Below are 128689 nucleotides of genomic sequence, written 5' to 3' on the forward strand. Positions count from 1 at the left end.
ATTTTTTAACCGTACAAAATATTCAATAATTTTACCTACCTCTTATATTTTAAGAAGTTTTCATAAAATATTATTGAATAATTTTTTTGTTCAAATAAAATTAATAAAAAATTAATGCACCTATTAATATATAAAAAAAAAATTACTTAGTTAAATAATTTTAATAATATCTTTTAAAATAAAATAAATGATAATAATAATATTTTTTTAATCCTTGTCGAAACCTAAGAAGTTACCCACACAACTTCAACATAAGTTGCCACGTCATTTTTTATTAATTTATTTTAATCATAAAAGGGCTCTTTAGTGCTTATTTTACAAACACTTTATTTAAAATATTGTATTTTATTTTTATTTGTTAGAATAAATGTGGTGTGTAGGCAAACACGTCATTATAAACAACTAAAATAATTATTAAAAAAAAAAAAAAAGCCAAACCATGTTTGTTTCGGTCACGTCAGCAAACTCTGTCAAGTCTGGTCATTTCCGTTTCTACAATAGTCAAGGTGAATTGACCGATTTACCCTTCTCGTATTTCATCGCGTGTCACAAATCTTTACGGCTGTAACTCAATTATTGGTATGAAATGACGTGTAAACGTAAATAATAATAGAATAATAATTCTTTTTAGTTATTTATGGAATGAATTATTAAACATAATAATAGGAACTAGATGAGGTCAGATGATTTTAGATATTTATTTAATCTTCTTTTTACAGGTATTTTATTTTTTATTTTTTATTTTTATTGATTATTGCTCTTATTTCAGTTAGTTAGTTATTTTTCTATTAAATAAATTATCAAAATTAAAAAGATATTAACTAATATCGAATAATAATTAAAATAAAAGTGATAATTATTGGGATATCTTATAATATAATTCTAATATTACTAAATACAAATTTAGTTGAATAAAGTGAAATTCAAACTCGTGCTTCACGCCATGACTTCACCACTCGAGCGAAGTTCTCGAACGACGACCCACCTTCCGCCGTGGACTTCTCCGCACTCCGTTGAAGTTCCTTAGCCTTTGCTCTAATGGCTTTCCCTTCTTCATCCTCCTCCGCCATTATCTTCCTCACCATCGCTGCAATCTCCTCCCTTCCGATCACCGCCTTCGTCGGCAGCTCATTTGGTCGGACGGCCACTCGCACCTCTTCCGCCAGCATGGTGGCGTTCATCCGCTGCTCCGCGTATAACGGCCACACAACCATTGGAACTCCGTTCGTAATCCCTTCCAACGCTGAGTTCCATCCGCCGTGCGTGAAAAAACCCCCCACCGCCGGACTCCCCAACACCGCCGTCTGATCCGCCCACATCGACACCACAAACCCCACCTCCGACGTCCGCTCCAAAAACCCATCTGGCAGAAACTTCGCCTCTGATTGGTCCTCACTCCCGTCGCCGGTCGTGAAAAACGTCGCGTCCGATCTTACCTGTAAAATTAAATGTTGGATTATTATTAGTTTATTTTTAAATTAAAAAATTAAATTAAAAATTAAAGAAATGATTACCTTTGGGGCGCGTACCACCCAAACGAATCTCTGCCCGCTCATTTCCAATCCGTGAGCCACTTCCGTCATTTGCTCAGACGACAGCGTTCCACCACTCCCAAACGACACGTATATAACTGACTCACCGGGTTGCTTACTCAGCCAGTTGAACAGCTCACTCGAACCGCCTTTCTTCCCACCGGTCTGCCGTACGATCGGTCCAATAGAATAAACCGTCGACTTCATAATACGGCCCAACAAATTCCGATCTCTGAAAGATGCAAGCGTGCGACCTTGCAAATCATCCCACGTGTTAACCAAAACGCCGTCGCTCGATGGTATCTCCATCCCGATTCTGACGTATTCGAAATACTGTGATTCGGTCCGGTCCAGGAGCGGGTCGATAACGTCGCAGGGTCGAACCGGTTCGCATCCAGGGATAGGGAGCGGTTCATTCTGGTCCACGTACTGACCGGTGATTTGCTTATCGAGAACCGGGACGCAGATGGTTAAGGCTAAGAACCATGCGTTAGAGGCGACGAAGACGTATTTGGCCATGTGGAACTCGTCGGCGACAGCGAACGACTCGGTGGCGAAGATGTCGGCGATGAGGACGGAGGGGAGAGTGGTAAGGGTGGAGACGGCAGAGCGGAGAGCCGGGACGTGGCGACGCATGGTGATGCAGAGGCGACCGACGACAGTGGAGTCAGTGACGTCGGACATGTCAGCCGGAGGAAGTTCAATGACAGTGAAGAGACCGGCAGCTTGAGCGGCGGCGATGACTTTGTTTTCGACGGAGGAGGAGCGGGAAGGGACGATGAAAACGGTGACGGAGAGGTGGTGGCGCATGGAGAGGCGCGTGGCGAGCTCGAGGGAGGGGAAGAGATGGCCCATTCCAGGGCTAGAAACAAGAGCGACATGAGGTTGGGATTCCATGGCGAGCTGAAGAAGGTGAAGACAGTAAGTGCAGAAACTAACAGGCTATGGCTGAGACTTCGTTCACTCATGAATATGAATATATATAGAATTTATATATATATATATATATATATATATATATATTTTTGAATTTTGTATTTTGGAAATATTTATAAAAATTAATATTAACATATAATTGGCTCAAAAAACCATGCTATTAACAATCAAATTCATAAAAATATTTTTTATTTTTTTTAAATTTAGAACTTTTTAAAGTTTTAAAATATTTTTAATATCAACAATTTTTTATTAAAAAACTATCAACCAGGAAACTTTTGGGCTTTATATAAATTTATTAATTTAAATAAAATAAAATTTTAAGATATTCAAAATTAAGAGTTTTATTTTTTATTTTTTATTTTTTATGGAACTGAAATAAGATTCAATTTGACAAAGAATAGTGAGGGGGTAGGTAGGAGAGTGGGGAGGCATGTGGGCCCACAATTTTCCTACTCTGCTCACAGAACAAAATTTACTGCGCATTTTTTACCATTTTCCTCCTCTATTTTTTAATTATTAAAACTGTAAATATAAGTAAATACGGCGGTCGATCTGCTATTTTATGGTCGTTTCATAGATTTCACACCCATTTCTATTGTTGAATTCAGATCATAAAGTAATGTTAGGGTTAATTTTTTTTTTTTGTTCAGAATGTGGGTTAAATTTTTTAACGAGTCAACCATTTTTAAGTCGGGTCAAACTCAACTCTAATTTGTTTTTTAAAATATTAACAATATTTATCAATTATAATTAATATAGACGATGGATTATGACCGAGAAATATTTGACATTTAAATGGTATGATATTTTAGTTATTAATGTAATATAAATCAATATATTTTTTACAATTAAAAATAAATAAATAAGCAAAATTAAATTGCTCCAGTTGGTAACCAACCAAACATAAATTTAGGGTTTGTCCAAAAAAAAATTATAAAATAAATAAATAAATAAATCAACCCATTTGACGGAACTTTATTATTTATTTTATGTTTTAAAATTTATATTTCTTTTTCTAAGAAATATTTAATTTTTTTTTAGCAAAAATGGGTTTCTAAACTTTCTTTTTTCAAAACCAACTTTTATTTTTTAAATATTAAGAAAAAATGGTACAATATATATATATGAAAAGAAGTATTTATAAATTTAATTTTGAAAAAATAAAAATAAAATAACTATCAAAATGGAGAAATGAAAAAATGGGCATTTTTTTAATACATAATGTGGTTGGTAGAGATTTTTTTTAGTTAGGTCTTGTGGGAAAGGAAATGCGAGATATGTTTCACATGAGGCGGAGAGAGAATGTGATGAGACAATGAATCAAATAAAGCTAAAGTTTTTAAATTATCGAGCAAAAGAAGAGGTTTTTGTTCATATACTAAAATAACGTTTTTTTAAATTTAAAGGATAAACAAATTTGAAAAGTTCACCAAGTTTTAAGACTATTTACAAATAAAATTATTAAATTTTTTTATCTAAAATAAAAAATAAATATATTTTAATTATTTTTATAGTTCGAGATAATTGAGAACAGAATATATGAGAATAAAAAGTGTAGAAAGATATCTTATAACTAAAAATGTTTTAAATGAATTTAATTTTAAAAGTTATATTTATTTTTAAAATATAAAAACTAAATTTATTAGATAAAAATAAATAAATATCTGACACTCATAATAAAAACTCCAAAATTCAAAAGAAAATAAATATTTTAGTTGAGAAAGTACTCTATTAGAAAGTTGGCCGCACATTTTTTTTAATTTTTGGTCCCACGTGTCAACCGGGTGTTGGCTCCCGAATTTCTGGTATTTATTAAAATACAAAATATTAAACAAAATAATATTTCCTAAAAATTTGTAATTTAAGCGATTGAAAAGGCGGTCAGCATATAGGACAAAAGCTGGGCAGTGGCATTTTCATAATTACGTAGCAAATTACTCAATGCACGTGGATGAGTCGTAAAGCTTTTGGCCACCACCAGTCCGGTTGACTTCCAATTCTCTTGAACGGCTGGGATTGCGTTTGAGGGAGATCTGAGTGGCAAATAAATATTACCGCAATAAAACAAAATTATTTCAACTTGAAATTCATAAATTAAAATATATATATTATTATTATTATTCAATTTACAATAATATCACATATATATATATATATATATAAGCTAAGCCACTCATAATTATTGGTCGTGTGTTTTAATATATATTCTTTCATAAAAGTAAAGATGTTCACGGAAATTTTGGAAAAGCCTTCTAAGAAACGTCCACAAGGTAGGTGGGGATAGAGAAGTTTTTTCTGTCCCCATCCCGCTACCTATTTCATTTCTCATTCTCACTAAAATTTTCATTTTTTTTTATTTTTAGATCAGGTTCTCCTCCGATAAATTTTTTTAATATAATATTTATTTAAAAAATCCTAATAAATCAATATATTTATTAAATAAAAGTTAGCAGTGTGTCAGCGATGATGTCGAGCCCAGGAGCATTGATCGTGTGAGATCCCACCTTAGCTAAATTATTTATAAATACCTTCCAATCGTGTGGGCTCGAATGGGCCCGATATGCTGTTGGGCTGGGTGTGGGGATCCGACTTGGATGGGTCAGGGCATGGAATAAAATAATATTAATATTTTGACTGTAACGACTTTGTTTATTTTTAAGTCCACTAATCACTAACTAAAGATACTAAAAACAACTAAAATAATTAAAATAATTAAAAATTAAAAAATAAAAAAATTTGAAAAAAAGTCTACAAAGTAAGCATGAAATTTTCAAATACTTTTAATAACTTTAATTAATAAAGATAAGAATATAAAAAGTGAAGAATATGAAATATTTTCTCATTTATTTTATTTTCTTTAATATATTTTTATTTTACTTAGAAACAACAACCGTTAGATTTTGCCTATTTATTTTTAGTTAGTCCCCTTTATTTATATACAATACATTATTAATTAAATACATGAAAAATATAAAATGAGGACTTTTGATTTTTTTTTTTTTTTTTTTTTTTTTTGTTGTAAAAAATATTCAAATGAGAATATTTATTATTTTTAATTTGATAAAATAATGTTTTAAAAATAACCTTAATTAAGTGGCGCGTACGAGTGATAAAATTATTGAAAATTTAATATACAAAAATAATTTGCAATATTTTAATGCACTTTTATTGGCGTTATTTATTTGGCTAAAAGTATTAAACTTTTAATTTTATATGTAGTAAATTAATTACAAAATTAATTTTTTTTTATATAATTAATTTAATAAATTTTAAGACAAAAAATGTTCAGAGACACTGTGTAACTCTGTCGGTTAAAAAAAAAAAAATAATAATAATAATAAATAAATCGAGAAAATTTGAAATAATTTGGATTTGAAGCTGTAGACGTCCCGCCTATTTGCAGCTGGAAGGGAACTACCATTGGCGTTGATCTTACGCTCAAAAAAATTCCCAATTTCAAAACCCTAATTTTTCTCTCTCTTATCCTCTCGATCTTTCTCCCTCTACAATTCGCAATTTCTAATCCGAATCCTTCGCTTTTAAACCCTTTTTCTCCTTCTTCTTCGCACTCTCTTTCGTTTTGCAGTTGAGGTCCGAACACAATGAGGAAAGGTACTAAGAGGAAGACAACACAGAAGGAAGAGGATAAACCTGCGGAACCTAAACCTGTGGAACCATCTCGCTCCAAGCGGACAAAGGTCCCCAAACCCGAATCCGAACCCCAGTACTTTGAGGACAAGCGCAACTTGGTAATGTACATTCTACATGATTTTTTTTTTTTTTTGTTTTGTTGCTGTTATGTCTCTGATTTTCAGTCTCTTTTGAGTCTTGCGCTAGTTTTGATTGTTATCTCGTGGGATTTCTTTTCATTTCTTGTCTGAGTCTTGAATTCCCACTGTCATGGATTATTGAGCAGGGAAGAACATTGGGCTGTGCCTAGATACAGAGGCAATTTTTTTTGTTGTGTGGTTGGTTTCATTTGTTCTTCTGGGTTCCTTAAATTAGTGTAAGAAAGTATGCTGACATTACCAGCTGCAATCTATTTTGCTCCGTTATTGATTAGCTTGAACTTGTAAATGAAGCTTGTTTATGGTAATTTTGACATTTCCTTCATTGGGGCTCTTATGAGGTTTGCCAATTGGCATTTTGATTTACAAATATTAATTATTGAATGCAGGAAGATCTGTGGAAAGCAGCATTTCCTGTTGGGACAGAGGTCTGGCATAAACTAAAGTGCTTGTTTCTTTTTATCTGAAGTCTTATTGTTCTGTTGCTTATACATTTACATGTTATTTAATTTCAGTGGGATCAATTGGATACCGTTTATCAGTTCAACTGGAATTTCTCAAATCTAGAAGTGAGTTTGAAAATCTTGGTGTTTTTTTTAAATTTTTTTTATATTGGACGTGAATTTATTTGAAAGGGCGATGTAACATTTGCAATTATTGTCAGGATGCATTTGAAGAGGGAGGAAAGTTGTATGGCGAGAAGGTTTACCTATTTGGTTGTACAGAGCGTAAGTAGCTTAACTAAGAATCTTATTTTATATTACATATACAATACAAGAAAATCTTATTAAGGTCAAGTTTTCTTTCAGTTTACCCTTTTTTTGTAGTCTACTTATGATAATTCCTATTTGTGCAGCTCAATTGGTTCCTTTCAAGGGAGAAAATAAAGTTATATGCATACCTGTTGTGGTGGCTGTAAGTCATTATATTTCTATTAATTTTTGTTTTTGCATTCTGTTGTATCAAGCTATAGTTTCTATTAGTAGCCATGTTAATTGACCGACCACCGTATAACTAATACCTGATTGAAAGAAGTTATCGACTAGTTAGTACCTTTCTTATTTGTTAACGTCCACCGAATTAGCATGGGATTTAATTCCTACGGCTTTTGGGTTTTATGGTTCTACAGGTTGCATCTCCTTTCCCACCTTCTGATAAAATTGGCATCAACTCTGTTCAAAGAGAGGCTGAAGAGATAGTTCCCATGAAACAGATGAAAATGGACTGGGTTCCTTATATTCCCTTGGACCAAAGGTACTAATTTGTGATTTTTCTTCTTCTTAGCATCCTTTAGATTGTAACTCAAGTTTTATAATTGACCATTCAATTTAATTCTTCTTCAGAGGTAGTCAAGTTGATAAGTTGAAATCTCAAATATTCATCCTCAGTTGCACTCAGAGAAGGTACAAACATGAATGACTTTCCACATCCATTTGGTATTCACTCACAATTTCAATAAATTTTTTTATTGCTACCCTTTGATTGTTCTTATTCATAAACGGATTGATCGTTTCTGCAGAGCTGGTTTGAAGCATTTGAAAATAGATCGTGTCAAGAAATTTGAGTATTGCTTACCCTGTAAGTTCTTCGAACAATATGGTAGTTAAGTTTATGATTGATAATTTATTGGATGAACTATCCTCTTGAGAGGAAAACAGATCTTTAGCTGTAGTTTGTGAAAGTTCCACATTGGTCGGGGAGGAGAACAAAACACCCTTGATAAGGGTGTGGAAACCTTCCCTAGTAGACGCGTTTTAAAGCCTTGAGGGGAAGTTCGAAAGAGAAAGCTCAAAGAGGACAATATTTGCTAACGGTGGGCTTGGGCCGTTACAAGTTTCCTCACACAAATTTTCAATTTTGTTGATTTTTATTGACATCTAGATCATCCAACTAATGGTTATCAATGAAGTCTATACATGTTTGTCATATCTCATACTGTCATTTTTCTGGCAGATTTCTACCATCCCTTTAAGGAAGATGAAGTTGAACAAAGCACTGAGGTTCCAATTATCTTCCCAATCGACCCAAAGCCAGTAAGCTTTTAATTCTCACTGTTCCAAGGCTCATGAATGCATAGTGTGTGGGGAAGAAACTAATTGAGCATTCTTATTCACAATCTGAAATTTATGTCACATTTTCGGATTTTGATGCCAATTTGGATTAGGATGATCATGCAGGGGAACTGCAAATCTAAATGTACGTTTCAATTTTTGGTTATCTGCAGGTTTTCTGTGAGTTTGATTGGGAATTAGATGAACTCGAGGTAAAGAAAATTTTCTTTTTTAAGGAAAATTTTTCCCTAAGAGTTTTATCTTTATGCTCTGTTTTCACGTATCTTCAGGAATTCACGGATAGGTTGATTGAGGAGGAAGAATTACCGGAAAGTCAAAAGGATGCCTTCAAGGTAATAGTTTGTCAAGTGTTGTAGACATGTTACTGTTATTCATCTTTACAAAAGGCTTACCTGATGAGGGTTCTCTCAATTGTTTAGGATTTTGTGAAGGAGAAAGTTAGAGAGGCCAAGAAAGCTAATAGATTGGTAAACATTTTTACTCATATTATGATGATTTTCTTGGTAAAAAGTAACCATTGCGAACAGATCTTATTCGATGTTCTTTCAGGCTAGGGAAGCACGGAAAAAAGCCATTGAGGAAATGAGCAAAGAAACTAAGGAAGCGTTTGAGAAGATGAAATTTTATAAGTTTTACCCTGTACAAACACCTGATACGCCCGATATATCCAACGTTAAGGTATGTTAACTCTGGTTTAATCCTCTTGGCCGATGACGAGCGAAAAATGTTTGATCTTGAACTGTATTTTTTTGATAAACATCGTTCTTATTTATCAACAAGGGGTACGAACTACGAACTATATGGCCTATAGGAAGATTAGAGAGCTTCCCATCTCTTCCCAAGCCAAACTGATGGAAGAGGACCAAAAGCCTACTCCTTTTCAGCTGACATTCTCTAAATACTCTCCCTAGCTCATGCATCTTGTTTCCAATACTCAGCAGGTTTGATTGAACCAGTCCTTTCCCTTGCCCGGATGTTCTCTTTTTTCAGTCTTGGAAAGGTGATCCGTCGAAGACGGGAGCCCTTCAACATGTTTATGAAAACTTCCTACTTATTAAAGAAAGGGGGTTCGACCACTATTTTGTATAGGGTTGACTCTCACAGCTATAAATTCTTTGAGACAGGAAGAGTTGGAAGTTCAAAACCACTTTTTGCTTTGCTCCTTCGCGACTCACCCTTCTTCCACTCTGTCTTCGTCTTCTCCTTGGTTAGAATTCTAAATCTAAAGAATAAGATAGGCTATAGCTATGAATTCGGTACCTCTTAACTAGTTATCCTAGTACTTGGCCACCTACTCATTTGAGCTTATTATACACATTTACAATCAAGCATGGGTTGGCCTATAAGTGTCTGCAAATAATTAATGACTCGAAAGCGAAAGACTTAAAGCCATGGCGATCACCTACTTAGGAGTTTTCGTATGTAGTTGTTTTGCAACTAGGTTACCCGAACACTCGAAAATATTAATAAACATAAATATATCGATCTTCAAAGTATTTTCAAGGACCAGAAATCTGTAAACGTTTAGATTTAAAAACTGTAACCAGTAATTTTCTTCTCACATGATCTTGCCTGCATTTTCTCCAATGCCCTCCAATATTTTGTTTTCTTGGCTTTCCAGGCTCCATTTATAAATAGGTATTATGGAAAGGCTCATGAAGTCCTGTGATCTGATACCATATCTGGCACGAGATAGAAAATCGATACAAAGCTCCTTTGGGGTCCAGATTTTGCCCAATATTTGAAGGTACTCTTTCTTCTTATATGATGCCAAACTGGTGACTCGGATGACGTTTCGACTTGTTTCATTGATCTAACAGGACCTAGAACAGTAGTAGTAGCCACCAAAATCTTTAGATATTAGACTGACTGTTGTACTATTTAGGATCATGCTTTCATTCTCCATTCTACATTTCTTCTTTCCGTTAGCAAAGAGAAGGGCTTAGAACCTCACTTACTCCCAGTAGGAATATCTTGGTGTAATCTTGCTAATTATTCCATCACATCATTTTTTGTGTAACCATAGTTTGAGTTCTTCCCCCTCCGGGAACAAATTCTGTTGATGTTCACTGCCATGGGCAAATGCCAATACACGTTTGACAGTTTTTGGAGGATATATAAATATATATATTATTTCCATTTGTCAAATAGTTCATTCTTCTGATAATATATTGAGTAGATGAACTTCATTGCTATTGTTCAACGTAGGACTCGGTAATTAGAACGAAAAGTAACTTCATTGCTAATTTAACTGTTTTTGGCAATTCGAACATAACTTAGTAGATAAACTATCCATTCACACCATTAGAGGGTTATAAAATAGTGATTCTTCTGCGTGGTAATTATAATCTCGTAACCAATTCAGCGTCCTTCCTGTAATGTCTGTTTGTTTTGACTTAAAATACACCAAGTCAATCCTGGTTTGCTTACTGAAGTAAATGGGGCAATGATCTATATGGGTCGGGTTGGAAACATCTTTTAGACCGCTCTTAAATTTTGAGTATCTTAGCTCAATTCAACCCAACCCTCTGTATTTTTTTTTAATTTAAAAAAAAAAATCTATTTATCTACCGTATATTTTATAATAATTGAAATTTCATAACGTTTAAATATCAAATGTTTATAAATAACATGTATATCGGTTACAAACATTAAATTTTTTAATCTTTTCAGAAGTAAGGTAGTTAGATGTAACTTGGGATTGAACTGAATTTTTTATTTTTCAAAAGTTCAACCCAGTCAAAATTGAAAAGAGAAAAATCTCGCTCATCCTAATCTTTATAGTTTTGGTCGGATAGTCTGAGTTGTTTAGGTTATCAGGTCTATGTGCACCCATCCTAATCTTTATAGTTTGGATCGGGTCGGATAGTCTGAGTTTAGGTTATCAGGTCTATGAGCACCCATCCTAATCTCTATAGTTTGGGTCGGATAGTCTGAGTTGTTTAGGTTATCAGGTCTATAAGCACCCCTAAAACGAGGTAAGAACCTCTATATTTTAATTAGTTAAATAATAATTATAAAGAGATGAGATTAGAGAATATTTTCAAAATGGGAAAGTGGTCAAACCACGATATTCCCCATCAATCATAACAAAAAAAATTAAAATAAAAAGCACTCTCAAGTACCTGGAGACCAAGAATTTAAATGTGATTATAATTAAGTCAAAAAGTATAATATATTAAAGTATTAATTCTAGATTCCCATCACTTTTATTACCAAAAAAAAAAAAAAACCCTAAAATTATAATATTTCTATCTCTGATAAATTTGTAATATGTTTTAGACTATGATAATTTCTCCTTAATTGCAATCAGAAAATTTGATTAATTCCCTTAATTTACTTTCTTTTTTAGCTGTTGTTCATGTGAGCCGCCATAGCTGGAGCTCCATTTTCAGGGACTCCACTCATATTTACCCCTCAAACTTTCCCCAAATCCAACGCCATCGATTATATTCAAACTCTTATGATTCCCCAGTGAATAAAACCCAGAATTTAAATTCTGAAAATCCATCACCGAATTGGCCGATTTCCCACCGATTATCTGTTCCACGGCGGCGGCGGCGGCGGATTTCGTCGGTGACGGGGAGGGATCGTCCTGTCTGGCTAAAGAATGTTTCTCCTCCTCTGTTTCTCTGTATTTGTTGAGATAAATCTTCAAAGGGCCGACGTAATTTTCGAATCCCAAAGTGGTCATAGCCCACAGCAAATCATCGCCGTTGATCGTCTTCCGTTTTTCCCTTTGACACTTATCGGAGGCCTCGCCGGTGATGAAGCTGATGAACTCCGACACGCATTCCTGGACGGTCTCTTTAGCTTCTTTTGAGATTTTGGCGTTGGCAGGAAGGGATTTTTTCATGATTCGGCTCACGTTTGCGATCGGAAGAAACCTGTCCTGTTCTTTAGTGGAGCTGTCGGAGGTTGGGCTGCCGACGGGGCTGACGGTGGTTGTGAGGTTTCGCTTGTGCATCGCGGATGGGTTTGGCCGGAAAATGAAGGCGGAGCGGGGTTGGGGAGGATTCCGGTGGAAATTGGTGGTGGAGAAAAGTGGGTCTGCGGAGGGGATTTTAAAGGCGAAGGGGGAAACGTAGGAGAAATTAAATTAAGAGGAAAGACGGTTTGATTTTGACAGAAAAAGGGAAAGAGAGATAAATAAATAAATAAATAAATAAATAAATAAATAAATAAATAAAATAAAATAAAATAAAATAAAATAAAATAATTGGTGATTAGAATAATTTCAAAGAATGGTCTTCCAAGAGGTGGAATCTTGGTAATTATAAGGAACCTATATATGTTTCTTTAATTCACTCTTTATAGTATATATATATATATATATATCAATATGAACATAGCTCAATCACTAAAACAACAATACCAACCAGATCTTTGCGTAAATAATCAACGATAAACTAACATCGTGGGTTAAATTTAAAATTTGATACCTTGTGTTCGATCCATTTTAATTTTTATACTCCCAAAATTTTTAAATTTGTTTTTATCCCGTCTTAAATTTAATATTTATTGTTAATTGTTTAGTTTATATAAAATCCTTATATTGAAAATATAGTTGATAATAATTTTTTTATTATGGATTAATTTCGTAAACTTGAATAATGATATCTATTTAATCTTTTAACATTTTAAAAATATTAGTAAGACACTGAAAATTCCACTATCATATCTTCAAGGGTTCATGAATTTAATAAATTTAATATTTTTCTTATTTTCTTAGTACATAAAGTAAACATCTCGAAAGCTAAAGACTAGGAAACGAGGATCCTAGAACTAGGATGAGTGGTCCTTGGTTGAGCGAGACCTTTTAACTATTCAACAAATTTTGTTTGTTCTCCTTGATCTGTCTCTTTACCATTTTAATTACTCGAGCTTATTCATTCTATTGAACTAAATACGTAGAACAGACTCGTTATTTATTTATTTTAAAAATAGATTAAAAAAAATTAATGGGTATTAAAAAAAGAGTGTACGTGTTAATTGTGTACTTTGGGAGACAATGGGATATTTTGGAAAGCCTTTTGGTTCAGTAATTATTATATAAATTGGAGTGGAAATGGAAATGGCATCGTATAATCGCCTTTGTACGGTCCAAAAAAGGAGGATACAAATTAAAGAACTCCCCACACTCACCCAATTGCATGTGCTTTTTTTTTTTTTTTTTTTTTTTTTTTTTTTTTTTTTTTTTTTTTTAATTATAAAAAAAATTAAAAATGTTAGGAATCACGGGTTTTGATAATGATATTATCTACTTTCAGCATAAGTTCTTATCATTTTGGTTTTAGTTTCCTCAACAGATCTCGTACCAATGAAGATAGTCGGTATTGAACTCAAACGCGTTTTAAAGTTGTGAAGTCGACAGTGATACGTAATTGGCCAATGTGGACAATATATGCTAGCGGTGTACTTGGACTATTATATTTGAGGCTCATAACTTTTTTATTCGGCACTTGAGAAGTCTATTAATATTACTAAGTTAAGATAAGGGCATGAGTCTGATATCATATGTAATTATAACTTAGCGATAATTAACACGTACTCTTTTAATTAACGATAAATATTCAAATCTCGAGATCTTGTATTAAAATTTTAATTTTTGTTTATAAATATAAAAATGTATTTAAATGGGTAAACTAATGTGTAACGACCCAGATCCACCGCTAGCAGATATTGTCCTCTTTGGGCTTTCCCTTTCGGCTTTAAAAGGCGTCTACTAGGGAAATGGTGATTTGTTCTCCTCCCCAACCAATGTAGAACACACAATCCACCTCTCTTCGGGGCCCAACGTCCTCGCTGGCACTCTTTCCTTCCTCCAATCGATGTGAGACCACCCCCAAATCCACCCATCTTTAGGGCCCAGTGTCCTTACTGGCACACCGCCTCGTGTCTAGCTTTGATACCATTTGTAACAATCCAGATCCACCGCTAGCAGATATTGTCCTTTTTGGGCTTTCCCTTTCGGGCTTCCCTTCAAGGATTTAAAACACGTCTGCTAGGGGAAGGTTTTCACACCGTTATAAATGGTGATTTGTTCTCCTCCCCAACCAATATGAGACATCACACAATGTTTTTTTTAATAATATTTTGTAACATATTTTTTAAAAATAAAGTTACATAAAAAAATGAATGGGTTGTCTTGTGAATGAAGCGTACAAACTATAAGTTTGAAAAACATCATTGAATACTTTTGTACTTGTTTATTCTCTTCTATATATTCTTAATATATTCTTGATATATCAATTAATCAAATTATTACATTTCATCCGTATTTAATTTCTTCAAACCGTCCAAGCTCACCGCTAACAAATGTTGTCTGCTTTAGCCCATTACGTACCATTGTCAACCTCACGGGTTTAAGACGTGTCTACTAAAAAAGGTTTCCACACCCTTATAAGAAATGTTTTGTTTCCCTCTCCAATCAGAGATCTCACAATTCACTCTCTTAGGAGCCTGCGTCCCTCACACATCGCCCCGTGTCTAACTCTGATACCATTTTATAACAGCCCAAGCTCACCGATAACAGATATTTCGTTTTGGCCCATTACATATCGCTGTCTAACTCTGATCTCAAGGTTTTACTTGAAAAATAACTTTTTAAAATTATTGAAATTTATTATAGTATTTAAAAAAAAAAAAAACCAAGAAAATTTGATATAAATGAAAAGTCACTAAATTAATGGTGGGCGTTTTATTTATTAAAAAAAAAAACAAAGAAAAATCTAATATATATTAATTGATCATCGGATAAAAAAACAAAGAAGAAAGAAAAACATAAAATATAACAATATTTTTTTATTTAAAGTTTTAAAAAGTGTGTAATAAATTTGTAAAATTTTAATTTGGTAATTAATGAGTTATTATAAAAAAAATAATTAATTAACTAAATATAAAATTGAATTTATGACTAAAAAAATTATGAAAAAAAATCGAAAATTCAAAATGTAAATTGAAGTTGGAGGTGGCAGCGGACCGTAAGGAGTTCAGAGAGAACGGAGGCATCTTCAATTGCTCAGAGACGCCGCCGTCTGAAACCCTAATTTCGTTTTGTTTGCCTCTGTGTTCTTAAATGTACGCGCTGAGATCATCGTTCTCTATTTCCTCTCGCCATAATCCTTCCTCCTTGCTCCGAATTGATCCGCTCTTGTACTGTTTCTTCTCTTCTTCTTCCCACAGCCAAGCCTCTGCTTCATATGGAATCGTCGTTCAATACCTTATTGATACCTTCGAACTCTCCCCCGCCAGAGCGGTGTCGATTATGAGGAGCCGCAGAGGCATTGAATCAACGGAAAAGCCTCAATCCGTTTACAAATATCTTTCAGAGCTCGGATTCTCCAAAGTTCACATTCAATCGACGATTCGCCTTGCGCCGCAGATCGCGTTTTCCAACATCGAAAAGACTCTGAAGCCGAAGATCGAGTTCTTCCAGAATCTTGGCTTGGTCGGCTCCGATTTGGGTAGGTTCATTTCCAAGCATTCTACGCTTTTGACTGTTAGTTTGGAGAAGAAATTGATGCCTAGTGTTGAGATTCTTCAGAGTGTTTTCCCCAAGGATGAGTGTAATAGCGATCTCCTGCAAGGTATGCAGCGATGTTGTGATAAGCTTATGCGATTTCCGTATACAAGGTTGCTTGTCAATATTAATTACTTACAAAGTTGCGGGATTGTTGGTTCTCAACTCTCTATGTTACTGAAGAGGCAACCTGCACTTTTTGGTAAGCGTGAATCTCAAGTTAGAGATATTGTTTCCATGGTTGTAGAGACTGGTTTTTCTACAAATACTAAAATGTTTGTTCATGGACTTCATGCTATCAGTAGTGTAACGAATGCGACCTTCAAGAAGAAAGTGGAATTGATTTGCAGCTTTGGAATAACTGAGAAGGAATGTATGAGAATGTTTACTTCTGCTCCTGTTTTGATAAGAACCTCCGTTGGTAAACTTAAACGTGGTCTAGAATTCTTTATGAATGAGGCAGAAGTCAGTAGATCAGATATTGTTCGTAAACCTACTTGTTTGATGCACGCCATGCAGGGGAGGGTGCTCCCTCGGTATAGAGTTCTTCAGGTCGTAAAGTCGAAGAGGCTATTGAAGAAACACCCGCAATTGATTGATATATTGGGGATGTCTGATGAGGATTTCTTGGATAAATTCGTGCACAGGTTTCCTGATCATGTGACAGAATTGTTGGCGGCCTTTAGAGGTCAATGTATGGATGAATTGCAGCCTAAGGAGTTGGAAACATGAAGACATGGCCAGAACTAGAGCTTATTTGATCCAACATCTAGTTGCCCATCACGACAAAGTGTTTGTCGATCTTGATGTGCTTGGTGCACCAGATTTGAACCAAGTCATATGGTTGTTTGCTGCCAGTATGAACTTGGGTTTCTTGCAAGGGGCTTGTTCTCTGTGACAGAGCACTTCTTAAGATTTTGGTAAGTTTATCTGACAATTGAAAAATCAAATTCTTCCTAGATGTATACAATAATAATTGTGAAGCATGAACACTTTAGCTTGGATAATGTGCTTGTATTTGGGAATATTATTGAACTCGTTGATAATTATTTGAACAAATCTGACACATTTGATGGGTATGTCCTGGTTTATGTTCATGACTTGTTCTTGTTTAAGGTAGGATAGCCTCAATTACATTCTTGAACTGTCTGGCTATTAGTTCCTTGTTTGTTGCTTTGAAACTTGAACAGTCTCATCTTAGCTTTAACATGGAGCTTAGGCCCTCATAACTTCATAGCTATCAAATTTGGACTTCCACATTCGGCTTGAGAATTTTAGTTGGTGATTTGATTATTGATTCTCTTTTGCAACCAAAGTTCATTTTGCCGCTTAGGAGAGTGCACCAGATACGTTTGTACAAAATATACGTTTGATTATGGATTCTCTGATATTGTCCACTTTCAACTTAAGTTCTTTTAATTTTGGTTTTAGTTCCCTCAAAAGATCTCGTACCAATGAAAATAGTCAGAATTGAACTCATGATCTTCCCATTAATTACTTAAACGATTCTTCCTTTGTGCAAAATATATCATAGAGCCTCTTCTCTTGGAGTTTTCGAACAAAATTACTCTTTATTTGACACTTGAGTCATTATGACCTCATCTTCGATGTGAAATTCCACATTGGATGGAGAGGGGTACGACGTATTCCTTATAAGGGTATGAAAATCTTTTCCTATTAGACACGTTTTAAAGTCGTGAAGCTGATAGTGATACATAACGGGCCAATGTGGACAATATATGCTCACAACTTTTTTATTCGGCACTTGAGATGTCTATTAATATGACTAAGTTAAGATAAGGGCATAAGTCTGATATCATATGCAATTATAACTTAGCGATAATTGACACGTACTCTTTTAATTAACGTTAAATATTCAAATCTCGAGATCTTGTATTAAAAATTTAATTTTGGTCTATAAATATAAAAATGTATTTAAATGGGTAAACCAATGTTATTTTATTTTACTTTATTTTGTTTTATTTTGTAACATTTTTTAAAAATAAAGTTACATAAGAAAATGAATGGGTTGTCTTGTGATTGAATACTTTTGTACTTGTTTATCCTCTTCTATATATTCTTAATATATTCTTGATATATCAATTAATCAAATTATTACATTTCATCTGTATTTAATTTCTTCAAACCGTCTAAGTTCACCGCTAACAAATGTTGTTCACTTTAGCCAATCTTTACGGGTTTAAAACGTGTCTACTAGGAAGAAGTGTGGACCACACCTTTATAAGAAATGTTTTGTTCCCCTCTCCAATCGATGTGAGATCTCACAATTCACCCCTTTGGGGGCCTGCGTTCTTGACATACCGCCCGGTGTCTAGCTCTAATATCATTTTGTAACAGCTCAAGCTCACCGCTAGCAGATATTGTTCGTTTTGGCCCATTACGTATTGCTGTCAACCTCACGACTTTAAAACACGTCTACTAAGAGGTTTCCACGCCCTTATAGAGAATGTTTTGTTCTCCGATGAGATCTCTTTTAAGAATTATTGAAACTTATTATATTACAATAATTTTAACATTTATAATATATTTATTAGAAAATAGACGGAATATATAATATTTCTTAAAAAAAACAAACAAAATCTTACATAAATGAAAAGTCACTAAATTAATGATGGGCGTTTTATTTATTAAAAAAAAAACAAAGAAAAATCTAATATATATTAATTGATCATCGGATTAAAATTCCGTGGAATCCAATAATATTTAAAAAAATATATATTTATAAAAGCAAGATTCGAGTATAGAAAATTTGACCAATTATCCATTATATCACGATTATGTACCTATAATTATGATAGTACGATGATGAAGTCGTTTATGATTAGTCCACATATGCATTTCAGTTGGTATAAGCACGATGACGCTCCCTCATGTTTATCATTATGTATGCATCACAATACGTTATGGTATACTATGTTGAGACTCTAGAGGGCGGCCAATTACCTTCAAATATGGTTAAAAGTCATTTATGGCTTGTCCACATATGTATCTTTGTTGGCAGACAGATTGAGTCGTTCTCCCCTACTACGATGCTACTATGATGAGACTCTAGAGGGTTATCAGCTATTTTTAACAGTAATGAAGTCAACTAACCTCACGTAGATAATTTAGCTGGTTTGGCAAGTTCCAGCTAATTGCACACTTATACCAATTAAGCTTAGAAGCATGATTGTTGTGTTTCAAGGTAGGTAGGAATGAGTGATGAAAACCCAGATGTGCAAAGTATCAAGAGTCCACGATTTCAATAGGTAACGGTATAAAATATTTAAATTGGGTTACTTTGAGTTATTCATTATGTGTATCTCTCAATTGGTAAGTCATCTGAAAAGACCTACGTTTTTTGTTACGGCGAAGTTGAAGTTGAGCAAATGATTTGAATAGCACTTCTCTACCCACAGAGCGCTCTCATGGACTAACCGAAAATGTCGGATGTTGTGATGATGCTCGAAGGAGACGGCTTGACTGAGCGTTGGGAGGAATGAAAGAGAGTCGAGGTAGTCTACCACGAAACTGAATTTGCATCTTTTCAAACGTTCTGAATGGATGATTGATGGGACAGAAAATGTTTGTTGTTTTGAGTTATGCAGTCCTAGGTAGGTTAACCTTACTTGAACATAGTGTTCTCTTTGGGCTTTCTCTTCCGAGCTTCCCCTCAAAGATTTTAAAACGTGTCTATTGGGATAGGTTTCACACCTTTACCAAGAATGTTTCGTTCCTCTCTAATTTTGTAATTAATAAATTTCTTTTTGTTTTGTAATTAATAAGTTATTATAAAGGAAAAAAATAATTAACTAAATATAAAATTGAATTTATGACTAAAAAAATTTTAATTTCTAAAAAATTATGAAAAAAAATCGAAAATTCAAAATCTAAATTGAAGTTGGAGGTGGTAGCGGACCGTAAGGAGTTCAGAGAGAACGGAGGCATCTTCAATTGCTCAGAGACGCCGCCGTCTGAAACCCTAATTTCATTTTGTTTGCCTCTGTGTTCTTAAATGTACGCGCTGAGATCATCGTTCTCTATTTCCTCTCGCCATAATCCTTCCTCCTTGCTCCGAATTGATCCGCTCTTGTACTGTTTCTTCTCTTCTTCTTCCCACAGCCAAGCCTCTGCTTCATATGGAATCGTCGTTCAATTCCTTATTGATACCTTCGAACTCTCCCCCGCCAGAGCGGTGTCGATTATGAGTAGCCGCAGAGGCCTTGAATCAACGGAAAAGCCTCAATCCGTTTACAAATATCTTTCAGAGCTCGGATTCTCCAAAGCTCACATTCAATCGACTATTCGCCTTGCGCCGCAGATCGCGTTTTCCAACATCGAAAGGACTCTGAAGCCGAAGATCGAGTTCTTCCAGAATCTTGGCTTGGTCGGCTCCGATTTGGGTAGGTTCGTTTCCAAGCATTCTACGCTTTTGACTATTAGTTTGGAGAAGAGATTGATGCCTAGTGTTGAGATTCTTAAGAGTGTTTTCCCCAAGGATGAGTGTAATAGCGATCTCCTGCAAGTTATGCAGCGATGTTCTGATATGCTTATGCGATCTCCGTATACAAGGTTGCTTGTCAATATTAATTACTTACAAAGTTGTGGGATTGTTGGTTCTCAACTCTCTATGTTACTGAAGAGGCAACCTGCACTTTTTGGTATGCGTGAATCTCAAGTTAGAGATATTGTTTCTATGGTTGTAGAGACTGGTTTTTCTACAAATACTAAAATGTTTGTTCATGGACTTCATTCTATCAGTAGTGTAAGTAATGCGACCTTCAAGAAGAAAGTGGGATTGATTTGCAGCTTTGGAATAACTGAGAAGGAATGTATGAGAATGTTTACTTCTGCTCCTGGTTTGATAAGAACCTCCGGTGGTAAACTTAAACGTGGTCTAGAATTCTTTATGAATGAGGCAGAAGTCAGTAGATCAGATATTGTTCGTAAACCTACTTGTTTAATGCACGCCATGCAGGGGAGGGTGCTCCCTCGGTATAGAGTTCTTCAGGTCGTAAAGTCGACGAGGCTATTGAAGAAACACCCGCAATTGCTTGATATATTGGGGATGTCTGATGAGGATTTCTTGGATAAATTCGTGCACAGGTTTCCTGATCATGTGACAGAATTGTTGGCTGCCTTTAGAGGTCAATGTATGGATGAATTGCAGCCTAAGGAGTTGGAAACATGAAGACATGGCCAGAACTAGAGCTTATTTGATCCAACATCTAGTTGCCCATCACGACAAAGTGTTTGTCGATCTTGATGTGCTTGGTGCACCAGATTTGAACCAAGTCATATGGTTGTTTGCTGCCAGTATGATCTTGGGTTTCTTGCAAGAGGATTGTTCTCTGTGACAGAGCACTTCTTAAGATTTTGGTAAGTTTATCTGACAATGGAAAAATCAAATTCTTCCTAGATGTATACAGTAATAATTGTGAAACATGAACACTTTAGCTTGGATAGTGTGCTTGTATTTGGGAATATTATTGAACTCGTTGATAATTATTTGAACAAATCTGACACATTTGATGGGTATGTACTGGTTTATGTTCATGACTTGTTCTTGTTTAAGGTAGGATAGCCTCAATTACATTCTTGAACTGTCTGGCTATTAGTTCCTTGTTTGTTGCTTTGAAACTTGAACAGTCTCATCTTAGCTTTAAAATGGAGCCTTGGCCCTCATAACTTCATAGCTATCAGATTTGGACTTCCACATTGGGCTTGAGAATTTTAGTTGGTGATTTGATTATGGATTCTCTTTTGCAACCAAAGTTCATCTTGCCAAGATCTTCATGCTTAGGAGAGTGCACCAAATCAATGCTCATGTACCAACCTCAATACAACATACAGAAGAATGTCATTCATATTTCAACTGAAAAGACAGTATTGGATCCAACATATTGAATATTTTTATGGCTGCTCGTTATATGTCGGGGTGTTTTTTCAATTTAGTCTCTCGTTGTCGATGAAGAATAAAATAAGATTCTAATAATCTGAATGGAATTTGAAGAATAAAATAGGATTCTAATAATCTGAATGGAATTTTAACGGGTGTAGGTTGATTTATTATAGAAAGTTTTAGGTATTTTCAGTCGATCAAAGTTGTTTCGGTGGATCGTTTAAAAAAATGATAATTTGTCGGTTGTGATTTGAACTGAATCATGTTCATCTTCATAAATTTTACCACCCATTGTTAATTTGTTTACATAAATAAACTAAAAATAATTAAGGGTATAAAAAATTAGAAAAATTTTAATAAACAAGAAGTCCACTTGGTAGGAATTTTTTTAATAATACTTTATATTTTTGAGGGTTATATTACTTTATAAATTTTTATAAGTATTTATTTATTATTTTCAAATTCGTTCAACAGATGGATCTGTGGCGCAATGGTAGCGCGTCTGACTCCAGATCAGAAGGTTGCGTGTTCGATTCACGTCAGGTTCAATTTTTTTCCTTTTTATTTTTTTTATTTTTTTAATTTTTCCTTTTCGATTTTTTCTTTCCTTTTCTTTTTCGATTTTTTTTTTAATTTTCCCTTCTTTCCTTTTCTTTTTCGATTTTTTTTTTAATTTTCCCTTTTCGAATCTTTTTATTTTCTTCTTTCTCCCTCCTTTTCGATTTTTTTTTTTAATTTTTATTTTCAAAATTTCCAACTTTTTTCCCTTATTGATTTGTTTTTAATTTTCCCTTTTGGAATATTTTTTATTTTCTTTTCCTTTTTAGAATTATTGATTTGTTTTTAATTTTCCCTTTTCGAATATTTTTTATTTTCTTTTCCTTTTTAGATTTTTTTTTCTTTTTTCATTTGTCGATTTTAATTTTCAATTTTATAAGGACGTTTCTATATATATAAAAAAGAGAAGAAATAATTAATACTTGAAATTAATTTTTTGAAGAGCCCTAAACAAACACGATTTCCAAACTATAGGGAACTCAAATGAAATTTTGTGTTTTAAAATGACTAATGTAAATCTTCCGTTGTTAATTTTTTTTAAACACGTTAATTATCTCGTAGAGTCTATCACACTAGAGTTGAAACTAAAATGTAGATAGAGAATGACGAAGAAGAATATCAATAGATTAGTACTAGAAGGTCAAAACACATTAAAAAAAGGACAAATAGTGTAAAGTTCACACAAAAAAGGGTGTAGGTCCCATTGTAATAAAATATCGAGAATAAATTCATACCTATCTCGGGATGGATTAAATTACGAGATTGGAATCTTAAACTTTACACCTAATAAACCGACCCTAAATCAAAATTAGTGATTTTATAAATTTAATTTAAAACTTTTAATATTACTTCTAAAAGTTATATTAAATATTCTTCTAATTTAAACTAAATTAAGAAAAATAAATGATTATTTTTAAATTTTTGGAACCGTTGTTAATCACTTGATCCTAGGTGGTAATAGGATCAGCAACGAGTCATCAACATGCATATAAATTAAATGCCACGTCAGCAGACTCTTGGACTTTCCCAAGTTGTCTGGGTCCTTTATAAATTCCCAAATATGCCGTAGTTGCATAATTTCTTTATTTATTATAAACACAGCTGACAGAGCCGCCATTACCGGCACGAAACCGAAAGCTTTGAAGCTTCGATTGATCGGCCATGGCGTTTCAGAAGCAAATTTTGAAGAAGGCTCTACGAGAGGCGAACTTGAAGCGGCTCATTGGCCGTTCCAGGCCAGCCTTTTGTAGTTTTTTCTCTTCGATTCCTTTTGCTTCCGCTGCTACTGATCCCAAACCTGTTCTTCCGCCGTTTGATTACACGCCGAAGCCTTACAAAGGACCTCTTGCCGATGAAGTTTTTCAGAAGCGGAAGAAGTTTCTTGGCCCTTCGCTTTTTCACTACTACAAGAAGCCGGTAATCTCTCTGATTTCGACTACTACTACTTATTTGATTGAGTTTTCTGCATTGTTGATTCTGCTGTCGTTTCGTGATTTAGATTGATATGGAATTCTGGTGGTTCATTTAAGTGAACCGATTGTGATTTCTGGAAGAAGCACTAGATCTCTGCATTTGAGCAGGATTTTACTTGATCTGGCCGCTTTTCTTGTTTCGTTGCTACGTGATGATGATGAACTCATGCAGATTTGTTGATTGATTTACCTTACTATGGGATACGCTTGGTTTTTTTGAACATTTATCGTTAAATTGAACTTTGTTTGTGTATTTGATGGATATCCTTCAATCCGCACATTCTTCAGAAACTGATTCTTTTGGTCTTGCTCTCTTAATTGAATAGCTCAACATTGTAGAAGGGAAAATGCAATATTTGTTTGATGAGAATGGGCGGCGGTACCTTGATGCTTTTGCTGGTATTGTTACTGTTTCTTGTGGGCACTGCCATCCTGATGTCTTGGCTGCAGTCAATGAGCAAAACAAGCTTTTACAGCATGCCACAACCATATACCTACACCATGCAATAGCTGATTTTGCTGAAGCATTGGCTGAGAAAATGCCTGGAAACTTGAAGGTGTTTTTCTCCTTTCAGAATTATTAAATAGTATCTATTCATTTTCGCTGTAATGGATGATTGATATTGAAGCAAAGCATCCAGGATATGTCAGGCTCTGTGGAAATTGTTGAACTTGTGTTCGGACTTAGAGATGGGATAAGAGATGTTGAATTACTAGAACTGGTGGATCTTTTCATCTTTCTCTGCCATGATGGTTGAGTTGTTATCTCATCACTACTTGATTGTAACGGTCAAAGTCCACCACCAGGAGATATTGTCCTATTTGAACTTTGATTCGAGCTTTCTCTAGAGGTTTTTAAAACACGTCTGCTAGGTAGAAGTTTCCACATCCTTATAAAAAAATGTTTCGTTCTCCTCGCCAGCCGATGTGGGATCTCACAATCCACCCCTTGCGAGGCCCAGCGTCCTCGCTGACACTTGTTCTCTTCTCCCATTGATGTGGGACCCCCCAATCCGCCCCCTTTGTGGCCCAACATCCTTGCTGGCACACCACCTAGTGTCCACCCATTTAAGGCTTAGCCTACTGGTGTCTGGCTCTAATACCATTTGTAACGGTCCAAGCCCACTGCTAGCAGATATTGTCCTCTTCGGGCTTTTAAAAAGCGTCTGCTAGGGAGAGATTTCCACACTCTTGTAAAAAAATGCTTCATTCTCCTCCTTGGGATCTCACATTGATCTCCTTATTACCCTTGTATAGAACATCATCTCCTGTACTGATTGAAACTTCTGCTTACTTGATTATGCAGGTTGTATATTTTGTAAACTCCGGGACAGAAGCAAATGAATTAGCCATGCTTATGGCCCGTCTGTACAGTGGTAATCTAGGTATGATTGCATTGAGAAATGCATACCATGGAGGAAGTTCTAACACAATTGGACTGACGGCTTTGAATACATGGAAGTACCCAATACCTCAGGTTTTTCTATTCAGAGCTTAATCTGCAGTGATATTGGTTCATTTGGTTGCCTGTATGCTAGTGATAGAACTTTCATTGCCTTCTGGTTTTCTACTAGTCTGATCATGTGCAATTTACTCGGTGCAAACACACGTAATCTATTGCTTGTTTTAGTCGACAGCTGCATTTGCTGTAGTTTGCAGGGCAGTTCAATCTAAGTATTTTGATTCATCTGCAAAATTCTTGTGGTACCTTGCAGGGTGAAATTCATCATGTTGTGAGTCCCGATCCATATCGTGGTATCTTTGGGTCAGATGCTAGTAGTTATGTCAAAGATATCCAAGATCATATAGATTACGGTACTTCAGGCAGAGTTGCTGGATTTATAGCTGAAACAATTCAGGTTTCTTTTTCTGATGTCTGAAATTGAACATGATAACCACATTCTACATAAACTTGAAGGTACATTTGGTTTTCCATTATCTCAGGGTGTTGGAGGAGCTGTTGAATTAGCACCTGGATACTTGAAACCCGTTTACGACATTGTTCGCAAGGCTGGTGGTGTTTGCATTGCTGATGAGGTTCAAACTGGCTTCGGCCGTACAGGAAGCCATTATTGGGGCTTTGAGACGCAGGGCGTGGTTCCTGATATAGTAACCATGGCAAAGGTAATAGTCCTGTTGGAGAACCACGGCAGCTCATCGTTCGTGTCGTTCATTAGAAGTTATTCCCAGCGTTCCTAAGTATTGAACTTTTCAGGGTATTGGAAATGGTTTGCCATTGGGAGCAGTGGTGACAACGCCTGAAATAGCAAGCACGATGGCTCAAAAACTTCAGTTCAACACTTTTGGAGGGAACCCAGTTTGTTCTGCTGGGGGACTTGCAGTTCTAAGAGTTGTTGACAAGGAGAGACGTCAAGCACATTGTGCAGATGTTGGTGCGCACTTACTAGAGCGATTGAGAGGTCTCCAGGAAAAATATGAAAGTAATTTCTCTTAGACTATGACTTTAATTTCCAAGTAGTCCACCTCCCTCTAATACTTCTTAACGTTGACATTTTTTCCAAAGAACAATATTTGTGATATCCCGGTCGGAGAGAACAAAGCATTCTTTATAAGAGGATGGAAACCTCTCCCTAGCAATGCGTTTTAAAAACCTTGAGCGGAAGTCCGAAAGAGAAAGCCCAAAGAGGACAATATCTACTAACAGTGGGTCAGATGCGTTTTAAAAACCTTGAGCGGAAGTCCGAAAGAGAAAGCCCAAAAAGGACAATATCTACTAACAGTGGGCTGTACTGTTACAAATGGTATCAGAGCCAGACATCGGCCAATGTGCCAGCGAAGAAGCTGAACCTGACACGAGGCGGTGTGCCCTAAGGACACTGGTCCCAAAGGGGGTGGATTGAGGGGTCCCACATCGATTGGAGAAGGAACGAGTGCCAGTGACGGCGCTGGCCCCGAAAGGGGGTGAATTGTGACTGAGATCTCACTATCAGTTAGGGAGAAGAACAAAAACATTCTTTTGGAAACCTCTTCCTAGCATACACATAACACATTTTAAAAACCGTGAAGGAAAACTCAAGGAGGACAAATATCGGTTGGCAGTGGGCTTGCAAAAGAAATCATCATCTCATTTGAGTAATGAATTTTGTTCCATTACAACATTAGAACCCTTGCAAAAGAAATCATCATCTCATTTGAGTAATGAATTTTGTTCCTTTCCAGTCATAGGAGATGTACGAGGAAGAGGATTAATGATAGGTGTAGAATTCGTAACGGATCAGAAGGACAAAACCCCAGCAAAGACTGAAACCGCAGTATTGTTCGAGAAACTAAGAGGTACTTCTATTCTCTGATCTCCAAACCAAATAAGCCAAACTGAAAGTAACTTATGGCTGCTGTTCTAACGACTCGTTTGGTTCCGATTGAAGAACTGGGCGTTCTCGTGGGGAAAGGAGGTCTGCATGGCAATGTATTTCGAATAAAGCCCCCAATGTGTTTCACAAAAGATGATTCAGGTATCTTATATATCTTTTAATGAATCTACATTTCATGAACTGTCTGTCTGGCTCTGAAAATGAAGATTTTCTTTTGAGTTTCTCATACTCCTTTCCCCGCCTCATCTGCAGATTTTCTTGTTGATGCTTTGGACTATGCCATTTCAAAGCTGTAAAAGCTTCAATCTGGTAAACAACGACAACCCATCAGTGTTCTTGTATGTTACTTAAAATAAAATGTAATTCTTGTTTGTAGGAGCTACCATGTGTTGTGTACTATATTACAAGTTTTAAACCAGGACTTAGTTTCAGAAACCTTTTCCTTTTCTTTTTCAAAAACTGATTGAATGTTGTTTCTACGAGTGAATATAAGTATTTATATACAGAAGTTTATAATTCTACTTTGCCGTCGACCTTAGATCTACGACCACACTGTTTGATGATGAAAGTCCCACATCGCCTAATTTAGGGAATGATCATGAGTTTATAATCTAAAGAATACTCTTTCCATTGGCATGAGGCCTTTTGGAAAAGGCTAAAACAAAGCCATGAGAGCTTATGCTCAAAGTGGACAATATCATACCATTGTGGAGAGTCGTGTTCGTCTAACACACACCATTGTCGTCGACCACCACATTGGATCATCCAATCGACCTGCGGTCACCAACCACATTCACATTCGTAGTGAAGTTCCAGACCTGAAATCTTTAGATTTGACATTCACATTCGTAGTGAAGTTCCAGACCTGAAATCTTTAGATTTAAGAAATTCAAGATCTAAAAACTTCATAAGGGAAGGATGAGGTTCCAATTTGAATCAACTAACAGAAACTAACTAAAAACTTCATATTTGGAGGGAAGGATGAGGTTCCAATTTGAATCAACTAACAGAAACTAACTACGACAGGCACATACATTCATGAATGTCATTCTAGTAATCAGTTCACCACAAAAATTTCCATGTCATCACAAAACTACACTAAATAGATTATATTTGAGACAACTTGGCTGATGGTGTTAATATAACACATGCGGAAGCAATTTGGATCTTAGGCACTTTTAGAACATCAATTATTGTAAATAACTAGCATGTTCATAAGTATTAAAACTTAATGGGTTTAAATACTAACCTTTTGTAGTTCAAACTCCTTTTGCCTCACGAACCGGTTTCGAACCACCACTAGTGTCTTCTCCACTATCCTCCGGCCTTAGAACGGGATTGTGGAATCCGGTGAGTGACTAAACTTGGGAGGGATTTTGTATATGTGAAAGAGAGTGTTTGTTTCAAGGTTTTTTCATCAAGATGAAGAAGAATTCCTTCCAAGTATCATGATCACTCTATTTAAAGAGTCAAGTTTGCATGTTCATGCAAACTTGAGATCACCAAATTTTGACACTTAAAATTCCACTCAAATGTTTGGGATTATGTGGCAAGCATGCATGTTTGAGTTAACCAAATTTTGACACTCAAAATTCCACTCAAACTTGTGGGGTTTATTTGGCAAACATGCAAGTTTGGTTAAACCAAATTTTGACACCTCAAAATTCCACTAACATGGATTTTTCCATTTGATGAAAGTCAACATTTTGACTTTCTTCATTTTAATTCAACAATTAATTTGAATAATGAATTTCAAATTAAAGTAACATTAAATGATTAATTAAACTATTTAATTAATATTTAATATTAATTCAAATGTCAATCCCAATCAATTCCGACACATAATTGATTTAAGATATTTAAATCTTATTTAAATATCTCAGATTCTCTCTTTTCGTTTAATTCGTAAATAAAACAAAATTGCGGTTAAATATATCGTATATATGTAACGCATATTCCCTAATTTGAATTCGAACACTTCGAACTCACTCGTCACACTGTTCTATGGTTTAGTCCGATATGAGCTAGCAGAGGGACCTAATGGACCTATAGATCATGGGCTCCAACGATCCAAGATTAACCGATTAAACTCATTAACCTGGTTAACCAACATTCGTTAACTACTAGGACACTCCACTATAGCCTAGTAGTTGCACTCCCCTCACTATAGATATATTTCTGTCCATCTGATATAACCATGATTAGTAAGTCGATCCTTCACAGGTTGTTCGTAACTAGAGCTGGGTCAATTTACCGTTTTACCCCTGAAGTTATTTCTTGTTCCTTATGTCTCACTGATCCTCTAATGAACAATTGGTTTGTGGTCCAACCAGTAAACCGAATCCCTCTCAGGCCAATGAGAGGGTGGGGCCCCTTGTTCAAGACATGGAGTCAGTGCTTAAGGGAACTACCTTTCTTCTATCCCTAAAAGTGGGTAGGAGTGAATTCCGTCTTGCACCCCATGTCCCCAGCCATTCACCCAGTCTTACCCCTGAAATGGGAGGCCTGTTGAGTCGGCGAACTAGAGCCACTCTCACCCATGCAAATCTAAGGATAATTCCGAATAAACAGGAGTTCATGGTTAGCTCAGGATTAAAACCGAGTTACCTAGGTTATCGAATGAAAAGAAAATCAGTCTCAACAGTAAACGACTTTATAAAGTGAGAGTGATTTTCTTCATGGTCCGATCTTATGCAATACTCATTGCATAGGACGCCCCCACTCACATGTCTCCACATGCACAATTTAGTGATCACATTGTTTATATCATATACAAAAGTGGGCCGCATCCATAGTGTCCCCAGAATAAGGTACTCAGCCTTATCCTTATACTATAGATCATTTTGACTATATACTTGAACTTGATCCACTCTTATGTCTCTACATATAGTTCAAGTAATCATACTATAGCCAGAGTGTTCTTAGTTTATTGGATTTAGATTAATGATCGTAAAGTTCACTTTATTCAATAACAATTTATTACTGAATAAACATCAATAATAACTTTATTGAAAATAGAATATATCTTTGTTTACAAACTATGAGTTTTAGGACATAAAACCCAACATTGGCAATACAACAGATGTCAAAAATCAATCATACTTACAATTTTTCTCTCGCGATAAGATTCTCGATATCAATATTTACAAACGGGTGTGGTATGAGTAGGAAGCTTGCAAAATGGTATGCTATGACTTTGCATTCCTCATTATAAATGTTTTACCAATACACTACCAACAAGCTTGTAGATCCTTAGGATGATCATGAACCAACTTTGAACTTGACAAATGTTGATGGTGAACTATGTAGGCTCGCAAGGACGATTAGCCCAAAGCGAGCTCAATGCTCGGAGTCGTTGAAAAAACTCCCCAAGAATAAGAAGGCCTTGAGCAGATTGCCGAGTTGTTAGAATTTTGTACATCTGTTGCAATGTTTCCTGTCGTAGATGGTCAGCCTATTTGGGCATTAGAAAAGAGAGAGTAGAAAAAAGTAGGTAACGTTCGATGAAATATTAAAAAAGACAAACGTAACCTTAGATCTACCAATTATGATGAGAAGTAGAATTCTGAGTTATGTCTGAGCTAAACCTTGAAAATCTTAGTGTCATAATGTCTTTCAAATCAACCACTATACAAAATGATAATCTAGAGTCAGATTTGTCGATTGACTTCGTGAATAAGTTCTAAATGCATAGAGGATGAGTGACTAAGATGATGGACGCTCTCTAACACACATGGCCTCGACTTCGGACATGGGGCATGGGAGGTTAAGGTGACCAAAGAGAATGATACTAAAAGAACACATCTTATGAACACATGAGCTCAAGAAATATGTTACCTGATTCACAAAGCTAATGAGTGCTTCTAATCTTTCCATTGCAGCAGTCATCTGTAGGGGATAACTTCCTTCACTCAGCTGACCAGCCACTACGCTCTCAAATAGATTTTGTTGTAGTTTTTCCATACCTTGTCTAAGAGCATCTTCTGCTTGTAAACACGATTTCGTAAGGCTACTAGTTTCGGAAACTTGTTGATCGGTCAGTATCTTCAGCTGAGGTATCAAAACCTGTATATGACATAACTTCGTGAACAATATTAAACTAAGAGGTCGTTCGTTCATATATATCTACTTATTGCTCTCATTCTTGTATATCAAAAAGCTTTCCAACTTTTCCAACGTCAAATATTGTAGGATCGATGGGTGATCGAGAATTGTGAACCCAATATATTCATCAAAATCAAGTGATTTTCTCAGAAGTGGGACTTTTGAGACGATAATTGAAATTCATGCTTCTAATCTAAAGCTATAATCTTCGTTCTTCTACGAGGTCGTCCATGAAACTATGTACAATAGTGAAATAAGGTCTTTTTAAGATCATGTGCACTCTCTAGGGAACCATTTTTTTAGTGTCAAAGTCTAGTTTGATAAGAAGTATTAGCTCTTTCTTTCCTGTCAATATCTCATTATGATTCATAAGAACATACCTTGAGAAGTTCTGAAGGGCGAAATCCTCCTATCCATAAGAAAAGTCTTTCAGCTGATGTTTTCCACATGCCTGACATGATATAGGAGACGTCTGCTTTTGCAGCTTTAGCTTTCATGCGAAAGAATTTAAAGTAATGTCTCATTGCATTTTCTACGAGTATTCGAAGCTCGATATCAGTAATATCAGCATGCACTGCAGTCCTCAGATCACATATCTGCCTGTTCTGCTCTTCTACCCATTGCTCATACTCTGATTCAAATGCAGAGATGCCTACAAAACAAATAGTGATGATATATTGAGAAGATAAGAATGCTAAAGCTCAAGGTAGATTGCAAGCGAAAATTCCAAACTCTGAATATCAAGGCATCCTACATCACTAACATTTTAGGCATCAACTCTTTTTCATATCGAACAAGATGCGATGTCGAATACAACATATCAACCCCGAGGGAAATTATTAGAAGTGGTAATGAAGACCTGTAACAACCCAAGCCCAAGCTCACAACTAGCAGATATTGTCCTTTTTGGGCTTTCCCGTTTTTAAAACGGGTATGCTAGGGAGAGAGAGGTTTCCACAACCTTGTAAAGGATGCTTCGTTCACCTCCCATCTCCTCTGAATGGAGGTGAGATCTTACAAGACCGGTCAATCTTGATAAAAAAAAAGTGAAAAGCAAAAAGAGAAGTGAACTTTTAGTAAAGTAGTGATGAAACATGGAACCACCTCCAATGGAAGAACTTTCCTTTCCCACACATCAATCAGTTAATCTTTACGTCTAGGACTCAAAAACGTTCATACACACACGCTTTACAGTTTACGATGACCCACATGTTCGGCTAAGAGTTTGGACTTTATATTCATCGTAGACAATACGACAAACACTTGATCTGCAAGAATTTAAGCCACTGATCACTTCCCTTAACTTTAAGCTCTCAAATTAATTTCAGATCTTGTAGCTTTCAATTCCCATCTTTCAGTTACCAAGCCACTAAACACCAAACAACAAAGGATCTATAATATTGACAAGACACAAGAGCATCAAAGATCAAAAAGAAGCATAAGAACAAACAACGATTGGCCACAAGAAAACCAACCTGAATTTGTGGTTCCTGATAAACCCGACGGGTTATTATCAAATCGGGATCCAGCCAACAAACCCTGAAGAAAAAGACAGGGCGCGACATCAAATTCGAGGCGATGGAATTAAACCAAACATAATGTTCCATCAAAAGGTTCGATTAAGGGCTAAATAAAATGAAGGAGAATCAAAAATTGTTCGTACTTGTTGTCTTGCTTTTTCAAGCTCTTGCTCCAATTGGATGAGTTTTAAGCGGCTCGATTCCAATTGCTTAATATAGGCCTACAAACGAGATTTGAATTCGTAGTTGTTTACACCGTGATTGCAATGAAAACTTTGAAATTGAAGGAAGAATTTCGGGCCGTACCTTTTTTCGCAGGCGACTTTTGCGAGCTGCTTCCCGATTTTGTGCGAGCCGTCTTTGAATCTGCAATTGAGTTTGTAAGTATAATGATGGTTCTTGATGGAAAATAAAAAATAAATAATAAAAAATAATTTTAGCAAATTTTAAAAATATTTTAATTTCACTCTAAATATAAATTATAAAACATATAAAATTGATAAAAATTTAGATAAAAAAAAAAAGGGACAGTAAAGCTAATTTCTTTTCCTAAAGTTTATAATTTTTTTTTTTTTTTTTTTTTTTTGTAAAGTTTGGTCAAACTTATTTTTGTGCAAATTTTATTATATTGAAATTAATGAATTTATAAAAAAAAAAATTAATAGGAAATTAAGTGGAAATTGAAGGATAAAAATTACTCAATTTTTAAATTTGAATCATAAATAATAATGTTGTAATATAATTACAAGTTTAGTCTCTAAATTTTAATATTTTATATTGGTTGGAATTTTTAATTTTTTTAAAAAATATCTAATAATTATTAGACTCTCAATTTTATATTCAATAAATTCATATTTAAATAATATATTATAAAAGTTGAAAATAAATAAAAGTAATATTAGAAAATTTCATATTATTGTTTTAAATTTTATTTTGAAAATACTCGCTATAAATAAAAAAAAATTATAAATTTGAATATTCGCTACATTTATTTTGAATATAGAATATATACCATTGATCATACCTTTTCATTCCGTTTGGTATCTTTTTGGTTATAAATGTGAGGATCTCCAAGTGAGCCGAGTGAGGCATCGTCCGACTAAAAAAAAATTTAAAATAAAAATAATAAGTTTCGTTTAAATTTTAAAACAAAAAATGTTCCTAAACAGTTTTAATGGGTTCATTAAATTTAAATTGGTATGCTAACTTGCAGATAGCCTCATTATTATCGAACTACATTTTTTAAAAATTAAACAATGAAATTTTTAATTTTAAAATCTGACTCAAATCTCGAAAATGTTCTTACGCGTTCAAATAAAAAAAAAAGAAATATTTGAATTTACTACTCGGAGTTCTAAACCTAGTAATCATTTAAACGATATATATGTAAACTTTCAACGACAATTTATTTTTTATAGACTTATTATATTTTTAAAAAAAAGAATCACAAATGTAATGAAAAGAGTACCTGATTTTCCAACTTTGTATCGGCCTCCATTAGAAGAGATGGTGCGTCTAAATTGGTTCGGAAAGTTTCTCCCCACATTCCAATTGGGTGAATAGGCTCGTACAATCCCATCCTTCCTAAATTGTCAAAATTAACTAATCATGAGTTCACACGCTATTCTCGAAATTAATATATTTTTTAAGAAATGTAAAAATTATAATAAATTATAAAACATAGAAAATAAAAACACATATTTATTATTATTATTAGTTTTTTTTTTCTCTTTTACACAAAAATGAGTTGGTTTGTAATTATAATATTTTTTATTTGGTAAAAAATAAAATAAAAATATATATATTCTCATTTTTCGATAAAACAACTAAAAAGTCAAAATAAGCCTAATTCTACTGGTTATATTATATAAATAAATAAAAGAAATAAAATATAAAAATTGAAATACTATATAATAAAATCAAAATATCTAAATTATTATCATTTTAAATTTAATTTTAATTCGGAAATTTGAAAAAAATAGAGAAGAGAGAGAAGGACAGATTAACCATATAATTAAAAACAAATCAAAATCATGTAACAATAAAAACAAAAAAATATATATATAATTAATATTAGTTCGAAAGCCAAGTTCAATAAAAATAATACAAATAAGCTGGCACTAATCCTTTTATTTAATTTCCCCCCTTTTAATTTAAAGAAAAAAAAAAAAAAAAAAAACCAACATGTTCTTGCAAGTCAATATTTTCCCAGAAACTACAAAACCCACAAACAATTTCATCCATCAACTCAACACCAAATAACAAATCGAATTAGAAGAAACCAATCAAAATAGACGGAGAATCGAGAGAAACACCATCGTTGATCCAAATTCACTTATAACAATCATAAGAACGAAGAACGAAGAACGATGAACGATGAACGAACCTGGAAGAGAGGAGGACGAAGAAGGTTGGATTGAAAAAGGAGCATGTTTAGGGTAATTAGTGAGCTCAAACATAGACATCCCCAAATACAAACCCTTCAAATCAAAATCAAAATCAAAATCAAAATCAAAATCAAAATCAAAATCTTCTTCGATCACTTGCAACTTCCTCTCTTTCTTCCTTCCTTTTCTCTCTTCTTTCTCTAATTCTCTATCCTTCTCTCTCCTCTCCTTTTGGTCTCTTTTTTTTGTCTTCTCTCTCTCTCTTAAATGATTATATATATATATATATGTTTATATATATTGGATGTGGGCTTAGTTTTAATTGGGTCAAGGTTGAATATGATTGGAGTTTCATGGCTGTGGTTTCTTCAATCTTTGCAAATTATTAGTTTTGGGGTTTATTGTTGTGATGTCATTTTTAAAAAAATAATAATAATTTCTGTTTATAATCATATGCTTCATTAAAGTTTTTTTTTTTTTTCTCTATTTTCATTATTTTATACTATAGTATTTGATGATGATATCAACCTTTGTTTTGCAATAATAATGTCCTTCATTTTTTTTTAATTTAGATTATGAATATAAAAACCTTATCCTTATCTGATTGATCTTATAGATTTGCTTTGTCATGAAATTAAATAACCATCGGAAATGGAAATACTACTTGGATCCCTATTTGTTGTTCGATCTATGTCTCTTTTTTTTTTTTTTTTTTTAATTTATTAATTTGAACTTAAATAACCATTAAAAAAAAATAATACGTGATATTCTATATGGGTTGGACACTGGAACGAAATGTTCCTTCCTAGTAGACATATTTTAAAATTGTGAGAGTGATGACAATTTGTAACGATGTTAGCAGTGAATTTGAGCTGTTATATAATGACCCGAGCTAATAAATCGAAAATTCTAAAATAAGAATAAAATTGCATGATTTTATTTATTATTTAAAAAAAAATGTCCAAAAATGTGGAGGAATGTATAATATGGAAATTGGGGCCAACCAATGGGTGAATAGCATCTCCCACTTTCATGGTTGCCATAGTGTTGTTGTGAAGAGACATCCAAGTGCCACCCATATTATTGTAATATCATCATCACTATATAACAATAATAATATACCACAAACTTTTTTTTTTTTTTTAAATTAAAAAAAAAAAAAAAAAACCCACGAAGTCTATGAATTTATTTAAATTAAAATTTATTCGGGTGTCTATGCAATTTTTAAGACGACTTTTGACGATAGTACTTAGAAACAAAGACATGTTACACGAAATACTAACGACTTTGTGATTTGTCAAAAGCTGCTTTACAATTTTCAAGACTACATACTTAACTAAGCATCTAAAAATTTTAAGCGATGCTTTTTAGTTATAGAGGTTAAAACGACTTTTCGTCAGTTCTAGAAGTCATAATAAACTTAGCGTTCTTCGGCATAAAAAAAATATTATATTCAGTAAAGTAATACATTTAATCTCACCATAATGTTAAACCATACACTGAATCAGAATATCATCGCTAGGAGTGTTCAAAAACTTTAATAATCCACGTTAACGATATTTAATACTAAATTATAGTTTACCATATATATCATATTTGATATTTTATTATAAAGTTCTTATTATACGTATCTTTCCCTTTATTGTTATTTTCATTTATTACTGTAATTTATTTGATTATAAATAAATAATTTTCACATCATATAGAGGTGGTGGATTAAACAAACATTCTCAATTCGAAAAACTCGATCGAACTCAACTAGTTTAGTATGAGATGAGTTCATATAAATAAAAATTTTACGAATTAAGTTAATTCATGAGTTCTTAATTTTAAAATATACATTTTTTTATTTTTATTAAAAAAATATATATATAAACAGGCTCAAACCAATCAACCATAAGAAAAGTTTACTATCTGAATTAAGTTAGAACTAAAAGAATGTCTCGACCTAATCGAACCCAATCCAATCCACAATCTCAGATAACTCATTATCGACTGAAGCGGTTGCTCACACGCAAAGACGGGTAATGGACGAAGGGGTGGATAATGTATTATTTAAAAAAAAAAAAAAAAAGATAAGCATAAAAGAAAAAGGAGAAGAAAAAAAATGAATAATTAGGCATGATGGAGGAATGGTATGTGTATAAAAAGTAAAGGAAAAAAGAAAGTGGGAGGCAATTGGGATTTGTTTATTGTATGTTCGGGTTGGGTTGGGTTGGGTTGGGTGGGATTTTTTAAAAATTAATTTTAATTTTAATTTTTAAATTTATTTTTATTAAAATTTATATATGGAATATATCACCAATTTCATCTAAGTGGGTTTCTAGAGTGTCTTCCCACTTACAATTCCTCTTAGATTCATAAATTATTATCACAATTTAGATTCCATTTCACCTTTTTTTCAACTTGCCTACGATTCTAATTTTTTTTTTTTTTATTTATTTATTTTTATATAACATTCATTTAATTACCTAAATTCAATTCTTATTATAAAATAGTTAGGAAATCGTGTACAAATCCATCCAATAACCTTTCGACACGTCAACAATTGGGTTTGTGACGTGGCGGTTCTTAAATTATTCCCTAAACTATTGGGGTGGGGGCAAGATTTGTTCTTAAATTGGACCTCGTTTGAGGCTTCGAAAAGCCACTTGAATGTGACTATTGGAAAATGAAACCAAAAATTTTAAAATATTTCTTCACTTTATCTTTTAATTATTTAATTAACCAAATGGATCTCAACTTTTCATCCATATTTATTATTAATTAATTCTCTTAAATATACGTTAAATTTTAGTTCAGGTTTTCGTTCCCTTTTTCTAATAATTTTTTAATCTATATCTGTTTACGTCTTATTTTATATTTCTGAGTTAATCTCACACGGTTCACTCCATTCAGTCTATTAATGTATTTAATTATAAAAAAATTCAAAAAATTAAATTAAAAATCGAACGTTTCTATTTAGTCTACATCGTCAACACTATTTAGGGAATGATTATCTCACACGTCTCTTAGATATTATAACCTTTTAGCGTATTAATAGATCATGAACTAATAAATAATGAAAATAAAAAATTTAATTTTTAAATAATATAAAAGATTTACAAATCTGAAAAAAAAAAGAGAGATTTGAAGACATTTAGGAATCCTTGTAATTTTATTGCTTTTATTTTTTAAATATTGATTAATGTCAGAGTAATATTTGTAAAAGAAATTGAGAAATTGACAGCTGTATAAATAGGAATATTTAAGTAATTTCTAGTAGACTTGAATGAAGAGTTGGAAAAGTAAATTAATTTAAAATTTGACAAATAAGAACATGACACGTCAAATAAATGTAATTGATATGTGAAATGTTCTAATATTGTAACGCTACTTTATATAAGTTATTAATATGAATAATATAATATAGTTTACAGTTATATAATATGATGATGTGTAGGATGACATCATATATATATATATATATATATATTAAAGAATGTGCATAGTTAGGACATAAAAAAAATGGGCTTCTTTATATTTTCAATAATTTTAATTATATAATTATAAAATACAAAATAGGTGACTATTATTGTATCATTTTTTTTAAATCAATTGAAAAGCGACCAAATTTTTAATGAATAATATATTTTTTTTAATAAAGTAACAACTATATTTTAAAATGCTATTATATAGTTGAATAAAAAGACGTATATGGGTTTGATTGATTTTTTTTTTTGGACTAATTTGATATTTCGGGTTAGTTGAGTTGGTGACTCGAGCAACTTAAATAGAGTTCACAACTCAAGTTGGGTTGGGTTATAAGACGGTTTTTTTTTAATTACTTAAGAAAATCCTAATTTTTGAATGCATGCTACGTTAATAATCAAAATTTCATAAAATTTAAATATTAAACATTAAGAAGTGTGGAATATTCTTAATTTTCGTAATAATCTTATAACCCTATTCTCGAGGCGGGTCGATTTGACCCAACAAAAAAATTGTTGAACTAACTCGAATTTTTTTAATTTTTTAAAAATTAAGTCGGACCCAATTGAAAAAAATTGACCCCACTCAATGTTTATTTATGATTTAGATTGGATAGTTGGAATTATTTGAATTATTGAGTCAATTAAACTATGCTATTGTTGAATTATAAGCTCGTTTGATTATTAGATTTGAAAATGAATTAAAATCTATTATTAATTATTTAATAGAGAATTTATCTTAATAACTTAGCTAATAATTCATGTAGCATAATATAAAATGTTTGGAAGTTTAAAAAAAAAAAAAAACAAAAACAAAAAGAATGTTTGAGTGTACGGATAATTTTGATAAACTGGGCATAGTTGTAAATTAATTATTATTTTTAATTCCTTTTGTATTAAAAAAAAATGGAATTGGGAGTTGTCAGCCTTTTTGGTTTCAAATACTCATAATCTAAGTTATAAAGAATCACTTTGAATCCTTGTTAAGATTTTGTTATGTATTCTAAATAGATATCACAAAAGTGCTTTGTTTCCTTTATGAATTATTGAGCTCATTAATTCAAATTTACGGGTTAATCATAGAATTATATAATATCTAGAAATTGGAAAGAAAAAAACTTGTGGTAGCTCTGATGCTTGTAGTCGCTCGTCCGAAAGAACAAGGTTAGTTTTGGGTTTATTTTTTCTTTTGTGGTTGTATACCCGTTTAATTCACCAACAAGTTTTAGGTTGTCACTTGCATGGTTGAGAATATGTAAATAACATGGCAGATCTTTTGTTGAAGGAACTATTTTGTTGGGCTGGTTTCATGAGGTAGGAGAAAGAGATGACCGGTTTGGTCAATTCGATTTGAATAGGTCTACTCCAATTCAACCATATAGTCCGACCCTAATTAAATCGGTTTAGTCTAATTTGACCCTTTCGATTTTCAAGTTGACTTTCAAGTCTGATAATGAGTTTTTTTTGAAAATTTGGAAGGAGTAAACGTATTATTTTCTTTATTTTGAATGGATAATTTGTGGGGTTTAATTATAAAAGGAATTTGATTAAATAAAAGTGAAAAAGGACGACTTTTGCAATGGATTATTATGGAAAGTTCCATTTTAATTACCAAATTTATTTATTGGTCACTTTTCTTATTTTTAATTTATTATTAAACAAAATTATATGAATTGGGAAATAAGTCATCAAACCAAAATATTATAATGATATCCAAAAAGCTAAATTTTCATGACATCTTTGCTTTTTTTTTTTTTTTTATTGTTTGACATCAATATAATATATAAATGGTGAATTGAAATTTTCCATTAATTCATTAAATAAAAAACTAATAAAACGCATTATATAAATAATAATAAAATTAAACTAATTTAATGTTATATTTAAAATTTAATGTCGCAGAATTCTAAGAATTTTAATTCACAAAAAAGTTATGTCAGAGAATAAGATGTTTGAAAAAATGGTATCTGACATAAATGTATGGGAATCAAATAATTAAACACTATTAAAAATATAATTTATATTTTCAAATTCAAAATAAAAAATGGAGTAAATTATTTAGAATTTTATATAATTATAATAAATTATTAATAAAATAATAAAAAAATTATTTAATATGTATACAAGAATGATTACAATCAATGTTTAATTAACTATAGTTCTTTTTCTATTACTTACCACTTTAATTAAAATAAATTAATTATGCTTTTATGATATATTAATCCACGAGACTAATCAAAATTAGTCTCATAATGAGTCTAATTAACTAATTAATTATACTTAAAATATTGTCATTTCATTTAATAAATTTATATTTATAAATAGTTATTGTTGCCACCTAAGAATTAGACATTTAATTTAAAATCTTGAAAGAAATACGCGTTTTGAATGGCTTATTTTTGCTCTCCATTCTTAAAGATAAATATTTTATAATTAATTTTATCATTTATCTAATTATTTTTAATATTTATTTTTGTATTTAAAAGAAAATTGGTTGCGTTGGTGGGCAAGTATTCGGATTTGAGAGGGGAAGTATTGATTTCCATTTAAGGAAATTTGAGTTCCGCTGAGGTGAGCTAAATTCCAAGGAAAGTTGATGATGGGGAGAGGGATTGGGGAGAATTTGGGCATATATGTCATTTCAATCATTTTCAACCCTTTTTTTGCAATTTTCATTCAAATATTTCCTCCATTAAATTATATTTTACACAAATTTCTCCCCTTTTAGCGTATATATTTTACATTTCCCGAGAGAAACTAAAAGAGGATATCTTAGATGCATATTAGAAACAAATCGATATTCGTTAAAGTGCGTATGACCAATTCCATCGTATGATTAACCGACGATTACTAGCGATTCCAACTTCATGCAGACGAGTTGTAACTTGCAATCCGAGCTGAGGACAATTTTTTTGAAGTTAGCTCACCCTCGTGGGATTACAACCCTTTGTCCCAACCATTATAGCACGTCTGTCGCATAGAGCACAAGGGGCATGATGATTTAGTGTCGATAGCAATCTATTTAGAGTTACAACCTCAACCATTGTCAACTAAAAACTTTACATAATTAAATGTTAAATTAGGGATTGTTTTCATTGATTTTTGTTTCACGAATGATTTTAATATTTTTATAACAAAGAATTAATTTTAATATATTTACTTTCATAGACTTTATACATATTTATTAACAATAGAAATGTAATTTTAAAGAATTTTGACATTTGTGGAATAGGAATTTTTGATGTGTAATTATCCCTTTATGAAATTGAATATATTCTTCTATCTCATTCACTTGTTTTCCACCCAATAAAAAAAATGTCACTATCCAATTAATTTTATAATACATTTCAAATTTTTCCATAACATTTCCAATAAAAGAAAAAAAAAAAAAGAATAATATTTACAAAAATTCGTTACAATATTTAGGAATAAAATGGGTCATACAACAACTCTGTATAGAAAAGACCAAAAATGTACTTCTAAAAGAAGATGCCTTCCGACATGTCGTTCTATCTGATTAATTTTCGGCTATCCCTTTTACACCACAGGAACTCATTCGTTGGGCCTGCCTGAGGCCCGAATGGGTATTTGTCCTCATCAGGAAGCCCACAATCACAAAACAAATCACAAATAATAATAATAATAATAATCACAATTATAAAATTAAAAATCTGAAATTTAGGGAGATTTTTTTACTCTTCTTGATGTCAAATATAATGTGAATTCACGTTTTACACCATACCCCCTCTAAATTCCTTATTTTTCACTTTTTTTTTTTCTTTTCTAACCACACCTTAATATTTTTAAAAATGATTTACCAAAAAAAAAAAAAAAAAAAAAAGCACTTATTTTGATGGTATGCGTGATTTATTGTGCATGTAAAGTTCATTAAAATCAACAGAAACAAGCCACAGAAATGCTTCAAGACTATCTGTTCTGCACAGATGGATGCAGTGACGCCAACAGCTGAAGCTTAGTTTGAATGAATGCATATATACATACATACATACATGTCCATACCTTATCTGTCTCATTCTGTTCTACCCATCATCAGTCTTCTGCACGACCTTCAGAATTACCAACTGAAAAACTTGGAGAATCAAACCAAGCCAATTGATAACCAGGGATATGAAAAATGAAGAATTTGATGAAGTGGGTGAGGTTCATTTTAGTCACGACCCCGAGAATTGTATGAAAAAATGGAGAAGGGCAACGACGACGACGAGGGCAGCGAACGGGGAAGAAAATGAAAATGAAGAAAACAAGGAAGAGCAAAAAGACTGATGATGAGTATGAAGGCGATGAAGCAGAGCAAAGAAACAAACCTGCATCACAAAAGTTCTTCCTCTGCAGATTCTGAACCGGTAACAGAAGAGCATTATATATATTCACAACCTAAAAAAGTTAGCAGAATAATAGGACCCAAGAATAGTTTCACACTTAGCCAAATAACACTAATCATCATCCTACCACTACTAGATTCGATTAGAAGATTGGTTTTTCCTAAAGATTGAACCCATGCTCTAAAAGGAACTGAATAATCCTTGGCAGCCTCCAACAACACTTGATTAACTCCAACAGGACACAAAAAGGGACTTCCATTTATTATTAATAGGACTCAGAAGCCGAAGATTAAAATGAAGGTGATACTCGAGGAAAAAGAAATTAGAACAAAAAAAAGATATATGTATAAAAAAAAACTTCAAAAATATTAAAAGTGATAATATTGACAAAGGTGAAGTATAAAACGTAAGATGACTATTGCCCAGCAGCAGGTTCTTACTACATAAAACAACTAAAAAGTGGGGAGGAATGGAGAAAAGGAAAAAAAGAAGGAAAAAAAAAGTGAAAAGAGACGAAAGGGGTTTGTGGGAAAAAAGGTATCAAAGCCCAAATGAAGCTCTTAACATAAACTTTCCCAAAAGTACAGTACAGGATCATTCATCCACAAGTTCAGCAGCACCTCAAACGCAAATATGGATTCCCAAGCATCTAAAAAGATATAAGACAACGCAAACTAATAATCTGGCCTGTCAAATGAATACTCCCATCAAAACAGTGAAGTTGAAGATTCAAATAAGAAAAATGAAACAAGAAATCAAAGGAAGAAAGAAGGAAAAAGAAAAAGAAAAAGAAAAAGAAAAAGAAAAAAAAAAAAAAAAATCAACAGTTCCCCAAATAGTTACAATCAGAAGAAGAATAGAAAAAGAATGATCATCAAAGGAAAGCATAAAAACAAGTTTAATAAATCGTGCTATAAAAAAATAATCCAAAAGAAATAATTGTAAAAGATGGCCAGTGACTAAGTCGGGCAGTAAAAAGAGCGAACCAAGTTTGTTCAAAATTGAAAAGACAAGCAACATGTAACGGCATTGATTTAAGTATTTATGACCACAAGGAAATAAATAATAAGTAAATAAAATAAAATTAAAAAAAATTGATGAAGTGTTTTCTGGTCAATGGAAGTCAAAAGGAACGCAAATCTTCAACCTGATATAACTTTCAAATTATCTAAAGAAAGGCAAATTCTGTTGGAAATAAATGGAAAACATGTCATAAATCAAACTACGAGAGAAGAAAGCTAAGAACAAAAGTGACCCAAGGAAGAATTTTCTTTTGGGTTTGGAAATGGGTGGGGGGCGTAGTTAGAGTAGAGCTGTCTTCAAGTTTGGGGATAGCAGTTGTGAGTTGAATATCCAAGTGATTTTAGATAGCTAAAATGGAATTATAATTACTTTTCAGAAAAAGTAACCGAACACGACGTATATATATGAAACTGGCTTTCATTAATAAATGGGAAGGAACAAGTAGAAGCCGTACATCCCCAATAATAATAATAATAATAAAGGAAAGAAAAGAAAACGGAAAAGGCGAACAAGGCCAACCAACAAAAAAGGGACCATCAAAACGATTTAGAAAAAAGCGCTCCGACTGTTGATAGTAAAAATAAAAAAGGAGGAAAATGACTGAAAAACTTATTAGAAGAAATACAAGGGAGAAGCATTAATGTGAGTCCCTTTTGAACCTCTTACCAATAACTCTTCCTATCTTAAATTTCCCTTTTGTTCCTCCCAATAATCATCTCCTCCTAAGGACCACTGATAAAACATCCCTAATTCAAACACCAGTCCAAGTTAAGATTGGTGCCAAACAGCAAATCATTTTGTAATTACCTGCTTTCCATGATTCTTCAGGGTTGGAAGGCTTTTATGTGATTATCATTTGGGAGGGGCTCTCTCTTCCACTGCCCTTTACGTTATTTTGAGGTTTTGTTCTTCTTAATACATCCATAGGTTTCTCATTACCGGAGAAAAAAGTCCATAAGGAGAGCTACTTGATCCTATCTCAAAACACCTAACAGACCCAGCTTAAAGACCCATTAGATTGATACCGAGATGGTGAACGAAACCTAAAAAAGCACACCAACAAGCAGAGAAGTAACTGTCAATCACCAATTTACGATATCAATGGACACCGTGTGGATACTCTCCAGTGACATGTCCAGATTCACCACAGCTATAGCAGTTTCAAGTTCAGCCATTCCCGTCACCGCCATACCTACCTCCACCACCTTGGGATTCACTTTGGCAGTTGTCCCTGACCATATGCCATTGCCATCTGTCACTGCACTTAACAAGCACACCTTCCCTCTCATTCTTGATCCTTAACCACCCAACAACAGAAAAACCAAAAGACCTATCTCTAGCCCCACTCTCTCAGTTAGATGTAGGACATTAGGGGACTACAATGGTATTATCTTCAATTTTATTTCAATAGCTGCTTAGTTTTACATAGGATGTAGCACAGATCTCAAGAACAAGGTAATTCACTATGATACCTTGTTACTCCTAAACACTCTCAACATCTTTAAAAGTTTCAAAAGCCTTACCTCGATTAATATAGTACCAATAGAGGACCCCATTTCAAATTAGTTGAACTATCATCAATAAGAAAATGCCAAGACTTGTTAATCATAATTGCTTTGGTGTTCCAATGAATTGTGAGACAGATCTAAATGTTGCCTAGGTAAGCATCCAGTCTAGGATCCTTGGCACAAATAGATGCACCATGAGTGCCATGCAAATTATCAAAGCAGCTTTAAATAGAATTGTTTTATACCTATCAAAGATGTTACATTCATTGTGAATCTACTTAGACTTCACATAAATTTCTCCATATATCCTCTTAAGAAGAAGTTTGGTCTCAGATCCAAGGGCAGGGACCCTCTCTCCATCAGGCATCCATGCAATCAACTTTTAGTGAAGAGCTGCTCTTTTGTTGCAAGAGGGCCAACAAGAAAAGCCTAAGAGTATCTAAAACGTGTAAATATTTTTCTACACCCTTTTTAATGGGCTATGAGCCAAAATCAAAATTGAAAAACCCAATCCTATCAACTCTCAAGGAATTTACTGATATTTCTTCTTTCAATTTGGTCCGGAACCTATCCTAATAGCCTTTACAGTGAAAGAAGAAAGCCAAAAGCAAGATGAATGAAACTGAACGAACTCAGAGACAGGAGCCCCGGGTGTAGGTCCTGAGGCGAAGGGCTCTTGCTGCGAATCAGAAGGTTGCTTTGAAGCTATAGAAACAAAAAGGCTACTTACTAGTCAATTTAGACCAATTGAGGAATGCAGACTGGCAGGTACAATTTCATCAGCAGAAATTAGTTAGGTAATACAAATTGGGTTAATTTGGTCAATTTGATTCAGTTCTTGTATGCTTGGTAGTCCATTTGGCTAATATTTTGATCACAGTTTCGTTTTCCATAAGTCAATTTCAACATCACTTTTCTTTAATTGATAGCCCTGTTAAGCATAAAATTTTACCATAACTGGAGTCACATCTATCTTCACCCCATAAACGTTAGACCTCCTAAAACCTCTTGCATCACGACAGCATCAAGCTATCCTCCTCTAGTTCACTAGATACAATTCATAAACCTCCTTCCTTACCGAACTCATTTCAAAGAAGTCTCTACAATTCCTTTTCAACTACTTTACTTGGATAGCTCCACTGGCATCCTAAATATAGATAGATAACATGGGGGGAGTATTAAATAAAGCTGCCTAGGCTAGAGGTATGACTGCCTTTTGAGAAGGGCATCTTTAACCATTTTTAAAGTTTGATAACCACCTTATGAATAAGGGGATTACAATACTATAAATTCTTAGAATTACCACCTAATGGTAGCCTTAGGTACTTTATATACCAATTACCTAAATCACAATTGTACACAGCACTCATTAATAATCTATACATACTACCTATCACTGTAATCGACGCTAACCACTGAATGAAAAATTGAAACATACAAATGATAGGAGGCTTGAAGTGCAGTAAATAGAAAGAATATGAAACATCTCATACCACAAATGTGACGTGTATCCACCGTAAGATCCACCAGCAGCCGTCTGACCCGATTCAGAAACCGTCTTACCGAGCATTGAGCTTGAGTAAATGTGCGGCAACCCCTTCAGTGATGACGAACCAGGGCCATAAGAGCCTAGCAATGACGAACCACCAGCACTTAATTGGCTTAAGCCATACGACCCCCCACTGTAACCACTCAAACCTATCCCAGCCCCAACTGAACTACCAATCAGACCCACTTGACTCATGGGAACTACTCCTTGGTTCAACATTCCACCTCCCAAAGCTGGGTTCCCATATCCACCATACATAGGATTAAGGCTCGGATGTTGAGCGAACAAATGCAAATTTGGAGCTGCGGCCATGGCCGCCATAACCGACGGCTGACTTTGCCCCAAGCTCTTCGCTGCCTGCGTCGAATTTTGATTCTTGTTCTTCCCCTCAGACGCCCTCTGGCAGTGCAATTTGTTCCCTTCGAACACTTTGTGTGGCTCCTCAAGAGCCTTCCTCGCACCTTCATTCGTTCTATAAATAAAAATGGCATAACCCCTCGATCTCCCTGTCTCAGGATCAAACCCTATGGGACCCATCTCTAACTCTCCAAACTTCGCAAAGAACGCCCTAAGCCTCTCAGCATCCACGTTAAGGTGCACATTAGCGACATAAATCTTCCGCGAGCCAATCTCATGGCTTTGCGGGGGCGGTACCGAACCCAAAGAAGCCAATTGACACGAAGTCATCCGATTATTAATCCTCTTCCTAGGTTCCTTCAACGCCTTAGTCGCACCCTGCCGGGATTTAAACAAAATAAACCCATATCCCTTAGCCTTCCCTGTATTTTTGTCCATAACCACATTGCAATCTTCAATTTCACCAAAAGATTCAAAAACTAACATTAGGGTTTCTCGGGTCGTGTCCCAACTGAGGCCATGAACAAAGATTTTGCGGTTAGTGACATCGCGGTCGGCAGCCGCTCGAATTTGGGCTTCAAGATTGGGGTCTTTAACAGCCGTGCTGCAAATGAGCTCGATTAATTGTGTCTTGGAGAAAGGCTGGAGGAGTTTGGAAAGATCGTCCAAATCGGAGTCGGAATCATCGTCGTCGTGTGGTTGAGGCGGAACGGGATCATCTAGCTCCTTCTTTGGTTTCTTGTCTACCTTGTTTTCAGATTTCTTCACCAGCTTTCTTTTGGTGGTTTTATTGGTTCCCTCCATTGGAGAGCTTTTCAGTCGGCTTCCGAAGAACAGAGAACGAACAGTTCGATACGAATCAACAAGCTTCGCGGGCTGGTTCGACTCTGAATGAAATTGGAATATGAATATAAATATTTCTTATAAATTAAATCAGATAACAGACAATATATATTTCTTTTTTCTTTACATTAATTTATTGGATTTTTTCTTTTATGTAAATTACAAAAAAGAATTTCTAACAAATTCAAATATTTTAATTTTATATTTAATAGATACAAGCTTTTTTTACTTTTTAACATTAAAAATTAACTTATAACTTTGTTAAATCCATTTAATTTATTTAATATTTTTAAAATTTACAAATTTATAATTTTTTTATTATATTTCAAAACTATCCGTGAAATCCCATATAGTTAGAGAGAGAGGAACGAAACATTTTTAAAACATCTTTTGTGAGGCTAACGATGTGTAATGGGCCAAAACGAACAATCTTTGTTAGCGGTAAGCTTGGGCTGGGACGTTACAAATAGTATCAAGATTGAGACTGTTACAAATGACATTAGAGTTAGACACTGAGTAGTGTGCTAGCAAGGATGTTGGCCCTCCAAAGGAGATTATGCTTGAAAGACGAAACCAGATTGATCCTGACTCCTCCGGATTCTGCTTTTCCAGAATCAACATCAAATTTGAGCTAGGTCAGTCACATAGGGTAAACCAAAAGATGATGGAAAGAACGAGAATGAAGCTTGACTCAAAAGAAGAAGAAATTGATGATTCATAGATTATTCTTCGGCCCGAACCCAGGAATCCCTTAGATGACAAGGGAGCCGGCGACCGAAGTCGATAAAAGAGATGAATGAGACCCGAAACCCTGAACCTTCACTGAACTTTAGAAGCGACTGAGCCTGACCCTTTTCCTCACATTTTGAGAAAAGGACTAGAACACTTTTCAAATCCGGAGTGGATTGTGAGATCCCGCAACAATCCATATCAGTCCAAAGAGGTGGATTCTTAAAAGGGATCAGTGAGGCTGACAAGATCTATAAAAAAATAAAAAAGGGAGATTAAACGAACCCTAAACCCTAAACCCTAAGCAAACACATAAGACTTGGCGGTACCGACCACCCGTGAATTTACTTTGGATAAGATCCATTTGTTTTGTTATGCAATTTGGTGTCCTAAAACCAATCATTCTGAAGCTCAACACTCCTTTCTCTTTCTCTTATCTTTCTATTCTTTCTCACCCAAACAGCCATGAAAATCCACTTCTTCATCCTTCTTCTACTGTCTTTCAATGCTACAATTTTCTCATCCCAACCACCCTACGACTTCTCCAATATCGTCTTCGACACCGGAGGCCTCAGCCGAGCTGCATTTCCCCAAGGCTTTGTCTTTGGAACTGCAACTTCTGCATATCAAGTAGAAGGAATGGCTGACAAAGATGGCCGAGGACCAAGCATTTGGGATTCCTTTGTTAAACTTCCTGGTACGGTTGATTTTAGTTTTCATTTAGTCCTTATCAACAAATTTACTTCATGTTCTTTTTAAAATTTGAGATGTTTGAACAGGAAAGATCGCTCGCAATGCTACGGGCGATGTTGCTGTCGATCAATATCACCGATATAAGGTATGCATACTAGTCTTGCATTTGTAACTAATTTTTTTGGTCGTACGCTCGAGCATGACTCAACAAATTAAAATATGCGCTTTTGTTTAATAAAATATCTATATATATTAATTAAATTGTCTTTAATTTGATTTAGGAAGACATCGATAACATGAAGAGGCTGAACTTCGATGCTTATCGATTCTCAATTTCTTGGTCGAGGATATTTCCAAGTAATAAAATTTTCTTTTACGTTCATTTTTCGAAGCGTAAACATCATTAGCATCGGCTTAGAATCATCTATACTTAAAAAAATTTATGTTTTTTTTTTTTTTGTTTTGCTAGATGGATCGGGAGAAGTAAATTGGAAAGGAGTTGCGTACTATAATAGATTGATTGACTACATGATTCAACGAGGTATGATCAATCCACAACAACTCCTTTAATCCGTCGTCGGTTTTACTTCATATATCGATCAAATTTTACTATTACGGTCGTTCGATAACCATTTTGTTTCTTTTGTCCCTTTTAATTTAAAACTGGTAGGAATCACGCCCTACGCAAATCTTTATCACTATGATCTTCCTTTGGCACTTCAAGAGAGATATGGAGGTTTACTAGACAAGCAAATTGTGTAAGCTTTTAGTTTAAAGGGTTCGTATCAGTAGAGATATTTTCACACGATAGAGTTACAGTCGCAATCTTTAACAATATGCAGGACTGATTTTGCAAATTATGCGGAATTTTGTTTCGAAAAATTTGGAGACAGAGTAAAGAATTGGATGACGTTTAACGAACCAAGAGTTATAGCTGATGTTGGTTTCAACAGTGGTATAATGCCTCCTTCGAGGTGTTCAAAAGAATATGGAAACTGTACAACAGGAAACTCAGGAACTGAACCTTACATCGTGGCTCACAATATCATTCTTTCCCATGCTACTGTAGTTGACAGATACAGAAAGAAATTTCAAGTAAGTCCTGAAACACATCGTTTCAATCCCGAAACATGTCGTTAATAAAACTCTTATAAATTGTTTTAGGGGAAACAAGGAGGACGGGTTGGAATTTTATTGGATTTTACGTATTACGAACCTCTCACGAAAGGAAAAGAAGACAACGATGCAGCTCAAAGAGCGAGAGATTTTCACATTGGATGGTAAAATATGTAATTATGAAAAGAAAATTTAAATTGAATGTTTGTTTTTGGTTGTAATTTTGGTTTAGGTTCTTGCATCCTTTTACATATGGTGAATATCCAAGAACAATGCAAGAAATTGTGAAGGAAAGGCTACCAAAATTCAGCTATGAAGAGGTTGAATTGGTGAAAGGGTCAGTGGATTTTGTGGGTATCAATCAATACACCACGTTCTATATGTTCAACCCTACTTGGCCCAAACCAACCACTCATGGGTATCAATCTGATTGGAATGTTGGCTATGCTTGTGAGTCCATTTACTATCTCTTAATTCTTTCTCCTATTCAAGATTCATAGCCTTTGTTTAATATAGACATGTTTTCTTCTACAGATGAAAAGAATGGAAAACCTATTGGTCCAAGGGTAATCTCTTTTTAATCTCGAACTTTTAAATTGTTTCGGTGTTAGGAGTGTTTGAGCGTGTAACGGCCCAAGCCCACCGCTAGCTGATATTGTCCTCTTTGGACTTTCCCTTTCGGGCTTCCCCTCAAAGCTTTAAAACACGTCTGTTAGGCAAAAGTTTTCGACCCTTGTAAAGGGTGTTTTGTTCTCTTCCCAACCAATATGGGATATCATAATCTACCCCCTTCAGGGCCCAACGTCCTCGCTGGTAAGTGGCCATTATAATATCCCACATTAGTTGGGGAGGAGGACGAAACACCCTTATAAGGATGTGGAAACTTTTCCCTAGCAGATGCGTTTTAAAATCTTGAGGGGAACTCCGAAAGGAAAAGCCAAAGAAGACCGTATATGTTAACGGTGGGCTTAAGTCGTTACAAGTTGTGTCCTAGACACTTTTTGCAACATGTCGAGACGTACGTGTGTTCGTACTTTCTTGACCTAAATAGAAGTTTACTCCAAATTTGATTGTCAGGCTCATACTGGTTGGTTGTACGAAGTACCATGGGGAATGTACAAAGCTTTGATGTATGTGAAGCAACACTATGGGAACCCAAACGTTATTGTTTCAGAAAATGGTAGAGCACTCGTACTCAACTAGTTGACATGTTTAACTCGAGCAATTTCAAAAGAAATATATTAATTATCGTTGAGCTATATTCATATTGACATGTTTTAACGACAGGTATGGATACTTCTGATATCCCACTCCCGAAAGGATTAAACGATACAGAGAGAATACATTACTACAAGACGTACTTGCAGAACATGAAGAAAGCTATAGATAATGGAGCTAACGTGACTGGCTACTTCGCTTGGTCGTTGCTCGATAACTTTGAATGGCTGTCGGGATATACTTCAAGATTTGGTATCATATATGTAGATTACAAAGACAACCTCAAGAGAATTCCTAAGATGTCGGCCTATTGGTTCAAACAAATGATTCAAAAGAAGAAACAATTTTAGTTTCTCGTCTAAATGAGAATAAATGTTTGGTAGGTCAACAACGGTAAGGTTCGAGATTGAACCATTGACTTCTAAAATGATGTAATTTTTACTTTATGCACTAAGTTATGCTCGTATCCGTTTGCTTTTGAAAATCTCGAAATGTCAATCCCTCCATCCTATCTCTATTTGTTAGGATATATATGACTCGTAAAGACATAAATATAACTTAAGACATACTACCAGATTGACTATCGTTACAATCACAAATAGTAATTTAATACGACCAAACTTTTATAATAATCACTAATTGATCAACATTACCATAACTTCAACTAGCTTAAGACATACTACCCGATTAAGAAATTAGAAGTTCTACGTCCTATATATCGAGTTGAACTCAAAGCTTTAATTTACTCATTCGGTTTGAGTTTGTTTCACTTTTGATCCCCGGTTGAATCGCACAACTCATTTCTACACACCCAATATTTGAATATAATTAGATGTATAACTGGCCGATATTATTCTCTTCGAACCTCCCCCCAATGTTTTTACAACATGTCTTCATTAGCACAACATTTGGTGTCAATTACTGACATATATTGTCTTCTTTGTGCTTTTCTGTAAGGTTTTTAAAACGCGTGTACTAGACAGAGGTTTCCACACCCTTATAAGGTCAAATTATAAAAAGTAGATCGAGATTACGTCCCGACCAAATTTGTAATTTAAACTAATTTTATTATCCAAGTTGGATTCCAACAACAGCGTGGCTGATAATTAAGGAGATAAAAGGCTCCATTATGGGGGTGTGTCTTAATTAGAAAATTTAAGCAGTGATTAACCCCAATAACAATGCGTCCAGCTAGGCAGCTTCCATTTCACACATCCGACGTGGCATCATTTGTGGTTACTAATTAATAGTTATGCCACGCCACTGCCACTCAGGAAATTTATTATCATTCTTTTAATTGAGTCTCTGTGTGCTTCTTCCACTACGGTGACCTGAAAAACATGCTCTTCATGCTCTTCATTTCACCTACTCTTAAAGAGAATGGCATGCTTTGTGTTGTGCTTTGGTTTTATTTTAATTCAACTGGTTGGTTGGTCAATAGTTGGAATTAGTCGGTTTCGTATGAACTCATCGCGAAAAGGATGTTTGAGTTCGGAGTCGAGGTGTTTGAGTTTGTGTAACACGTGTTTGGATTGCGTAGAGAAATTCAAAATAAACAATCTGAATTCAGCATCTGACGGCCTCAACATTTCACTGCGACATGATCACGTTACTTACTCCTCGCTTCTAGGAGTGAAGACTATTCTCGTAAACCAACACAAGTTTTTCAACATGTTTTGTTCTTACTCACTACAACCTAGGAAAATTCTAGGTTGTTTTCCCCACTCACATGCAATCTAGGAAAATTCCTAGAATGTTATCAAACATAGAATTACTCCAAGTAAAACACGCTTAATCATGAGGTTCTTATGATTGAGCCACTGAAAAGAAAGATGCACCATGTTGGTGTAGTTAGTAACTTTCGTTTTTTTTAGTCTTTCTTAGCCATCATATCCTTAAAATCACTTTTATTCGAATGTGATCTTAGTTCATTTATGTAACCCTCATTTATTCGAGTGAAACGTAAATACTCTTACATTTTTGTATCACAGGTTAGTTCATACAAGTTCATATGTAGCATAGAATTCGAGTACGAGCTATATTCATTCAACTCATGAGCCAAACACCTTCTAAAGTTGTAATTTTAAAAATTAAATTATATTGATCGATTAGTTTAGATCTGATTATGGATAAATTCATGATATATAAGTGAAAACAAAATTACCTCTATTGATACTAGACCTTTTTGATGAAATCGAAAACAAGAGGGTGTGTTGTCGTTATCTGATCTTAACTAACCTAATCCAATGATAAAAATATAACTCGACCCTCTATCTAAATTTGCCTCATCTTGAAATACGAAATACGACCGGGAGAGTTCGAGGGACGAACCCATTATAGAAAGTATTATTGTTTTTGACAAAGACAATGGAATTGATTAAGAAAATGAAAGAAACCATATGGGTTTTGGAGCATAGGATTTAATTTATTTAGAGAGCAGCCATGGCCCTTGGCCAAAGCATGCATGGCCTATAAATACGACCAAATTTAAAGCTTCCAAACACAACAAAACCTAAACAAACTTCCAACACGACAAGAAAAAAAAAAAAAAAAAACCCAACAATCTTCTTCTTCTTCTTCTTCTTCTTCTTCTTTCCTCTACTTTTAGAATCATGTCATCCATTGGAGCTTCCTACGCCAAAATTCACCTCCTACAGAAGCAACAGAAGGACAAGCTTGAGAGAATGGAAGCGAATCGACCATCCCGAGGTGAGGCCGACGCTGCAACCAGCTCGGGCAGCGGTGGTTCGTTGCTTGCAAGGAGTAACAAAGTTCACCCGGGAAGCATTGCTCCGGTGGCCGACAGCAACAAAAACAGGACATGAAGTGGCTTTGTCCTCTTTCATGTCTCTTTAGGTTGTAATTTTCAATGTTTTATGCGACAATTAAGGATGTTGTGTTTGATATGCTTAATAAGATAGTGTTTTATTCGTATCATCCTATCATAAACATTATTTTGGATAGCATTTGGGAAGCCAACCATGTGAAAGGGCCTCAAGTTTAATGATGGCTTCCAAAATAATGTAACTAATTTGATAACAACTTTGTTCATAAGTTGACTTTAGAAAGTGGGCTGTTATCCATAGTGCCACTCACTAAAAGTAATTTATGACTTTTAGATAAAAAGTCAAATTTAAGTTGGATCATCGTTGGAAATAGATATTAGACCCATGTCAATAATTGTCGAGCTAATCTAATTTTGATGAATTTAGATCTATTTTGATTGGCTTATCTCTCGTTCGTTAAATTTTGATTGAAAAATCAGCGTTTAACTGCGATTCGTTGAAAGTACCTTCATGTCTAGTTTATCGGAAAATAACTTTTGTTTATCGGAGAAATGGGGCTCAAAAGGGCTAACTTTGGCTTCCTAGGTTTATTAAGGATGGTTGAGTTTGGTTGGTTTGAAAAAATCTTTATAGAACCTTAAGAGGTTTGACTTCACCCTCCTGCTCACGACCGATGGTTTGGTTTCACTCTCCAACTCTCCTCCCTCTCTCCCGATCTCCCCTCACGCTTGGTCTCCCTTACTCTCTTAGTTTCTCCTTGCGTTGTTGGTTCCCACTCTCCTCTCACTTCATTCGATCGTTCGTCGTGCTTTAGTATTTCGATTTCGTTATCACCTCAAATGGAAGTCGCTATAGTTATTCGATTCCGCCGTTACATCAGACGTGAATCCCTATGAATGTGCAAGTTATTATGTATAATTCACGTATGTACTAGTTATCATGTGCACTTTTGCTAAGTGTTCGTTGTGAATATTGTGCATGAGTTACTATCTCCAGATGGGTTTAGTTTCATTAGAGGTTCCCACCTAACCTTTGGTGGTGTTTTATCCAACACGATCAACCCAGATAAGCATCATAGTTGGTTAAAACTTGGAAGCACCCCTTTCGTAACTCAGCCAAATTGTTTTCGCGAGCAGTATATTAGGTTAAACCTAGCTCCATTAAGGGACACCAATTAACTCCTAGTGGCACTTGATTCATCAGACACCGTAAGAAATTGGTTAAATGTAAGAATTCCTAAGAACTAAGAAAAATGAGGACAAATCAACAAGCCCCGTAAGTTCTAATATTGAGGACGTACGAGGCCAATGAATATGATTATTAACTTAGATACAACATTAATGTTTTAATCATTTGTATTGACTTATTACACCAACATGGATATATATTCAAAGTTTTCATACTCTTAACAGCCGCTCAATAAAAAGTCAACATACAACAACGCAAGACTGTTAGTTACACTATGGTAATCTGTTCAAATAATTTATATTTCAACATCCATACTAACACCGAGAAGAATCCCTTCAACATATTTCAACCGATCGAGCTTTAAATAGATTTAAATCGAGGCTAGTCGACCCCACCATGTGTGCTTGTCGTTCCAATATGAACAAAAGTTTGTAATACAAATGATGATGACTCACTTTCGGCACCAATACAGTGACACATTCCCAATTGGCAATTGTTAATTAAAAGATGGAGTTTTATAGTTAACAGATTAATTGTTTCATAGTAACCCTACAACAACTTGTCTCAAAAACATTTGTTGTTCACAAAGAATTTGAAGCCACACCCACCCCACCAAAAAGTTTATGAATTGTTTGGTCCCTCCACAATTCTTAAATAACACATCTCATAGTTGGATCGAGTTCGTTCGATCGTTTTCACACCTGGTTTGTTTGGTTCAAATTTGAATAGCGAGTGGATAGCTTTTATTGTTTTAAATTGATTAATCTATATTTTGTTACCTTAGATTTCATATCGTTTTCGTTGGTAGACTATTTTAAGGGTGTTAAAAAAAACTCGATTACTCGAGAAACCCGACACGATCAAGATTGAGTTGGGTTTTGTTGTGTACTGAAAATGAAGGATTTTCCTCAAATGAGTGGCTAAATTTAATTAAATGTTTGAAAATTAAAAAAAAAAAGGTTACTTTTAATTTAAAAAAAAAAAAATACGATTCACATCAATTGGATTACTCTAAAAAAATGTCTCAACTCGACTCAACCCAATCCACGAACGCAAACTGACTCACTTCTTACACCATTCGTCCCGCTTCAATCTATGCGGACCCAATAACCATGAAACTCCCTTTATACAACTTTCATGGAGGCTGCCACAACTCTACTAGCCTGCCATTGCTAGCTCCTTTACATCTTCAACGCTGAAGAACACCGACATTCGTGTGGGCGGGCTAGCTCGTTGTCTCTGTCGTCTGCTCGTTCTTATATATTGTACTGAACGATATGGAACCTATTTAAGAAACCGTAGGGCGGGCTGAGTGATCTCCCAAAAGTGTGGAGGCCTATACCAGTTACATTATTTCCATACTTTCTACATTTTCACCCACCAAGTAAGGCTGAGGGAGAGAGAGACAGTGATCTTAATGTCATTATCTCAAAATTATGCAGTAGATATTGCAAGTCCTTACCGCCACAGCTTCATATGGTTTCGATCTTGCTTCATTCACAGGCTCGTACGTTCGGAGAGCTACGAGCAACGACTAGTGTGGTGTTGTCTATGGCATGGTCTGACATTCAAAGGATAAAGTAATGTACAATAAGTCAGCTCAAGATGCTAAATTTACAGGAAGGGGGGAGGGTACCTTCAGTACAAAATTTTCACTGAGAAGGGGGAAGGTGTCCATAATACACCATCCCGGGCGGCTGAAGCGGTCGGAAACTAGGTGCTAATGGTTGCTGCGCGAAAGGGACTGGTTGTGTTTGTATCATAGGTGATGGCTGCTGAGCTAAGGGCATTGGCTGTTGCAGCATCTGCTGAGTCAAGGACACCATTGGACTAACCATACGGGGAATAGGCGGTGGTGGTACCGGAGTCGAGCTTGGAAGTCTACCATAACCATATGGGGTTAAGACGCCATTCGAGAGCTGCATATATGGCTGGGAAGGCATGTTCAGAAGCATCTGATATGGAGTTTGTGAATTGGGGGCTTGGCTTTGCATTGCCGGTTGGGGCACCATAACTGATTGATATGAATGGTTAGCTGGTGCAGGAAGGGGCTGCATAGACATGAAAACATTAGGATCTGAAACAATGGCTGATGCTTCAGGTTTTGTAATAGAATTGGCAGAGCGCACGGGGTTGGGCGTGAACGCATTCGATCCGTTATTGGTCTTTGTTAGAACAGTATTCTTTGCCTCCTCAGCTGCAAATGTGGAGAGAACCGATGTCATGATCATTTGAGACGAGCTAGAAGCTGCGAGCTTGTCAGCAACCTCTCCTGCAATGGCTGCAGCAGACTTGTTAGGACTCCGTCCAGCTTTCGCATTTGAATCGATTGTGGAACGTTTTAATAGATAACCTTCATCGTTTAACCGATTTTGCATATTTTTAGCATCCTCTGCCTGAGCCTGAGCTACCTGTCATTTTTTTAAGTTCGAAACGAAATAAGTAACGGTAAGAGAATATTCAATTATCAGCACTCATCAGATTCATACATAAATTATAGGCATCCACGGTTGAACAGCCTAGACCCACCACTAGCAGACTCTTTAGGCTTTCTCCTTTGGACTTCCCCTCAAGGTTTTTAAAACGCGTTTGTTAGGGAGAGGTTTCCAGACCCTTATAAAGAATGCTTCGTTCTCCTCTCCAACCGATGTAGGATCTCACAATCCACCCCCCCTTAGGGGCCCAACGTCCTTGCTAGCACGCTGCCTCGTGTCCACCCCTTCGAGACTCAATCTCCTCGCTTGCACATGGCCCAGTGTCTGGCACTAATACCATTTGTAACGGCCCAAGTCCATCACTAGCAGATATTGTCCTCTTTGGGCTTTCCCTCTTAAGCTTCCCCTTAAGGTTTTTAAAACACGTCTACTAGAGAGAGGTTTCCACATCCTTATAAAGAATGCTTCGTTCTCCTCCCCAACCGATGTGAGATCTCGCAAATAGTCAAACTACAAACATTCATGTTGAAGATCTATCAAACGTTAAGTACAAGCCCAAGCAAAACGAGTCTAATTCACTCAAGAACATACCTGCATCTGAGTTCGAATATTCTCTAGCTCTGATTCCTACAATTGGTTGTCCAGTTCCCCAACTTGTCAGTAGTTCATACTTCATAATGTAATACAGAAATAAAAATTTGTTCAAACTTCAAAGGACATGTTGAAATGATTGATGAAGATACCTGAACATGCAGGGCTTCTTTTAAATGAGATATAAGTGCCATCCGATTGGCTTCAACTGATTGTAGTTTCTCAATACGCTGAGGATTCTTCGCTAGTGGATAGTGATAGAAACTCAGAAACCAAATAATTTGGCAATTGCAACTAAAAGAACAAATATGAATTCCTTTCAAAACAAAGACTCGAACCCACCGCTAGCAGATATTGTCCTCTTTGGGTTTTCTCTTTTGGGCTTCCTCTCAAGGTTTTTAAAACGCGTCTGTTAGAGAGAGGTTTCCACACCCTTATAAACAATGTTTCGTTCCCCTCTCCAACCGATGTGGGATCTCACATCGATTGGAGATGGGAACGAGTGCCAGCAAGGACGCTGGGCCTCGAAAGGGGTGGATTGTGAGATCTCACATCGGTTGAGGAGGGGAACGAAGCATTCTTTATAAGAGTGTGGAAACTTCTCTCTAGCAAACGCGTTTTAAAAACCTTGAAGGGAAACCCGAAAGGGAAAATTCAAAGAGGACAATATCTGCTAGCGGTGGGTTTGGGTCGTTAATATCAAATCATTGCTGCCATACCCACGGAACAAGCAAAATCCACGTCGTTTTCCATCTTCCGTACACGTTGAACTGCAGAGTTACAGTTGGTCATCTCAGTTTCTTCATTAGAACATTCACTCAAAACCAGGTAGAATGCTGATACAATTTTTTCAGCTGCACTTCCAATAGACAGTTTCTGCAAACCAAATTAAGGATATATAATGTCAACTCAACTACGAATCAAACAAAAGTGTTGCATAACTTCTGGTGCCACACAAAACAAAGCTGAAGATAAAACGGTCGCTCACCGTTCTAATCGACCTTGAATCTCTTTTGACTATTCTGACTGATCGAGTACGTTTTTTACTGAATGCTAGAGGCGGAGGTGCCTCTTCCCCAAGTATTACATCTTTGAGACTTCGAGTTCGGGATCCAAATACCTTCCTATGTTCCCATATATCTACCTAATAATATACAACCACAAGTACTTTTTTAACAATGCTCAAGAATCTCAGACTAACAATCACAGACACCCAATAAAAAGGAGTAGCTCTCCTGATAAATTCTATTAGTAAAGCTCATAGGAAAATCTTAGAACATGGACGAAGGTCTTACCAATCTGGAAATCACATTCTTTCCATGGTTGTCAGCATGGTCAAGAACATCCTTAAGCGCTGATGGAAGAACCTTCCAGAACTCAGAAACAAATTCATTTCCCTTACGCTTGCTGTTTTGTAAGATATCATTAGCAAGATACAGAAGAGGAACTTTCTGGGCCATTTCTGAATCGTGGAATTGCTTATCCCATGTTGCAACAACCAGTTCAGCCTTGCCTCTATGAAATATACACCAATGTGATAAAGCTATAGGAGAATGGTTAAGAACACATAAATGCTTTTTGTAGCAAATTCAACATTGCTGGGTCAAGCTAACACCATCTAATTCATAGAAATGAGTACCCAAAACAATGGAAACCAAAGGCATTATCCCAACCTAAAAAGAGATGAGAAATGGCGCAACGATAAGGGAAGTATAGCATTACAGAAGAGTAAGCAAATGAAAAGGATACTTTCAATACACTGCTGCGTGCTATTGAGCTTCGACAGCTTATCAGCAAGTATTTGCTCGCTGAACACGCTATTCATTCCAGTACAGCAGCAACAAACTACACTGTCAAACTAATAATAATAATATGAACAGTAGAAATCCCTAGAGGCGCAGCAAGCAACACAAGAAAGATATCGAAACTCCAAGCAAGTATACACACCTTGAGGTGCCCAACAAAACCCAGAATCAGGGGAAGAAAACCAAATTCGACCCAGAAAAGTAGAAGCGGAACAAATCAATGGAGATGAAACTAGAACAACGCCGGTAACGTCCTCCGTGATTTATAATTTTGCTTTCCATTGTGAGATTTCCTTTCCATTTGGTTTAGACTTTAAATCCTCTTCAATATATATATAGAGGCCATTTAGGTTGGTCTAATTCCATCATGTGTGAAAAATGTGTGAAAAAGATTTACTAGTTGAACTCGAGGGTTAACCAATTTAAGGTCTAACTAGAGTTCGGTTAAAGAAAAGCAAACTTTTGAACTTTAAGCCTAAAAGTACCACATTTCAAAAATACCCAATAACCTTCGTTCATTCCTTTCCGTGGTCACGAGTTTTGAAAATAAAAAGCTAATATTGACTATTCAAATGAACCCTAATTGATTGTATTGAACAAATTGTAGAGATGTAGAAGCTCTAAGAATATGGTCTAAATATCCTTGTTAAATACAATACAACCAAGAAGCTGACACATTTAAAGAACAGTAAGAAACGAGATCCAAAGAGGTTGAAGGCATCCTGTGATACAACAAATCTAACTCATCATAGGTTCATTTGTTCCGACAGGTAAATATGATTACATAACCAAATACAGAGTAATCCATTTTTAGAAGTCAATTCTCAATATCCTAACCAATATGCAAGAAAAACCTACCCATCTGATACTCTATTTTGCCATTTTCAGCTCAACAGAGATAAATTCCTCCCTGCCAGCACTCAAGACATTCAAAAACATGCCACTCTACGCTTTTTTTTACCTTTGCAAACTCTAAACTCACTAAGGAATCCACAGGGCGGCAGTAGCAGCAGCCACAATACAACACTGAGACACCGGGCATTGTCTCGACCTACTGCTTGGTGTCTTTTCCCCTTGCTGCTGCTGCACGTTTTACCTGCACCTGTTCATCTGATAAAGGTAAATAGTAGATGCGAGGAGTAGCTTTGGTTTTCTTGAAGAGGTCATCTAATGTGACGATGGGAGTGTCGACTTTATCGGGAAGTGCAGGTGGGGGTGGGAGTGGAAGCTGCTCCCTTGCTTGAGAAAGGTTGTTTGTGGGTGGGGGTGGTGGCAATGAAGGTGACGGAGCAAAATGCTGCCTTGGTTGACGAGGTGAAGGCTCTGGTTGCATCGGTGGGGGCATAGTAGAAACCGGTGGAGCAACCGCCGCAGGTGTAGGAGTCTGTGGAGATTCCACTCGAATTTTTACTTCTTGAGGATCAACAAACTCAGCTATAAGAAGACGCCCACCATTTGGTGGCCATTGCAAGTTGTAAACAGCATCTCTAGTCTTCATGGCTTCTTCCACCGATGAGTACTGGGATCATTGACAGTAGTTTCCAAGCAACAATTAGTATGTTATGTCCATAGGAATCAAATTCCAAAACTATACACCTCCTATAAGCAGGAACAAATTAGATTCCGACAACTAGGAGCAAAGAGTCTTACAGTTACATAGCAATGCGTCTTGATGTGATCCATCCAGAAACTGGAGACACTACCAGTCTTACCCAGAAGCTCTTGCACAGCTTTGAGGGTAAATGGACGCAGAAAACGATCGATTTTTAGTGAATTTGTGGGAGGTTTTGGTGATGGTGGAACTATACAAGGCAGAAGAGAGGAAAGTGAGTCAGATGTGGCCCAGAACTTGCAATATAGTCAACTTGTCAAATTTAACTCACCAACACGTTCCTTCGATGGATCTTCACTAGCTGTGGAGTCAGATCTGGAGAAGTTGCGTTTCGGAGTAATGGACTGATGAATGTCCTTTGAATTACTAGTAGATGTATGAGCAGCGTTTTGAGGCTCTGGAATTTTGAGGTTTTCAGCATTCCACCTACACTGTCTCTTTACAGATTCATTTCCAACCACTGCTTGATCTGCCAAATAATCTCATCAGACAAAACAAAACCAAGACAATTGGTCTAAATGAGAAGAAAATCCAATGCAGAATAATGTTATTCAACCGAATCGACAATCAATAAGACTTTCACGTCTACCAATCAAACAGCACATCAAGTTCTATAAACAGAGAAACAGATTCTCATTCAGGACAAAACTTGGAATTTGCAGAAGAGCGACTAAAATTTAACATTGAACTAGACTTTAACATAGAGTGAAAAAGAGCAGGATTCCACTGAAATGGGGACAATCCATCACGAAAAACATCTTGACTGATGCCTCATGGTATGGCCAGAAAACGGTACGGAGAAAGAGATATCGGGAGAAACAGATATGGAGACAGAAACCTGTCCATTTACCTGGAAACAGAAGTAAATCCCTGAAAATTTTCAATTACCGTAGCTGGAGAAAATATTAGTTCAACTGAAAACAAGATTTCACAGAATCATGAGCCATCCATTATATTTGAAGGTCATCTTATGTCTAACGAGAAGAAATCCTTCATGAATGAGAGAGGTACAAACAAATCAAGAAGAAAAAGGAAAATGAAAAACATCGAGCAAACACGGTAAAATATAGGGGTTGACTTTAGAGCTTTACACATTTTTTTTCCAAAATCATCTTATATTCAAAACCAGAATAACTATATTGCAGAAAACTCACCAACATAACACAGTAATGACTATGCCAAAAAAAAAAATTTAACATCTACGATACTCCCGATGAACAACGAATTTCTCTCCATCATCGAACATCATTTAGCTACCAACTTCTTTCAGAAAAGCCAATGCAGAGACAGCAGCAAACTAAATATCAAGAAACTCAAAAGAGACAGATAGAGATGCACTCTCCTTATAGTTCATTTTATGACAGTGGCTGAGGTGTACTCTAAAACTGCATATATATACGCCAGAAAATGAAAATAATTACAATATTACATATTGCTAACAAAAAGGAAGAAACCAACTCAACTAATTGTTATAACATCATTAATGGAAAAATAAAAAGGGTAGCTATGATAATAGTCCATTATCCCCAACTAAAGTGACGTCCATTGTATTGCCAAGCAAAGCTTTAATTCAAAATTCCTAAACATAAACTGATTTTCATGATGAAAATTTTATGTACGACAGAAAAACTAAGATGAAAATTTGAAATTCACAAAATCAGTGAAGTTATACGCATAAATATTAATTTAGGCTGAGAAAATAACACGATTTTTATATATTTCCCTTCAGTTTGGTGCAATGGAACAGGCTTGGGGTAAGGGGAGAAGGTCAGGAAATATATCATTACCATGAAGCTTTCTTTTTTCAGCAGGCAAAGATGAAACCTCATTCTCTGTATCAAGATACTTTTTATCTGCAGTTGAACCTCGCACTGCTATGTCTGCAACCTTTTCCTCTTTGCATATAAGGCCCTCACTTTTTACATTCTTCTCTCCCATTTCTTTAGGATTATTCCCCAAAACAGTCTTATTCTCTACGGCATCTTCTATTGAATCGTCCCCAGAACTTCTATCTAAATTTAGCTTTTCAGAAAACCCCGCGTCATCATGCTTCTCATGAACCTCAGAAATCATGTCCTTAACATCATAATCTTCATTCACAATAGGCTCTATAACATCTTTGTTCTCAGGTGACTCCACAACATCACTGTTTGAAAGTGAGTGTTCAACATTCTTGTTCACAGATGGCTCTTCAACATCCATTGGATGTGATTCGCCAGCATCTGGGACAATAATGCTGGATGATGGTTCCACCATCTCCTGCTTAACATCTAGTTCTAATTTTACATGATCAGCAGATATATTTTCCTTTAGTTCAATCATTTGATTAATTGTCACAGAATCAGTAGAAATAGAATCAGTTCTTACTTGAGACCCTAAAACAGGGCTGACCTCAGATACCTGGTTGTCTGAAGCAGACGAGTCGTGCACGATATTTGCCTGCTGAGACTTCAAATTCTCATGCTCCACCTCGAGCTCCATTTTCACATCATCCAGCTGGGACTTTGAATCCTCACTATCCACCTGGGGCTTCGATTTCTCAATCTCCAACTCGACCTTCGAATTTTCGTCATCCTTGCTTTCCATATTCTGCAAACCTTCCACACCTAACGCTACTTCAGAAACCACACTTTCAGTTACCGTAATTTTAGTTTCCACAGTAGTGACATGGATAGCCGACCCCTCTTCTACCCTAGGACAACCATTGAGACTAGCCCCATCTTTAAGTTCCCCATCGTCCCCAGCTGCAGTACTGTCATTCCTGTCAACCTGAACTTCAACATCTTCTACATTCAGAATCTTTTTAGCATCTTCATTTGAGTCTTTTGCCGTAGATACATGCACTTGGTTATTGTCACTATTTGTAACTGGAGGGTCACCATCAACACCATTGGTTTCCTCCGCATTTTCTTCCCTTTCATTTCGAAGCGCTTCATCCAACCGTTTTACCAAATCTTCCTTCAGGCCTCTGATGGTTAATTTTCGTCTCTTAAGCTCCTCTTTCAACTCCGTAACCCTCCACTGATCAATGGGTCGATTGTCAAGAACTTGATATTTCGATTTCGAAGACATCCTTTTAAATTCAAAACTCAAATTTCAAACCTGAAAGAAAGGGCAAAACAAACCCAGTACCAGAGGGATAAGAATCGACGAAAAATATCAAACGACACGATAAAAGATAGAACATCAAAAAAAAAAAAAACGATCTTGAAAATGACTCACGGAAGTATTTGCTTGACGTTGCGGAGAGGAATTTTGCTTAGAGGAGGAAATGAAAGGGAAATTGTAACCCTAATTCCATAAGACAAAACCCACCATTAGAAATTAAAAAGGAAAAAGCTGAGCAAGCATTGAAGAAACCCCACAAAACTCAAAATGTAAAATAGAAGAAGAAATGACTCCCAGGTGCCGGAACAACTGCCTGAACTCGTCGCTGAAACCTGAAAACAAACGAAGACGAGAGAAGAAACAGAAATTTGAAAGAGATAAAATGGAAATGTGTTGTCTTAAACACAAATTTATCTGTTGAATCTATGGCGTAGAAGTAGAAACAGAGCGCAGAGAGGGTGGGGTGGGGGTACTTCTAGGGTTTTTTGCTTCGTCGATTAAATTTCAATATTTCGTTTACGAAAGGTCGAAAATGCCCCTCCCCCACTCCCAAATTATTATGGTCCAAATCCTAATTTATTGTCTTTTTATCATAGTCATATTAAGCCTCAATGTCATTAATTACCCTATTTTTATGTGATAATGAGCTAATATCTTTTATTAACCCTCCCGGGCAAGATTTGATCAAATTATAAGAACCCGACACCCAACTTATGAGATCAACGCAAACACGTGTTAAAGATCTTGAGCGAAAGCTCAAAGATGACAATATCTGCTAACAATAGGCTTGAGCTGTTATAGATGATAGTGAGGAGGCTGAACCCCAAAGGAGGTGGACAAGAGGCAATGTGTCAACAAGGACGTTGGAACCCGAAGGGGTGGATTGGAGAGTCTCACATCGAATGCAAATGGTCTACTTATTAGAAACGCTTGGATATAAATACAAGGAAAAAAAGATAAAAAGATTACACAACTCCAATGGAGCTAGTACTTCTATTAAGTAAAAAAGGCAAAGCAACATAGAAGAAACCTAGACTTTGTCGAAAGTGTTTGGTCTCTAGATCAAAGTTTTGTCCCTATGGTATCGAGTTTTACTCGCTTTCTTCGTCGCTGTCTTGCTGCAAGGTCAAGTGATTTAGGTTCTTCTCCAATGGTGGAAGTCCATCCTCCGAATCGTCGGAACCCTCATCGTCTTCGCTCACAGATGACTTTTCTGCACCTACAACATACAACCCGTCATTTGTTCGAGTTACACCCTAACAAGTACTAGAAAACGACTCTACTTCCAAATGAAAAGCCATTACCCTCCATTGGTTTAGCCCAAGTTGGTTTGGTTTTCTAAAATGTAGAACGACCAAAAACAGCGTGTCGGTTGTTGGCTCTTGCCTTTTGTCAATTCGGATCGTTTTTATACCGACACATATTTGAAAATCTATTCAACAAGAGTGCTACGATTGTGTCTACATAACTATTGGACGTAGATTTAGATACTTACATGTCCTTCATAACTACGAGATGCAAATGTGTATACTTGTGCCGTTTTTCTCTTCTATATCCAACGATTTCTCCACACATTTTTTTTCAAATTAAGGCGCGAAACAAACATGAGACAGATGTACTTAGTTCAAAAGAATACCTTCTAGAACACGAGGTTCCTTCGGGACTTGTCGTTGTTGTGATAACCAAGCATTCTGGACCGAAATAATATCAGCACTATTCTCGCATGCTGAGTATTGTTTTAGAAGTTCTCTGTGTGATAGGAAGAGGAATTAGCAAGCATTGACATAGAAAAAAGCTCAAATGATAGCAATTTACAAGCCTTGAACTCCACTCGTTTGTACACTTCAAGTGCTTAACAAAGTATTTCCGAGTGTTTTTAAGCACTTAGAAAGTCATTTCAAACAAGCTCTATTACGTATGCTTAGGTAATCGATAAAACATACCTATTAACGGAAAGAAAAGCATGGCCCCACTTGAACTTACCAAGCAACAAATCTGCTGTTTCCCCTTCTCCACTGTTGGTTCAGTTCAATAGAAAAAGTTAAACAAAATGGACAGAAAGCTAGCTCAATTACACCAACAGATAATCATATTTCCAGCTATGAAAAGTTCAAACATCGAGAAAGAAACGTGATAAGCAAGAGCGTTGATATTAACGAAACCATAAAGCAAACTTCTTCATAGTTATGTATGTCGGAGTGAAGTGACTGATAAAACCATTCTATAGCAATCCAAGCCCACCGCTAGCAGATATTGTCCTCTTTGGGCTTTCCCTTCTAGGCTTCCCCTCAAGGTTTTAAAACGCGTCTGCTAGAGAGAGGTTTCCACACCCTTATAAGGAATGTTTCGTTCTCCTCTTCAACCAATGTGGGATCTCACAATCCACCCCCTTGAGGGTCCAGCGTCCTCGCTGGAACAACGCCCGGTGTCGGGCTCTGATACCATTTGTAACAACTCAGACCCACGGCTAGTAAATATTGTCCTTTTGGACTTTCCCTTCTAGGCTTCCTCAAGGTTTCAAAACGCGTCTGCTAGGAAGAGGTTTCCACACCCTTATAAGGAATGTTTCGTCCATTTTCCGATCAATGTGAGATCTCACCGGCATATTGTAATAAACGATGTACAACCCCTTATAAATCTTAGATGATGAGTAGATCTACAACGAGATTTTTTTGTAAGCTGATTATTACACCAAATTTATGACAAAAGGATATACAACGACATGAGATAAGTAATTGACATAAATCTCAGAAGAATCGAGAAACCAACAGGCACACATGAGAAGAGATGACATAGAGGTCGTGTTACCATATGATTAGAGCGGCGGCTAATGCTTCCACACAAGATAACTCGCATGGTCGACCGTAATTTACTGGGTTTGCTGCTACTAGCCAAGGTACTACAATATTTGCAGAAAGTGAAAATCAGAATCAGGAGAAAAAACCATCATATAATAATTATAGTCATTGCCTAAGTCAACCAAATAGAGTCTTGCCAGGAAAATTCACTTCAATAAACTTAGTGAAATCTCCATCGTAGTTTAGAAAAACATTAAAATTCATGTAACAGTAATGTTAAGAACTACACAAAAATTTCATATTCAGAATGTAAATCTCTTACATAGGCGAGGAGCACCACAACGCAACTTCACAAATGGAACATCACCGAGACGTGCCCACGAGCAATCCACAACGGCTAAGCCTCTTTGTTTAAGAAGACTATGATCTTCTTTAGAGACACAATTCACCCCCACTGGACTGCAAAAATATTCAGATTAAAGAGGTTCAAAATACCAGCAAAAAGTTCACAAGCCTTTGAGTCAGAAATTAGTCAATACATTATGAAATGGGCAAAGGTTGTAACAGAGTAAGGGCTAAAGCAAAGTACTTAGCTAGTTCATAGACCACACATTCACTAACGAATAGCTCTACTCTAGTGAGAACACTTCCTCTGCAAGAGCTCAGAATCTCATAGCCACCTCTTACATTTTCCCCTTTTTGCTTATAAGCACTGGGCTCTTACGATGGAAGCCTTTATATGGTCCATGGTCTCCCATCCTTTCCTTTCATATATGTTTCATTCATTCATGTAACAGCCCAAGCCCACCGCTAGCAAATATTATTCGCTTTGACTCGTTACGTATCGCCGTTGGTCTCACGGTCTTAAAACGTGTCTACTAAGGAGAGGTTTCCACACCCTTATAAGGAATGCTTCGTTCCCCTCTCCAAGCAATGTGGAATCTCACAATCCACCCCCCTTGTGGACCAGCATCCTCACTGGCACACTGCCCGATGACTAACTCTGATACCATTTGTAACAGCCCAAGCCCACCTCTAGCAAATATTCTCCGCTTTGGTCCGTTACGTATCGTCGTCAACCTCACGATTTTAAAACACGTCTACTAAGGAGAGGTCTCCACACCCTTATAAGGAATACTTCATTCCCCTCTCCAACCAATGTGGGATCTCACAATTTAATCAATCAATCAACCAAGGGAGCCTTGATTCCTCCTCAGAACAAATGATTGGTCTAGAGGTCACCCCTACAAGCCAGCCAATTTGAGGAAAGGCACAACACCCTTGGTAGACACGAGTGAATATTCACTCAAAAGTATTCCATCACAAAGCCATTCAAAACAAACAGATTACTGGAAATTAGCACTAAATGTCAAAGATGACTTTACAACACCCAACAATAATAGAATAGTACCTCCATTCAGACAGCAAACAAATTCAAAGTTCCTCAACACTCAGGAAAGCAATTTCTTGTGGCAGTATTATCATATACTAACGTCTAGCTACAACTAGTACACTAGGAAGCATAATTGTTCACAGTACCTTAAGACAATGCCTCCAAACCCACTGTTAACACGCAAATCCTGCACGAATTCAATAGAAGTTAGATAATTTTTTTATATGTACAAAGAAATCGAATTAAAACCTTAAACGAGCATGAATCAGATTATTCATATAGTTTTAAACCATACAACCTCATTTGATGAAGTAACTTAGAAATAATTAAAGCAAACTGTACTTTTTTTCCTTTGTTTTTAGTATTTCATTTGGTCCCTGATTTTGCAAGTTGCAACTTTTATGATCTAAACCATCTAACATTAGATTTCCTTCAGCATTTAATCACAATACAACCTATTTTTCTATAGACTTCCATTCCTGTTTCCAAAATATCATATTCATATCAATACCAATCATCACATGCGAACATATTTTCCAAATTCCCAGCAAGATCATATAGAACTAACCCAATACATCCAACAAGACATTTTGTATAATCATTAATGAAGTGGAGAGTATGAGCAACATAGTTTAAAATATGAATATAAAAGAAAAGGAGATAATTAGGTACTTTCTTTTAACAAGCCAAATCGTGCGAGTTTGCGTCCTGTGCACCTTTTTGCATCACACTGCCCAAAATCCTGAATCAACAGCAAAACACCATCAATTTCAGATTACAACAGCTTTGTAAGCTTAAGAAAAGGGTTAATTACACACCCACATGGCAAGCTGAATTTTTGGTACTGCTAGCTCCTCTTCATTGTCTGCAACACAAAGGAACTCATCAAGCACCTAAATTCAATGCCCCTACACCATAATGGGGCTTCTATAAACACAACTAAATCACAGATAAAATAGGCACCTGGGTCGATTGGCAAACACTCGTCCTCTCTGAAAAAGCCCAAAAAGAAAGCAAATGAGCAATAACAAAGAGACGAATCAGGGGGGAAAAGGGTAAGTGTATATGTAGTTACCCAACAAATTTATGGCCTCGAGAAGATTGTCCGCGACGCGGATGATGATTTTTGAAGCGTCTAGGCTTGTTGTGACTCATTCTGAAGCAGATTAGTAAAGTGGGAATCGGGGCTTCTGGGTTCTCTTTTTCTCCGCGGCTCTAGTCAGGTATTATTACGCGGCTTCAATATTTTGTTTTCCCTCACCTTTTTTAGAATGGCTTTCCTGACTTGGTATCGCCGTCCACAGATGCGGCGGAACTAGTACACGACGGCGCCGGACGAACGCTTTCTCCAAGACACAAGGTTTTATGTTTAGTAGGCGCTCAAATGTCTAATAAATTTAAGTTTTTTATTTGATAAATTATTTTTTTATTTTTAATTTCATTTTATTCAATATATTTACAATTATCTGGATTTAAAATTTATACTTTTAATAAAATTTAAATTTAATATTTCGAAATTAATTTTTAGGTTAATATAGACTTTATTTATTAAAAAATCAATAATAAACTTACACTAAATTTAAGATTTTTAAAATTTTAATGACTAAATAAATTATCTTTTTTTTTTTCCTTAAAAAAACGGAATAAATAAATAAATTTATATTTTAAATTGTGGGCTCTGAATCTTAAAAATACAAATAAATAAAATAACTAGTAAACCCTAAACCTTTGCGTGCTCCACCTCCTCCTCCTTCGCGCCGGCTTCACCTTCCTTTTCAGTAGCTCAGTGCCGCCGACGTCTTTCCTCCGCTCGTTCCGGCGCCGCCTCCGTCATAGCTGTTTGCATTGATTGTTTACTCTCTTGTTGTTATTGGTATTTGCCCAATCTCCATCTACGTTCTATTCTCAATTGAAAAACTTAAAATTAGGAATTGTCTAATGAAAGAATGGTGCCATTGATTTTTAATGCAAGTTCGCACAATTTCTGGATACTAGTCTTGCGGCAAATTGTGAATTTTTGGACTGCCGTGTGCTCTGTCTTTTGATCTATTGATTTATTTGCGTATCTGTTAATGAAGGCTTTGATCATCTGTGTTCTTTGGTTCTCTGAAAATTGCTTAGTTTCTAGTCAACATGAATTTTCCTGTATCTCGAATAAAAAACAAAGTCGCAGATATTAGAATGTGAATAGACACAGCCACCATACACCTCTATGGCGGGTTGTTTCGATTATACTCTTTTTTTTCTTACCGTTTTTTGAGTTTCAATTTATTGTTCAATAGAATCTGGTCTTGGACAGACTTTGAAGTTCTTGTATTGGTTGTTTTTGGGGGTTTAAATTTTTGTTTAGCTCTTATGATGTTTATGATGTAATTTTGCGTTTCCGCTAAGTGAGTTTTTTGATTCCCAATTCAAAATGTTTCTCCATCCCCTCTCAATTTCTACGCTTATTCTGTGCAAATTTTAGTTGGTGATTTCTTTCACTGGCTTTTCATCCCATATTTAATATTTGTTGCATGCCCACCAACTCAGATCTGCATTTTGAAGAGTGAATTCCCCATAAACATGGCGGAGCTTCTATTTAATGATGTTTTCAAGGTCAAGTGTGTCAACCCAGATGGTAAAAAGTATGATAAAGGTACTTTCCTCATGCTTGTTACTGCTTTCTCATTCTTCAATCATAATTTTCTGGTCTTTGAACTTTCTTTGAGTCTCCTTTGTAGACTTGAAACTTCGTCACCGTCTTAAGTTTGTTGTGATTGCATAAAATTGTTCTTTTAGTTTCGAGAATCGAAGCACGGAGTGAGAAGCTTTCCATGTATATGCTGCTGGATGTAAATACAGAGATATATCCAATTGATGAAGGTGAGAAGATTCTGATGGTCTTGTCTCCCACGCTGAACTATGATGGAGCTCCTGTTACCAGCTATAGTGGCCAGGTAATTTCCACCCCCCATGTTCTATTGAATTCATTGCTGGAGCTCTTGGGTCATTCGTTTCATGTTCTTCATGTCTGTTTTGTCACAAGTAGAATGTTAGATGTATCTTCAAAGTTCTTAATAACTCCATAAGCTTTCTCTGATACTAAAAATTTGGAGAAGGATTTTCCCTAGCAGTCTAAAAAAGCCTAGAAAAAAGGGTCCCCGAACGTCCAGGCTAGTATCAATTGGTGCTGTTCTGTTAAGGCTGTGCTAGTGCTAGCCACGTCGCTTGAAAAGTAACACGAAAAGATGAATGAGCTCTTATTTAGGCGAGTTAAGACTCGTGTCCAAGGCTTGTGACACATGCCATAGATTAGTCGAGTATTGAAGATGCCTGCCTAGGTGTTCCAACTTTCCTTAAAGACACTGAAGAGTATTAGGAACCACGACCCTTCACAATGATATGATATTGTCCATTTTGAGCATAAGATCTCATGGGTTTGCTTTTGATTTCTCCAAAAGGCCTCATACTCATGGAGTCAGTGTTTTTTACTTATAAACTCATGATCAACCCTTAATTAGCCGATGGAACTCCTCTTCCAACAATCCTCAACAATCCTCAACAATCCTCCCCTCGAACAAATTACACCATAAAGCCTCACCAGAGGCCTATGAAGCCCTCAAACAGCCTCTCCTTAATCGAGGCTCAACTCCTTTTTTGGAGCCCTCGAACCAAGTACACCCTTTGTTCAACACTTGAATAACTTTTGACTACACCTTCGAGGCTTACAACTTCTTTGTTCGACATTTGAGAATTATATTGACATGGCTAAGTTAAGGGCATGGCTCTGATAATACCATGTCAGGAACCACGACCCTCAACAATGGTATGATAACATCTATTTTGAGCATAAGTTCTCATGGCTTTGCTTTTGGTTTCTCCAAAAGGTCTCATACCAATGGAGATAGTATTCCTTACTTATAAACCCATGATCAACCCTTTAATTAGCCAATGAGACTCCTCTCCCAACCATCTTCAGCAAGGGTCACTTTGACCAACCTGTTTTACTTCAGCCATCAAGATTGTGAAACATAGATGAATTTTTTTGCAGGAAGGGAAGAAATCGCTAGCAGATAAGTTTGAGTATATCATGCATGGTAAAATATACAAACTTTCAGATGAAGGCTCGGGTTCAGACTTGAAAGTGTAAGTAAACTTACTTACATTCCCTTGATTTACTGTTCCTAGCATAAGTAGCTACCTAGCAATTGTGTCGTATAAAGCGTTCACACCACTGATGGGTTAGCTGCAATGGTTGTTGTATTTACTGTTCCTAGCATAAGTAGCTACCTAGCAATCGTGTCGTATAAAGCGTTCACAACGCAGATGATTTAGCTGCAATGGTTGTTGTATTTGCAGGGAGGTTTATGCATCTTTTGGAGGACTCCAAATGCTGTTGAAGGGAGATCCCATCCACTGTGCCAAATTCAGGGTGGATCAGAACATGTTTTTGCTCCTCCGAAAACTCTAAAAATCTCTCCTACTTGCTGTTTCACTCTCATGATGGCCTTTTGTGTGATGACTCTGTCTAATTATTGATTACATTTGCAGATAATTTATGCGTTCAAAACTTTTACTAAATTGATCTTCATAGTCAATATGGCTTTACATAACACCAAGTGTTTTCTTAACGTTATGTTTAGTTTCTATTAAAAGTATTTAATGTCTTTACATTTTTTATTTTATGTTTAATAACTCTGTAAAAATTGTTTTTATTTGCTAATAGATCCTTAATAATATTAATTTTTAAAAAATTAATTTATCTAGTGTGACGGTCTTATGTTTCTATTAAGAAGAATGTCGTTACTGCATGCATAATATAACTAATATTCACTGAAAATATTCATTTAAAATATTTCATAAAGGTGTGATGGTCTTAATATTCTTTAAAATGATATTTCGTGGAACAAGAGGGGGTGGAATAGAAATGATGTGAATTTGAATAAAATAAAATCAGTTTTGATATAATCTAAGGGCTATCGAACTTGCATGAATTAATTTTGGTTCTATGACTTTCATCGACGTCATCTGCTTTATTTTAGCCTGAAAAATGGGAGTAATATGTTGTAAGTAACTCATTGTTGGTGGTGAAAAATATACTCAAAATACAATATGGTGGGGCGTATTCTTTTATAAAAAGAGTATGGCATGGTCTTAGGTTAATTTCTAGTCGGTTGGATGTGTAGTATTTCTCTAGACAATCCACTCATGCACTCATAAGCCCACTAGGTGGGCTCGTATACGCACCCCTGGGTTTGGCTCATCAGGCTAGTGCACACTCATGTTACCAAACATCAAGAACACGAGGAAGGAAAAGAGCCTGCTTAACATCATCACGAACATAAATGTCATAAGGTACGCATCCATACTAATCGTAAGGAAATATCTCAATGTCTATGGCACACAAAGGTCCCACAGCTAAAAATCATGATATAAGGTTACGAGGCAAGTCAAACCTCCATTCATTAACAACTTAAGAAACCTACGAATCATGCATTCATAATTCCTATCAAAACTTCAGTACTTAGATAGCTTACATGATATGGCCTATGGATGTTTATGCATCATAGGCTATCAATATCATAAACATAATTCTACAACATGGCATAGATACATTACAACGTAGATTATAAACATCATGCAACACAACATGGCATAACATAGCATAACACAACATAACAATAATAATCATGACACGTGTAGAGGCCATGAGTCACACATCATCATACATCACACAATTTATCCAACCAAGCGAACAATAAAACCACCTACTTGGTTGGCCTAAGCAGTCGAAGTCACTAAGTATTCCTAGAGCTAACCCAAATCTGCTTCTCAACATCCAATTCAACCTATGTAGGTCTGCAGTGTTCTCCCTCTCAATATGCTGGGAAAATCAAACGGGAGAGGCAATTATTGCAAGGTGAGGATGGCGCGTGTGTCGAAAAAGGCACGTGGGTTGGTTGAGATCCTCACAAATTCTATACATTTTTTATTTTATTCCGAGTTCATGTTCACTCCTGGCTGGACTATGACTTCTGTCCCTTCTGGAACTCCTTAGGGTTATTTTGGGGCGAGGTAAAAAAGAGAAAGACTCCTTAATTATCCTTCCCCTCCTCCGAGAATTGCTCGGGAATTCATTGATAGTGACTTTGCCAGGTTCTAGGGGTTTCCCACCGAATGAGACAGATTGAACTCAATTGTAAACTATCTCTCTACTGCGGCTCTATTATCACGTCCATTATTTACCCAATTTAAATTTTATGTCTAATAAAATCTCAGATATTAATTTGATTATACTGTAAAGATTTAAAACGCTAATAATTGTGAGGTTAAAAAAATAAATTTTAAAAAAAAAAAAAACAATAAATTAGGAGTTAATAATTGTGAGGTTAAAAACGAATGCAAAGACTTTTTCCCCAAAAAAAAGAAACAAACCATTCCACTATTCAAGGTTGGGAAATCCTCCATCGTCGTCTTCTTCGTCCTTCTTGTTCTTCTTCTTGTTCTTCATTCTCCATTTAACCCTAACCCTAACTCCACCGATTCCATTCCAATGGTTAGCCGATGGGGCGAGTGAAGCTACAGATCAAAAGAATCGAAAACAACACCAATCGCCAGGTCACCTATTCCAAACGCCGCAATGGCCTCATCAAAAAGGCATACGAACTCTCTGTTCTTTGCGATATCGATATCGCACTCATCATGTTCTCTCCTTCCAGCCGCCTCAGCCACTTCTCCGGCCGCCGCAGGTTCCTCTCTCCGCCCTCCTCCCTTCTAATTCCTCGCATTCTCTCTCCCTTTCTTAATCTCTCTCCGCCGCTGCAGAATCGAAGATGTTCTTGCTCGTTACATAAATTTGCCTGATCATGACAGAGGAAGGTTTTTTTTCCTTAATTTTTTTTTTTTTTAATTCAATTTTACTGTTTATTCTCTCCAGATTTCTCTCCCGAAATTAACGAATTCAATTTGATTTTCCTTTTCCCCAATTTTTGGTTGCAGTGTTGTTCAAAATAAAGAGGTATGAAAAATTAATATATTTGCAAAATTAAAATAAAATTAAAACAAAAACTGTTATTTAATAATTATTTAAATTCTCATGCAGTTTTTACTTGGAACACTGAATAATCTGAAGACAGAGAACGACATTGCACTTCAACTCGCCAAGTATAAATCAACCCATCTCTATTTATTTATTTATTTTCTAAAAATATTAAATTATTTAAATTTATTTATTTATTTATTTATTTATTTATTTATTTATTTATTTATTTATTTATTTGTCCTCAAACAGTCCTACATCAAGCAATTCCAATGTCGAGGTAATTATATAATTAAAGCAATATTCTCATTTTTTATTTTTATTTAAAAAATTATAATTTAGAATTTAAAATATAATAATTATTTTAATAAAATTACTTTAATTTCTTAGGAGCTTCAACAAGAGGTTGCTACGTTGAGACATGAGCTTCAACTTGCTGAACAGCAGCTTAGGTATTTTTTTTTATTATTTTTAATTGAATTTTGTAATTAAAATTAAAATAATTAAATTCCATATTTTATATTAAAGGCTATTCGAACCGGATCCTTTTTCGTTTACGTCGAATGGAGAAATAGAGTCATGTGAGAAGAATCTGCTCGACACCTTGGCACGGATCGCTCAGAGGAAGGTATAAATTCATAAAAATATAGAGATTAAACTAAAATAAAATATTATTTTAATCAAATTTCTGTCGTGTTTTTTTTTTTTTTTTTTTTTTTTTTTTTTTTTGTTTACAGAAAGATGTATTGAATAGTCATTTATCTCCGTATGATCCACCGAATGGTATTCAGGTAATTAATTAAAGTATATATATATTAATTTCTTGATAGTAAAATAACTATTTTATTTGGAAAATAGTTATATTTGGATTCACAAGATGGAATAGCGTCTTCGTTTGAAAACGATGTAGCGAATTGGCTACCGGAAAACGGGCAGAACCAGAATCAAATTTGTGTGGCAGCTGAGTCGTCTTCGATTCCTCAAAGGTAATTTTGTTAGTTATTTTCTTCGACGGATTAGATTAGGGTTTATTTATTGATTTGAATATGGTTTGCAGTGGTCAATATCCTGGTACGGTTTATGATCAAGTAACGCAAGCGGGCAACATGAATGTCGGGTCATGCAACATTGGTGGGTGCGACATGGGCAACCCGAACGACGATGGATACTCGCCATGGCATCACAACTACACGACGTCGCAGCTCCTCTCCTCATTCATACCACAAGCTTCATTCGAAACTCTCAAGGTTGTTGTTCCCTTTTACCTCTTAAATTTACCAACTTTGTGTTTAAGATGTTGTGTTAACTAGGATGAACTTTGATTAATAATAGCATGAGATTGGAGGGCCTTGCATGAACACGATGATGTCGCAGCAACAAGTTGATAGCATTTCTAATGGGAATCAAATGCCTCCAAGTGATGAAAGTGCTAATTATGATAATGGCAAGTTGCCTCAACTCAATGGGGATTGATTTAATATTATTATTATTTATTTATTTTTACGTTTCTATGTAAATATATGATGTTTACATATGTATACATTTGGTTTTTTTTTTTTTTTTTTTTTTAATGGTCGAGATTGTTTGATTATTCATGTTTTTAAGTTATTTAAAGGTCTTGTCATTGTTCTTCTTTCTTTAGGTCAAATTTGGATGGTATTCTTATTGAAACGTTTTAATTAGCATGGCTATATACCATATTAGACGAACATAATACTCCACAATGGTATGATATTGTTCAGCTCAAAGCAAAGCCATGAGAGTTTATGCTCAAAGTGGACAATATCATGGCTTTGCTTTGGGCTGAACAATATCATACCATTGTGGATAGTTGTTCGTCTAATATGATATTAGAGTCATGCCCTAAAAACTTAGTCATGTCAATAGAATCCTCAAATGTTACAACAAAAGACTCCAAAAGAAGGCTCCTCGAAGGACACTCCAAAAAGAAAAAGGAGTCTAGCCTCGGGAACTTTGTTCGAGGGAAGGTGTTGGATGAAAGTCCCACATCGGCTAATTTAGGGAATGATCATGGGTACACCATTGGTATGAGGCTTTTTGGGGAAACCCGGATGAAAGTTCCACATCGGCTAATTTAGGGAATGATCATGGGTACATAATCAAATAATACTATCTCTATGGGGAAACCCAAAAGCCCTGAGAGCTTATGCTCAAAGTGGACATAGGACTTAGGCATGTCAATAGAATCCTCAAATGTTGAACATAGGACTCCATAGGAAAGGAGTCAAGGCTCTTTGAAAGCATAGTAAAAAAATGACTTAGACTCCAAAAAGAAAAAGGAGTAGAGCGTGAGGCATACTTTGTTCGAGCGGAGGTGTTGGATGAAAGTCTCATATCCCCTAATTTAGGGAATGATCATGGGTATATAATCAAAGAATACTATCTCCATTGGGATGAGACCTTTTGGGGAAGTCCAAAGCAAAGCCATGAGAGATTATGCTCAAAGTGGTATCATACCATTGTAGAGAGTCGTTCGTCTAACATGGTATCAGAGCTATGCCCTAAAAACTTAGCCATGTCAATAGAATTCTCAAATGTTGAACAAAGGACTCCAAAAGAAAGGAGTCAAGGCTCCTCGAAAGCATAGTAGAAAATGACTAAGACGCCAAAAAGAAAAATGAGTCGAGCCTCGATTAAGGGGAGGCGTACTTTGTTCGAGGGGAGGTGTTGGATGAAAGTGTGGCTAATTTAGGGAATGATCATGATCGGTATATAATAAAAGAATACTATCTCCATTAGTATGAGGCCTTTTGGGGGAGCCTAAAGCAAAGCCATAAAGAGCTAAAGTGGACAATATCATACAATTGTGGAGAGTCGTGTTCGTCTAACATGATATTGGAGTCATGCCCTAAAAACTTAGTCATGTCAATAGAATCCTCAAAGGATGAACAAAGGACTCCAAAAGAAAAGAGTCAAGGCTCCTTGAAGACATAGTAAAAAATGACTAAGACTCCAAAAAGAAAAAGGAGTTGAGCCTCGATTAAGGAGAGGCGTACTTTGTTCGAGGGGAGATGTGGGATGAAAGTCTCACATCGGCTAATTTAGGGAATGATCATGATGGGTATATAATCAAATAATACTATCTCCGTTGATACGAAGCTTTTTGGGGAAGCCCAAAGCAAAGCCCTGAGAGCTTATGCTCAAAGTGGACAATATCATACCATTATGAAGAGTCATGTTTGTCTAACAGCTTCTTCTCGTGAGTTTTCTTGTATAGATGTCATGTGAGATCCCATATCGGTTGGAGAAGGGAACGAAACATTTCTAAACATTTCTTATAAAAGTGTAAAGCCTCTTCCCAGTGAAAACCTAGAGAGGAAGTTTAGAAGGGAAAGCCGATACAATATTTTCTAGTGATATGCTTAAATGGTTACTAACGGTATCAGAGGCAGGCATCGGGTGATGTGCACTCAGATTATGAGATCCCAAACATATTGGTAAGAAGCAAATATGATGAGACATGGGATTTCCCCAACAATTATTATAATCACACATATTTTACAAACCCATAATTTGTTGGTTTGGTACCATAGACCAATTAAAATCCCCACATTACAAGAGACAAACCATAAGTAGGAGTATTGTTCCATAATTTATTCCATTGAAAGTGATAGTTATTTAGATCATGGCTCCCAATTTAGCTGCAACACATGCATCCACAGCTTCCCCAACACTCAAGAACACCTTCCCTTTCAGCTTCCCAACAAAATTTGCTACCCTTAGCTTATGAATCACTTCCCATTTTGGGTTTGCAATGGCCACCTCAACTCCACTGCCTCCCAAACCATTTTGTAGCTCTTCAAGAGAACCAATTCCAGAAGTATCAATGTTCATTAAATCTACATAGGAACAACATAGCTTTATATAAGTAAACTAACCCATGAAACAAAAATTGAAAAAAAGAAAAAGAAATGAACCAACTTGAGAGATCAATCACTAGGAATTGAATGCCTCTCTTCCCTGATGCATCTTCTTCATTGCTGATCATCCTCAGAATCCTAAATCACGAATAAAAACACAGCTTACGAACGTCTCGTAAAACAATCTCAAACTTGAAATGCATTGCCTGTCAGTTACATTGTAGCAGTCGGGTTACCTGTCTTTGATGAAGTTGGCATTTGCGAAGCAAAGTAAGGAAGATTTAACACGGAGGATGAGGACTCCAGGAGTGTTGAGGGCCATTGGGTATTGATGGATATCACCAAAGGTATCAGTTCCAGGGAGTTTGCCCAAAATCTCAGTCCCAGGTTTGATTGAGATTAGTATTATCTTTGCAAATGATATCACAATCTGCATACAATTTTTAGGTTAGAATTTAGTTTTTGAAATAAAATCTAAATGTTATTCAGGTTGCTACTAACGTCTCATGCTTATTAGCATGGTATCAGAGTCATGCCCTAAATTTAGTCGTGCCAATAGATTGGTAAGTCCTCAAATATTGAACAAATGGCTCCAAAAGAAAAGGAGTCAAGCCGCCTCGAAGACAGTAAAAAATGACTAAGACTCCAAAGGAGTCGAGCCTCAGAGGTGCACTTTGTTCGAGGGGAGGCTTATCTCTTAATGCGAAAATATAACTCTTAAATGAACATCATGTTGGAAAATACCCCGAGTATTTCGAACAATACTTAGTAAGTGACCCCACATCATGTTGGAAAATACCCCGAGTATTTCGAACAATACTCAGTAAGTGACCCCACCATAGGGGTTATGGTAATGCAAATATATGCAATCATGCTCTTAAGACCTATCTCTATTTTCTAGGTAAAGGCAAGACGCTCATGTACAGATGACGGCGGCATTGCAAATAGAGACGGTAGCACATGCATAGAATAGTCGCATATTTAATTACAGGAGGTTTGCATTTCATCATTTAAATTATTTTATTTTGTAATTGTTTTTAATTTTTTGAATTCCAGCGTTTTTGTTTGAAACACGTAAAACCGACCGTGTTTTCCATAGTTATAAAATGTTTTAAATGTTTTTTTCATTTAAGAATTATATTTTCACGTTAAAAATTTTTGCATGAGACGTTATTAGCAACTCTGAATACGTAGAAATTAAAAATCTATTAGATACGAGAGTGAGTAAGAGGAAGAAGGTAGATACCGAGAGGAGGAGGCCGAACTCGACGGATAGAAAGAGGACTCCGAGAAAGGCTCCGAGGCAGGCGAAGAAGTCGAGCTTGTCGATTTTCCAGATATTGTAAGCTTGATGAAAATCAATGAGGCCTGGAAGTGCCGACAGAATTATGGAGGCTAGAATGGCGTTGGGAGTGAAGTAGAGCAGCTTAGTTAACACCTCTAATGATATCATCACCGTCACAGCCATTACTATGTTGGAAACCGCCGTCTGGCAACCGGCAGTGAAATTCACGGCCGTCCGGGAGAAGGAGCCGGTGGCTGTGTAGCAAGAAGTGAGAGAGCCGGCGAGGTTCATGCAGCCTAAGGCAACCATCTCTCTGTTGCCATCAATGGTGTATCCTTTCATGGAGGCGAAGGATCTCCCGACAGCAATAGCTTCCTGAAATCGTGGAAGAATATTAATGGTGTTGAAATGAATTAGGGTTTAGGGTTTAGGGTTTGAAATGAACTAACTGTGAGAGCTATAACGGCGACGATGAGGGCGGCGGTGACGATTTGGGAGATTTGAGGGCTGTGGAATTGGAGGTGGCGAGCGGAGATGGGGTTGAGCCCGGCGGGGACTCGTTTTACGATCTTGACGCCGTGCTGGTCGGCTCTTGTGAGGAACACCATAAGGGTTGAGAGGATTACAGACAACAGTGGGGCTATGACTGCTAACCCGAATAATTTCTTGTACTTTTTCCCCTGTAAATGAATTTAACGAATGTCAGCGAGGAAACTGGCTCTGAAAGGAGTAGATTGTGAGATCACACATTATCAAACAGTGAAAAAAAAACATTTTTTATAAGGATGTGGAAACCTATCCCTCTAGCACCTTCAGCAAAACCCGAAAGAAAAAGTCCAAAGAAAATAATATCAGCTACCTGTGGGCTTGAGCGGTTACCGTTCCATTTCAAACATATAACAAAAATAGGATAGTCATGCCTTAATGCATGAAAATCATAACATCAATCATATGCACAATTAAACAAGCTCAACGGAGAGATAACATCCATCAATCACGCAGAGCATAAAACAAAATGTCTCTTCCTCCATCAAACAAGAGCGGAAGACAAAATTAGGTAGGTTTATCAATTCTCTTGTTCTAAGGGCAATTTTGTAATTTTGTAATATTCACCCTTGAAAGCAAGAAGTAAATAACGTGACCATATCGCAAAAAATGCAGTAGAAACGCTATTCAAATTGCAAATCTTAAACACGGAACCTTGCATTCAGACATTAAGTCAACAACCGAACCTTGCATTTAGACATTAAGTCAACTAAACTTAAAATTGGTAAAGAGAATAGGGCGTTATAATTTAAGTTCATTTAAATCTTTTAGCTATTATGGTAAGTAGAGTGTCATAACTTTTTCGGTTAGGATAGTCAAGCCTTAATGCATGAAATTTATAACATCAATCATATGCCCAATCAAACACGGTCAACATGGAGATAACATCCATCAATTCCAAGAGCACAGATTAGAATATCCCTTCCTCTCTCGTACAAGAGCGAAAGACATTAAATTAGACATATTTCTCAATTCTCTCGTCCTAAGGGCAATTTTGTAATTGTATAATATTTACTCTTATAAACAAGAAGTAAATAACGTGACCATATCACAAAAGATACAATAGAAACACGGACCACACAGGTTCTCTATTCAAATTTGAATCAAATATTAAGTCAATTAACCTTAAAATTTATAAAGAAAATAAGAGGTTAGAATTTAGCCATTTCAATCTAGTATCTATTATGGTGAGTACGGTGTGATAAGAAAAGAAAATGATTTAAGCTATAAGCTTACCAATAATCTGGTGATGAGGATGAACGACAGGAAGGAGCAGCCAATGATGAAGTTCAATGGGTTCCACCGCTGCAAATGAAATTTAAGATCAAATGAATCTCAGGAGAGAATTAAATTTTGTTTGAGTTTAATGAATTGATTACAGTATTTTCATGGCGGAATGATCCAAACACAGCTTCCATAACAGAGATGATATCAGTTTTGTTGGTGAAGTGAGTGAGGCCAAGCAATCCTTTGAGCTGTTGAAGCCCAATAACAATGGCAGCTCCCCCCATGAACCCAACAATGGCGGCATGTGATAGAAAATCCACCAAAAATCCCAGCCTGAAATGGTTAAAAAAAGTTCAGGATTATGGGTTTAATTATGTTAATTTGAAGAAGAAAGAGTCAGACCGTAAGAACCCAAAGGCGGCTTGGAAGATTCCGGCGAAGAAAGTGGTGGTGAAGATGAGGTTTCTGTAGGCAAGTGGGTCGGCGGCGGGATCTTGAATTTTCCCGATCAGCGACGGTAGAAGCAGAGATACTATGGCCACTGGGCCGATGGCTATTTCCCTTGAACTTCCTAATACTGCATAAACCAGTGGCGGCACAATGCTTGTATCTGCTACCCACCAAAAAAAAATGGCTCAAAACACGAAATTAAGGTTGTTTTAAATGGAAATCTTTGATCTTTGAACTTACAGAGGCCATATTGTGGATCAAGCTTCGCCAGATTTGCATATCCAATGCTCTGTATCATCACTGATTAAATGAAAGAAAACAGAGCAAAAACAGAGTGAAAACAGAGTGAAAACAGAGAAGGACAATTTACCTGGGGAATGCAGAGGCTGGCAAGGGTCAGGCCGGAAAAGATGTCGTGTTTGAGCATGGCGAGATTGTAGCTCCGGCCCCATGAGAGGATGGGGAAGACGGCCTGCAAAAGGGAACCGAGCAGAGCAATTCCGGTGTTTCTTTTGGGGGAGAAAAGCTTGGTCGGATTAGGAAACATGGTGTCGCGGAGAGAGTTGAGGAGGTCTCGCCAAACTCCCGGCGGTTCTGGTGGGTTTGTCACCCACTGCGCCCTGTCCGCTGGGCTGCACTTGTCGATGTCAAGGGCGGGAATATCCCTGACCGTCGAGGACTCCAACATAGTTGGAGATATGTCGGCGTTGGCGACGGACATGTTTGAAGTGTTTGGGGGAACGTCGGGAGAGCTGTGTGTCAGTGACACAGCTCGGTCAGATTCCGGCGAGTCAGAAGGAAGGTTGGTGAGACTCTGAAGGTTAATTGCATGAATCGACGCCGCAGAGGGGAAAGCGAGACACAGCTCCCACCATATAAACCCACTCCAAATCAACTCATTCTCGGTGGGTCAAGGTTACCAAATATAAAATTGCTTCAAATAATTCATTTTTTTTCTGTTTATGATACGGTCCTGATCTAATAAGAGGTACTATAGATGATGACTTCCAATTCTTTTAAAACATTTCTTAATCATTATATCTTCAAAATCTCTCTTTTTTATAATTTTCATTCATTTATATACTTCTCATTTATTCAAATGTCATATCTAAATTTAAATAATTTAGTCGGTAAACTTTAATAATTAATAATTTAATTTCAATATGTGGGGCTTCTAGTCCCCTGTTTTGTATAATTATATATATAAAAAATCAAAATTTAAAGTTAAAACACAATTTTTTTTAATGTATAAAAAGTTTTAAAAACTAATATTCTTGATGATGATGCAATATTTAGGAAAGTTTTTTATTTGTAGATCCCAATATTTTGGTATTAAAATATGTATAATGGAACAAATTAGTGTACTTATTTTCATTGATTAAAGTTAAAAAAAAAAAAAAAAAAAAAAAAAAAAAAAAAGTGAAATTAGAGAGAATAAAAAATATTAAAATAAAAAATTAAGTAATATAGTGAGTCAACATGATGGGAATTCAATTGAATGGATTGAATTAATTTGGAATCCAAACTTTATATTATATATAATATAAAGTAAGTGAATTTCTTTATCATATTATTAGTATCAATCTAAAATATGAAGAATTTTTTTAATTGATAATTTATATATAATTGGATATTTATTCAAATTAAATATCTATTATAGAATTTCTTTATCATATTATTAGTTCAACGTGAAATCGAATTATCTACTCTAAAATATTTTTATTTTATTCAAGAATTTTTAAACTCGTTTTATTATCAATTGGTTTTGAGATAAAACTACGTATAATCTCTTGATATTAACCAATGAATTATACTCATGTTGATCGACTTGTATTATTTGACAGACGGATAATATTGAATCGTTGATGATGTAATCAATATTTTATAATATAAAAAAGAATAAAAGTACATTTCTAAAATGTTTTGAATGGTTAGAATTGTCGATGAAAATTAATACTCACTTTTCGGTAAAGGTAAAGGGAAGAAGAAGAATCAAACAAGGTTGTCAAATGCAAATGCTTTTACCCAACATATCAAGTGCCTCCACGGTGTCGTGCCTATAGCTAATTGCTCTATTAAATTAATGCCTAGCTAATTATGAGTAAAGCTCGAGGTTGATTTAGTCACATTCGTCATTAACTTACCGTACTAACCACGATTATTTACGGAAAAAACGTTTTAGCCCTTGAAACATTTTAAGTTAAGGTGTGAGATCCTATATCGGTTGGAGAGTGGGACAACGATATTTAAAAGGTTAAAATGGATAATATTTGATAGCGGTAAGCTTGAGTTGTTACAAAATGATATTAGAATCAGACACCAAGTTATGTGCCAACGAGTACGGGACGTTATTATTATTACTACGGATGACGTGGATTGCCCACACAAAAGGCATTACTTTAATGAGGAAAGAAAAGGGGATGGCTAAAAAGGAGCCAAACGAAAGTGAATGAATGTAGACTTGTTTCAAGGAGAATTAAAAGATAAAAATAAATAAATAAAAGCTGATTTTGGCGCCTTTCATTTTTTTAATTCTTTTTTTATGATCTAAAAATTAGAATATTTGATTTGTTGGTCGATGACGCATAGTTGACTTATACTTAAGTTGACCCCATTTCAGACTTTAAACTCAAAGTGATGGATCGGGGGAGCAAAATCATGAGTCTATAAACCACCGATGCTTATTAAATTATCATATTTCATCCACTAAACCCACTACACCACAGTTACAAACCCTTGTACGTTGTATCGAGACACTTCTTATTCCACTCCTTCCTCTTTTCATTCTCGCCCTCTCTTTTTTATTTAAAAGAATATTGAATACGCGTGTAAATTAAATGGAATTCAACTATAGTTAGGCCCTTTTTATTTTTATTTTTTTTAATATTTATTCTAGAATTAAAATATAAGATCTTAAATTAACATTTTATTTATTACGCAAATTTAATAAAGTGGAGGCTACTTTTTAATTTAAAATATTTTTAAATGGCAATTTGATTTCGTCATTAACCAACACTTGACAAATACATTTAACTTTTAATTAAAATATAATTATTTTTGAGTTTAACCTATGTCATTAACCATTCATAACATTGCAAATATTTGATAATGTTAAAAATAAATTCTATTATATATATATATATCGATTTTTGACCTAAACCACGGGAATAAAATTCATAATTCAAAGTATCAAATATTTATCTGTCAAAAGTAACATTAAAATTTTTAAAATAAAGTAGGAATATGTTCGTAACTTCATTTTCATGTCAGACAAAAAAAAAATGTCAACCTGCAAAGTGAACAAAATTTTCATTTTTTTAACATTCAGCTTACTCCAAACCGAAAAACATCATATCCATATAGTTGAATTATCGGATCATATGAACATCACTAAGAATTAAGTTATCTGAACCAAAAATAAAACTTTGGGGATTGAACCAAAAAATAAGATTATTGAAAACTCATAAGCTAAATTAATAAAAATACTCGGGTTCGGGTTCGTAAGGTTGTTAGCCGCACACACCCTTAAAACCCAAGCCCAAATGGGGCTGTACTCAAAAGTGGGCCGTGGGCCATTTTTTCTCCACAATCCAACACCCCGTTTGAGGGTTGAGATGCATTTAGAAGAGCCTCTCTCCAACACCCCAATAATTGGTAAGCGGATAGTAGCTAGTACAGCGTTTGTAGAGCTTCCACCTCTCTTTCTGATCTGGTACAGTACTATTGAGTTAGACGTGAAGCGGACACGTGACCTAAGAGAGAGTTTGGATAGATTTTCCGGTGTGGTGGATCTGCCTTGTGAGAGGACGTTGATCATGTAGGTAGTTAGCAAAGCTGATATATATAGGAGATAGCGCCCCTGATCTTAGTCAACTACATGGTTTATGAGATGGGTTCGTCAACTACCTCCCATAGATGACGAGCAGGCTAGCAACCACCATGCTATTCCCACTTGTTAGTGAGTGTTCATTGAGGTAGCACCTCAACACCGAATACTGATTACCACTGCATAACCTACGCTAGCTACCCAAGATTGTTCACAACAAAAGCAATAAATCTAGAAGCTAAAGTAAAACTCGTAGTCACCTTCTAAATCATAGATGTTACGAGAGCCTACAAGTAGATTGCTGACTGTTTATGTCTTATTTTATTTACTTTGATCTTCTCTTTTTCTTTGAAACCTCAAAATTCGAGACGTGACATTTATATTCTTAAAAAAAAAAACAATTTAATCTCTATAAATAATGGGCGAATAATAATACTAAAATAATGGCCCCCAACCCCACCTTAATAATCACGTGTTCTTTGTTAGGTACATTTCATTTACTTTATTTCTTTATTATAATCCACGTATTATCATATAGCATCAATGTCCCCTCCATTTTTTTTAATTTAATAATGTCACATCCAACATTTACTTTATTTATTTATTAGAATCCAAATTTGGAGTAGTTTATAAATTCACGGTAAAAAATACATTTAAGTGTAACAACACAAGCCCACCGCTAGCAGATATTGTCCGCTTTGGTCCGTTACGTATCGCCGTCAACCTCACCGTTTTAAACACGTCTGCTAGGGGAAAGTTTTCTCTCTTATAAACAATGTTTCGTTTTCCTTCCAACCAATGTAAGATCTCACAATCCACCTCCCCCTTTGAAGTCCAATGTCCTCATTAGCACAACACTCGGTGTCTACTTTTGATACCATTTGTAACAACCCGATGTCACCACTAATAGATATTGTCTGTTTTGGCCCCGTTACGTTTTGAGATCGGAGAGAGAAACGAAACATTCATCATAAAGATGTAAAAACCACTCTCTAGCATACACATTTTAAAACTATAAGATTGACGACAATACATAATGGACTTAAGTGGACAATATCTATTAGCGGTGGCCTGGAACGGTTAACTTATTTCAACCTAATACGAGTAAAATCATTGAACTGACAGCAATAATAAAATAATCTTACATGGCAAAAGGAAATGGCCCCCACCCCCACCTTAATAAACACGTTTGTCAATTTCCCCCCTTTGTCGGGTTCATTTCATTACCTTTTTTTTTTCTTTCTTTTATTATAATCCACATATTCCCCACCCCATTTTATGAGGTCCTAAACACATCACATGTCACGTCATCAATTTTCTCTGTTGGATGCCACGTTAGCTAATTTTATTTGCAGTCAAAGTTCTTAAAAATAATAATAATAATCTTTTTAGACCTATTTAATCTTTTTCTAAGTAGTTTTTGAAAAAGTCTCGAGAATAATTCTATTTATTTAAATTCATATTTTATTGTATATATTATTGAAGCGGTATCAGTATAAGGGACTGTGACCAATTGATGTTGAAAGGGAGTGGCATGAGCCAGATAATAAGTACATTATTTGGGGGCATATATGGAAATTACTAAGCTGTTCGGATCTATTATGATATAGTCACCACGCGCTTAACCAACCTCTTTTTCTTATTTTGACAAATAGGAAAGTTCGGTGTATAATTCGAATATCATAAAGATTACAATACATAATAAATAATTGCATAATCTTTTAATATCATTTTTTTTTTAAAGTAATCTTTAGTTATTTTAATAAATAGCAGACCGATCATTGAACTCTGTGCAATAAGTCGAACACATTAGCTGTCTTCTCTTAGGTTGTAAAGTAAAAGTTAGAGAAGGGCGATCGCTCATTCTTGAAATCAACAACTACAATGTAGTAGTAAAATTGAGTAATTTTCTCCCGTAAAATGTAGTTTATAAGAACTTAGGTCTCGTTTATTTTATAATAACGTAAGATTCTAAGCATCTCTGTTATCACTTTTGAATTGCGGTAATATTCCTCTCTTTTAAAGATGTTTTGATTCGGGTTGAAGAGAGGGAGCTTCTAACTATTAGCCACCACTTTATTTTTGTATATGAAATGTACGAGAGACTACACCGACATCTTCTTCGACTACATCAACTAACTATCAACAAAATGAAGTCATTTATAAGAAAATATAAGCCGGTTATTTAGTGACTAGGGTGGTGACGTTGATGAGGATGATTAAAATACATTAGGTTTGGCTTTGGAATTTTTTTTGGGTTCGGTTGTTAAACTGTGCCACATCATCTTCCACATAAGCAAAAAGAAGTTGGTGAAGTCCTCGTCACTTACCATGTCATCAAATTTTTATCATGTGAGTGCCACATCAGCAAAATTGTGACCATCGATCACGCAAAATGGCACATCACCAGCCACATAAGTTTTTTAATTTAATGTCGGATTTAAATAAATTAAAAGCATTAATACAAAAAACAGTTCAAAACTAAATAACAATTAGCATTATTTAATACATTATTAATTAAAAAAATATAAAATTTATTCGATAATTATACAAATGGTTGTGAAAGGGATAACCATATCTCAGAACAGAGGAAGCTTTTCAGTGTTATCTTCTGCCATTTTTCTGTTCCGTTCCGTTTTCATGGAGGATGGAAGGAGAGGAGAAGACGAAGATCCTCGACATCCACAGTGGTGGCTCTTCAACGCGTACTTGTCTTGCGACGCGTGTCGATTTCCCCTTCCAATTTCGTCTATAAATCCGGAGCTCCCGCTCCAAGCGGTGAGCACAGCACCAGTTGAGAGATCGAGAGATTCAGAAAGAGAAGAAAGCGGGAACATCTTTCTTTTCTCTTCCTCCATTTTGTTTTTCTATTTTTGTTCCTTCTTCTTCCTTCTTCCTTCTTCCTTGGATTTTGTTTTTTTCGTCTCTGTTTGGGAAAAATGTTCATCGATAGCTTCAAGGTCGAATCCCCCAACGTTAAGTACACGGATCATGAGATTCATTCCGTCTACAATTACGAAACTACCGAGCTCCTTCATGAGAACAGAAATGGAACCTATCAATGGATTGTTAAGCCCAAATCCGTTCAATATGAATTCAAAACTGACATTCGTGTCCCCAAATTAGGGTTTGTTTTTTCTTCTCAATCCGTTTTTTTCTTTCTTTTTTTACCCTAACTTTTGAATTTCATAGGATGATGCTCGTTGGATGGGGAGGAAACAATGGATGTACTCTCACTGGAGGCATCATAGCCAATCGGGAGTAAGTTTTTCTTTCTCCATTTTGGATTTGACTTTTTGGGATTTTGTTATTTCTTAATTGAACTTCTGCCCAAAATGAATGTCTTCTTGTTGTGTAGTGAATATAATAACGTTGTTGTATTGTTTCTGAAATTGGATGATGGATACTCTTTTTCAGAGGGATCTCTTGGGCAACCAAGGATAAAGTTCAGCAAGCCAATTATTTTGGGTCATTAACCCAAGCATCCTCCATTCGGGTTGGCTCTATTGATGGCGAGGAGATCTATGCTCCATTTAAGAGCCTCCTACCCATGGTAATAATCATATATCTGTTTTCAATTAATTGGAGATTGATGGGTTTGTGATATAGTGATTACATTATGATTTTGAGCTTAGCTTAGCAAAATGATTCAAATCTCTCCCAGGTCAATCCTGATGATATTGTGTTTGGAGGGTGGGACATAAGTGACATGAACTTGGCCGATGCCATGGCCAGAGCTAGGGTCCTTGATATTGATCTGCAAAAGCAGCTGAGACCCTACATGGAATCCATGGTCCCACTTCCTGGAATATTCAATCCCGATTTTGTTGCTGCAAATCAGGGCTCTCGAGCCAATAACGTTATCAAAGGCACCAAGAAAGAACAACTCCAGCAAGTCATTAAAGATATCCGGTATATATTTTACAGTTTATGTCATTCAAACATTAAAGTTTTCAAGTTTTCATAATCTTTGACTGCATATTATATGTTTTCCTAAAAGTGAGTGAGCTATGTGGGATCATATGGGGGCAGCTGCTGTACTTTCTGGTTTTATGCTTTCAAAATATCTTCAATCAGGACAATATATATGCTTGTGAGGAATCTAGTTTTACTCTTTTGAAAATTTTGTAATTTATTAGGGAATTTAAGGAAAAGAGTAAGGTGGACAAAGTTGTAGTGCTGTGGACTGCCAACACAGAGAGATACAGTAATGTGCTTGTGGGGCTCAATGACACAATGGAAAGTCTTCTGGCTTCTGTGGACAAAAATGAGTCGGAGATCTCTCCTTCCACACTGTATGCAATTGCTTGTGTTCTTGAAAATGTCCCTTTCATCAATGGTAGCCCACAGAACACTTTTGTCCCAGGTATCATCCTTTCTTCGCCTCGTAAAACTTGCTAATTTTTTACTTCGAATTCGCTCAACTTTGTGGGATTTTGTTTACAGGGTTGATTGACTTAGCCATTCATAGAAATAGTTTGATTGGAGGGGATGATTTTAAGAGTGGTCAGACCAAGATGAAATCTGTGCTTGTAGACTTTCTTGTTGGTGCTGGTATTAAGGTACCTCATTATTCTTTACCAAAGGGTTATAAAATTTTGGGTATTCTAAAATATATGTTGTGGACTTTGGTGTCAGCCAACATCAATAGTGAGCTACAACCATCTAGGAAACAACGATGGAATGAACCTGTCGGCCCCTCAAACCTTCCGATCCAAGGAGATATCAAAGAGTAACGTTGTCGATGATATGGTCTCGAGCAATGGCATTCTTTATGAGCCTGGCGAGCATCCTGACCATGTGGTGGTCATTAAGGTATAATCATTTAAGTTTCCCGAAATCGAAGCTATTATACTTATTCGAAGATGGAATTCAAATATCTTGGATATGAACTGTCATATATATTGAGTGTAAGTTTGTTAAATCCTCCTCCCTGGTTTTGAAATGGAAAATTTCAGTACGTTCCATACGTGGGGGACAGTAAGAGGGCGATGGATGAGTACACTTCAGAGATATTCATGGGTGGAAAAAGCACCATAGTGTTGCACAACACCTGCGAGGACTCTCTGTTGGCCGCTCCGATCATACTCGATTTGGTTCTTCTTGCTGAACTCAGCACTCGCATTCAAATCAAGGCCGAAGGAGAGGTAAGTTTGATCAAGTTCACCTGGGTTCATTTTCTGTTTTCCATTTTGAAATGAATCTAAACAAGTGATGAAATGGTTTGATTTGTAGGGAAAGTTTCACTCTTTCCATCCTGTGGCCACCATACTCAGTTACCTTACAAAAGCTCCTCTTGTAAGTTTTTACACAACCCCATCTGAAACCTTGAACTTTCATTTGATGATTTGAGTATATCTCTGAATGGTTGTAAATGGTGAAAACAGGTACCACCAGGCACGCCCGTGGTGAACGCTCTGTCGAAGCAGCGCGCCATGCTTGAGAATATAATGAGAGCTTGTGTTGGGTTGGCACCTGAGAACAACATGATTTTGGAATACAAGTGAAGCTGAAAGTGTCCTGAGTTTAATAGGAAATTGGTTATCTTTTCTATAAGCTTGTGAAAATATGCAATTAGTTTCTGTTTGGTTTGTATGTCCTCTTTTTATATTCGGCTTGGGGAAGTTGTTTATTACTGGGCAAGCCATGTCTGTAATGGAACTATACATATTCTAAAAATAAACTAGCGTTCTTGAAGGTAACGACCCAACTTTTCACTCCTACACGAAGGCCGCTACTTAAGAATAAGGGACAATCACATCGTTTCGTAGTCACACAACTTCAGGACACCCTCGTCACGAATCAAATAAGTCATGTCACCAATCAAACAACGATGAGTGAACCATAGGTGATAATCTAAATTTTCTCTCTTAGGTCGTTAACTATAATCATGTTAAGATTAAAACTCGAATTACTCGGATTACTCTTCTAAGATATTCAACAACTCCTATCGTTTTCAGTTTCTTAATCAAACTATTGTAACACATTACTATAAGCTTAAATACATTACTATAAGCTTAAAGGTGATGATAATGGAGGTCTATTGACAGTCAATATAAAGGAAATTGACCCGAGAAGATGACGGAGATATAACTAAAAGTAATTCCCTTTCAAAAACGTGATTAATTTTGTGTTTGATTATCGAATTGAAAGGTGGTGGGACAACCAATAATCAAGTGGGCTTATATTTAACACCACAAAATGGCACCAATAATTTGGATGAAGAAGACAAATTCCATTGGCCAATAACTCTAATAGTAAAAGGATTCCATTGCCCTTGAAGTGACTTTAACCTTATCTCCAAACTGTTTGGAATAGTGTAAATCGTGTTAACCATTATATTATGCATTTGCTTTGTGTCCATTTCTTATTTGGCCTTATGGTCGCTTCGACTTTCATTTCAAACGTAAAAACAATCAACTTTAGCAAAAGGCACAAAACACGAAGTTGTAATTTTTATCGTTCATTAGGCTTCCATTTTGTTAGGAAGTATTCGCTCAATAAATTACCGATAAGACCCATCAACAAATTAGTATATGTTTAGTTGGGTTATAATTTTTTCTGATTTGACTGAATTTTTTTATCAGTTCGTCAACTTGAAAATAAGGTTCATAACTCAACTCAACCTTATTTTAAAGATTGTTACGAAGATTAAGAACATTTGACATTTATATCAGAAGGTGAATGTTTGATATCTAAATTTTACGAAATTTTAGTTATTAATACGATATGTTTTAAGGATAAGTACGAAATTTTTTAGATGACCGAGCACGATGGTTTATGAACCCAACAAACTTGATATATTGGATTGGTGTTTACAAAATCTCTCCAACTAAACTCTAGACTCCTAATTTTGAACTATGATTAATGAGAGTTTGAGGTTAAAAAAATAAAAAATAAAATAAAAATAAATTGGAGGTTGGATATTTTATGTAATTGAAAAATAATTGAGGTAGAATAATTATTAAATGGGCTCAAATCGGCCCATCACTTAAAACAAAGTCCAAACTGGCCCAATCCTAATAAATAGAGGCCCCAAAGCTAATAATACTATATATATATATATATATATATATATATATATATATATATATATATAGTTTTGTCCATTTATCATATTTTCCATCTTTTTTTTATAAAATAATATTGTAACTTTCACAACTCAATTATACTAAATATTTTTAATATTAAATGCTAAGGAGAGGTCAAACTACGACGGTTGAGTAGAGAAAAATTGATGTGAAAATTACATACGACAATGACATCCACTTTAAACATGGACTCATAAACGACACGGTAATAAAATAAGTAGTGACATGGAGATGACATGGTTGATGACATAAATGCTATGATCATTATCTACTGACGATTCAATATCAATAATATTATTACTTCAATTTAGAGTTTTTAGTTGGATAAATTTTAGCGATGGAATAATAAGTTATAATTCATTGGTTGATTGTATCGTTAACCATTTCTTTCTTTTCGTGTGAAGAACTTATTATGAATCTACTGATTTCTGCCGCTTCAGTTATTGCTGCTGAATTAGCCGTCGGGTTTGCGTCTACTGGACCTGGAGTTGGTTAAGGTACTGCTGCGGGTCAAGCTGTAGAAGGGATTGCGAAACAACCCGAGGTGGAGGGAAGAATCTGAAGTCATTTCTTATTCCTACGAAATTCTTCATTTATTTCTAAAAAAAATTTACACCGTTTTTTCTAGTGTTCTAATAAAATTTCTAATGTAAAATTGGTAATAAATTCAAAAGTATTTGATTAAAAAATATATAATAAAGTATTTAATATATTCTAAAAATTTAAATTTCAATACCTCATCGTTATTTTCTAACCTAAATAAATAAATATAATTATATAATAAATTAGTGTAACAGTTCAAGCCCACCACTAGTCGATATTGTCCTCTTTGAACTTTCTCTTCCGAGCTTCCTCACAAGATTTCCACATCTTTATAACGCATGTTTCGTTATTCTCTCCAACCGATGTGAGATCTCACTGTTAGTTTTATACTTTAATATACATATAAAAGTGGGGTAGAACGGGGATTGAAGTAGGACCGGGACAAAGGACAAAGAATGCAATCTCGTCATTGACTCCATTTAGCTAACGGGTAAAAATCCTTCCCTACTCACAACTCCACTCACTCTCAAAGAAGGTCCCACAGATAAAATAAACATCTCTAAGAGAATACCGTCGATAAATTTCCTATTTCGTGATATTAAATTCTTGTTTTAGATAAGCAAATACAATACGTCTCGTAGATTTAATATTAGATTATGAAATTTTATATTATACTTCATTTAATTGTAGTGTGAATATGATTAGAAAACTAGGCATATGGGACCCTTTTGCCCCGTTGATTTTGGGGTTACCCTACTCCCTCATAGCTTCAATCATTTATTTTCATAATCATATAATTCAAACCCAATCACTCTCTCTTACCCTACAATAATTTACCCACTCCCTCCATTATTTATTCACTTCCAAAACCTCACAAAATTACGCACATTCACATTACAAAAATCCCGACCTCGGGCCGTGATTCTATTCCTTTACTGTAATGCTTAGATCCATAGTTAACAGATATTGTCGTATTTGAGTTTCCCCTCAAAGCTTTAAAATGCATCTAGGTAGGTAGGGGGTTTTACTCCCCAACTAATGTGGGACATCATCACATTTACGTTCTCTCGACTACACCTAAATCCTTATAATCGTAATGTTTTTTTATTTCATCTCTATACTTTCGTTAAATCAAATCAAAACTCGAACCAAATCGAAAAACAAAAATTGCATATATTTTCAAACAAAGACGTGGATATCGATTTGTGATTCATAATCATACAAACAAATATAACACTAGAAAACCCATCTAAAATCCGCTGCCAAAATCTGACCTTTCTTTATGCCGGCCGCCGCAGCCGCTGCCGTGGGCGGTGGTGGTGCCCTTTTATTTTGTGAAATCTTGTTCCATCTTCTTCTCTCTGCACTCAGCACTGCAAAAAGCAGTATCTCCCCTACACACAAAACTCAATTTTAAACAATAATTTAAACCAAAAAAATAAAATAAAAATAAAGCTTGAATTAATGAGTTATTATTAACAAAACCCATCAATTTTTTTTGGGGAAAATATTGAAATTTAGAAAAAAAAAAAAAAAAAAAAAATATAAAATTAGAGATTCATACATGTACATGTAAATGTCACGGGCGGGGGAGAGACGGCGGTGACAGAAGGTGCAAGTGCGAAGAAAGTGGAGAGAAGAAGGGTCATCGGAGTGTTTGTTAAAGGCGGAGAGATTTCTCCGGCCTCTTGGTGACACAAAAGATAAGGTGTAATTCATTTGATCAGTCTCCGGATTTTGGGTGGCGATCACCGGAGAAATATCTCCGGTGCCGGAATTGTGATGATTGGATGGCTGTTCACACTCCACGTGGCTGAGATCCACCGTGATTCCTGATATACTCGCCGTTCTTTTCATCTGCGGCCGTGGACGCTTCCTTAGTATCATCTTCTTCTTCTTCCTCCGAGAGAGAGAATTAGAAGATGCAGAGTGAATGATTATTATTATTAAAAAAATATATAAAAAACAAAACAAAAAAAAAAAAAAAAAAAACACAAAAAACAAAAAGGGTATATTACAAGTTTGTGCTTTGAGTCTACTTTTTAGTTCATATGATTGTGATATTTTTCTTAAAAAAAATTCTTAATTTGTTAAATTACTGATTATTTCAAATTTAATAATAATACGGAAATCACTACAAGGGGAGTAAGATTCGGATTACCTCGTTGATCGAATATCTCAAGGCAAGAATACTTGTTTAAGATTCGAATCACTTCACAAATAAGATCGATCATGTCTAGTTTGAATGATTCTTGTTGATCAAATATCTCAACACAAGAACATTTGTTTGAGATTCGAATCACTTCACAAGCAAGATTGATCATGTCGAGCTTGAATGATTCTACATGTAACCTAAACTACATACAATTGCAAAGAAACTTAGTCATTGGCTAAAGAAGAGCACAAATGCTTCTTTTACTATATTTTCCAAGTCTGCTTATAAATACAACATACATGGCTTTATATAGCCTCAAAATGAAACTACAGTCATTCCAAGAGTAGTAACATTCATACTTAATGGTCATAATTAACCATGATGTAAGTGTAACTTAAAGTAAATAAAAAGTCTTAAAATACATTAATAAAATACAATAGCTCTAATAAATTGTAATCCACCCAAAATTTATAACATGAAACTTCATTCTTCTTCAATGTGATATGAATTGAAATATCTTTTGATAATTTTAACAATATTTCTTTCACATCTTCAGCAGATTGTATGATTGATGTCTCTTGGTTCATATCATACACCTTAACTTAAAAAAAAAAGTTTAAAAAATATTTTTTATAATTATTATTATTTTTGGATAAAATTCATTAACATTTTGCCAATGTTTTAAATTTTAAAAAATTTCATTAATATGATGTTACTTTAAAAATATCTTATTTTAAAATTTTTAAAGTAGCATTAACACCTTTTATCTTTGCACAAAGTTCAGAAAAATAATTACGGTCGAATAAACATACGATATTGCCACCATAGTTCAAAATCATGGCATGTATATGCGATGCTTCATTTCATATGTAACATCATCGTTTTATGTCATTTCAAAATATAATGTATAACATAGTACTTTCATAACATAGCATAATCATCAATGAAATAACGTGTCAATATGATATTTAATAACATGGTATGTCTCATATTACAACATAACATAATAAACAAGCATTAAACAATGACAAGGTACAACACGTGAAACGACTACTGGGTATGTATCGTTTATATTTCAAACAGTTCATCCAACCAAACTAGTAGATGAATCACTTACTTGGTTGGTCTAAGCCAAAATTAATATGACAATTTTGGGACTTTAAGTCCCTTATATACGTCAACATAAACAATAATTCAATGGATTAAACCATATGTTCTCGAGCATGATTTTTTTTTGTTTTATTTTGACTTACGTTCGAATCTACTCGCCAAATGTTGAAAATACATTCATCAAATAAATAGTCAAATTTGGAAAGTAATAGGATTGGACACCATCATTTTCATTTTCGCCACTTGTCTGTGACACGACACTTGACACATGTCAAAGCAACAACCAGGGTCGGACAACCAAGCACGGTGAGACAAGAAATCTAAGATTTTCTGTCACTCTTTGGTCTTACGAGTTAAATATGTTAGAAACTACGACTCTCCACAATAATATGATATTGTTTATTTTGATCACAAGTTCTCATGACTTTGCTTTTAGTTTTCCCGAAGAGTCTCGTATCAATAGAGACAGTATTTCATTACCCAATGTGGAACTCCTCTCCCAAGAGTCTTCGTCAATTCGAGACCAAGACGTATCTAGCCAAGACGTATCTAGCCTAGGTGGTCTAGCAGGTCCCACCATTCTAATAATTTAAAATAATTTTTTTCAAAAATCAAAACCTACAAAGAAAAGCTTTTCCAGAAACACAAACATTTATATCATAGGCTTTAAACTCCAACGTCTGTAATATTCATTTCCATATCCATCACATATATAAATGACCAAATTTTCATTCTTCTTTACCCATGGCCATCAAGAACTCACCTTCGCACACGACTTCGCCTCCGACGTACGCCTTCCCTTCCATTTTGGCAATTCCGAACTTCTTCTGCAACTTAACAAGAGTCATTCGCATCACCAATGTGTCTCCTGCGATCACGGGTTTTCGGAACCTCACTTTGTCGATTCCAGCGAAGAAGAAGTTGTCGCGTGAGCCTCCCACCTCTGGTTGCAGCATAACTAGACCGCCTACTTGAGCCATTGCCTGCAAACCCAACAATGTCATGGAGCTTTATTAACAACTATATTTAAGTATCATAAAAACATGGAGATCATATTTGGAGATCTTCATCACACAAGGATTATACCTGTCCTCTGTCATGACAGCTTCATACTAGTACAAGATATTGTGAAATTCATTGAGAAATAAAAAGGATGTGTTATTCATGAGAAAGGTCTAACCAAACGACGCTGAAATAAAAAGGAGCGTCCGACAAATAATCGATGGCACTAGCAGCCTATCGGATGCTGAAAATGAGAGGGATTTCATCACCTTTTTCACCCATGGTTGGTTGGACCCTGTTGGGATCCCACATCGATTGTAGAGGGGAACAAAGCATTCTTTACAAGGGTGGGGAAATCTCTCCCTAGTAGACGCGTTTTAAAACCGTGAGGCTGATAACGATACGTAACGAGCCAAAACGGACAATATCTGCTAGTTGTAGGCTTGGGTTGTTACAAATGGTATTAGAGGCAGGTTCCGTGCAATGTGCTAGAGGACATTGGACCACCAAGAGAGGTGGATTGTGAGATCCCATATCGGTTGGAGAGGAGAATGAAGCATTTTTTATGAGGGTGTGGAAACCTCTCTTTAGTAGACGCGTTTTAAAACTGTGAAGCTGACAACGATATGTAACAGGCCAAAGCGGACAATATCTGTTAGCGGTGGGCTTGGGCTGTTACAAACCCTCCCGAATATTACTCAACAGGACCATATTTCAGATCATTAAGCTTCACAGCTTGAACGTAACCAGAGTAAGAAATTTACTATGCTGTTTTCTGAATTAGGCACTAAAAAATCCCCCGGGTCCTGATGGTATCATGCTGAAATCTCCAAAAGAATTGGAACTTTTCTTAAAAGTGACACAATGAGAGCGTTCCAACATATTTTAAGAACATGGATTATCAATGCCTCACTCAACGAGACACACATGCATCATTCCAAAGAAATTGGAGTCTCGCACAGTTCATGACTACAGACCCATTAGCCTCAGCTCTTTCCTGTGGTTAGAGTTCTTTCTAAAAGACTAAAGAAGGTTCTTCCTCATACTATCTTTGCGCTTATGGACCGTTAATATCACGTAACAGCTCAAGTCCACCGCTAGCAGATATTGTCTTCTTTGAATTTTCCCTTCAAAGATTTTAAAACGTGTTTACGAGGGAGAGGTTTCCACCCTTAGGAATGTCTCGTTCTCCTGTCCAACGAATGTGGGATCTCACAATCCATCCCCCTTTAAAGGCCTAGTGTCCTCGCTGGCACACCGTTTGGTGTTTGGCTATGATACCATTTGTCCTCTTTAGGTTTTTCCTTTCCGACTTTTCCCTCAAGATTTTAAAACGCGTTTACAAGGAAGAGGTTTCCACACCCTTATAAGAAATGCTTCGTTCTCCTCTCCAACCAATGTGATTCAATCCATCGCATTGGGATCAATCAAGAGCTTAGAAGTTAGTACTAGTAGCGCTATGATAGCTCATCTACACAATTTGCAGATTGTACATTTCTTTTTTTTCTCATATGAACATGGGCGATACATAACATTTGAAGTGGTTTAGAACTTGCATCAACCATGAGAACAGTTCATAAATTCATGAATTCATCGAAAGTTCATTTTGAATAGATAGTAAGCAGTTGAATAATTTGAAGGTTAAGAAGATACCTCAACCATGAGAACACCAGGCATGATGGGTCTATCAGGGAAGTGCCCTGGAAAGAAGTTATCATTGATGGTAACATTCTTAATTGCAACAGCGGAAACCCCAGGATTGTATTCGATCACTCTATCTACTAAAAGAAATGGGAACCTTAAGCAAAAGAAAAAAATCACAATATAAGAATAAAATCCAAGAATCTCCAAAACCCCAAACAGAGGAACAATTTAACAAACACCTGTGGGGCAAGATATTACGAATCTCATTGATATCCATGACAGTAGGAAAAGATGGAAACTCTGAGGAAAGAATCGAATCGAATCAAATCAAATCAAATCAGCTACAAGGAGAAGAACAACAACAAAAACCCCACGATTTGAAATTGGAGAGAGGAGCTTACTCTTTTCGATGGGAACATCTACTTTTTCTTCAATGGGTGCGTCGTGGACGGCGGTATTGAGAGAACACCGGAAAGTGGGAAGCGAATTGGAACGAAAAGAGAGGGAAACAGAGGGTGTGGGACGAAGAAGGGATCTGGGTTTGTCCGGGCATTGAGTATGGGTGAAGGAGAAGAGAGAAGTGGAAGTGGCCGCCATTGTTGGGGATGAGGGGAAGCTCTGAAAGACGGTGGAAACGAAGGTGTGTGAATGAATTAACGTTTAGAGAGAGTAGTTTAAAGCTGCAAAAGAGCACAAATCCAACGCATTCGCATCGGCCTTCCCACTGACAGAACGATGATATCAAGGCCCCATTATTTATGTGTATATAGTCTAAATTCACTGATAGAAAATCTAATTTTTTTTTGGATAATTAATATTATACAGCTAACATTCAAAATGGATAACTGACTGCAATTTATTGGTGATCGCAATAAAAAATCTAATTTTTTTTGGATAATTAATATTATACAGCTAACATTCAAAATGGATAACTGACTGCAATTTATTGGTGATCGCAATAAAAAATCTAATTTTTTTTGGATAATTAATATTATACAGCTAACATTCAAAATGGATAACTGACTGCAATTTATTGGTGATCGCAATAAAAAATCTAATTTTTTTTTGGATAATTTATTGGTGATCGCAATAAAAAATCTAATTTTTTTTGGATAATTAATATTATACAGCTAACATTCAAAAACTAACTGGAATTTATTGGTGAACGATTTATTGGTGATCGCAATAAAAAATCTAATTTTTTTTGGATAATTAATATTATACAGCTAACATTCAAAAACTGACTGCAATTTATTGGTGAACGACGGCGTTTATAACGACGGCGTTTATTTTATACACTTTGAAAATAAGATAAAAGATGTTTGGGGTGAGAGAGGCTCGAACTCTCGACCAAACTGACTGCAATTTATTGGCGTTTATTTTTTTTTTGGATAATTTATTGGTGATCGCAATAAAAAATCTAATTTTTTTTGGATAATTAATATTATACAGCTAACATTCAAAAACTGACTGCAATTTATTGGTGAACGACGGCGTTTATAACGACGGCGTTTATTTTATACACTTTGAAAATAAGATAAAAGATGTTTGGGGTGAGAGAGGCTCGAACTCTCGACCAAACTAATTTATTGGTGAACGACGGCGTTTATAACGACGGCGTTTATTTTATGTTTGGGGTGAGAGAGGCTCGAACTCTCGACCAAACTGACTGCAATTTATTGGCGTTTATTTTATACACTTTGAAAATAAGATAAAAGATGTTTGGGGTGAGAGAGGCTCGAACTCTCGACCAAACTGACTGCAATTTATTGGTGAACGACGGCGTTTATTTTATACACTTTGAAAATAAGATAAAAGATGTTTGGGGCGAGAGAGGCTCGAACTCTCGACCTCAGGATAACTCTAAAGCTATGAGACCTACGCGCTAGCCAACTGCGCCACCACCCCGTTGTTGTACAATTTTAAAATTTTAATTAAATAAAAATAACATTATGGGGTGAGAGAGGCTCGAACTCAGGATAACTCAGAAGCTATGAGACCTACGCACTAGCCAACTGCGCCACCACCCCAGTGTCGACTTGTCTTAATTTTTTTAAATCAATTTGTATTTTTAAATTAGTTTATTAATTTATAAACATTTATTGACATTGAATATTTAATTTTTAAATTCATGTATTAATTTTTATATTCGTAATTATAAAAATGAGGGTATTTTATAGATGAGAAAAATATTAAAGATAGTCTAAAAAAAATATATATTTAGGTCCATGGATTGGAGTAAAAAAGGCCCAAAATTAGGTTAGGTTGGACTGGGCTTACAAACCAACAAAACTAGGCCCATTGGTTAAATCCGACTCGAGATTAATACAAGGGAATTGTATTATAGGCCAGCAACGAATTAAAACTAGCCACTATTGTCAGATCAGACTAGAGATGGTTAAGGATTCTCCGAACTATGGAGGAGTGAGTGGGGAACATTTTTTCTTAGATAAATGAGGTTGAGATCGAGATTATATTCCTCATTTGCCCCGTTTAATATAAATATATATATATCTCTGGTTTATATTAAAAAATAAATTAGTTAATTTTGAGACTCTAATCCTAATTCTTTATGTAGGTTTATTACCTGTTGTAATATTAAAATTTTAAATTTTAAAAATTAGGTTGGTAGACGGAATGAAATATATTGTTTTATTAGGATTATTTTTTTATTTTTTAATTAAAGATTATATTGAAAAATGAAAACTTTAAAATAGCCAAACAAAAAAAAAAAAAAAAAAATACTGGTGGGAACCCAATGCTTGCAAAAAAAAAAAAATTACTCGTCTCATAAACATCACTAAATCTGACCATAGCTTAGTAGAATAAGACTCCAAGATAGATTTATATAATGATGTAGTTAATAATATGAGTGACGTTGTTGAGATTTAACCAGACTATAAGAACTAAAATAAAAAATTTAAAACTAAATTTGGAAGAAAATATTATTCAAAAAAACATTTGGAGAAATTAAAAGGAAGTTGATGAGTCTTTTAATAAAGGCAAGTAAGGTTTAGTCATCACAAGGTCCATCCAAGTACCTATGGCGTCAAGTTTGGTACTCAAATAAAGGTTTGAAAAATACTTTGGAGTACTCCATATTCAATAAAGAGTTTGAAGTCATAGGATGTACTCAGTTTGTTCTATCCTTTATCCACATTCTACACTGATCGAATAATTTTCAGATGGTTCGTAGAAATGTGTGTTAAGATTTAATGGAAACAACTTTTACCCTCAAAGACAGAGCCATTTAGGTTTTTGAGAGACCGACTATCTGTTGAAGATTATTGGGAGTGAGTTCCACGTTGGTTAATTTAGTGGAAGATCATGAGTTTATAAGGGTGAGGAATACTATTTCCATTGATATGAGGCCTTTGTTCTCAAAGTGGACAATATTATACCATTGTGCACACGATTTTTTTTTTTTTTATATCGTGCCAAAACCCATATCTCCCTACCGAAGGTTATATACTGTAAGCCGTTGTTATTTCTCTTTGCTTGCTTATATAACGTCTCTTTCGAAAATCTCTCTCTGCCCTCGTTTTCTAAAACGAATTGACTTAGCTCACTTGTCGTTGGATAGTGAGTGCCGCACAATCGCAAGTTCGCTGACATTAAAAGTGCGATTGTGACAAGTTGTGCCAAAACTCATCTCAAAATGCGGAAACACGTAAGGCCTTGAGAGGATTGAATGAGTTTGAGTGTTTGGAAGTGAAGAAGAATCTTCTATTTTCTTCTCATTTGACCCCAAACTTGTCCATCAATTCATGATTTGTTTCAGATTTTGAAGGCTCCCTTGTCTTCACATTCATGTCATCTTCTGCCCAAACCTGCAATATCCTCTTTTATGATCCCAATCTCTCATCATATCTTCTAACCTTCTAATTCAATCAACGCCATCATTTTTTTTCATCTCTTTGGTCCCACCAACTCCTTTACCATTACTCAATTACCATTCATTGATGGTCGAGTGCTTACAACTCAGAGCTCAAACGATACTTATCAAAGAAATTTTGGATTATATAGTCGATTTGGCATCAACCCTAAAAGCACCATAATCGGATAGTGAGTTTATATTTGTTGATATGCTTTTGTGAATGTAGCCTCGTTATCCACACCTCTGACAGATGAACGAAGGACCGACCTAGATTTTTTGCATGGACCATCCTAAAGAAAGAGATCAACTAAGGTGTGGAACCCTCGTAACGAGTCTTTGATTTTATAATAAGCTAAAGAGGCTACACTTTTTCGAAACAATTTAGTAAAGATATTCACGTTATTATGTCTTTAATATCATTTTGATTTTCAAACTTTTAGTAATATTTCATTTTAGTCCTTAAACTTTTCAAATGTTCGTTCTGATTCCTCAATTATCGGGTTTGTTCATTTTGGTTCCTTACTATATAAGTTTATTCTAATGTTTTAATTGGTGTAGAAGTATATGATTAAATACTTTGAATAAGATATATATATATGAATCATGATGTATGAACATATATCAAAGTCAAAAGTTACCGAAAAGAATAGCACACGATACCATTAGTGGTGTCTAATCATACTAGTATTATTGCTAAATGATCCTCAATATTCGTAATTATCCACAATATTTAAGAACTATACGCTTGCTTAATTATCCTCAATATTCTTTAGACTCGCATTTCGTGTTTAATTTTGTTTATATGAACGACACGTATGCTTACTCACCATATATAGAAAGCCAATTTAAAATTGAGATTACTAATTAAAACGATACAATCTACTATCATTGTCTTAGTAACGTCCAAGAAAACGCATGCCTAACTCTTCCAAACAATGTTTAACTTACACAACTCTCGAACTCTATTTTGAAATTGAACTAGAAACCTCGTCCATGAAATAAATCAATGCACTTACTTTTAAGTGTTGAAAAAATTTATTGATTCCCGACTCCGAGTGTCACGGACATGATTGTTTAAGACGTGTTGCATGTGACCGTGTATCAGATGTCTTAATCATGCTTGTCATAAGGTGTTGACTATGCTCGTATACTTGTTCCAAACCCCTTTACTTGCTTTCATGTATAGTTAAGTTTTTACTATTTCTGTTGCGTCAATACACGAATATATGACTAAATTATATCTACACCCACTAAGACTGAGATGCCCCAAAATGTACTATCGAGAGATGTCAACATTTTCTCGCAAACGTGACCCAAGCCTCGATCATAAAGTCGAGTTGTCTACAAATTAGGATTTTCACACGACTGACTTGTTTATCAGGTTAGAACAAGTGTCACACAATCATTGTCTTTATGACACTGAGCTGCCCCATCTTCACCCAAGCTAACAGAGTCTACTCTCCCGAGCTACCCAATATAAAGTTAGACTTGAATCTCGAGTTCAGTTTAATCTCTACACTAAAAAACCAGAGCTAGCTGAACGGATGATATTTTAGTATATCATTCCCGATATACTCGTAAATGGTTGCTTTTGCAATACGCATCTCAAAATAATGATATACAGCCATGTATGTAATATCAAACTTCACTTCGTACAAAACTTTAGCTTATTTGGATTCTACAATATTGGAATAAAGAATAATAACATTAAATAAATAAAAAATAAATAAATAAAAAACATTTTAAAACTTGTGAATGGTGCTGAAGAAATTCTGATTTGGGAATATATAAATTAGAGGAATAAGAATTTTTTTTTATTTCCCATCTCTTATGCTTTAATATTCTAAATTAAAAAAAAAAAAAAAAAAAAAAAAAAACTTTAAAGTAAAATATTATAATATAGTCTAATTCTTATTTTTATAACGATATTTCATGATTTTTTTATTTATATTTATTATAATGTCACATTTGTGGAAGAATTTAATAAAAATATTTAATGAATATGGTAAATATTTTATGTTAACTCAAAAGGATAATTCTTAATCATAATGTTGTCATTGACTATTTTGTTATATAAACTTTTGTCGTTTAATTATTATTTCTTTTTCTTTAAATTTTACTTTTTGTAATCTTCATCACAATTTAAAATTATAAAATTATGGAACTTTATTAAATTTTTATTTTTATAATTTTCAAGAAAAATATATATTTTTAAAGTATATTCTTAAACCGAGTTCAAAATAATAAATATAATTACTGTTAATAATCAAGAATATATATAAAAAGCTAACAGGGTGGGGACATAGAATATATTCTCCGTCCCCGATGGATAATTTTCTCCATTCACACTCTGTTTCACTACACGAGGCGGGTCTCCCTAGAAAAAGAATACCCCTAATCCCAATGCAACTCATTCAATCATACACAGTTTTGAACGACAGAAAGAAGTGAGGAAACCTCCTTTCTGCTCTATTCATTGCTTTTCTTTCTGTTATTTCTAAAGTAGCTACTTCAAATGACAAATTAACCATATATTTATATATCAAATTAAAATCACTTACTGAATTACTCAAATTTCTATAAACTTGAGATATCAATATTTTTGTCAGCATGATTAAGACGACGTACTATGATAGTACGAATGATTCGAACATACAACGTGTTACCTTAATACGGTTAACGTTAAATTACTCATCAATAATACACAGTAGGAGGGAACATAAGGCCATAATTGACACAGTTTTTGATAGAGAAACGTATGCAAAGGGATAAGTTTTTCTTTGTTAATCTCAAAACTTTGTCAGCTTGTTTGCTTGGTTTGGCTTTAGCATGGCCATGTTTTTTATGTGGGGTAACCAAAAGTTGTGTATCTTTTGAATATTAGGCTCAAAATGAGAGGCCATTGCCCTTTGCCCTTTGCCACTTTGACATTATCATCTCCTTTTCTCTTTCTATCTTTATGTGTTTGTGTGTTGGCATTGTGGGTTCATACAACAAAGAAAACACCATCATTGCACTCACCATCCCACACACACACACACCCTCCCTACCCATTTCCCATGTCTATGTGTTACGAGAAGCGTTAGTCGTGATCAAAAGATAACACCCTTTTCTAAACTCCTTAAAAATTTCTTACTATCAGTGAAAAAATTCAATTTTTACCGTTTTTAAACGTGTCATTCTGTATCTGTATGTATAAACTTTACTATCGATGAAAAGATTCAATTTTTTCTTTTGGGTAAAAGGGGTAGGCATTAGTGTGTGTGGGGGTGATGATGCTTCTTTTTAAAGACTCGAAATTTAATATGAAAGGTGAAGAGGATGGGTACGATCGAAGTGAAAAAAGATAATCATTTTTCAATCAAAAATATCTAAAAAGGAGTGATATTAAAGCCATATTTTTTGGGTATCCCTCCATTTCATGCAAATGAGAGAAAAGAGTATTGCCTGCATAAACCCTCCTTTTTACCTTTCTTTTTAACATTTGAATTTCATATGAACACAAGGGCCCCTTCCTCCATTCCCAATACTCCAAATCCCAACAAAAATAATTAAAAAATAACAGCGTACTATACCTGTTCTTCATCGTTCTTGGTCGTTCGTCGTTCGCTGTTGTTCATCTCTAATTAAAATAAAATCTAAAGTGAAATGATTAAGGAAGGAAAAGACAAAGAAAAGAAAGGGAAAAGGCATGTGATTGTGTGCATATCTTTTCACAAAATGATGAATTGCATAAAATAAATAATAATTATTATGAAAATTAAAGAATATGATAATGAAATTATCAAGAGATTGTGGCGGCTGAGGCTTCCCACAAATCTCGCCTCCAATCACTCCTTCTAATCTAATTAAAAGAGACAGAAAATCTTGAAATAAAAAAAAAAAAAATGGTTAATTTAATTTTAGAATCATAATATAAAATGAATTATGAAGAAATAATTAAAAATAGATCTCTGTTATTTACACCATAATAATAATAATAATAATAATAATAATAATAATAATTACCAAGAAAATGAGGTGTTTCAATTATGTTTGATAATGGCGATGGTTAATTAACGATCTCTCTCTTCTATTTCTCTCTCTACTGTAATTTCATCAATTTTTCTCATTTTCTTTGATTTTTTTTTTTTTTTCAATTAATCAGATGAACATATCCATGGTTCCACCATACCTTCAGTTCTAGCTCTTAAATTCTCTGCCGCTTTATCGCCGTGAAATCCCGGTGAATTTGCAGTGCCGGCGGCGGCGGCGTACCTGATTAATTTTCCGTTGAGATTTCCATTGCTAGATCTTAGATTGACACCTTGTTGATTTGGGTCTCCGCCGCTGCCGCCGATAACCCAGCTCGTCGGTGGAGGGTGGTTGTTGTTGTTATTGTTGTTGTTGCTGTTGTTGTTGTTGTCGCCTCGTACGGTTTGGCCGGTCGGTAGGAGGCCGTGGCTGTGGCTGTGGCTGTTTAAACCGAACTCCTCGAAAATACCCATTTTGAGATTTTGATCGTTGGATGAAGGGATCAATTTGGGGTTGGATTGAAACATGTTTTGGATGTCAAAAATTGGATTTTGTAAGTTGCCGCCGGCGAGGAAAGCCGATGACGGCGGAGAGAGAAACGGCGGTTTTTGAGGAAATGGTCGCAAAAGGTAATTCTGTTGTGTAGATTGTACAACATCCAAATGTGTTGATGATGATCTACCACCTCCGCCTCCACCACCGCCACTGCCACCGCCACCGAACAAATCGAATCTCGCGGCGTTTCTTGTAAAAGGAGACGACGAGGAAGCGGTGAAGGGTGGAGCTGGAATTCCAGTGAATTCTTGAACCATGGCACGGAAATTAGTAGTGTCTGTTGTTAACACTGTCGTCGGAGCTCGTCGAGACGCCCTCGGCCGTTTCTTCGAGCTCCTAACGACGTTCGCACCACCACCACCACCGCCACGGCCACAATTATTAGGAATATCTTGCAATTCCGTCTGATCCGAAGCTCGGAAGGAATTAACACCATCAGATGGATGAGAAAAATTGTGTACGCCGGAGAAATTAGAGATAGATGATAAACTCTGATCGGCGGCGGCGGAATTAAGATTTGCGGCGTCGAGATCCGGCGGAATTTGATCGGATCTCAGAGACCGAGACCAAACCATATCGAAATTGAGAAGTGGGTTTTGGTTAGAAAGCGAAGATCTTGGATCAAATAAATTGGACAAAGGATCAAACATGGCAGCGGCGGCGGCGGAGGAGGAAGAGGATTGAGGAAGAGGGTTGGTTGGATGGAAGTTTCCGGTGAAAGAACCACCATGACTTGGTGGATTAGCCAAAAAGGCGGCGGTGATTGAGTCGGCGGGTGACTCAAACTCCTCATCGCCGCCACTAGACGACTGCATACTCCCACTATTTCCAGACTCCATGGAGAGAGAGAAACAGAAATTAAAAACCGATAACTGAAGGGTCTGAAGAAAGCCAATAAATAAACTCCTAATAAAGGCAATTTTTTTTTTTTTTTTTTTTTTTTTTTTTTAAATAGTGAAAAAAAAAAACCCAAATTACAAAATGGGTATTAATTAAACACAAAAAATTTGCAATAATTCTTCATCTTCTTCATCTTCTTCTGGTTTTTTTGTCTCAAAAGTTGAGAATTAGGGTTTTTTCTGTACGTTAGAGAGAGAGAGAGGAAGGTGTAGGCTTTTTGCTGGATTTAAGAGAGAGAAAAGATGATAAAGGAAGAGCCGTGGGGCAGCCATGGAAGAGGAGGAGAGAGAAACTGAGTTATGAATTGGTCAATCCAAGAGAGGTAAAGGGATTTTGATTCTCATTGTAAAAGCAACCAAATTATACAATGGAACATGGATGAGTCGTTATATGCATGCATACATACACATACATATCGCGACCATTTGAAAGTACATCGACCCGACATTGAATTTAATGTTAACTAAATTATTAAAATATAATACAACACGTTAACTAGAATAAAACTCTTGATAAAAACTAATTTAAAATAACCTCCGTACACCCACATCTTCACTTATCTCAACTTCATTAAATTCTTTTATTCCATTTTCGTCTCTGTATTTTAAAATTAAAAAAGTTTATTCCTGACTGTACTTTTCGAGTTTTTATATTACATTAAATTTAAATTTAATGTAAAAAGAATTTTTTTTAACTCGAACATTCCGCTTTAAGAAATGTAAAAAATACCTTATACTTAAATTGTTATACGAAACTAAATACGTATGAATTTTACGATCGAGAGTGCATATGGGCATTAATTAAAAAATAATAATTATTAGGTGGGCTAGCAACCAAGAAATTAAAAAATAATAAAAATAAATTAAAAAAATAATTAATAATAAATTAGGGTAGATGGTAGTTGAATACTATACTATAAAGCTATTGAGATGATGACCATAACCTTCGTCACTATTACTTCTTCTTCCACTAAATCAATTTAAATGCCAAACATATCCCCTAATTAATTAATTAATTATTTAATTAATTAAAATGACAAACAATTTCTTTTCAAGATTAGGTTAATGATAGCCCACCCATATAGCAACTTTATTTTTATTGCTATTTATTACTCAAATTAAAATTATATTTATATGGTCGTTTGCCGTTCTAACAATTCTCGAGATAGATATCAGATCGTTGGTTGAAATAGTCACTGATATCTTAACCCAAATCGTGGGAATTGACCGAGTCAGAATAAAAAACATTTTTTGTTTTAGTGAGACAGATGAAATCTGTCTATCAATTGATTCAGAACCATGAAGAACCATGAAATAAGATGTGTTTTATTTATTTATTTATTTATTTATTTATTTATTTGGTGATTAGATCTAACAAGCTATCTACCCACTACCAAACCAAACCCTATCCCTAACAAGTAAACATCCTAAATTTTTCACTTTTTTTCTATACACGTTTCATCCCAAACTTATTCTAACTTACCTTTGATTTCCACCTTCTATTTCGGTTTGTGTTTTATTTTTAAGAAATGTTTATTTAAGCTCGAGAGAAACTAACTATGTCTAAATTGATTTTTCAGTTGTTTAAAAACTCTCTGTTAGTGCTTCGAATGCCTTTTTTAAATATTTGAAAGTGGTATCAGTTCATTCATGTATCATTTCTATATACGAGTATCAATTGTCTATTAACTTTCGTCTTGGTTCATCGTGTATCACATTCTATATTTATAATGTCCCATCCTTTTATACTTAAATAAATGGGCCACTATTAAAAATTAAAATATATGATCACTTTATATACAAAAGTTAGAGACCCACGAAAAAGATATTAAACACATAATTTGTTAATTAATCATAACTTGATTATCAAAATATAATTAAAAGGTTTCTAGAACCTTTCACGTTCATAATTCTAATACGTCGTTGTCACAAGCCATATAAGTTTATTGTAATAAAAATGAATATGAAAATACTCGGTAACATCTAACATTTGGGTATGTTTTGACGGGTTGAATTATCTCAAATTGATAATTATAATTATATTTTAATGGTTTAGTTGACTTTACTTAGGTACTTTGAGAGTTGACTTTGACTAATGTTTAAAGACAAGACATGTTTGAAAGGAGAGGAGAGTTGTGTAGTGACACTAGTGAGTTTTGTGATTATTATGGAAGTTTGGCCTTTAGTATATAATAATAGTGGACCATAAATAGTTTGGCTTTTAGTATATTTTTAGAAATTTTCAAATTGTTTTTGAGTCATATATTTTAATCATAACTCAAATCTTTGACTCGTTCTTACTTATGTTTCATTTGGAGATTACTATAATGTCTTGTAATGTCACCAATCCATTTTCGAGACTTTGAAAAACTAAATAGTGACTAAAAAGACGAAATCGAAAACAAATAAAATTAAAAAGAAAATAAAATAGAAGATAAAAATCTGGTAAAATTTAAAACAAGAAAAGGAACGATGTGACAGCCTTCTCGCTGCTCCCCGATGGGGGTAGACACGAGGCGGTGTGCCAGTAAGGACGCTGGCCCCAAAGGGAGTAGATTGGGGGGCGGTCCCACATCGATTGGAGAAAGGAAAGAGTGCTAGCGAGAACGCTGGGCCCTGAAGGAAGTGGATTGTGATGTCCCACATTGGTTGGTTGGGGAGAAGAACAAACCACAATTTACAAGGGTGTGGAAACCTTCCCATAGCACACGCGTTTTAAAGCCTTGAGGGGAAGCCCAAAATGGAAAGCCGAAAAAGGACAATATCTGCTAGTGGTGGATCTAGGCCGTTACATATAATTTCCTAAAACTTCCTTCCTTCCATCCATAATTTTAATGGTTAAGAATTCAGATTTTGACACTAGATGTCCTTGACAATTCCTTCCATGCCCTATGTGCGACATAGCCGTCCCCATGGACCAACACGAGTCCTTCCAGTATGTTTTATCTTCACTCACATGCATCTTAGAAAAATGCACGCGTAACTATAGAGTTTTTATAATTGAGACATCGAAAAAGAAGATACACCTTATTGATATAGATAGTAACTTTTTAGTCATTCTATCCTCAGAATCGTTCTCATTCAGAAATAATCTCGTTAACCTAATAATAACTCGATTGAATTTAAGCTTACCAGTTAGTTGATAAGCACAATTTTATTTCTAGATAATCGTGTTGATCTTTACGTTAAGAGGGCGATACAAATCTTAGTTCTAAACGAAAGAAAAACACAAAGTAAGGTTGAAAAAAATGGCATAGAAGGTGGTATCAATCCATTCCCAAGTTCACAAATTCAAACCAAATAAAGTGAGAAAGAAGAAGAGAATATATTAAAACTTTCAAGAACAACTTCATTTCACTTAAACGACTAAGAAATTAGATCTTTAAATTCATAATTTCAATGCTCCAATTGATTGTTAGATTCCCCAAGAACACATATGGAAAAAAAAAAAAAAAAAAAAAAAAAAAAAAAAAAAAACCAATATACATTGAAAAAAGACATGAATTGACACATCATTCTTGGACGAAATCATTGTGGATGCTTGAATTTATTGAAAGATCTTAGTACCTCCCTTCACAAATGTCCAAAAAGCTCAAAGTGTTTGGATAAAGCCCTCCAACAAAAACATATACCTTGACAATCAAGTTCCATTTTTTTGGTATCATCATTACACTTTGGAAAACAAGATTGCTTTGGGCAATGAACAAACTTTTCAAATTTTTCTTTCTTTTTTGGTCTTTTTTTTACCCATATTATCATGTTCTTGATTCTAAAAGTTAAAGTTTTTAGTGCACATTTTGTTTAAACATAAACCCTAAACACCAAGGGAGGCAATGGTGTATATATTATTCTCCAAACTTTACATGTTTTCAAGGCATAGTTTCACTTTAATCATATCAATGATAAGTCACTTCCTTTGGACTCAATACCACAATAACATGCCATCTTTTTTGTTTACAATGCACCCTCCTTCCCTTCAAACAATACCACCTTTATATTGGGTCATACATGTCGTTTTCATTACACTTTTTTTTGCTCTTCTTTTTTCATCCTTTTGACTCTTATCCCCGCCCTATGCTTCAACTCATCAATCATCGCTCCTATCTTAAGTCAAAATATCCATTACTTAACTAATCATTTACTCGTTTTTGTAACAATTAAGTACCTCGTAATGATTTAACGTCACCATGTTGTTGAAGAATGTCAGAGTCATCAGGTGCTTAATCCGAACATCAAATTCTGAATATGGGTCGTTATAGAAAATCGATGAAAGATTGATGGTGAGTTTGAGATGATGTTGAATTTGGGAAGCAATTATTTGTGATTGGGAAGTGTGATCGGTTAACGTAGTTGAACCAACAAAAATTAAAAAAGCAACCAAATAAGCCAAAAACTTTAGCTCAACAACATTCACATAAGACAAAGTGGTGAGCCCTACGTTGTTCCCCATCTTCGACCTTGTTAAACTTGACCTACACTTCAGTAAATGATAGATACATGAATGAATCGAGACCATATTCAAATGAGAGAAATTTTGAGAATACGGTGACTTAAAATAATTAGCTCAATCATAAAACTCTAAATTGAAGTATGTTTTGTTTTGAACAATTATATGTTTCGTGACCTCTAAAAAATTAAATATGCTAAAAAAACTCGTGTTGATCTATGAGAATAGTCTACGCTCTTAAAAAAAAGGAATAAGTAACATGATCATGTCGTGTTGAATCATGAGCGGCTGTTGTGTGTTAGAATATACTTTATTTAATGAAACGTTTACGTAACTATCTATATCACGTTACAAATTTATTAATTTGATGTTAACATTACTTTTTAAAGATAGGGAAAATGACAAATATGCCCTTCCAACTAAAAGATGAGAGACATAATGATTGTACGGATTAAGGGACAGAGAAAAATTAAAACATCTGTAAAATAAGATAAAATCCAAACAAATGAACCCAACGTGCTCCAATTCAATAATAATAATAATAATAAAATCACATATTTTAAATTAAAATAAAATCTAAAATATATCCATTTTTAATTATTGGAATTCCCTTAAATTGAAAAATATTTATTTCTCATTGAAATTCTCGTACTAACGATATCTTTAAAACGTGGTACTAAAAGTTTCGTTCATATATTAATAATATTTAATACTTGATTTAAAGATATTTTTTAAATAAAAATTAAGAATTTTAAATGTTTATATATATATATATATATATATATATATATGTCTGTATGTGGGTAACAACGTATGACATCTTAATGCATAACCCATTAGACAAGCAACAAGCCTTGTTGAACTTTTTTCACCTGTTCTTCTAGATGAAGGTAAAAGTAAAAGTTTTTTGTAACAGTGTTAGGTAAACTCTAAGATAGGTGAGCCAAACTAATAGACATCACTTTTTCTATTGAAATATCTCATTTATTCAATCCTAAGAAGACCCTACCTAATATCCGAAATTGGTCCAACTTCTTTACACGAGTTAGGGCGAAGAAAAGGAAACCGAGCGAAGAAGAAGAAGAAGAAGAGTACACAACCTAAAAAAGTTACGGTGTAATTAATTTTTAATCTGTTTGATTATTTAGCTCGGTTAAGACACGGAATCCTCGTTTTTTAGTCTTTTTTATGTTTTTTTTTGTAATAAGCAAAAGGGGTCGAAGATCGCAAGAATTGAGAAGTTCTCCACTGAGAAAGAAAGGTTGGGCAATGACAGATCAGAGGGAAGTCAGAGCATTGGTCAAGAGAGATCAAAAAGGATATAGGGACTAGGGCCCTAACAGAGAGAACAGTAAGGATAATGAGCACGTAGCCCGCCAGCAACCAAATGAACCAAGCAAGAACTCTGTTAAGGCAGTGTCGGTTAGTGTCCATTAGCCTCATATGGTTACGTCTAATAGGTCCATTCTCTGAATCGAGTGGTCATAGAGTCAAGTTGAATATAAGATGTATATTGTTTATATGTTCTCAATTAAGAAGTTAAAAGTTTAAAAAAATGAAGAATACAAACTCTTTTAAACACGAGTACTCGCGAAGAAAAGAAAAGAAAAGAAAAGAAAAGAAATGAACGCTCGTATCAAACTTAAAAAGAATAGCGAAAACTACTTGTAGAGTCCTATAAGTTTGAGGAAAGCCAGATCCTAAGCCACCAACTTCTGCTGATTAATTTCATCTCATAACATCCATTATAATGTGGCTTCCTTTCACATAACTTTTGAGCTCATGGTGCCTCTTCCCCACAATGCTGGCCTCCTTTTGTAGCATCTACACAAGGCTTGCGCCTCATCCATGCATGGTTGTGTATATTAATTTGGTCCGCTTTACTTTAAGCTTGCCATCCGAGCTTTGGCGAGCGCTTCACCGACCTCCTCGTCGTTGGGACTTTCTCCTAGCAAGATCTCGTAGTCATTTATTGAAGCTTCCCATTTTCCCAACTGTATGACATCACATTACAAGAACTTATATGATCCATAAACATGGGAATGAGGGGTTTATTATAATCGCCTATCACAGCCATACTCGAGTATAAGCTTTCGTGGCTTTGTTTTAGGTTTCTCCAAAAGGCTTCATACCAATAAACCTATGATCTTCCACTAAATTAACGAATGTGGGACTCACTCCCAATAACCTTAACAATCCTCCCCTTGAACAAAGTACACTATAAGCCTCCCCTGAGGCTTATGGAGCTCTCGAATAGCCTCTCCTTAATTGAGGCTCGACTCCTTTCTTTGGAGCCCTCAAACAAAGTACACCTTTTGTTCGACATTTTAGTCTCTTTTGACTATACCTTCGAGGCTCACAATTCTTTGTTTGACATTTGAGGATTCAATTGACATGGCTAAGTTTAGGGCATGACTCTGATACCATGTTAGGAATCGGATCTCCACAATGGTATAATATTGTCCACTTCGAGTATAAGCTCTCATGGCTTTGGTTTGGGTTTTCCCAAAAGGCCTCATACCAATAAACCCAGGATCTTCCACTAAATTAACCAACGTGGACTCACTCCCAATAATCCTCAACAGTGCCAGAGTGGAGGTTGAGCATCAAAAGGGTGGACACGAGGTGGTGTGCCAGTAAGGACACTAGGCTCCAAAGGCGAGTGGACTGTGAGATCGCATATCGATTGGAGAAAGGAACAAGTGCCAACAAGGACGTTGGGCCCCGAAGGGGGGTGGATTGTGAGATCCCACGTCGGTTGTGGAGGAGAATGAAACACTCTTTATAAAGGTGTGGAAACCTCACCCTAATAGACACATTTTAAAAACCTTGAGGGGAAGCCTGAGAAGCTAGCAGTGAATAGGAGGAAGAATATAAGGTACCTTCCCATTGCAATCGGCTCGCCGCAGTCTAGCCTTGCCATACGACGGGCGAACGTTAAGCGCTGCATTGCAATCTTCAACTGCTTTCTCAAACTGTCCAAGTTTGGACCTGCAAGCAGCTCGGTTACACAGCAGCACAGCATTGTATGGATCATGCTCAAGTCCCTGACCATATGCAAGACATGCCTCAGAGAATCTGGATGCTTTGAATAACTCATTGCCATTTGATCGAGCAGCAGCAACCGCTCGAGCTCGCCTCATCACTACATTAGTCTCTCTGTTGTTCGAGTCAAGCCGAGCAGCCTGCTGTACTGCCTCCAGTGCATCATCGAATCTGCAGTCACACATCATCTTCAGAACCATCTCTAAAGTGTTGAGTTATGCTCAAATTGGCAGTAATATCAACACGAACCTGCCTGCAGCCAAGTCGACCTGAGCTCGAATGAGTAGTAAATTGGCATTGCCAACAGGACCAAGGAACTTAGTACAGGCATCCACTTCAAAGGTTGGACCTCTTGATATAGCTTCATCAGCATCTTGGTGCTTGTGAAGCTTCAAAAACGCCTCAGCTTGCAAAGCAAATATCTTTTGCAAACAATCCACATGATTCAATTACTAAATGAACCATTTTAAAACAGAATCTTAAATAACTAAAAACTAAGCACCTGCGGAGCGGAATCTGCCCCGGATTCTATCGCAAAGTCGGTCTCCTTAATCACGGTGTTCCAATCTCGGAGTCGTCGTGCTTCGGTGCATTTGTTCAAATGAGCTTGAACAGCCTTGGCTTTTGCTAAGTCCTCTTGATCAGCCTCTGGTCCTGATTGTTTGTAATGATACATTGCCTTTTCTGCTTCTCCTAATCTGTATTCTCAGTTAAACAACAATGTACATATTTTAGTTTCGACGACGCCGAAGACGTTCCGATATCCAAATCTTAGACAAGGATTGTTTCCAATACCTAAGATACAATGTAGCAAGTCGACGATGAGCTCGATGGTAATGCGGTTCGATCGAAATGGCTTCTCTGCACTCGAAAACTGCATCAAGAAGCATGCCAAGTGCTGTTAAAGCTGCACTTTTATTGCTTCGGTACGACGCCTTGTTCGGGTCGATCGCAATTGCAGCTTCATATAAAGCTAAGGCTTCTGCAAATCTTCCATTCTTGTAATCTTCATTCCCCATGATTTTCAATTGCTCGGGATCCATTCGAGTCGACAATGCTCGACAAAGCGAACTCGATTGTTCGGCATGCCTCGGCTGACCCTTGGCTACATTCCTCATCCCACCATTTTGGTGTTTCCCATTTCTTATTGGAGTCTCTTCTCTTGCTGTTTTAGGCACATAATCAACCACATTGTATGCATTTCCATCTCCGCTAGCTCCTTGTCTTAAGTTACCTGTGAAAGCAGTGGCATTCATCCTTAAAAGAATCGAACTTCAATGAACTTCTAACTTGCATCAATCTTATAGGCTAATTTGATTAAATGTAATGGATAATGTTACCCAAATTTCCAAAGATCATGACATTGCTGGAGGAGGCTCGAACAAGCGACCCATTAGTCCCCTTAGATTGTTGGTGATCAGCGATCATGATCTCGAGTTCGCCAGAGATCCCAATGGCGTCCTTCGGCACCTTTCTTCCTTGGTCCACATATCCATGCCCGGCCGCCGCCACTCTGCTCGGCGGTGCCGCTGTCTTACACCCTTCATTCTGCTTGTTCATCGGAACTCCTCTCTGCTGATTCGAATACACCGCCCTCTGTTGTCTCGGCTGGTTCGGATTCACCTTACTCGCTGGTTTCGACTCTGCCTCATCGGAGCTCCCACGCCGGCGCTTCGAATTCGGACTGCTCGGCGTTTTAACGAAGTTATTGTCTGAATTCCCAGACGAAAACGAAGCATTTGAGGCGCTTCTTCTTGTCCAAAATCCACGCCGACCAAACACAGCTTTCAAAAAACCACAGCTAGATTTCTTGTCCGAAAATTCATTATCCATTTTGAAAACCACACCCCAAACTCCAATCGTGTCGAGTATCAAAAAGTTACAGACCCATCATTTGAAAACTGAAAATTTTCTCATAGTAACGAAGAACATACACAACAACAAAGGGCATAACCCCAGGAGCTGACTTGCATCTCTCCCCCTAGAGTGGCTACCTCAAAACAGAGCCCTCTGTTTCCTTCCCCCAAAACAGAGCCTCTGTTTTCTAGCCCCTCTCTGAGTTTCTCGAAAAGGGTTGAAAAGAAACGAAAAAAGAAAAAAAAACCCAGAAATTATTATGGAAAAGAGCTGCAAAATCACGAGGAATTCGGACAGAATCCGATTGAATGGTGAGGGAACAAGGAAAACGAGAACTTGAATTGAAATGGGGTTTTGTTATGCTTCGTAAATTCCAAAACTTTTGGGTTTGAAATTAGGGAAATGAAGGGAGGGTGAGCGGGAGAATCGGAATGATAATCGGAATGTCAGCGCTGCGTCATGGGACGGAACATCTCAGGAGGGGACAGTGAGGACACCACGTTCAGGATGTCCGTTGACATTTTGTTTCAACCAACATACAGCTATGCTGGTATTGTTCAGCAACACCTATACATTTTTTAAATTATAAATTTAATTTATTATTTTTAAAATTCATTTCTAATCAATTTAAAAAAAAAAAAAAAACATTTTGGTCTTATTTTATTAAAAATTTTGAAGTTGGTCGTTTTTTTAAAAAATAATGAATTTATAAAAATAAATTGATATTGATTACAAACGAGTGAGTTTTTACTGTTATTTTTTAATTTTAATTTTTATAGAAAATTCATTTATCAATTTCTATTTATCTAGTGGGCCCAAATAATAAATTTTGATAGGCCCAAATATAAATTGAGTGAACAAAAGATATGGGCCGCCACAATAGTTTTGATTTTGTCCAAGCCCAATTACGACCACTACCTGAACTCCATTTTGCAAATCATTGGGCCTCATTCTTTATGGACATGAAAGCACTCTGTTTCATATTTTTTTCCGAATTTTAAAAATAAAAAATATTTTTTATGAATAATTTCAAAAAATAATAATAATAATTAATTAGATAATATAATAAATATATAATAATTTTAAAAAAAGAGAGAACAATAATATATATATATGAAATAATATATGTGAAGAGTAATGAAGTGATGTAGTTTGCACATGGGTTTGTTTGCAAAAGCTTTCCCCTTCTTTAGATTAAATTATTCCATTCTAAAAGCATAATATAAATTTTTTTAATTAAAAAACTACTTATTAAATTTTTATTTTCATTAAAATGTGACTTTTTTTTTAGACCCTTAACTTTATTTGATTCCATTAGTGTTAACTTAAAAATTGGACACTTGGAATTATATATTTCCAATAATTTTTTTTCAATCAATCAGGTAAAATTTTCTGGTGGTTCGTTCATAGGAACTCTATAGTTAAGCATGCAATTTTATATTGAGTTACCTCTTGAAAAATTTTCTTGTAAAAACAAAATATCCTGAAAGAACATATATTGGTATGCAGAGATAGTCTCTACCGTTCAAAACGTGAAGTACGTAACATAACCATGTTGCATGAGATTTAGAGGAATATCAAAACCATCAGGTGTCTCGTATCTGAATTTCAGATTTTGATCTGAATCTTAGACATGAGTCGATACAATCTAATACATAGATTATAAATGAACTGAGATCTTGAATGAAGGAACTGAGACCACATTTGAGAGTGACCTTTAGGATAGAATGACTAAGAAAAACTTAAAAGAAAATTAAAGTTACTCCTTATATCGATAAGGTGCAACTTTTTTTTTTGGTATTAGTTATAAAAACTTAATAGTTAAGCGTGCTTTACTTGGAACAATTCTATATTGGGTGAACCTCGTAGGAATTTTTTTGGGATGCATGTGAATGAAGACAAAGAATGCTCTTAGAATGACTTGTATTGGTCTGTGGGGATGGTCTTCACTCTTAAGAATCCACGAGTAGGTAACCTGACTATGTAGATTTTGAATCGAGAACTTAGGTTATTACAATATCTGTGTATGTCTCAAATAAAAATAGTTGAGAGGTGATATCTCACTATTAGATTTAAAGATATCCATGCATTTCGAATGGACTAAATACTCCACGTTTAATAACTTCATGTCTTGCCTCAAACGGATTTTTAGTGTATAAGATGTAACGCTTCTAGTCCACTAAAATACTTCGCACCCAAACGAAACTCGTACCAAACACGTATTACAAACACTTACAAAAAAAAAAAAAAAGAATAGAATTAGTGAAAGAACAATATATCCTATCAAAATCAAAACAGCTAGGGCCTTTTTGTACCATTGAATGTGACTTCTTGGATGGGTAACCCCCAAATTTGGTATGATATTCTTCTAAACCCAAACATATTTATTTAAATAGAATAATATCATACCATTATTGACCCGTAAAGATTAATAGATGGTAGATGAACACGACTCTTCACAATGATATGATATTATCCATTTTGAGTATAAGTTTTCATAGATTTACTTTATCCAATGAAGAGAGTATTCTTTGATTATAAACCCACGATCATTCTCTAAATTAACCGATGTGGGACTTTCATCCTAAAACAAAAGACAATATTAGAGTCATAACGTAACCCTGTTGAAAGTGATATTAGAGTGAAATCTGTGGTAGAATTGTATCGAGTTTCGCTCGAAAATATATGTAAAATCTTTTGATATTGATATCGAATAAAGAAATTGTGAACCATTGAAACGTATTTATTTATATAAATTTATATAATTGTAGTTGAATCAACATCTGTCTCAATCCTAATATGGCCTCGCTGAGGGTGACTGAAGCTGAGTAACCAATGAGCAATGAGCACATAACCACAGTGACGTTGTTCCCCGTTGCAGTGGCATCTGGGTCACGTGGGTGTCCATGTGAATTCTGGTGGGGGCTTGACATATCGGACCCATCACGCACCCACCTCCCATTCACTGGTCCATAATGCCTCCAACCCATTAGGTTTTTTTCTTGTTTTTTTAATCTAAAATACAAATCCTTTTATAGGCTCGGTTTAGTCTATTTCGATCTCGAACGATTGTTGTTGTAACATTCCTTGACGCTCGTATCGATAGTGTTTAACTAACCCTATAACATACGATAATAATTGAGTAGATAATGGTTGTCAAAACGTCTCTTGCTAGTGTCTACGTGTTCTTGTTGGGATAGCTCTATTCATTATAAAATATCCATTTTTATTGTATAAAGCTCTTTTTGGCTAGCAAGAGTAGCTTTCCCGAAAGCCAACCTCCCCAATGAGCAAAATAAAAACACCAACATTACCATAAAAAGAGAAACTTTGCAATTGTACTATCATCGACAATAAAAGTGAAACTATAAAAGATAATCAATATCTTATTCATTGAACTATGTTCAAATTGGTTGCTAACAAAATCCTAACATCTAAATGATACAATTGAATAAGTTCAACTTTTGTATATTAGATCGAATATCATAATGGAAACGTTCTACGTGTACGATCTCTCTACATGTGTAATGCATAGGTTCGTAATTGATTAGATGGTTATAGTGTTTCACATGCACAACACCAATAATTGAGTAGTTTAGAGAGTGATTTTAGGGTTAAATTAGGTTGCAACAATGATGGGTATCAATCCAAGTGGACTCCATCTTTCCACGTCCAAAAGAGACGATGTTTTTAAATAAGCTTTGGAGCCATGTTTGTGTCTCGATTCCAACACCAAAACCCATGTCTTTTTCTTTATCTTCTCTTCTTTTTTCCCCTCCTTCCTTATGCACATTATATATATATAAACTCCCTCCTTTTAAGTGCATTCCAACTCCTCATTCAACCATAGATTCCCCTTTCTTCAATGGTGCCTTTCCCTTTCACGAAACCATCCAAAACATTAAAAAGCTTACTTCTTTTTACCCTTAGTCTCCTTACCAAGTGACAAGGAAACCCCATAACAAAAGCCAATTATAAATAATATCAACAATAATCGGCTAGATTCCTCTGTCCCTCAGGTGGGTTTGTCTCAAATCTTCGAATTTGACACCTGATGACTCTGATTGTGGCATGGTTCACGTTACTTACTTCAATTCTAAGAGTAAAAAGTATCCCCACAGACCAACATTGGTTCGTACTTTGTCTTCATTCACATGCTTCTTAGAAGCATTATTAGCACGTCATGCAATATGGGATTCCTCTGTCCTCAAGTGGGTTTGTCTCAAAATCTTCAAATTTGATACTTGATGGCCTCGATATTCTCCTACATTTCTTGTGACATGGTCACGTTACTTACTTCTAACTTCTAAGAGTGAAAACTATCCCACAGACCAACACTAGTTAGTACTTTGTCCTCATTCACATGCTTCTCAAAAGAATTATTAGCACGTCATGCAACATGGGATTCCTCTGTCCTCAAGTGGGTTTGTCTCAAAATCTTCAAATTTGACGCCTGATAGCCTCGATATTCTTCTACATTTCTTGTGACATGATCACATTATTTACTTCTAACTTCTAAGACGAAAAACTATCCCCACAGACTAATACTAGTTCGTACTTTGTCCTCCTTCACATGCTTCTCAAAAGAATTATTAGCATGTCATGCAACATGGGATTCCTCTGTCCTCAAGTGGGTTTGTCTCAAAGTCTTCAAATTCGACACTTGATGGCTTCGATATTCTCCTACATTGCTTGTGACATGGTCACGTCACTTACTTCTAACTTCTAAGACTAAAAACTATCCCACATACCAATATTAGTTCCTACTTTGTCCTCACTCAAATGCTTCTTAGGAAAAATTATTAAGACGTTACTAAAATTGAAAGGAATAATAGCTTTAAATTCTCTTAATTCTTTCTTAATTATTCTATTCTTAGGATCGCTCTCATTTAGATATAGTCTTAGTTCATTCACGTACTACATATATTAGCCCTCGATAGCCATCGGTCCCATTACCATCAACAAATATATTAAACTCTCTTCTTGCATTGCATTGCATGTGGCGATCATATTACACGACATGTTTGCTGTTTCTACAACAAATACAACAGCTTTTGTTGGGAGAATAAAAGAAATATCTAATCAAAACTTTGTCTTACAAAACACATAATCTTGACACTTACAACTCCTCTTTTTTTTTTTTCTTTTCGATCGTAATTATCGTTATCATTTCGTCCTCGAAAGTTGGATGGCCTACTGATCTCGGGTTTTTTCAAGAAACTTAAATTAGGGTATCTCGAAAAACAAAAGCTTTAAAAAGAATTATTGATTGATTATGTGTTGTTCATCATCTTCCATCTCCATTTCCATTTGTCTACGTAAAGGGTGTCTGCAAATTCTTAGTTTCAAGCGAAGGAAGCAATGCATGGCTGAAACCATATCAAGTATTTATTTAATTCGTACACATAATTACAATTAGAATAAAAGAACAGCAAATGGGAATTATTTAATTAACATATAATACACTGTTCTTAAAAGTGTTAATTAAATAAGCTGAGGACTTAGTTCTTCACAGCTGTCCACAAAAGAGGACACTGCTGGGAAGATTCATGCAATGTTATGGATGGATATAATTATTTTAGATAATTTTTGATACTTTTTTTGGGTTTTCTATAAAATATCTATTTTAATCCACTAATTGTATTAATGGTTGCTATGAATATATATTAATTGGAATTGGTATTAGGGTTTCAAATAGTCTGAACCAAAATACGCGTGGTTTTAGAGTTCTTATGAATGAGCCACTAAAAATGTATGCATGTTTCGTTTGGAGTGGTTTTAGAGTTCTTATGAATGGGCCACTAGGAAATTTTTTCGGAAGTATGTGAGTGAAGACAAAATATGCTGAAACGACTTGTGTATAATCTATAGGGATAGTATTCTTCACTCTTAGAAGCAACAAGAAGGTAACGTGGACATGTTGTAAGGGATGTAGGAGAATATCGAGGCAATGAAGTGTTGTATCTAGATTTCAAATTTTAATATGAATCTTGTAACAGCCGGGTTGGATAGGGGAACGAAGCATTCCTTATAAGAATGTGAAAATCTCTCCCTAATAGACACGTTTCAAACCCGTGAAGCTAACGGTTATATGTAACGGGCTAAAGCAGACAATATCTACTAGCGGTAGGCTTAGACAGTTACAAATGATATCATAGCCAGACATTGGTGGTGTATCAGTGAAATACCGCGTCGGTTGGAGAGGGGAATAACCTATTCCTAACAAACATGTTTTAAAACCCTGAGTCGTACGACAATACGTAACGAGCCAATGCAGATAATAGAAACGATGGTCAACCTCAAAAGTTGGAAGAAAGTGGGTATAATAAAGTAAGGATGAGTAAGTGAGTGAGTATCACGCACGCCATGGCACCATATTTGTATGCAGAGAAAGAGAGAGTTCCATATTGCTGCTGCTTGGTTTTAATAATAATTTCAGGGTGAGCCATATGTGTTATGGGTCCAATAATTGGTCCATTGGAGTGCGTGAAAATTGAAAACCACCACTGCATGTCAAACTGCGGCTGCCTCTGCCTCTGCCTCAAACAAACTCATCAATAATATATACCTTTGCTCCTCCATTATTTCTTGCAACCAAAACCCATGCATCTTCCCCTTCTTATGTGTATTTTACGTACCTTACAAACCATAATAAATGTCTCCTATTATGCTGTTTTTGTTGTCGATAACAATCCCCGTGTACACAATAGAGTCGTTTTGTGCTCCTCGTTTTTTCGATAATACTAAAATTAAAGTCATTGAATTTAGGATAGGACTAAAGTTATTTCAATTTTTGAGTTGTGGATGATGGCTCCACTAAGTTATATTCTATAAGGTCTACTCTTGCTCGTTTATTTAATCGCTTCTTGTTATGGGTGCCCTCTTTTTTATCTTCATCCAACTAGGGTTAGATAATACTTTTATGTCTCCAATTAATAGCTTCGTCAACATGTGATATGCTTTGTTTTTGTTTTTGTTTTTCATACTGATGATAAAGAATTGAATATTTTTGTAACATTGTCTTTTTTAGCTCGTTACGTATCACCGTCAGTCTCACGGTTTTAAAATGCATCTACTATGGAGAGAATCCAGTCATACTTCAACCAGTGTCTCGCACCGTTCGATAACTGACTCTGATACCATTTGTAACATTCAAAGTCAACCACTAGCAGATATTGTCCTATTGGGTTTTCACACCGTTCTAAAGAAGGTTTGATTCTCTCTCCAACTGATATGGGATCTCACAGTTAAAAAGGAAGATGTGGGTTTTGACTGTATCACTGCTTTTACTCACGAGTCTTTTTATGTGCTTCATGAGGTCGAATTCTCCTCAACAACCAATATCGAATCTTCGGGATTATAATAACGTGCGCAAAACGAGAGCCACCACCTACCAAAACAAAGTTCATTAAATGCAAGCCAATGAAGGAGGAATCCTTTGGTAAAAGATTCTCATTTAGATGTGTATTATGAATCACTAAAATCAAAGTAAAGTCAATAAAGAATCTCTCCATAAATCATGGAATTTCATATTTGATTTTACTCTAATATGCTCTCATTATGTCTCCCCATTTGATTTTTGACCATTATTAAGACATTAATGACGTTGACTATTCTTAAACTTTATTCTTGACCTAAAATAAATTCCCATATTTAGAGTTTCGAGATTCGAAAATTTACTGTATATGTTGTTGAACTAAAAAAAATTATTATAAATTATTTCAATTTCATAGTTCGTTTGACAAGCTACACGTAAAAAGTGAAAACACTTTAAAGAAATAGCTCGTGATAGAAAATAAACGTTTAAATATCATTTTATGGTCGCTCTAAATTTATTTTAGTTGGGTCTTACGAGATTTTGAAATCCTAAACTTATTTTTTTTAAAAAATTATTATAACAATTTTGTTGTTTTGTTATTATTTTACAACTTAATTGTCAAAATTATTTGGCTCGAAAAGTAACGAAGATTTCATGAATTAGATTAGTTAATGAGTTTCTATTAGGTTTAACTGCACCCATTCAGCAACGTCTGAACTAGACCGAACCCAACCTACGAACACCCGTCACTCACATAAAAAAAAAAATCTAAACAAACCAAAAGCACTTGAAATGGTTGGTAAATGGAAAGGGGAAAACACCATAGGATGGTGGCTGCAAAAGTGCATGTTCTTTTTGGAAAAAAAAATTCTTCACTTATAACCAAAGCTTTTCTTTACACGTTCATATGTCCATAGCCTTCCATTAATGAACACTTTGTGTTAAGTTGACTCAACATTCTTCCCATTAAAGACAAACAAATGCAAAGTGTAACATTAGTCCGTTACGTATCGTTGTCAGCTTCACGATTTTAAAATACATCTATTATAGAAAGGGTCTAGCCCTACTTCCGACCAGTGTCTTACATCGTCCGGTAATTGACGGTGATATGTAACAGGCTAAAGTGGACAATATCTGCTAGTGGTGGGTTTGGGCTATTACAAATCATAACAGAGCAAGACATCGAGCGGTGTGCTAACAAGG

The 128689-nt window shown here is 35.4% G+C and overlaps 18 protein-coding genes, 3 non-coding genes and 1 pseudogene across 35 annotated transcripts; 9 read left to right on the forward strand and 13 right to left on the reverse strand.

Annotated features, from left to right (window-relative positions):
* Nucleotides 1-822: 822 nt before the first annotated feature.
* LOC111809680 (anthocyanidin 3-O-glucosyltransferase 5) lies at nucleotides 823-2492 on the reverse strand. The gene is made up of 2 exons (XM_023696061.2): nucleotides 1515-2492; nucleotides 823-1436 (listed from the first exon to the last, which is right to left on the reverse strand). The coding sequence occupies exons 1-2, from the start codon at nucleotides 2427-2429 to the stop codon at nucleotides 924-926; spliced, it is 1428 nt and encodes a 475-aa protein (XP_023551829.2). The 5' UTR covers nucleotides 2430-2492; the 3' UTR covers nucleotides 823-923.
* A 3366-nt stretch (nucleotides 2493-5858) lies between these two features.
* LOC111809681 (protein HEAT INTOLERANT 4) lies at nucleotides 5859-10462 on the forward strand. Its single transcript, XM_023696062.2, has 14 exons — nucleotides 5859-6220; nucleotides 6649-6687; nucleotides 6775-6828; nucleotides 6924-6987; nucleotides 7116-7174; nucleotides 7389-7513; nucleotides 7603-7662; nucleotides 7779-7837; nucleotides 8213-8292; nucleotides 8484-8522; nucleotides 8601-8663; nucleotides 8751-8798; nucleotides 8881-9009; nucleotides 9953-10462. Exons 1-14 carry the CDS (start codon nucleotides 6074-6076, stop codon nucleotides 9998-10000), a joined length of 1014 nt encoding a protein of 337 aa, XP_023551830.1. The 5' UTR covers nucleotides 5859-6073; the 3' UTR covers nucleotides 10001-10462.
* Nucleotides 10463-11453: 991 nt separating this feature from the next.
* On the reverse strand, nucleotides 11454-12457 carry LOC111809682 (nuclear transcription factor Y subunit B-1 pseudogene; annotated as a pseudogene).
* Nucleotides 12458-15275: 2818 nt separating this feature from the next.
* Nucleotides 15276-16950, forward strand: LOC111810052 (transcription termination factor MTERF8, chloroplastic). Its single transcript, XM_023696592.2, has one exon. It carries the CDS (start codon nucleotides 15410-15412, stop codon nucleotides 16583-16585), a length of 1176 nt encoding a protein of 391 aa, XP_023552360.2. The 5' UTR covers nucleotides 15276-15409; the 3' UTR covers nucleotides 16586-16950.
* A 2786-nt stretch (nucleotides 16951-19736) lies between these two features.
* Nucleotides 19737-21412, forward strand: LOC111810053 (transcription termination factor MTERF8, chloroplastic-like). The gene has a single exon (XM_023696595.2). The coding sequence runs from the start codon at nucleotides 19869-19871 to the stop codon at nucleotides 21042-21044; it is 1176 nt and encodes a 391-aa protein (XP_023552363.2). The 5' UTR covers nucleotides 19737-19868; the 3' UTR covers nucleotides 21045-21412.
* An 819-nt stretch (nucleotides 21413-22231) lies between these two features.
* TRNAW-CCA (transfer RNA tryptophan (anticodon CCA)) lies at nucleotides 22232-22303 on the forward strand. Its single transcript has one exon. It is a non-coding gene; the product is annotated as a tRNA-Trp (tRNA).
* A 1086-nt stretch (nucleotides 22304-23389) lies between these two features.
* On the forward strand, nucleotides 23390-31239 carry LOC111810280 (alanine--glyoxylate aminotransferase 2 homolog 1, mitochondrial). 2 transcript variants are annotated; one of them, XM_023696949.2, is made up of 10 exons: nucleotides 23390-23729; nucleotides 24112-24342; nucleotides 25092-25262; nucleotides 25501-25644; nucleotides 25730-25909; nucleotides 26001-26226; nucleotides 26966-27079; nucleotides 27172-27258; nucleotides 27370-27426; nucleotides 30999-31239. In XM_023696949.2, the coding sequence occupies exons 1-9, from the start codon at nucleotides 23475-23477 to the stop codon at nucleotides 27411-27413; spliced, it is 1452 nt and encodes a 483-aa protein (XP_023552717.2). In that variant the 5' UTR covers nucleotides 23390-23474; the 3' UTR covers nucleotides 27414-27426; nucleotides 30999-31239. The 2 variants fall into 2 exon arrangements, with proteins under 2 accessions (XP_023552717.2, XP_023552716.2); XM_023696948.2 differs by lacking the exon at nucleotides 30999-31239 and having other exon boundaries at nucleotides 27370-27633.
* Nucleotides 27284-35387, reverse strand: LOC111810281 (transcription factor TGA1). 3 transcript variants are annotated; one of them, XM_087117416.1, is made up of 10 exons: nucleotides 35128-35387; nucleotides 34210-34325; nucleotides 33766-33840; nucleotides 33048-33107; nucleotides 32885-32962; nucleotides 32697-32760; nucleotides 31602-31873; nucleotides 30955-31182; nucleotides 30224-30571; nucleotides 27284-27423 (listed from the first exon to the last, which is right to left on the reverse strand). In XM_087117416.1, exons 1-9 carry the CDS (start codon nucleotides 35204-35206, stop codon nucleotides 30419-30421), a joined length of 1125 nt encoding a protein of 374 aa, XP_086973542.1. In that variant the 5' UTR covers nucleotides 35207-35387; the 3' UTR covers nucleotides 27284-27423; nucleotides 30224-30418. The 3 variants fall into 3 exon arrangements, with proteins under 3 accessions (XP_086973542.1, XP_086973541.1, XP_086973543.1); XM_087117415.1 differs by lacking the exon at nucleotides 27284-27423 and adding an exon at nucleotides 28200-28239 and having other exon boundaries at nucleotides 30184-30571; XM_087117417.1 differs by lacking the exons at nucleotides 27284-27423; nucleotides 33766-33840 and adding an exon at nucleotides 28200-28239 and having other exon boundaries at nucleotides 30184-30571.
* Nucleotides 35388-43309: 7922 nt separating this feature from the next.
* On the reverse strand, nucleotides 43310-48284 carry LOC111809859 (UBP1-associated protein 2B). Of its 2 annotated transcripts, none has more exons than XM_023696315.2 (2): nucleotides 46966-48284; nucleotides 43310-43590 (listed from the first exon to the last, which is right to left on the reverse strand). In XM_023696315.2, coding segments are annotated over exons 1-2 (1218 nt in total). In that variant the 5' UTR covers nucleotides 48183-48284; the 3' UTR covers nucleotides 43310-43589. The 2 variants fall into 2 exon arrangements, with proteins under 2 accessions (XP_023552083.2, XP_023552082.2); XM_023696314.2 differs by having other exon boundaries at nucleotides 43310-43628.
* Nucleotides 48285-49341: 1057 nt separating this feature from the next.
* On the forward strand, nucleotides 49342-52461 carry LOC111809858 (beta-glucosidase 44). Its single transcript, XM_023696312.2, has 11 exons — nucleotides 49342-49647; nucleotides 49730-49788; nucleotides 49925-50000; nucleotides 50113-50184; nucleotides 50314-50401; nucleotides 50486-50738; nucleotides 50808-50923; nucleotides 50992-51209; nucleotides 51294-51325; nucleotides 51837-51939; nucleotides 52047-52461. Exons 1-11 carry the CDS (start codon nucleotides 49416-49418, stop codon nucleotides 52325-52327), a joined length of 1530 nt encoding a protein of 509 aa, XP_023552080.2. The 5' UTR covers nucleotides 49342-49415; the 3' UTR covers nucleotides 52328-52461.
* A 4391-nt stretch (nucleotides 52462-56852) lies between these two features.
* LOC111809862 (uncharacterized) lies at nucleotides 56853-61103 on the reverse strand. Of its 9 annotated transcripts, none has more exons than XR_015411671.1 (9): nucleotides 60727-61102; nucleotides 60273-60520; nucleotides 59966-60121; nucleotides 59697-59853; nucleotides 59130-59221; nucleotides 58978-59013; nucleotides 57588-58362; nucleotides 57414-57512; nucleotides 56855-57235 (listed from the first exon to the last, which is right to left on the reverse strand). XR_015411671.1 is itself a non-coding variant. In XM_023696323.2 (9 exons), the coding sequence occupies exons 2-8, from the start codon at nucleotides 60800-60802 to the stop codon at nucleotides 57604-57606; spliced, it is 1524 nt and encodes a 507-aa protein (XP_023552091.2). In that variant the 5' UTR covers nucleotides 60803-60822; nucleotides 60925-61102; the 3' UTR covers nucleotides 56859-57512; nucleotides 57588-57603. The 9 variants fall into 9 exon arrangements, 5 of the variants coding, with proteins under 5 accessions (XP_086973495.1, XP_023552091.2, XP_023552089.2 ...); XR_015411669.1 differs by having other exon boundaries at nucleotides 56858-57341; XM_023696323.2 differs by having other exon boundaries at nucleotides 56859-57512; nucleotides 60727-60822; nucleotides 60925-61102.
* Nucleotides 61104-61490: 387 nt separating this feature from the next.
* On the reverse strand, nucleotides 61491-65985 carry LOC111809860 (uncharacterized). 2 transcript variants are annotated; one of them, XM_023696318.2, is made up of 5 exons: nucleotides 65617-65985; nucleotides 64182-65496; nucleotides 62666-62854; nucleotides 62433-62584; nucleotides 61491-62301 (listed from the first exon to the last, which is right to left on the reverse strand). In XM_023696318.2, exons 2-5 carry the CDS (start codon nucleotides 65464-65466, stop codon nucleotides 61834-61836), a joined length of 2094 nt encoding a protein of 697 aa, XP_023552086.1. In that variant the 5' UTR covers nucleotides 65467-65496; nucleotides 65617-65985; the 3' UTR covers nucleotides 61491-61833. The 2 variants fall into 2 exon arrangements, with proteins under 2 accessions (XP_023552086.1, XP_023552084.1); XM_023696316.2 differs by having other exon boundaries at nucleotides 62666-62863; nucleotides 65617-65984.
* A 417-nt stretch (nucleotides 65986-66402) lies between these two features.
* On the reverse strand, nucleotides 66403-71066 carry LOC111809653 (RNase L inhibitor protein-like protein). Its single transcript, XM_087117371.1, has 10 exons — nucleotides 70769-71066; nucleotides 70657-70685; nucleotides 70512-70558; nucleotides 70368-70435; nucleotides 69840-69878; nucleotides 68623-68759; nucleotides 68311-68401; nucleotides 67446-67517; nucleotides 67139-67251; nucleotides 66403-66721 (listed from the first exon to the last, which is right to left on the reverse strand). Exons 1-10 carry the CDS (start codon nucleotides 70846-70848, stop codon nucleotides 66594-66596), a joined length of 804 nt encoding a protein of 267 aa, XP_086973497.1. The 5' UTR covers nucleotides 70849-71066; the 3' UTR covers nucleotides 66403-66593.
* Nucleotides 71067-71375: 309 nt separating this feature from the next.
* On the forward strand, nucleotides 71376-74288 carry LOC111809783 (DNA-directed RNA polymerases II, IV and V subunit 8B). Its single transcript, XM_087117309.1, has 6 exons — nucleotides 71376-71448; nucleotides 71484-71566; nucleotides 72226-72331; nucleotides 72475-72632; nucleotides 73727-73821; nucleotides 74035-74288. The coding sequence occupies exons 3-6, from the start codon at nucleotides 72259-72261 to the stop codon at nucleotides 74144-74146; spliced, it is 438 nt and encodes a 145-aa protein (XP_086973435.1). The 5' UTR covers nucleotides 71376-71448; nucleotides 71484-71566; nucleotides 72226-72258; the 3' UTR covers nucleotides 74147-74288.
* A 1827-nt stretch (nucleotides 74289-76115) lies between these two features.
* On the forward strand, nucleotides 76116-78275 carry LOC111810411 (agamous-like MADS-box protein AGL104). The gene is made up of 11 exons (XM_023697117.2): nucleotides 76116-76424; nucleotides 76501-76554; nucleotides 76675-76693; nucleotides 76778-76839; nucleotides 76967-76994; nucleotides 77105-77166; nucleotides 77243-77342; nucleotides 77452-77505; nucleotides 77573-77700; nucleotides 77772-77961; nucleotides 78047-78275. The coding sequence occupies exons 1-11, from the start codon at nucleotides 76240-76242 to the stop codon at nucleotides 78185-78187; spliced, it is 1023 nt and encodes a 340-aa protein (XP_023552885.2). The 5' UTR covers nucleotides 76116-76239; the 3' UTR covers nucleotides 78188-78275.
* Nucleotides 78276-80213: 1938 nt separating this feature from the next.
* On the reverse strand, nucleotides 80214-85027 carry LOC111810381 (low affinity sulfate transporter 3). Of its 2 annotated transcripts, none has more exons than XM_023697089.2 (10): nucleotides 84474-85027; nucleotides 84344-84392; nucleotides 84056-84263; nucleotides 83806-83986; nucleotides 83663-83731; nucleotides 82330-82560; nucleotides 81842-82255; nucleotides 80832-81025; nucleotides 80657-80733; nucleotides 80214-80574 (listed from the first exon to the last, which is right to left on the reverse strand). In XM_023697089.2, exons 1-10 carry the CDS (start codon nucleotides 84822-84824, stop codon nucleotides 80354-80356), a joined length of 1995 nt encoding a protein of 664 aa, XP_023552857.2. In that variant the 5' UTR covers nucleotides 84825-85027; the 3' UTR covers nucleotides 80214-80353. The 2 variants fall into 2 exon arrangements, with proteins under 2 accessions (XP_023552857.2, XP_086973383.1); XM_087117257.1 differs by having other exon boundaries at nucleotides 84056-84266.
* A 5477-nt stretch (nucleotides 85028-90504) lies between these two features.
* Nucleotides 90505-93626, forward strand: LOC111810438 (inositol-3-phosphate synthase). Its single transcript, XM_023697146.2, has 10 exons — nucleotides 90505-91056; nucleotides 91122-91190; nucleotides 91347-91482; nucleotides 91594-91841; nucleotides 92069-92295; nucleotides 92376-92491; nucleotides 92568-92744; nucleotides 92888-93076; nucleotides 93165-93227; nucleotides 93317-93626. Exons 1-10 carry the CDS (start codon nucleotides 90869-90871, stop codon nucleotides 93434-93436), a joined length of 1533 nt encoding a protein of 510 aa, XP_023552914.1. The 5' UTR covers nucleotides 90505-90868; the 3' UTR covers nucleotides 93437-93626.
* Nucleotides 93627-96716: 3090 nt separating this feature from the next.
* On the reverse strand, nucleotides 96717-97478 carry LOC111810518 (FCS-Like Zinc finger 7). Its single transcript, XR_015411770.1, has 2 exons — nucleotides 97128-97478; nucleotides 96717-96957 (listed from the first exon to the last, which is right to left on the reverse strand). It is a non-coding gene; the product is annotated as an FCS-Like Zinc finger 7 (transcript).
* A 1982-nt stretch (nucleotides 97479-99460) lies between these two features.
* LOC111809739 (uncharacterized) lies at nucleotides 99461-102220 on the reverse strand. Its single transcript, XM_023696139.2, has 4 exons — nucleotides 101876-102220; nucleotides 101714-101774; nucleotides 101484-101628; nucleotides 99461-99811 (listed from the first exon to the last, which is right to left on the reverse strand). The coding sequence occupies exons 1-4, from the start codon at nucleotides 102069-102071 to the stop codon at nucleotides 99557-99559; spliced, it is 657 nt and encodes a 218-aa protein (XP_023551907.2). The 5' UTR covers nucleotides 102072-102220; the 3' UTR covers nucleotides 99461-99556.
* A 1077-nt stretch (nucleotides 102221-103297) lies between these two features.
* TRNAM-CAU (transfer RNA methionine (anticodon CAU)) lies at nucleotides 103298-103382 on the reverse strand. The gene is given in 2 exon segments: nucleotides 103298-103333; nucleotides 103345-103382. It is a non-coding gene; the product is annotated as a tRNA-Met (tRNA).
* Nucleotides 103383-109079: 5697 nt separating this feature from the next.
* Nucleotides 109080-110861, reverse strand: LOC111810412 (uncharacterized). The gene has a single exon (XM_023697118.2). The coding sequence runs from the start codon at nucleotides 110757-110759 to the stop codon at nucleotides 109491-109493; it is 1269 nt and encodes a 422-aa protein (XP_023552886.2). The 5' UTR covers nucleotides 110760-110861; the 3' UTR covers nucleotides 109080-109490.
* A 5923-nt stretch (nucleotides 110862-116784) lies between these two features.
* On the reverse strand, nucleotides 116785-120690 carry LOC111810628 (inactive TPR repeat-containing thioredoxin TTL3). The gene is made up of 6 exons (XM_087117175.1): nucleotides 119652-120690; nucleotides 119107-119545; nucleotides 118814-119009; nucleotides 118561-118733; nucleotides 118149-118482; nucleotides 116785-117260 (listed from the first exon to the last, which is right to left on the reverse strand). Exons 1-6 carry the CDS (start codon nucleotides 120142-120144, stop codon nucleotides 117147-117149), a joined length of 1749 nt encoding a protein of 582 aa, XP_086973301.1. The 5' UTR covers nucleotides 120145-120690; the 3' UTR covers nucleotides 116785-117146.
* Between the last annotated feature and the right edge of the window lie 7999 nt (nucleotides 120691-128689).

This window comes from Cucurbita pepo, chromosome 14 (genome assembly GCF_057944985.1).
Source record: "Cucurbita pepo subsp. pepo isolate OVF chromosome 14, ASM5794498v1, whole genome shotgun sequence".
NCBI lineage: Eukaryota > Viridiplantae > Streptophyta > Magnoliopsida > Cucurbitales > Cucurbitaceae > Cucurbita > Cucurbita pepo.

Bases quoted from the DNA above. Each gene is read 5' to 3' on its own strand.
- LOC111809680 (XM_023696061.2), bottom strand. From the start codon at position 2,429: ATGGAATCCCAACCTCATGTCGCTCTTGTTTCTAGCCCTGGAATGGGC. The intron at 1,437-1,514 runs GTAATCATTTCT...TTAATTTTACAG, and splicing joins GGGTGGTACGCGCCCCAAAG to GTAAGATCGGACGCGACGTT.
- LOC111809681 (XM_023696062.2), top strand. From the start codon at position 6,074: ATGAGGAAAGGTACTAAGAGGAAGACAACACAGAAGGAAGAGGATAAA. The intron at 6,688-6,774 runs GTCTGGCATAAA...ATTTAATTTCAG, and splicing joins CATTTCCTGTTGGGACAGAG to TGGGATCAATTGGATACCGT. The intron at 8,523-8,600 runs GTAAAGAAAATT...ACGTATCTTCAG, and splicing joins GGGAATTAGATGAACTCGAG to GAATTCACGGATAGGTTGAT.
- LOC111810052 (XM_023696592.2), top strand. From the start codon at position 15,410: ATGTACGCGCTGAGATCATCGTTCTCTATTTCCTCTCGCCATAATCCT.
- LOC111810053 (XM_023696595.2), top strand. From the start codon at position 19,869: ATGTACGCGCTGAGATCATCGTTCTCTATTTCCTCTCGCCATAATCCT.
- LOC111810280 (XM_023696949.2), top strand. From the start codon at position 23,475: ATGGCGTTTCAGAAGCAAATTTTGAAGAAGGCTCTACGAGAGGCGAAC. The intron at 25,645-25,729 runs GTTTCTTTTTCT...CCATTATCTCAG, and splicing joins TTATAGCTGAAACAATTCAG to GGTGTTGGAGGAGCTGTTGA. The intron at 27,080-27,171 runs GTACTTCTATTC...TTCCGATTGAAG, and splicing joins ATTGTTCGAGAAACTAAGAG to AACTGGGCGTTCTCGTGGGG.
- LOC111810281 (XM_087117416.1), bottom strand. From the start codon at position 35,206: ATGTCTATGTTTGAGCTCACTAATTACCCTAAACATGCTCCTTTTTCA. The intron at 33,108-33,765 runs GTATGATCAATG...ACTCAATTGCAG, and splicing joins ATACCAAACGGAATGAAAAG to ATTCAAAGACGGCTCGCACA. The intron at 32,761-32,884 runs GTACGAACAATT...CTTTTTCTTCAG, and splicing joins TTGAAAAAGCAAGACAACAA to GGTTTGTTGGCTGGATCCCG.
- LOC111809859 (XM_023696314.2), bottom strand. From the start codon at position 48,182: ATGGAGGGAACCAATAAAACCACCAAAAGAAAGCTGGTGAAGAAATCT.
- LOC111809858 (XM_023696312.2), top strand. From the start codon at position 49,416: ATGAAAATCCACTTCTTCATCCTTCTTCTACTGTCTTTCAATGCTACA. The intron at 50,001-50,112 runs GTAATAAAATTT...TTGTTTTGCTAG, and splicing joins TTGGTCGAGGATATTTCCAA to ATGGATCGGGAGAAGTAAAT. The intron at 50,739-50,807 runs GTAAGTCCTGAA...AAATTGTTTTAG, and splicing joins GATACAGAAAGAAATTTCAA to GGGAAACAAGGAGGACGGGT.
- LOC111809862 (XM_023696323.2), bottom strand. From the start codon at position 60,802: ATGAATAGCGTGTTCAGCGAGCAAATACTTGCTGATAAGCTGTCGAAG. The intron at 60,122-60,272 runs GTAAGACCTTCG...GTATATTATTAG, and splicing joins AGAATGTGATTTCCAGATTG to GTAGATATATGGGAACATAG. The intron at 59,222-59,696 runs GTATGGCAGCAA...ACTATCCACTAG, and splicing joins GGATTTTGCTTGTTCCGTGG to CGAAGAATCCTCAGCGTATT.
- LOC111809860 (XM_023696316.2), bottom strand. From the start codon at position 65,466: ATGTCTTCGAAATCGAAATATCAAGTTCTTGACAATCGACCCATTGAT. The intron at 62,864-64,181 runs GTAATGATATAT...ATTATTTGGCAG, and splicing joins TGAAAAAAGAAAGCTTCATG to ATCAAGCAGTGGTTGGAAAT. The intron at 62,585-62,665 runs GTGAGTTAAATT...TGCCTTGTATAG, and splicing joins TCCATCGAAGGAACGTGTTG to TTCCACCATCACCAAAACCT.
- LOC111809653 (XM_087117371.1), bottom strand. From the start codon at position 70,848: ATGAGTCACAACAAGCCTAGACGCTTCAAAAATCATCATCCGCGTCGC. The intron at 70,436-70,511 runs GTGTGTAATTAA...CTGTTGATTCAG, and splicing joins AAATTCAGCTTGCCATGTGG to GATTTTGGGCAGTGTGATGC. The intron at 68,402-68,622 runs GTAAGAGATTTA...CAAATATTGTAG, and splicing joins TTGTGGTGCTCCTCGCCTAT to TACCTTGGCTAGTAGCAGCA.
- LOC111809783 (XM_087117309.1), top strand. From the start codon at position 72,259: ATGGCGGAGCTTCTATTTAATGATGTTTTCAAGGTCAAGTGTGTCAAC. The intron at 72,633-73,726 runs GTAATTTCCACC...ATTTTTTTGCAG, and splicing joins TTACCAGCTATAGTGGCCAG to GAAGGGAAGAAATCGCTAGC. The intron at 73,822-74,034 runs GTAAGTAAACTT...TTGTATTTGCAG, and splicing joins TCGGGTTCAGACTTGAAAGT to GGAGGTTTATGCATCTTTTG.
- LOC111810411 (XM_023697117.2), top strand. From the start codon at position 76,240: ATGGGGCGAGTGAAGCTACAGATCAAAAGAATCGAAAACAACACCAAT. The intron at 76,840-76,966 runs GTATAAATCAAC...GTCCTCAAACAG, and splicing joins ATTGCACTTCAACTCGCCAA to TCCTACATCAAGCAATTCCA. The intron at 77,343-77,451 runs GTATAAATTCAT...TTTTGTTTACAG, and splicing joins CACGGATCGCTCAGAGGAAG to AAAGATGTATTGAATAGTCA.
- LOC111810381 (XM_087117257.1), bottom strand. From the start codon at position 84,824: ATGTCCGTCGCCAACGCCGACATATCTCCAACTATGTTGGAGTCCTCG. The intron at 82,256-82,329 runs GTTAGTTCATTT...CCACGATTTCAG, and splicing joins TCGCCGTTATAGCTCTCACA to GAAGCTATTGCTGTCGGGAG. The intron at 80,734-80,831 runs GTAACCCGACTG...TTCGTGATTTAG, and splicing joins GCCAACTTCATCAAAGACAG to GATTCTGAGGATGATCAGCA.
- LOC111810438 (XM_023697146.2), top strand. From the start codon at position 90,869: ATGTTCATCGATAGCTTCAAGGTCGAATCCCCCAACGTTAAGTACACG. The intron at 91,191-91,346 runs GTAAGTTTTTCT...ACTCTTTTTCAG, and splicing joins GGCATCATAGCCAATCGGGA to AGGGATCTCTTGGGCAACCA. The intron at 93,077-93,164 runs GTAAGTTTGATC...TTTGATTTGTAG, and splicing joins AAATCAAGGCCGAAGGAGAG to GGAAAGTTTCACTCTTTCCA.
- LOC111809739 (XM_023696139.2), bottom strand. From the start codon at position 102,071: ATGGCGGCCACTTCCACTTCTCTCTTCTCCTTCACCCATACTCAATGC. The intron at 101,629-101,713 runs GTGTTTGTTAAA...CTTTTGCTTAAG, and splicing joins CGTAATATCTTGCCCCACAG to GTTCCCATTTCTTTTAGTAG. The intron at 99,812-101,483 runs GTATCTTCTTAA...TTGGGTTTGCAG, and splicing joins CTGGTGTTCTCATGGTTGAG to GCAATGGCTCAAGTAGGCGG.
- LOC111810412 (XM_023697118.2), bottom strand. From the start codon at position 110,759: ATGGAGTCTGGAAATAGTGGGAGTATGCAGTCGTCTAGTGGCGGCGAT.
- LOC111810628 (XM_087117175.1), bottom strand. From the start codon at position 120,144: ATGGATAATGAATTTTCGGACAAGAAATCTAGCTGTGGTTTTTTGAAA. The intron at 119,546-119,651 runs GTAACATTATCC...CTGCTTTCACAG, and splicing joins CATGATCTTTGGAAATTTGG to GTAACTTAAGACAAGGAGCT. The intron at 119,010-119,106 runs GTATTGGAAACA...CTGAGAATACAG, and splicing joins CTTGCTACATTGTATCTTAG to ATTAGGAGAAGCAGAAAAGG.